The following is a 144,179-nucleotide window of genomic DNA, read 5'->3' on the forward strand; positions in this document are numbered from 1 at the left end:
AAAGGTATGTTCTAAAAGATGTTGGCAGAATGGAGGAAGCAATCCAGTGCTATAATGTATGTTCTTTCCTTATCCTGTGGCCTTACAAAACATATATAGTATTAGAACCTCTGACCAAGTGGTCTAGTTGGTTCATGATCAGTTACAATGAAACAATAATTGTTGTTAAAGTATTTGATTATCTTGTTCTATTAGGCTCAAAAAGTAATACATGTTCAAATATGTTCTTGTTATCCAATACAATGAACGAAGAACATTAGTAGCTTGTAGAAATACTAAAGTACCGGTAAATCTTATGGTATGATAATCTTATAATCATAATATTCTTGGACTGGAGCATGCAGGAATTACTAAAGGTTTTTCCATGTATGGAGGTGACTTTGTGGAAGTTTATAGTAAGTTTTTAAATGCAACATGCTCAGGAGCATGACACATGTATGACCCCTATGTTGTCTGGAAATACTATCAAAAAGTTAATTGATCTTGCACAAACTAAGCTTGACATTATAATTCCTACTCTGCCATCTAGATCTAATATACTATACTAAATTTGATATATAACACACTATCTCTAGTATAATAATCTCTAACGAGACTTAAAATGACCATGTAGGTACTTGTGATGCAGCCTGGTGATCTCCTCAAGGGAGTCAACTTTGCTTCGGGTGGCTCTAGATATGATCCTTTGACCGCACAAATAGTGCTAAATACATTCATTTAATTTACACTTTATACATTTCAGTAAAAATATTTAAATTACTTACGAATTAGAAATCGTTATAGTATGACTTTGTAAGTAGTTATTGTAAAAATAAATAAATGTAATTATATATATAATAATTTATAATCAAATGACAATACAAGTTTTTTGAATATTTTTTGGTAATAATAATTTATTTTAATATAATGTAGATATTCTTTACTCAAATATATATAATTATAAGTTATCCTTATAATTTAAAACATAGATATTACTCTTATGACCAAAAATGTCTAAATATATCGCTATCTATTCAAGTACATAACTGATGGCATGTTGTGTGGCAGAGATATTAATGTGACCAAGGTGCTAAAACACATAATTAATGGGGGTATATGGCTGGTGTAAGTCCATAATATTAATATTATTATCATTCACAACAGAAGTGCAAAATTTGTTAATCATGCATAAATCACGTTCAATATTCATTATTTTTTGGTTTGTGAGCTTAATCTATATATGGAACTAAATCACATATCTTGACTGCTCCAGAACATAATGAAAAAGGAATATGTGATTTACGTATAAGCAATATTGCATTCACCACACTGGTTGGTTGACGTAGATGATGGATTGTCATAGCAGAGAAATGTTCTATGTGTGTGTGTTTTTATTTCCTGTTACAATTTTTTTTCTGTTTTTATTTATTTCTCATATGTTTCTATATTACTTCATGACATCTTCAAATATATATATATATATATATATATATATATATATATATATATATATATATATATATATATATATATATGTTATCTTATTTTATTCTTCTCTCCATCCTTTGATATTATCCCATCATTTGGTTAGAAGCTAACTAACAATCTTCTTTTATCAAATAAATTATTTTAATCGTACTTTGTTGCTAATAACACTAATAGAAAATACACTTTCAACATCTGTTATTTACGGCATTCTACATTGGTTTTAAAACCGATGTTGAAAGTATCAATGTTAAATGTATTATCGTTAACATCGATTTTCTAAATAACTGATGTTATATACAAAGAACTACAACAAAATAAGTGTATGCATGATGAACGTTGACATCGGCTTTCTATAGCATCGGTTAACATCGGTAGAAAACCGATGTTAACTAATATATTAACATCGGTTTTTCATGTATAACCGATGTGAACGTCCATCATTTATACACTTATTTTACTGTAGTTAGTTATATATAGCATCGGTTATTTATAAATAACCGATGTTAACGTTTATATATTAACATCGATTATTTATAAATAAACGATGTTAACGTTTGTACATTAACATCGGTTATGTATAAATAACCGATGTTATTAGAAATAATCAACTTCGGTTTTTTGAAAAACCAATGTTAAGGTGCATGTTGACATATGTTTTTCTAAATAACCGATATTGTTTACTATATTAACATTGGTTTTTGTTAATAATCGATGTTGTTTTCAAGTTTTTTTTATATAAACTTTCTGTTTTTACAATAAACCCAAAATTGTACCTGTAAAATGCAATTTCAGACCCAATTCACAGCAAATAAACATTTTATTCTGCTTTCAAGCAATTTTAATCACAATAAACATTGAATAATTGATTTATTATGAACAACTATCAACAAATGAATTCAATGTTCAAATTACATAGGAAATGTCAAAAATGTTAAACCAAAGTAAACTAAGCTAAACTTAATGTCCCTAAATCCTAGCTCTCAGCTCTAACTCGGAGATAATACTGTGCCCACTGGATCCGCAACACCTTTAATCTCTCTGGCTTCAATGGTCTAGGATCGTTAAAATATTGCATCATGAAATAAATGATAAGTTAATAATGTAATACAAATTATAAAAAAATCAATTTTTTTTGAAATAAACGTACCGCTTCTCAGTTATTCCTGAAACTTCCTAAAATGATGGTGGACATCTAGTGCATGACATAAGAAGTATATATAAGTGGAAGTTTTATGTAAATGACGTACCTTGACGACAATCCACCTAGCAGGAGCCTTTGATTTAGGTTGTGGAGCATCATCAAGACCTTTTATAGCACTGTTCCAGGCGAGTAACAATTAAAAAGTGGTGTTGTTGAGGTATTTGAATGCAAATGCATTGAAAAGAACACTGACCTGTTAATTATCCCCTTAAGGTAGTTGTCTGACCTGTTATGCAATGAACAAAACCAAACAACTAGGTGTTCCTTGGGCCCGATGACCACCATCTGCCAGTGTCTGCTGCAGTGGGGATGAATATGGGTTAGTATATTAGTAAACATTAATTAAATTCAGTTATTTTGTGTGACTTACCCATTCAGGTAGGCTCCAAGGTAGAAATCACGTTTTGAACTCTACATCCAACTCTTTATGTAACTTTCAATCTCAAACTGCGATTGCCCAGACCTCTGAATGGACTGTGGCTTGAGGAATCCATAGATATCAGAATTCCCCGCTCGCATACTTGTATCAGTCAGATGCCTCTTTATGTTAAGTCAAAGTTAAATATTTATGAATTGAAAGCAATAACTTAGGTAATTAAAAGTAATCAAAAATGACTTACATAATCCACAACTGTAACACTGATATGTTGTGACATTGACCACCGTGTGTGATTTCGAAGAGGTCTTCGTGCTTTATGTAGTGCGGGAAGTCTAGATTAAAGACCCCGAACACGGTGGCATCCCATGTAACCTGGTAAGGCCTCAAGAAAAGCTTGGGGATGGTCAATGTCATCAGATAAAGCGGATCATCGACCTCTGGATCTGACTTTTGAGGTGGTTTTGCCGGAGACACAACTGTCTGTTCATGAAACAAAGTTAAATGACCTAATTTTAGGCACGCTGAATGAATTAATTCAAAAAGAAGAAACATATAGTAAGAATAAAGTACCTGCTGTGATAAAGACTTGACCAGATGTGTCGGCCAAGAAAGGAAGGTATGAATTGCCTGCCCCACTAAGGAAACCTCATCAGTGGGTATAGGAACTGGAGCATCTGGATCTTTAACCTCCTCCACACCCACCTTTACTTGGCCAGGCAACAAAAGAGTGTTATGAACAACAGTGGATCCCTCATAAACTCTCCCCAGGGCACCCAGGCAGGTAGGATTTGCTTTGATGTACAAGCCGCACATATCTGAGTCACCCATCTCAGGATCGTTTCCTGAGGGATCAACATAACTCCCCTTTGTGCTTACTCGAGGACCTGAGGGACCAACCGGAGGCTCCGGAGGCAGTGTAAGTCCCTAAGATTGCATCTGGGACTTAAACTAGGACTGCATCTGGCTAAACGATGCCATGAGTTGCCGAGTCACTTTTTATGTGATCGACTCCTCTAGCTGGTCCCTGATTTGCTGGGTTAGCTGCTGCAATTCTTCGGGAGGCAGTGAGGAAGAGTTGCGGGACGTCCGTGGAGCCAATCCAAAGTATTGCTTGATGGTGAAACCGGCTCCAGCAACACGGACACGTCCAGGGTGCTCTAGACGTCCAATAGCAGCGGTGAGAACATCCTGACGTCCATGGGGGACAAAGGATCCCTGTGTCGCTTGCTCCTCAAAGGAATCCTGCACAGAAAAGACACAGTTGTACATGGCATTCACAAAATATTGAAATATAATTCTAATGGTTAGTTGAAAATGACTTACGATCTTCTCAGCGATTTCCTTTGCGGCCTTAGTCGTCATCTCCCCTGCTTTCTTCGTGGGGCCATCTTCCACTTCACGTGGCGTTTGACGGGGGAAGGAGGGTCAATGACGCCATCAACGCTTCCTGACTGTGCAGCTTCCTCCAGCTTCTTCTTGGTCTTCTCAGCCAGGAGATTCTACTCCAAATATTCATAATCCCCACGAGACAAAACGTGGGGGGCAGTGTTCTGTTTCTGGATGGCCTGTGCCTTTTTCCGCACATCCTGCAAAAATAAAACAATAATCTTTCAAATTGCTAGAATGAATTATAACAAGTTGATGTTTTTTGTAAAACAACTTAAATGGCAAACTACATACCTCCCAAGAAGGGTCTCTGCGAGTCTGGCAAAACTGGGCCCATTTTTCCTTGCTTATGTCGTATTTCTCACAGACAGTGTCATCCACACCGTCTTGATCGGCTGCAAGGGCCCATTTCCGCGTGAGGTTTGATTTAAACTGCCTCCATCTTTTGCCGACAGTCTGAAGTAACTTCTTTTTTGTCCTATTGTCAGAAGCCTCTGGGATTTCAAATTCCGCCTGACAATAGTTAATAAGGTTTATTTGTTACAATAATGTATTTTTTGGCTATTAATTAAACAACAACAAATAAGAAAAGAAAAATACTTGAATATCCTCCCAAATCAAGTCCTTCTAAGCAGTAAGGACCTCCTTCCAGTTCTCGTACGTGACGTCCACCTTATCACGCGCCACAATCCCCAAATATGTTCTTAATTTCTTCCTGTGGGGACCGTCGGCCTTGCCGGTACCAGGATCAACGTGGACCACTGGTCTCTCAGCACCAGGTGGTCTAGTAGACAACGATCGTAGACGTGAGGCTTTGCGTGTCTGCTTCACGATAGACGACAAAGGCGATGAGTCGGAAGGAGGAGGAGAAGGAAGAGGAGGAGTAGGCGAGGCAGGTGGAGAAACCATGATCCTTTATACAAGAACATACAAAATGTAAATTTCAATTACAGACAAATATCAACATCAACAGTTCCTTATGTAACTAATTTGGAATTCTGGGGTTCAGGGGTGCTTATGCTTTATTATTGTAGGTGTATGTGTGTGTGTGTGTGTGTTTGTGTGTGTGTTTGGCATGGACTTGAGCTGTGGCCTGTGGTTCCTTTCATCAGTATTTAATAAACAAACTTGGCTTAGTTCCTTTCATCATTATTTAATAAGCATAAACAAACTTGGCTTATATTTTTTAATCTCATAGCATACAAGTCAGTTTGGTTCATGCAGTTTGGTTTCAGAGCAGTTCAATTTTTTAAAACTGAGTTACATTTATTAATGTCATAAGATAATTAATTCTTATTTCTATTCATGATTAAGATATACAACAGCTGGTTCATCAATCTTCAACATTCAGGCTAGGGAGTGCGGATTGGAGAGGTTAGGCTCAGACTTTTGGGAGGGACTTAAGTGCCCATGACATTTTCTTTTTCCATTAAAATCCTTTTTCATCAATCTTCAACATTCAGGCACTAAGGATTAAATAGGTTTTTAGTCCATATAAATATGACTTCATGTAGTTTTGGTATTTCAAATTTTTTTGTTACTATTGGTTCTTGTATACTGTTAAGATATTGTACATAATTAGGGGAAAATGAAATATTGTACTACATAATTAGGGTGATTTGTTTTCTAATTATTTCCATACATAGATAGGTTGATCCTAATCCCTAAACTTAAGGGATAGATTCGTGCTCACTATATATAAATATTGCACTCATTATCATCAAAAATATCGTAATCCCTAACTCAAATTTAGTTCCATATTGAGGTGGTGCATTCTGGCAATGATTGTGACTTCTGCCTAAAACTCAGCATCTCCACTTGTGACATTCTTAAGGCACTTCACTGCCACCACTCTACGGTGATACAAATGCAGAAAGCCATACGAATGCAGCAAGCATATGCATACTTCATCACATACATAGCATAAGATCTAATTTTGTAGTAAAAAATAACATAACAGGTTGCGATCACCTAACCTTTTCAATTTCTTCTAAAAGTTGTGTGTTCTCCTTTGTCCCTTCCTTGTCCCAACCTGTTTCATTAAACCATGTGAACAACATCAATTTTGGTTAACAGTAGTTAATGCACTTCCAACATTAGTTTCTACAATACACACACATCCATAATTAATATCTCAAGGTAATTCTTGTTCCTTGACCTTCAATGCCATTCAAAGATCTATTTTAAATCTCTGAAGTATTCCTAATGACATAATTGGCAATTAGCACTATTAGAAAATATGTTTTCTACATCGGTTATTTATGACTTTTAACATCGGTTACAAAACCGATGTTGAAAGTATCATCGTTAACATTGGTTTTTCTAAAACTGATGTTAACGTAAAATTTACAACATCGGTTATATAAATAACCGATGTTGATAATATGAATTACACCCAAAAAAATGTATTAATGTTGACAGTTAACATCGATTTTTTACAAAAAACCGATGTTAACGAATGTGTTAATGTTGACAGTTAACATCGGTTTTTTTTTTTTATAGAAAATCAATGTTAATATCGAAAACGTTAACATCAGTTTTTTGGAAAAAACCGATGTTAACGGTTAACATCGGTTGCTGTAAAAAACCGATGTTAACGTACGCTAATATCAGTTTTTTTCAAAAAAACAATGTCAACCGTTAACATCGGTTGCTGTAAAAAACTAATGTTAACATACGTTAATATCGGTTTTTTTGAAAAACCGATGTTGTTTTTAGGATTTTTTTTAAATACTGTCTCCATTTTTACGAAAAAACCAAAATTTAACCTATCAATTTAAAATCAGACCACACAGCACACAGTATATATCATTTGCATTGTGCTTTCAAATAGGTTTTAGCAGAAAACTAAGTAGTAAACTATTAATTGAAAAAAAATCAATTGATAACTATAAATAACTATCAACAAAGGTTATTCAATGTTAAAATGAAACAGCAATTGTAAAAAATGTAACGCAAAGTATGGTAAACTAATTAAGTAACCTAAAGTTACATAGTTCTCTAACATCCTATGTTTGATTTCTAACTTTTAGATAATATTGTGCCCACTGGATGCGAAGCGCCTTGAATCTCTCTGCTTCCAATGGTCTAACTTAATTAAAATACTGCATGATCAAATAAATAATAAATTAATAATGTAATAATAATGATAAGAAAACCAACTTTGTTTAAAATAAATAATTACCGTTTCCAAATTATTTCTGAAAGATCCTAAGATTATCGTGGACATCCAGTGCATGATGTAATAACCGCACTCAGTGCTTCCTTTTTGTCTATTACACTAAATACATAATGAAATTTGAATATTAATTAAACGTTAACAACAATTAGTGTACACACACATAAGCAGTATATATAAGTAGAATAAATTTAAAGCACGTACCTTAACAACAATCCACCTAGCAGCAGCCTTGGATTTAGGTTGTGGAGTATCATCAAGTCCTTTCAAAGCACTGTTGAATATGAGGAACATTAAAATATTGATGTTATTGAGTTATGCTAATGCAAATGTATTGAAAACAACACTGTCGCAACATGCCCTTTTGCGGGCGTGCGAGGCGAGGGTCACGGGTGTGCTTTCCAAAGGAGGAAAGATGCGCGGAGTCGCCACCAACGTTTATTTGTGGAAAACATCAGAAAAACCGAAGGAAACCGGTCAAAATGAAAATTCTAAGTTCGGGAGTTATATTTACGTTTGAGGAAGGTATTAGCACCTCTCACGTTTGTCTCAAAGGACAACAACCTATTTTTTAGAATTGTGAAATTGTGTTATCTTACCTTTTGATTTCTTTTTATTTTTGAGGTCGACAAAAGTGGGGCTCTTGCTCCTACGTACCCTCCATCGAAGAGGAAATCAGACCTACGTAGTTCTTTCTTTAAAGGTGAATCAAGCGATTCTTTTACTTGAAAGGTGATCACTTAAAGGTGTTGGGCCTTTAAAAATGATCCTTTTAACTTGGTAAGAAAAAGCTGAGATAAAACTTTCAAATCTTTTACTTTTTTTTTATTTCCAACGTTGTTACGGCACAACCGAACGGTCGGAATTCATTTTAACAGAAATTAATGAATACTACAATTCAAATGATCAGTGGAAATTTATTTTATTTTTAGATTAGGTGCGAAATGACTTAAATAAATGACTGAAGCACGTCAAAAGGGGGTACGGAAAGTAAATGAAAACAAGAATAAAAATACATGAAACAAAATGTGGACCACCATGGGTACATAGAATGAATTGAAAAGCTCGGTTTGGGGTACTTACCGGTTGAAGACCGAAGAAAACGAAGAACGAGCGATGAATGTCGAAGAACGGTTGAAAATCTTCGCGTAATTACTCACGGAAACGTTACGGAAGCGCCTCGGCTTGAATTTTCTTCACGGAAACAATTTTCCTCAGCAATTTCGAGAGAATAAGAAGTGCCAAGAAGGCTGAACCCCTTTTCTTTTTCACTCCTCCCCCTATTTATAGCAAAATAGGGGAGGAGCTTGCCACCCAGCTCGCCCAGGCGAGCAAGGTTGCTTCCTCCAGAAGCAACCGCCTTCTGGAGGAAGAAACTAGAAGGCCCAAGTGGGCCTGATTGCTATTTGTACCCCATTTTTACTAAATGCACCCCCTTTACCTTTTTTGGTAATTCTTTTTCCGTAACGTTACGAAACTTTACGAATTTCGTAACGATACTTATTTTCCTTCCGCAAGGTTACGAATCCTTATGGATTATGTACTTACTCTTTTTTAGCTTTCAAAGAAGTTACGGAAACTCACGGATTGCGCAAAAACACCTCCTTTTGATTTCCGTCACATTACGGAATTTCACGGATCGCGTAAGCCTGCTTCCTTTTGATTTCCGGCACGTCTCGGGACTTCACATATTGTGCAACAAAGGGTGTCAAGTATCTCAAAGCGGCCAATCAAAGGTTGCATATCATCAAATAATAATCCCCGGACAAAATTAGGGTATGACAGTTGCCCCTCTTTACTTACCTCTCATCGGAGATAAGTGGAAAGCAAAGATAAGACACTGATTTCGTCCGTCCTGCCCTTTCCGTGATTAGTCTATAACGACTCTCGTCTCTCCTTCTTCTTTCTCTGCACAACACAAAACAAAATACAAACAACAACAAGAACAACAAATATAATATACATATACACTTGTACACATGTTTGGCGAAGGAACCGATCCAGAAAATAACAAAAAACATATTTCCCAGTCACTGGAGGCTCCGCGCTTGATAACAAAGGACACATGAACAGCGCTAGGCAATGAATTCATGGGTCTCCGAAAAAAAGTGGAGAATGGAGAATTGGCGAACAGCGCTAAGCAATAAATTCGCAGGGCTCCAGACTCGTGGGTGGAGGATGCATGAACAGCGCTAGGCAAGAAATTCATGGGGCTCCGGATAAAAGTGGAGAATGGAGAATTGGCGAACAGCGCTAGGCAATAAATTCACGGGGCTTCAGACTCATTGGTGGAGGACACATGAACAGCGCTAGGCAATGAATTCATGGGTCTCCGAATAAAAGTGGAGAATGGAGAATTGGCGAACAGCGCTAGGCAATAAATTCGCGGGGCTCCAGACTCGATGGTGGAGGACACATGAACAGCGCTAGGCAATAAATTCATGGGGCTTCGGTTAAAAGTGGAGAATGGAGAATTGGCGAACAGCACTAGGCAATAAATTCGCGGGGTTCCTGACTCGTGGGTGGAGGACACATGAACAGTGCTAGGCAATGCATTCATGGGTCTCCGAATAAAAGTGGAGAATGGAGAATTGGCGAACATCGCTAGGCAATAAATTCGCGGGGCTCCAGACTCGTTGGTGGAGGACACATGAACAGCGCTAGGCAATGAATTCATGGGTCTCCGAATAAAAGTGGAGAATGGAGAATTGGCGAACAGCGCTAGGCAATAAATTCGCGGGGCTCCAGACTCGATGGTGGAGGACACATGAACAGCGCTAGGCAATAAATTCATGGGGCTCCGGATAATAGTGGAGAATGGAGAATTGGCGAACAGCGCTAGGCAATAAATTCGCGGGGCTCCAGAATCATTGGTGGAGGACACATGAACAGTGCTAGGCAATGAATTCATGGGTCTCCGAATAAAAGTGGAGAATGGAGAATTAGCGAACAGCGCTAGGCAATAAATTCATGGGGCTCTGAAAAAAGTGGAGAATGGAGAATTGGCGAACAACGCTATGCAATAAATTCGCGGGGCTCCAGACTCGATGGTGGAGGACACATGAACAGCGCTAGGCAATAAATTCATGGGGCTCTGAAAAAAATGGAGAATGGAGAATTGGCGAATAGCACTAGGCAATAAATTCGCGGGGCTCCAGACTCGTTGGTGGAGGACACATGAATAATGCTAGGCAATGAATTCATGGGTCTCCGAATAAAAGTGGTAGGACCGAATGGTCCACCGGGTTTTTTCCACCAAAAAAAGGCAAACATGCTTTTTGCAAAGAAAAATAAATCATTCTCAAGAGCACCATATCTTAGAGAAACAACATACTTATGCCCAGGGTAATCTTCCTTTGTAACCGAAAATGAAAGGCAGGATGTCAAAATTTAGCTTTTAAATGAACATGCAGGGGAAACATCGGGCTAAGCTAAAAATAAACCACTCATAGTGTATAAAGACTCACACAGGCAAGTGTTTCACCCTATTCCCCAAACCATGATTGCGCCATGACTTTATTTTGCACACGATTTCCTATCGAATCAAAGATCAAACGTATGATCATGGACCAATAGGATTTTCTCGAGGGTAGTGTTTTTTGGAGAGGAAGCTGGGTGTTTCGGTCTTTTCCTCTTTGTTCATGTGGGGTGGGATATCGCCAGTCGAGAATGACTTTGAATGGCAATTCGAATGGAAGAGACACCAAAAATGGGTTTTCCTTTGCCGACAGTCACTTATTTTGCCGAAAATTTATCTGGTCTGAAGATTTTCCATTCCCTTTCTTTCATTGATCGAGAATTACTCTGTTTTCCTCCGATCTTTTCCATTTTCACTTCCTTTCGATCTTCGATCGGGAATCCTTCTTTTCTTTCTTTTTTATTGTTCTTTTTTCTTTCTTTTCTTTTCATTTCTTCCTTTTCTTCCCACTTCCTCCTTTCCTTTCTTTGGGAAATCGGGTTTTAGCATTCTATTTGCTCTCCCTTGAGGAGATTCCACTGTCCTTTGCTTCGGGGGAAAGAATGAGGATTCTTTTGATAGGCCAAGGTTCAAAAAGTCTAAGGTTGTGTTTCAATGGGGTCTTTTATCGTGGGAACCCAATCTTGATATCTGGGGCAAAACAAATTTGGGTGTCAAGGTGTCGGTCTCGGGCCGAACTCCCATATCACTCCATAAGGCACGCGTGACAATGACGATTTGAAAACAACGTGCAAAATTAGTCATGGCTACAGACCCAACGTTTCCCAATTATGTTCTTTCATCAGTTCAACGAATTCATCCATTCTTATCTCAGTTATTCCGGAAAATAAACTCTTAGCGTCAGTCCCTTGTTTCCAGAAGATACGTTTGCTCTTTACGAATGATTTATACTTCTTAACTATAACATGTCGACCTTCGCGGTCTTTCTTTCTTTTTCCTTTTTGTTTCATTTTTATATATTCACAAAATTATACACCTATGGTTCTCTATGAAGAAATTTTTCTTTGTATATCTACACTCTTATACATGACAAACTTTTTCTGTATAAGCATTGGAACTCTCTCTCTTTACGTCACACGGCCAAACCCTATTTACATTCAAAGATCTTTTTCGCACACCTATGATTCATACAAAAGTTTCTTTATATACACTCGTTGTTCACACACACAAGAATTTCTCTACACGTATTTTTTTATTAAAAACCTTCTATGCACATTTTCCTTTTTCTTTACATACGCAGACATTTTATTCACAACACTTCTTTCTTTTTTATCATGATTTTGGTTCATTTTATTTTTAGGACGACGTTCCTAAATGAAAAATTCTACGCGATTCCGGAATTTCAACAGACACTATTGACAATAACGAAACAAGTACTAACGTAACGACTTAAACGATATGTATGCACAAAACAAAAGTCAATCAAAACGAAACAAACGTTAGTCCCTCAGTTAAACAAAAGATAGCATACAAATGATAAATGATGGAACATACGAATTTGGGGATCCCACGGTCATGTGGCTCCGCATGCCCCTAGACTCTTGGGTCATGGTAACAAAAGGTGGGGTGGTCGACAAAAGCAGGGCTTTTGCTCCTACGTATCCTCAATTTGTGATGAGGAACTCAGACCTACGTAGTTCTTGATAACTGTGAGACTAAAAATAGTCTCGGTGTTTTCTTCACCAAAATGCGAACATACTTTAGTAAAGAGACAAAACTTCCAACTGATCAGAGCAACATATGCTTTTTGGATGAAGAACAATGTGTCTATCGGGGAAGAAGAGTATGCTAATGAAATTTTCTCATAACCGTAAATGAGATTTTGGATGTTAGCATTTCGTTTCTAAATGACCATTTAGAGGAAACACTAGGTCCAACAAAGATAGGAGAAAATCACTCAAAGTGTATCAATCACACACAGGTAAGTGTTTTATCCTAATTCCGAACCATAGATATGTCATGACTTGATTTTGTAAATCATTTCCTATCAAATCAAATATTACATGTGTGATCATGGATCAATAGGACCTTTTCTTGGGAATGGTTTGTTTTTCTTCGTAGGAACTTTGGCTTTGAGTGTTTTTGGCCTTTTCCTTTTTTGTTTTTGTTTAGTGTGAGGTGAACAAGTCACTGACGCACAGGATTTTGGTTGGCAATCAAAGGGAAAGGGCCACTTTAGGTCGTGGTTTCCTTTCTTCTTCTTTTTTTTTCGTTTACTTGGTGACAATTCTGTATTGTTCAGATATTGTCTGGCCCAAAGACCTTTCTGGATGTTTCTTTTGTTTTCTTCCGATCCTTGATTGAGAATTTTCTTTCCTTTTTTTTGCTTTCTCCCATTCTTTGATTGAGAATTTTTCTTTTCTTTTTTTATCTTTTTTTTTTGTTTTCTTCCGAGTGCAAGGATCGACGTTCTCATCCTGGGTCAAAGTTTATGATAAGTTGGGATTTTGGCTCAAGGCTTGTAGAACGGCTGGTCATGATATATGTCAGGGTTTGGCCAGCGGTTCGGGGATAAAGGGGATGTCCCACATTATTTCCATGATATACATGCAACAATGATGATTAGGAAATTTTATGCAAAACTAGTCATGCATGCACCCATGTGGACACTCAAGCATCAAGTTTTTATGGTCATGTGACACTAGGGCTCAGGATTCATTTTCCCTATTTTAAGTCAACCCAGTATTTCCAAAATATGTTCTTCTATCAATTTGTGCATTCATCTGAGTCTATCTTGGGTGTTCGAAAAACTTTTCACAGCATTTACCCTTCAAATGTGTATACACATTTTTTTTCAAAAACTGGTTATGATCAGTGAATTTTTCAAAGAAAAGCTGGAAGTTATCTCTTTTCACAAGCATGTTGTTTTTTAGATAGACAACTTTTTTTTATTATTATTTTTTATTATTTTTTTCTTCCTCTTTATTCTTTTCTTGCTCACTCTCTTTTTGCTCTCTTTTTTTCCATGAGGTATTTTGCTACATACGTATATTTTTGTGAGGTATTTTGCTATATACATGCGTGTCCAAGGTATCTTGCTACCTAAACATACATATATACATTTTGTGAAGTATTTTTGCTACATACATGCATATCCAAGGTATCTTGCTACCTAAACATATATATATATTTTGTGAAGTATTTTTCCTACATACATGCATATCCAAGGTATCTTTCTACCTAAACATATATATATATATATATATATTGTCGCAACATGCCCTTTTGCAGGCGAGCGAAGGCGAGGCTCACGGGTGCGCTTTCCAAAGGAGGAAAGATGCGCGGAGTCGCCACCAACGTTTATTTGTGGAAAACGTCGGAAAAACCGAAGGAAACCGGTCAAAATGAAAATTCTAAGTTCGGGAGTTGTATTTACGTTTGAGGAAGGTATTAGCACCTCTCACGTTTGTCTCAAAGGACAACAAGCTATTTTTTAGAATTGTGGAATTGTGTTATCTTAACTTTTATTTCTTTTTATTTTTTGAGGTCGACAAAAGCGGGGCTCTTGCTCCTACGTACCCTCCATCAAAGAGGAAATCAGACCTACGTAGTTCTTCTTAAGAGTGAATCAAGCGATTCTTTTTACTTGAAAGGTAATCATTTTAAGGCGTTGGACCTTTAAAAATGATCCATTTACTTGATAAGGAAAACTGAGATGATGAACTTTCAAACCATTTTTAGTGACTTTTTTGTGGACGAGCTTGACTAGGCAAGTTGATTTTAGCCTTAGTTTCACTTTAGATATTAGTCAATTCAATTAAGAATGAGAAATCCCAAAGAGAAAACGTCCGATTGATTTTTTTCGCTTTATTTTACTAAAAGGTATTTTTTTATTATTATATTATTATTTTACCTCTTTTTCAATTTCCAACGTGGTTTCGGCACGATCGAACGGTCAGAATTCATTTTAACAGAAATTAACGGATATTACAAATCAAATGATCGGTGGAAATTTATTTTATTTTTTGATTTAGGCATTAAATGACTTAAATAAATGACTGAAGCACGTCAAAAGGGGGTATAGAAAGCGAATGAAAACGAGAATAAAAGTACATGAAACAAATGGGGACCACCACGGGTACATAGAATAAATTGAAAAGCTCGATTTGAGGTACTTACCAGTTGAAGACTGAAGAAAACGAAAAACGAACGATGAATGTCGAAGAATGGTTGAAAATCTTCGCGTAATTACTCACAGAAACGTTACGGAAGCGCCTCGGCTTGGATTTTCTTCACGGAAACAATTTTCGTCAGCAATTTCGAGAGAATAAGAAGTGCCAAGAAGGCTGAACCCCTTTCCTCTTCACTCCTTCCCTTATTTATAGCAAAATAGGGGAGGAGCTTGCCACCCAGCTCGCCCAGGCAAGCAAGGTTGCTTCCTCCAAAAGCAACCGCCTTCTGGAGGAAGAAATTGGACGGCCCAAGTGGGCCTGATTGCTATTTGTACCCCCCCCCCCCTTTTTACTAAATGCACCCCCTTTACTTTTTTTGGTAATTCTTTTTCCGTAACGTTACGAAACTTTACGAATTTCGTAACGATACTTATTTTCCTTCCACAAGGTTACAAATCCTTACAGATTATGTATTTACTCTTTTTTAGCTTTCAAAGAAGTTACGGAAACTCACGGATTGTGCAAAAACACGTCCTTTTGATTTTCGTCACATTACAAAATTTTCATAGATCGCGTAAGCCTGCTTCCTTTTGATTTCCGGCACGTCTCGGGACTTCACATATTGTGCAACAAAGGGTGCCAAGTATCTCGAAGCGGCCAATCAAAGGTTGCATATCATCAAATAATAATCCCCGGACGAAATTAGGGTATGACATCAAGCAACCCACTTGAGATTTTCCACTCTCTTTGTAAGACTCCTTTTACAAAGTCTGAACCACACAGGGACAACCCTTCCCTTGTGTTCAGGAATCCTCTACAACAAGAGACCCACGATCTCTTAATCCCTTTTTAGAAATAAGAAGAAGAGAAGAAGAGATCTCTCTTAAAAGAGATAGATTGTACAATGAAGATCAATCAAAATTTCTTATTAAATATGCAAGTGGTTGACCAAGGAATCTTTTTGAGAGGATAAGACATTTCAGTTCAGAAAAACTCTCAATCTTTTGAGAGGATAAAACTTTTTGGACAATGAAAACTCTCTTTAAATTCGTGTTTCCAAGTCACATATAAATAGACCTTTGATGGTCATTCATAAACCATTTGAATAGATGTGACTCTTGGAAATTATATTCTGAAAATCCCCTCTTCAATTACAAGACTTGTGTAATCGATTACAGGTTTTAAAAATTTGAATTAAAACGTTCAATAAACTACTGGTAAGCAATTACCATCCATGTGTAATCAATTACACGTTATAAATTTTGAATTCAAATTTCTAGTGACTATTATAAACATTTTTAGCTGTTGGTAATCGATTACCAGAGAGCAAATCTCAATTTGAAATGATAGAATTCTTTGGTCAAACCTTTTTTTTTCAATTTGGAAACTTCTTCCTAAAGATTCTAGAGATCAACTTGATCATATATCTTGATTTTCTTGGATTCTTGTCTTGAATAAAACTTAGAAGCACTTGATCCTTTAGCATCATCAAGACATCAAAACATCTTGCTTCTACATAGGAGTCATTTGACTTAATCCATCAACTGAAAAATCCTTCAACTATTTCTCATCCTTGGAAAATTCTTTTTGCAAGAATCAACTGCTTCTTTCATTCTTCCTCACTACGAGGTTGTGAAAACAAGACAACAATTGGTACCTCTAAGCCCTACACTGGGGCAATGAAAGGCACCATGCATAAACCTCAAACGAACCTAGGGGCAGATTAGAAGTTCTCACCCAATAGGTTCCTTGCTACAAGGTCATGACGAAAGACAACGATTGTACCTCAAAGCCTTACACTGGGGCAATGAAAGGCACCATGCAAAAACCTCAAGCGAACCTAGGGGCAGATTAGAAGTTCTCACCCAATAGGTTCCCAGCTACAAGGTCATGACGAAAGATAACAATTGGTACCTCAAAGCCTTACACTGGGGCAATGAGGGGCATCGTGCATGAGCCTCATGTGAACATAGGGGCAGATCAAAAGTTCTCACCCGTCGATGTTTTTAAACAAGAAAAAAAAGGGGGGGAGACAAACCCTGGAATTTCAATAGATTGATTAAACGTCAAACGGCTCCATTGCCGTCACTCCAAAATGGTCAAAATCAAACAGAACATACACTCTGAGGGAGTTCCCGGAGAGATTTGCGAAAGGTAGGATAAGGTTGCATGAATTATCACATTTTTCAAAAGGACAGTCAATCTGTGTTTTCCAAAAAAATTAAATCAAAATCAAAGTCACAAAATAGGGAAAGAATGTCATGAACATTGTACAACTTTCCATTGCATTGCATTGTTTCATATGAGGTCAGCATTACCAAATTTCACAACAAAGGTTGCATGCGTCTGCATCCCTAAAAATCATGTTAACTACATAGATTTCCTACATCTTGTGTCCAATCTTTTTGGATGACCGGCCCTCTCGATGAGTCGATCTCTTGCTTTCTCATAAAGGTGGACCCTTGGGTACTAGTACCTATCACCTTTAGAGGACTATATGTCCTCGCCATCAGAGGACTGCACATCCTCGCCTGCAGAGGGCTGCACGCCCTCGCCTTTAGAGGGCTACGCGTCCTCATTTTCAGTGTGCTCCATATCCACACCTTAAGAGAATATAAGGTCCTTTGCCCTTAGATGCTTCACCGAGACTAGCGCTCCTGGTTAAGGGGCCAGTAGTTTCCTTTTATCAGTTCCTGGGCCACCCCTTGATATTGGAGGGTGACCAACTGTGTGAGCACATCCAGAGAGGGAGGCTATCACGCATCTACTATGCATACCGGGGAAAGATTTCACCCGTGCCGCTGCAAAAAGACGAGTGCGGATCATGCGCACCAACATGACCACTCTTACATGGATATGGATGACGTTGCTATTTAGCAACATTCTGCCCAGCGACCACAATGCCAATCTCCCCCTGCAGATGTATTAGTTGGTCTGTGCCGTCATGACATAGGTAAGTATACACATGTCTCAATTGATTTCCGATGTCATCTATTGTTTGCAGGGATCGCGCCCACATGACGCCCAGTGGACTCGAAGAAGTCCAACAGGGCCCTGGGGTTTCCAACTCTGGTTACGGGCCTTTGTCAGTCCTACAGGATGCCCGTTCCCCCCAGCAAGGGATCACGCCCGCAAGACACTCTATGGACCCGGAGAAGTCCAACAGGGTCTTGGAGTTGCCAAGCTCTAATTACGGGCCTTTGTCAGTTCTACGGAGTGCCTGTCGCCCCCATCAAGGTCATTAGGCCCCCTACTAATCGAGCTTTCATCAAGAAGTACTGCGTCCCCAGGCAGGCGCAGGGCGAAACACCACAACAGCCTGGGGATGGCCGACAGCGGGAAACAGACGCACCGCCATCACCTCTAGAGTTCACCTCAGCTCATCCACAAAAAGGTTAGAGCGTTGCTTATGACCCATGGCCGACCAATAGGCGACCAAGTCCAAAGCCAAAGGTAAGCAAAGTACTAGGTCCGTGACCGACAAGCCATCACGCGTCCAGCTCAAGACGTTAAAGAAGCGCTACTAGGAGGCAACCTAGTACCTTTTAAATCTCTGCTTGTTATTTGATCACTTTTGTTTCTCAAGTCATAGCAGGACACACCTAGTTGCTCATGATCCTAGGAATTTAAATAAAACAAGCACAAGCTCGGAAGGTAGTCATACCTCACAAAATATATATATATATATATATATATATATATATATATATATGTATGTATGTATGTTTAGGTAGCAAGATACCTTGGATATGCATGTATATAGCAAAAATATCTCACAAAACATATATATGTATGTTTAGGTAGCAAGATACCTTGGACACGCATGTATATAGCAAAATACCTCACAAAAATATATGTATGTTTAGGTAGCAAAATACCTCATGAAAAAAAAAGAGTGAGCAAGAAAAGAAAAAGAAGGAAGAAAAAAAATAGAAAAAAAATAATAAAAAAAAATAAAAAGTTGTTTAGCTAAAAAACAACATGCTTGTGAAAAGAGATAATTTCCAACTTTTCTTTGAAAGATTTTACTGATCTTAACCAGTTTTTTTAAAAAAATGTGTATACACCTGAAGAGTGAATGCTGTGAAAATTTTCCGAACGCCCAAAATGGACTCGAATGAATGCATGATTTGATAAAAGAACATATTTTGGAAACACTGGATTGACTTAAAATAGGGAAAATGAATCCTGAGCCCTAGTGTCACATGACCATAAAAACTTGATGCTTGAGTGTCCACATGGGTGCATGCATGACTAGTTTTGCATAAAATTTCCTAATCATCATTGTTGCATGTGTATCATGGAAATAATGTAGGACATCCCCTTTATCCCCGAACCGCTGGCCAAACCCTGACATATATCATGACCAGCCGTTCTACAAGCCTTGAGCCAAAATCCCAACTTATCATAAACCTTGACCTAGGGTGAGAATGCCAATCCTTGCCCTCAGAAAACAACAAAAAAAAAAAGAAAAGAAAAATTCCCAATCAAAGAGTGGGAGAAAGCAAAAAAAGGAAAGAAAATTCCCGATCAAGGATCGGAAGAAAACAAAAGAAACATCCAGAAAGGTCTTTGCACCAGACAATATCTGAACAATACAGAATTGTCACCAAGTAAACAAGAAAAAGGAAACCACGACCTAAAGTGGTCCTCTCCCTTTGATTGCCGGCAAAATCCTGTGCGCTAGCGACTTTCTCGCCACGCACTAAACAAAAACAGAAGAGGAAAAGACAAAAACAATGAAAGCCAAATTCCCCACCTAAAAACCATTCCCAAAATAAGTCCTATTGATCCATGATCACGCATGTAATCTTTGATTTGATAGGAAATGATTTGCAAAATCAAGTCATGACATATCTATGGTTCGGAATTAGGATAAAACACTTATCTTGTGAGATTGATACACTTTGAGTGATTTTCTTCTATTTTTGTTGGACCCAGTGTTTCCTCTAAATGGTCATTTAGAAACGAAAAGCTAACATCCAAAATCTCATTTATGGTTATGAGAAAATTTCATCAGCATATTCTCCTTCCCCAATAGACACATTGTTTTTCATCCAAAAAAGCATATGTTGCTCTGATCAGTTGGAAGGTTTGTCTCTTTATTAAAGCATGTTCACATTTTAGTGAAGAAAACACTGAGACTATTTTTAGTCTCACAGTTAGCAAGAACTACGTAGGTCTGAGTTTCTCATCACAAATTGAGGATACATAGGAGCAAAAGCCCTGCTTTTGTCGACCACCCCACTTTTTGTTATCGTGACCCAAGAGTCCGGTGGCATACAGAGCCACATGACCGTGGGATCCCTAGATTCGTATTTGTATGTTATTTCTTTTGTATAACTTGAGGGACTAACGTTTGTTTCGTTTTGTGCATACATGTCATTTGAACTGTTACGTTAGTGCTTACTTCGTTGTTGTCAATAGTGTTTGTTGAAATTCCGGAACCGTGTAGAGTTTTTTATTTAGGAACGTCGTCCTAAAAATAAAATGAACAAAAATCATGATAACGCCAAAAATAAGAAAGAAGCGTTGTGAACAAATGTTGTGTCTATGTATACAAAGAAAAGAAAAGAGTTTTATATATATATATATATATATATATATATATATATATATATATATATATATATATATATATATATGTAAAAGAAAATGTGTATAGAAGGATTTTGTGTGTGTAAATAATGTGTGAAAAGAAATTCTTGTGTGTGTGAGCGACGAGTGTATATAAAGAAACTTTTGTATAAACTACGGGTGTGTGTTGGAAAAAGCGAAAAAAGAAATCTTTGAACATGAATAGGGTTTGTATATAGACCGTGTTGACGTAAAAAGAAAGAGTTTTAATGCGTGTGTATACAGAAAAAGTTCGTCATGTATAGGAATGTAGGTGTACAAAGAAAAGCTTTTCTCATAGATGGCAATGGATGTATAGTTTTTGTGAACATAAAAAAATGAAACAAAAAGGAAAAAGAAAGAAAGACCTTGAAGGTCAGCATGTTATGCTCGTAGGAAGCATAAATCATTCGTAGAGAGCAAACATATCTTTTGGAAATGAGGGACTGACGCTAAGAGTTTATTTTCCTGAATAACCGAGATAAGAATGGATGGATTCATTGAACAGATGAAAGAACATAATTTGGAAACGTTGGGTCTGTTTGTGTAAATCCCCAGCCGTAGTATCACAATGCCATAAACTGGATGCTTGAGTGCCCACCTAGTTGTGGCCATGACTAATTGCACATTGTTTCCAAATCATCATTATTACGTGTGCCTTGTTGAAATGATATGGAAGTTCAACCTAAGACCGAGACCTTGACACACGAATTTGTTTTGCCCCAGATATCAAGATCGGGCTCCCACGATGAAAAGACCATGTTGAGACACCACCTTAGGCTACTTTGAACCTTGGCCTATGAAAAGAATCCTCATCCTTTCCCCTGAAGAAAAGGACAGCAGAATCTCCTCAAGGGAGAGCAAATAACGAACGCTAAAACCCGAATTCCCAAAGAAAGAGATGGAAAGGGAGAAATGAAAAGAAAGAAAAGGAAGAAATGAAAAGAAAGGAAAAGAAGGATTCCAGATCAAAGATCGGAAGAAAGTAAAAAGGAAAAGATCAGAGGAAAACAGAATAATTCCCGATCAATAAAAGAAAGAGAGGATAGGAATCTTCGTACCAAATAAATTTTCGGCGAGGTAAATGACTGCCGGCAAAGGAAAACCCATTTTTAAATGGTTCTTCCTTTAGGATTGTCATTCAAAGTCGTTCTCGGCTGGCGATATCCCATCCTACCTAAACAAAGAGGAAAAAAACTGAAACACCAAGCTTCATCTCCAAAACACTACCTTCGAGAAAATCCTATTGATCTGTGATCGTGCGTGTGATCTTTTAGTTCAATAGGAAAGCATGTGCAAAATAAAGTCATGGTGCAGTTATGGTTTGGGATTAGGGTAAAACACTTGCCTGTGTGAGTTTTTATACACTATGAGTGATTTATTCCCAGTTTCAGTTTGACCCGATGTTTCCCATGAATGTTCATTTAAAAGCTAAATGTTGACATCCTGCCCTTCATTTTCGGTTACAAGGAAAATTACCTTTGGCATGGGTATACCGTTTCTCTAAGATATGGTGCTCTCGCGAATGATTTATTTTTCTTTGCAAAAAGCTTGTTTTCCTTTTTAGGTGAAAGAACCCGGTGGACCATTCGGTCCCACCCTCAAAATCTTATTCGGAGACCCATGAATTGATTGCCTAGCGCTGTTCATGTGTCCTCCACCATTGAGGCTGGAGCCCCGCGAATTGATTGCCTAGCGCTGTTCGCCTATCCTCCATCCTCCAATCTTTTGGAGACCCATGAATTGATTGCCTAGCGCTGTTCATGTGTCCTCCACCATCGAGGCTGGAGCCCCGCGAATTGATTGCCTAGCGCTGTTCGCCTATCCTCCACCCTCAAATCTTGTTCGGAGGCTCATGAATTGATTGCCTAGCGCTATTCATGTGTCCTCCACTATCGAGTCTGGAGCCCAGCGAATTGATTGCCTAGCGCTATTCGCCTATCCTCCACCCTCAAATCTTGTTTGGAGACCCATGAATTGATTGCCTAACGCTGTTCATGTGTCCTCCACCATCAAGTGCGGAGTCTCCGGTGACTGGGAAATGTGGTTTTTGTTATTTTCCCGATCCATTCCTTCGCCAAACATGTATATATGTATATTATGTTATTGGTGTTTTTGTTGTTTGTGTTTGTTTTGTGTTGTGCAGAAAAAAGAAGAAGGAGAGACTGGAGTCGTCATAGACTAATAACGGAAAGGGCGAAGACGGACGAAATCAGTGTTTTATCTTTGCTTTCCTCTTATCTCCGATAAAAGGTAAGTAAAGAGGGGCAACTGTCATACCCTAATTTCGTCCGTGAACTATTGCTTGATGGCATGCAACCTTTGATTGACCGCTTCAAGGTACTTGGCACCCTTTGTTGCACAATATGTGAAGTCCCAAGACGTGCCGAAAATCAAAAGGAAGCGTTGTTACGCAATCCGTGAAATTTCGTAACGTGACGGAAATCAAAAGGAAGCGTTGTTACGCAATCCGTGAGTTTCTGTAACTCTTTGAAAGCTAAAAAAGGAGTAATTATATGATTCGTAAGGTTCTGTAACCTTACGAAAAGAAAACAAGTATCGTTACGAAATTCGTAAAGTTTTGTAACGTTACGGAAAAAGAATCACCAAAAAAAGAAAAGGGGGTGTATTTAGTAAAAAAAGGGTGCAAACAGTAACCAGGCCCACTTGGGCCTTCCAGATTCTTCCTCCAGAAGGCAGCTGCTTCTGGAGGAAGCAACCTGGCTAGCCTGGGCGAGCTGGGTGGCAAGCTCCTCCCCTATTTTGCTATAAATAGGGGGAGGAGTGAAGAAGGAAAAGGTTCAGCCTTCTTGGCACTTTGTATTCACTTGAAATTGTTGAGGAAAATTGTTTCCATGAAGAAAATCCAAGCCGAGGCGCTTCCATAACGTTTCCGTAACGTTTCTGTGGGTGATTTCACGAAGATTTTCAACCGTTCTTCGTCATTCATCGTTCGTTCTTCATTGTTCTTCGGTCTTCAACCGGTAAGTACACCAAATTGAACTTTTCAATTCATTCTATGTACCCGTGGTGGTCCCCATTTGTTTCGTGTACTTTTATTCTCTTTTCATTTACTTTCCGTACCCCCTTTTGACGTGCTTCAGTCATTTACTTAAGTTATTTTCTCGCCTAATCGAAAAATAAAATAAATTTCCACCGATCGTTCGATTTGTAATATCCGTTAATTTTGGTTAAAATGAAATCCGACCGTTCGGTCGTGCCGTAACCACGTTGGAAATCAAAAAGAGGTAAAATAATAATATAATAATCAAAAAATATCTTTTAGTAAAATAAAGCGAAAAAATCAATCGGACATTTCTCTTTGGGAATTCTCTTTCTTAATTGAAGTGACTAATAACTAAAGTGAAACTAAGGCTAAAATCAACTCGCAAAGTCAAGCTCGTCCACAAAAAATCACTAAAAAAGGGATTTGAAAGTTCAATATCTCAGTTTTTCTTACCAAGTAAATGGATCATTTTTAAGGTCCAACGTCTTAAAATGATCACCTTCCATGTAAAAAGAATCGCTTGATTCACCCTTAAGAAAGAAGTACGTAGGTTTGATTTCCTCTTCGATGGAGGGTACGTAGGAGCAAGAGCCCCGCCTTTGTCGACCTCAAAAATAAAAAAGAAATAAAAGTTAGGGTAACACAATTTCACACAATTCTAAAAATAAGGTTGTTGTCCTTTGAGACAAACGTGAGAGGTGCTAATACCCTCCTCAAACGTAAATACAACTCCCGAACTTGGAATATTCTTTTTGACCGGTTTCCTTCGGTTTTTCCGACATTTTCCACAAATAAACGTTGGTGGCGACTCCGTGCATTTTCCTCCTTTGGAAAGCGCACCCGTGAGCCTCGCCTCGCTCGCCCGCAAAAGGGTAGGTTGCGACAACGTGCAGTCCTCTGAAGGTGAGGCCGTGTAGCCCTCTGATGGCGAAGGCGTACAACCCTTTGAAGGCGAGGACATGTAGTCCGCTAAAGGCGAGGACATGTAGTCCTCTAAAAGTGAGGGCGTGTAGCCCTCTCAAGGGGAGGACGTATTGTCCTCTGAAGGTGAGGGCGTGTAGCCCCCTAAAGGTGAGGGCATGTACCCAAGGGTCCACCGTTTTGAGAAAGCAAGAGATTGACTCATCGAGAGGGCCGGTCATCCCAAATTCCAAAAGATGGGACATTAAGTGTAGGACATCTATGCAATTAACATGATTTTTAGGGATGCAGATGTATGCAACCTTTGAAATTTGGTAAATGTGGACTTCATACGAAACAATGCAATGCAACGGAAAGTTGTACAATGTTCATGACACTATTTCCCTGATTTCGATTTTGATTTAATTTTTTTGGAAAACACAGATTGACTGTCCTTTTGAAAAAGGTGATAATTCATGCAACCTTATCCTATCTTTTGCAAATCTCTCCGGGAACTCCCTCAGAGTGTATCTTCTGTTTGATTTAGTCACTTGACCATTTTGGAGTGACGGCAATGGAGCCGTTTGATGTTTAATCAGTCCATTGAAATTCCAGGGTTTGTCCCCCTTTTTTTTTGTTTAAAAACATCGACGGGTGAGAACTTTTGATCTGCCCCTATGTTCACTTGAGGCTCATGCACGAAGCCCCTCATTGCCCCAGTGTAAGGCTTTGAGGTACCAATTGTTATCTTTCATCATGACCTTGTGGCTGGGAACCTATTGGGTGAGAACTTCTAATCTGCCCCTAGGTTCGCTTGAGGTTTTTGTATGGTGCCTTTCATTGCCCCAGTGTAGGGCTTTGAGGTATCCATTTTATCTTTCATCATGACCTTGTAGCTGGGAACCCATTGGGTGAGAACTTCTAATCAGCCCTTAGGTTTGCTTGAGGTTTATGCATGGTGCCCTTCATTGCCCCAGTGTAGGGCTATGAGGTAACCATCGTTGTCTTGTTTTCACAACCTCGGAGTGAGGAAAAATGAAAGAAGCAGTTGATTCTTGCAAAAAGAATTTTCCAAGGACGAGAAATAGTTAAAGGATTTTTTCAGTTGATGGATTAAGTCAAATGACTCCTATGTAGAAGCAAGATGTTTTGATGATGCCAAAGGATCAAGTGCTTCTAAGACAAGAATCCAAGAATCCAAGAAAATCAAGATATATGATCAAGTTGATCTCTAGAATCTTAGGAAGAAGTTTCCAAATTGAAAAAGCAAAAGGTTTGGCCAAAGAATTCTATCTAAATCATTTTAAATTGAGATTTACTCTCTGGTAATCGATTACCAGCTGCTGAAAATGTTCATAACAGTCACTAAAAATTCAAAATTTATAATGTGTAATTGATTACACATGGATGGTAATTGATTACCAGCAGTTTATTGAACGTTTTAATTCAAATTTTAAAGCCTGTAATCGATTACACAAGAGGGGATTTTCAGAAAATAATTTCCAAGAGTCACATCTATTCAAATGGTTTATGAATGGCCATCAAAGGTGACTTGGAAACACGAATTTAAAGAGAGTTTTCATTGCCCAAAAAGTTTTATCCTCTCAAAAGATTAAGAGTTTTTCTGAACTGAAATGTCTTATCCTCTCAAAAAGATTCCTTGGTCAACCACTTGCATATTCAATAAGGAATTTTGATTGATCTTCGTTGTGCAATCTATCTCTTTTAAGAGAGATTTCTTCTTCTCTTCTTCTTATTTCTGAAAAGGGATTAAGAGATCATGGGTCTCTTGTTGTAGAGGATTCCTAAACACAAGGGAAGGGTTGTCCCTGTGTGGTTTAGACTTTGTAAAAGGAGTTTTACAAAGAGAGTGGAAAATCTCAAGTGGGTTGCTTGAGGACTGGACGTAGGCACGGGAAGTGGCCCAACCAGTATAAATCAAGTTTGCATTCCCCTCTTTAAACTTCTTTTAGTTATTGCTATTTATCTTTTGCTTTAAAGAAGTTTATTTTGAATTGTCTTTTGAGTAATTCATGTTAAGGGTGCATTGTTAATCCAAAAAGAGAGAGTGAAAGTTTAATTGGGGAATAGTCTTTGTATCTTAATTCAACCCCCCCCCCCTTTCTTAAGATAACTGAGGCCATTTGTCCAACATCCTATTCTTGATAACTCACTTCTCTCTAAAAAGATAAACTTTCCGGAATGATAAAATGAGGTCACATGAACGTCTTGAAAACACAGTCAATCAAATGCTTTTTTTTTTCTTTTTGAACTTTTTTTTATTTTGAAACTTATTTGTTTTGAACTTTACTCGTTGTTTTACGGCACCCCCACAAACGTGCAAGACGAGTAATTTCTGATTGAACGGTCTTGGAAGTCAACACTCAGGAGTGCATGTCACTCGAGCAAACAAACCAATGGCTTGCACCCACGTTCCAGTGGAAGCAAAAATGTAATTATGAGAGGATGAGGGACAAAGATGTCATATTTATCCATTTTATTTAGCATTGTAACTATGGTTTACAATAATGGCATAAACTTGAAGATCCTGATGAGTCATTAGAGACATCTAACAACAGCTTTCAAAATTGCCCCATGTGTGGTGTCGCTTGTCAGTGTTAGGATTCAACAAGCGATTCTCCTCAAATTTCAGCCAGCCCATATCAATTAGACTTTGCACCTTATGCTTCAGGGCCATACAGTGCTCAATGGAATGCCCCAGGGCTCCTCCATGACATGCACATGTTGTGTTCAAGTCGTATCCTCGGAAAAATGGAGGTTGAGGAAACCTAGCAGGGGTTATGGCTACCATTGAATTATCGAGTAGATATGAGAGCAAGTTTAGCATATGACACCGGAATTTGGGGTGAATCCTACAGGCTTTTTGCTGCAAAATTCCTTTTGGTTGGTGTTTTGGTTCGTGCTAAAGGTGGTGTTTAGCATTGGTTGTGTGGTAGACAGGCTTTGTGGTTGATTTAGGGATGACCTTTGTGGATAATTGGGTGGTGGGGAAGGAGAAGGTTTGTTATTGGCTGAGTAACGACATTGTTGGGTTAGTGGGAAACTTGGCTGTATAGAAATGGCAGTCACAGCATGGGTTTCTCCCTCATTCTCACCCTCTTCATTTGCCCCAGTTTTCTCATTCGTCCAAGCAGGATGATTAAATTTTCCTCTTTTTGGACCCACATCAATCCTTTCGCTGGCAAAGACCAAATCCGTAAAACTTGAAGGTGTGTAACCCACCATTTTTCATAGTAGAACACTGTTAATGTGTCTACTATCATTGTTATCATCTCCCTTTTCGTCATTGGGGGTGCCACCTGGGCTGCCAGATCCCTCCACCTTTTGGTGTATTCTTTGAAGGATTCATGCTCCTTTTTGCACATGTTCTATAGTTGCATCCTACCTAGAGCCATATCAGAATTGTACTGACACTGCCTAACGAAGGCAACCATTAGGTCCTTCCATGAATGGACTCGGGAAGGTTCTAAGCTAGTGTACCAGGTAACAGCTACCCCAGTAAGACTTTCTTGGAAGGAATGTATCAGCAATTCCTCATCTTTCGCGTATGCCCCCATCTTTTGACAATACATCTTTAGATGGTTCTTGGGGCAAGTAGTCCCCTTGTACTTGTCAAAGTACAGCACCTTGAACTTGGGAGGGGTGATGATATTAGGTACTAGGAACAACTCTTCTAGGTTAGCAAAGGCATAATCTTTACCTCCTTCAATGGCCCTGAGCCTCTCCTCTAGATGATCCAACTTTCCCATTTCTGCCATAGCACGAGGGTTTTTACTTGTTGTGGAATGCAAGAGGTGTAGTTGTGGGTGATACTGAGGGCCCTCCAATGTGTTTTGCAGGGGTATATCAACAACTGTTTGTCCTTCAGTGGCATATCCGAGGCAAGGCTCGAAGTCGGCTAGATTATGGCGGGGAATTTCATGTGCCTCCCCCATGGGTTGAGAGACATTTCAATGAGTATGGGAGAGGAGTTATTGATATCCTTATTGGGAGTGTACGCCATATTGGGTGGTGTATAGTTGGGAGGCAAGCCATATGGCAGGAAGACGTGCTTGTTTTGAATTTGCACATCATGGGGTCGTCCGCACTTCCCAAATCTTTGTCCACCATATCTGAGGTTGGATGATTCATTTGGTTGAGATCAGATGGGGGCATCGGGTTCACTTTAGCAACAGCGCTAGTAGCGGCAACTGCAACCGCATTGGCTTCCATTATCTTCTTCATGCTCATCATGGCCTCCATCATTGTGGCCATTTGCTCTTTCATGGCCTCCATGTCGGCCTTCACCTTCTCTTGCACCTCCTCTGCTATACCCATTACTCTAGCTCAAGCACAGGTTCGGTAAGGGCACCGTAAAGCGTGTTCTTTTCTTTTTTATAACAATGATTAAGTTCTTCTCTTTTTTTTTCAAGGAAAGAATGCAATGAGCAATGCAACCAATGAACAACATGGATGTATGCGAATGATGCACAGTTGAAGTATTGCGAATTTTTACGCAGGATATGGGGTTGAATCAATTAAGATTTTCAACATGGTCCATGACGTCTTCGTTAAGGTGAAACTGGAAGTAACAGGGACATCGACAGTCCTAAATATGTTTGGCAGTAGACGAAGCAGCGATGTAACTCGATCCATCTTTTGCCCCAATTTTTGCAAGATGGTTACTTCCATATTTCAACTTGACTTGATGAACCTTTTCATAAAAGCCTGAGCTTGGTTCAACCCTATAATCCAAGGAATGGCAATTCTGATCGCCAATACTTCAACAATATTTCATAGGGATGAATGACTCCGGCATACTTTAAGCTATGCATGGAAAATGTAATTATGAAATTGAGATGCCCGAAGAAACATCATTTCCTAGTTAACCATGCATTAGGTACCATGTTCAATCATTTTGTTTTTAAGTGAAATGGGTTTATGATCCCAACATGGTTGGCTCATGGTACCGAACATATGCAACTAAGAATGCAACGTGAATTTTCATGCTTCCTTTTTTTGTTTTTGTTTTGCAGAGGAAAATGCATGAAAACAAAAGGTATGCAGTTTGTAGAACAAAAAGTATGTTGAATGCATATGCATGATGATGCGATGACTCATGCAAAATGTGATGCTGGAATATGATAACAGACAAATGCAGGAACGATATGTTCATTATAATGCCTTGAAGAGATGTTTATGCGGTGCATGATATGAATGCATTTACGGACACGAGAGACTGAAAAATCATATCTTCTTACTTGCGCATTTGAGGGCGAAGTGCCCCATGTGTACAGTTAAGAAGGTGATATGGACCTTCCGGCTTCCCGTGACAAAAGACGAGACCAACATACAATGCATGTGTGACAACATGATGCAGACGTGCAAAAGCGTAACACGGGGATGTACACAGTATGGCAATATCCACAAATAATCATACAGCAAAGGCGTACATGACATTTAGGACTACATGCATGGCAGTGTTTAAAACGGCACGCAACGTGTTTGCTCTGTGCCCCTATTTTAGGGACCTGCAGGATAGTATCTAGGGGTCTCTAATAACTACTCCCAACGATTCATATCTCATATGGCTGTTTTCAAGAGGTATCATCACTCAAGATAATAATATTGCGGCGGTATGGAATACCAGCGACAACACATTATAAAGAGAGAAAGCTCTAGACGTGGTTTCATGATTATCAAGCAAGTCGGAGACCTAGCATGACCATAGATTCACCTCCACTCCTTAGATTCCCATGGACCTGGGTATAGGGGCCCTTTTTTACTCAAACCCGTGGGTGCTTAGAATGCAGTATAAAAATGTGGAAAAGACAACATTTATTATATTTACACAGTTCAAAAAAAAGGCACACACAAAGTTCCGTAATTCCACACTTTCCTAAAATAGGCCTAACTCACAAAAACATTCCCCAGTGGAGTCGCCAACTGTCGCAACCTACCCTTTTGCGGGCGAGCGAGCCAAGGTTCACGGGTGCGTCTTCCAAAGGAGGAAAATGCGCGGAGTCGCCACCAATGTTTATTTGTGGAAAACGTTGGAAAAACCGAAGGAAACCGGTCATGAAGAATATTCCAGATTCGGGAGTTGTGTTTACGTTTGAGGAAGGTATTAGCACCTCTCTCGTTTATCCCAAAGGATAACAACCTTAAATTTAGAATTGTGTGGAATTATGTATTTAAACTTTTATTTCTTTTTAATTTTCGAGGTCGACAAAAGCGGGGCTCTTGCTCCTACGTATCCTCCATCGAAGAGGAAATCAGACCTACGTAGTTCTTTCTAAAGGGCGAATCAAGCGATTCTTTTTACTTGGAAGGTGGTCCTTTTAAGGCGTTGGAACTTAAAATGATCCATTTTTACTTGGTGAGAAAAACTGAGGTATCGAACCTTAAAATCCTTTTTTAGTGATTTTTTGCGGACGAGCTTGGCTTTGCAAGTTGATTTTAGTCTTAGTTTCACTTTAGTTATTAGTCAATTCAATTAAGAAAGAGAAATCCCAAAGAGAAACGTCCGATTGATTTTTTTGGTTTATTTTACTAAAAGATATTTTTTTATTATTATTTTACCTCTTTTTGGTTTCCAACGTGGTTACGGCATGACCGAGCGGTCGGATTTCATTTTAACAGAAACTAACAGATATTACAATTCAAATGATTGGTGGAAATTTATTTTATTTTTTTTATTAGGCGAGAAAATGACTTAAGTAAATGACTAAAGCACGTCAAAAAGGGGTACGGAAAGTAAATGAAATGAAAATAAATGTACGCGAAACAAATGGGGACCACCAAGGGTACATAGAATGAATTGAAAAGTTCGATTTCGGGAACTTACCGGTTCAAGACCGAAGAACGACGAAGAACAAACGATGAACGGCGAAGAACGGTTGAAAATATTCACGAAATCACCAACGGAAACGTTACCGAAACGTTATGGAAGCGCCTTGTCTTGGATTTTCTTCACGGAAACAATTTTTTTCACTAATTTTAAGTGATCTCGAAATACCAGAAGGGTTGAACCCCTTTCTCCTTCACTCCTCCCCCTATTTATAGGAAAATAGGGGAGGAGCTTGCCACCCAGCTCGCCTAGGCAAGCCAGGTTGCTTCCTCCAGAAGCAACCACCTTCTGGAGGAACATCCTGGAAGACCCAAGTGGGCCTGGTTGCTATTTGCACCCCCTTTTTACTAAATACACCCCCTTTGCTTTTTTTGGTGATTCTTTTTCCGTAACGTTACGAAACTTTATGAATTTTGTAACGATACTTGTTTTCTTTCTGTAAGGTTACGGGACCTTACGGGTCACGTAATTACTCCTTTTTTGGCTTTCGGAATGTTACAGAACCTCACAGATTGCGTAATAATGCTTCCTTTTGATTTCCGGCATGTTACGGAAACTCATGGATTGTGTAACAATGCTTCCTTTTGACCTTCGGCATGTCATGGAACTTCACGTATTGTGCAACAAAGGGTGCCAAGTACCTCGAAGCAGTCAAACAAAGGTTGCATTCCATTAAACAATGGTCCCCGGATGAAATTAGGGTATGACAGATATATTACGGGACTCAATTGGACATCCGTGTTAAATGTTATTGTCGTTTGAATTTTCTCCAAGCTTTCAATTTAAATTTTGAGCGTCTTGATATATTACGATACTCAATTGGACATTTAAGTAAAAAGTTATTGTCATTTGAATTGGCTAGGAGGGTCTGTTTTCAATTTCGAGCATCTTAATATATTACGGGACTCCATCGGGCATCCAAGTAAAAAGTTATTGTCGTTTGAATTTGCTACAAGCTTTCATTTTAAATTTTGAGCGTCTCGACATATTACGGGACTCAATCGGACAATCGAGTCAAAACTTATTGTGGTTTGAATTTGCTAGGAGACTCTATTTTCAATTTTGAACCTCTCGATATATTACGGGACTCTATCGGGAGAGTAAAAAGTTATTGTCGTTAGAATTTTCTTAGAGCTTCTATTTTCAATTTTGAGCGTCTCGATATACTACGGGACTCAATTGGACATCCGGGTTAAAAGTTATTGTCATTTGAATTGGGTAGGAGCTTCTGTTTTCAATTTTGAGCCTCTCGATATATTACGGGACTCAATCGAGCATCCGAGTAAAATGTTATTGTCGTTAGAATTTTCTCAAAGCTTTTATTTTCAATTTCTAGAGTCTCGATATATTACGGGACTCAATTGGACATCCGAGTTAAAAGTTATTGTCGTTTGAATTTGCTACGAGCTTTCATTTTCAATTTTGAGTGTCTCGATATATTACGGGACTCAATCGGACATCCGAAGAAAAAGCTATTGTCGTTTGAATTTGCTACGAGCTTCCGTTTTCAACTTCGAGGGTCTCGATATATTATGGGACCCAATCGGACATCTGAGTAAAAAGTAATTGTCGTTTGAATTTGCAAGGAGCTTCTGTTTTCAATTTTGAGCATCTTAATATATTTCGTGACTCAATCGGACATCCGACTAAAACGTTATTGTCGTTAGAATTTGCTCAGAGCTTCTATTATGAATTTCGAGCGTCTTGATATATTACGGGACTCAATCGGGCATCCGAGTAAAAAGTTATTGTCGTTAGAATTTGCTCAGAGCTTCTGTTTTCAATTTTGAGCGTCTCGATATATTACGGGACTCAATCGGACATCCGAGTTAAAAGTTATTGTCGTTTGAATTTGCTACGAGCTTTCATTTTCAGTTTCGAGCCTCTCGATATATTACTGGACTCAATCAGGAATCTGAGCAAAAAGTTATTGTCGTTAGAATTTGCCCAGAGCTTCTTATTTCAATTTCGAGCGTCTCAAAATATTATGGGACTCAATCGGATATCTGAGTCAAAAGTTATTGTCGTTTGAATTTGCAAGGAGCTTCTGTTTTCAATTTCGAGCATCTTAATATATTACGGGACTCAATCGGGCATCCGAGTAAAATGTTATTGTCGTTTGAATTTGCTATAAGCTTTCATTTTACATTTTGAGCGTCTCGATATATTACGGCACTCAATCGGACATCCAAGTCAAAATGTATTGTGGTTTGAATTTGCTAGGAGACTCTGTTTTCAATTTTGAGCCTCTCGATATATTACGGGACTCTATCGGGCATCTGAGTAAAAAGTTATTGTCAATAAAATTTGCTCAGAGCTTCTATTTTCAATTTCGAGCATCTCTATATATTACAGGACTCAATCGAACATTTGAGTTAAAAGTAATTATCCTTTGAATTGGGTAGGAGGTTCTGTTTTCAATTTCGAGCCTCTCGATATATTACGGGACTCAATCGGGCATCCGAGTAAAAATTTATTGTCGTTAGAATTGTCTCAGATCTTCTATTATGAATTTCGACCGTCTCGATATATTACGGGACTCAATTCGACATCCGAGTTAAAAGTTATTGTTGTTTGAAATTGCTACGAGCTTTCATTTTCAACTTCGAGCGTCTCGATATATTATGGGACTTAATCGGACCTTTGAGTAAAAAGTTATTGTCGTTTGAATTGGCTAGGAGATTCTGTTTTCCATCTCGAGCCTCTCGATATATTACGGGACTCAATCGGGCATCCGAGTAAAAAGTTATTGTCGTTAGAATTTGCTAAGAGCTTCTGTTTTCAATTTTGAGCGTCTCGATATATTACGGGACTCAATCGAGCATCCGAGTAAAATGTTATTGTCGTTTGAATTTGCTATAAGCTTTCATTTTACATTTTGAGCGTCTCGATATATTACGGCACTCAATCGGACATCCAAGTCAAAACTTATTGTGGTTTGAATTTGCTAGGAGACTCTGTTTTCAATTTTGAGTCGCTCGATATATTACGGGACTCTATCGGGCATCTGAGTAAAAAGTTATTGTCATTAAAATTTGCTCAGAGCATCTATTTTCAATTTCGAGCATCTCGATATATTACAGGACTCAATCGAACATTTGAGTTAAAAGTAATTATCCTTTGAATTGGGTAGGAGGTTCTGTTTTCAGTTTCGAGCCTCTCGATATATTACGGGACTTAATCGAGCATCCGAGTAAAAATTTATTGTCGTTAGAATTGTCTCGGAGCTTCTATTATGAATTTCGAGCGTCTCGATATATTACGGGACTCAACTGGACATCCGAGTTAAAAGTTATTGTTTTTTGAAATTGCTACGAGCTTTCATTTTCAACTTCGAGCGTCTCGATATATTTTGGGACTTAATCGGACCATTGAGTAAAAAGTTATTGTCTTTTGAATTAGCTAGGAGATTCTGTTTTCCATTTCGAGCCTCTCGATATATTACGGGACTCAATCGGGCATCCGAGTAAAAAGTTATTGTCGTTAGAATTTGCTAAGAGCTTCTGTTTTCAATTTTGAGCGTCTCGATATATTACGGGACTCAATTGGACACCCGAGTTAAAAGTTATTGCCGTTTGAATTTGCTACGAGCTTTCAATTTCAGTTTCGAGCCTCTCGATATATTATGGGACTCAATCGGGCATCCGAGTAAAAAGTTATTGTCGTTAGAATTTGCTCAGAGCTTCTGTTTTCATTTTCAAGCGTCTCGATATATTACTCAGAGCTTCAATTTTAAATTTCGAGCGTCTCGATAAATTACGGGACTCAATTGGACATCCGAGTTAAACGTTGTTGTCGTTTGAATTTGCTACAAGTTTTCATTTTAAATTTTGAGCGTCTCAATATATTATGGGACTCAATCGAACATCTGAGTCAAAAGTTATTGCCGTTTGAATTTTCAAGGAGCTTCTGTTTTCAATTTCGAGCATCTTAATATATTACGGGACTCAATCGGGCATCCGAGTAAAATGTTATTGTCGTTTGAATTTTCTACAAGCTTTAATTTTATATTTTGAGCGTCTCGATATATTACGGCACTCAATCGGACATACGAGTCAAAACTTATTGTGGTTTGAATTTGCTAGGAGACTCTGTTTTCAATTTTGAGCCTCTCGATATATTACGGGACTCTATCGGGCATTCGAGTAAAAAGTTATTGTCGTTAAAATTTGACTAGAGCTTCTATTTACAATTTCGCGTGTCTCGATATATTACGGGACTCAATTGGACATCCGAGTTGAAAGTTATTGTCATTTGAATTGGCTAGGAGCTTCGGCTTTCAACTTTGAGCCTCTCGATATATTACGGGACTCAATCGAGCATCCGAGTAAAAAGTTATTGTCCTTAGAATTTGCTCAAAGCTTCTATTTCCCATTTCGAGCGTCTCGATATATTACAGGACTCAATCGGACATCCGAAGAAAAAGATATTGTCGTTTGAATTTGCTACGCGCTTCCGTTTTCAACTTAGACCGTCTCGATATATTATGGGACTCAATCCGACATCTAAGTAAAAAGTTATTGTCGTTTGAATTTGCAAGGAGCTTCTATTTTCAATTTTGAGCATCTTAATATATTTCGGGACTCAATCAGACATCCGAGAAAAAAGTTGTTGTCGTTAGAATTTACTCAGAGCTTCAATTTTAAATTTCGAGGGTCTTGATATACTACGGGATTTAATTGGACATCCTAGTTAAAACTTATTGTCGTTTGAATTGGCTAGGAGCTTCTGTTTTAATTTTTGAAACTCTCGATATATTACGGGACTCAATCGAGCATCCGAGTAAAAAGTTATTGTCGTTTGAATTTGCTACGAGCTTCCATTTTCAAATTCGAGCGTCTCGATATATTTTGGGAGTGAATCGAACATCTGAGTAAAAATATATTGTCGTTTGAATTTGCAAGGAGCTTCTGTTTTCAATTTTGAGCCTCTCGATATATTGCGGGACTCAATCGGGCATCCGAGTAAAAGGTTATTGCCGTTAGAATTTGCTCAGAGCTTCTATTTTCAATTTTGAGCGTCTCGATATATTACGGGACTCAATTGGACATCCGAGTTAAAAGTTATTGCCGTTTGAATTCGCTACGAGCTTTCAATTTCAGTTTCGAGCCTCTCGATATATTATGGGACTCAATCGGGCATCCGAGTAAAAAGTTATTGTCGTTAGAATTTGCTCAGAGCTTCTGTTTTCAATTTCAAGCGTCTCGATATATTACGGGAGTCAATTGGACATCTGAGTTAAAAGTTATTGTCGTTTGAATTTGCTACGAGCTTTCATTTTCAGTTTCGAGCCTCTCGATATATTACGGGACTCAATCGAGAATCCGAGCAAAAAGTTATTGTCGTTTGAATTTGCCCAGAGCTTCTATTTTCAATTTCGAGCATCTCAATGGTACTCAATCGGACATCTGAGTCAAAAGTTATTGCCGTTTGAATTTGCAAGGAGCTTCTGTTTTCAATTTCGAGCATCTTAATATATTACGGGACTCAATCGGGCATCCGAGTAAAATGTTATTGTCGTTTGAATTTTCTACAAGCTTTCATTTTAAATTTTGAGTGTCTCGATATATTACGACACTCAATCGGACATCCGAGTCAAAACTTATTGTGGTTAGAATTTGCTAGGAGACTATGTTTTCAATTTTGAGCCTCTCGATATATTACGAGACTCTATCGGGCATTCGAGTAAAAAGTTATTGTCGTTAAAATTTGACTAGAGCTTCTATTTTCAATTTCGCGCGTCTCGATATATTACGGGACTCAATCGGACATCCGAAGAAAAAGATATTGTCGTTTGAATTGGCTAGGAGCTTCTGTTTTCAACTTTGAGCCTCTCGATATATTACGGGACTCAATCGAGCATCCGAGTAAAAAGTTATTGTCCTTAGAATTTGCTCAAAGCTTCTATTTCCCATTTCGAGCGTCTCGATATATTACGGGACTCAATCGGACATCCGAAGAAAAAGATATTGTCGTTTGAATTTGCTACGAGCTTCTGTTTTCAACTTTGAGCGTCTCGATATATTATGGGACTCAATCAGACATCTGAGTAAAAAATTATTGTCGTTTGAATTTGCAAGGAGCTTCTGTTTTCAATTCTGAGCATCTTAATATATTTTGGGACTCAATCGGACATCCGAGAAAAAAGTTGTTGTCGTTAGAATTTACTCAGAGCTTCAATTTTAAATTTCGAGCGTCTCGATAAATTACGGAACTCAATTGGACATCTGAGTTAAACGTTGTTGTCGTTTGAATTTGCTACAAGTTTTCATTTTAAATTTTGAGCGTCTCAATATATTATGGGACTCAATCGGACATATGAGTCAACAGTTATTGCCGTTTGAATTTGCAAGGAGCTTCAGTTTTCAATTTCGAGCATCTTAATATATTACGGGACTCAATCGGGCATCCAAGTAAAATGTTATTGTCATTTGAATTTTCTACAAGTTTTCATTTTAAATTTTGAGTATCTCGATATATTACGGCACTCAATCGGACATCCGAGTCAAAACTTATTGTGGTTAGAATTTGCTAGGAGACTCTGTTTTCAATTTTGAGCCTCTCGATATATTACGGGACTCTATCGGGCATTCGAGTAAAAATTTATTGTCGTTAAAATTTGACTAGAGCTTCTATTTTCAATTTCGCGCGTCTCGATATATTTCGGGACTCAATTGGACATCCGAGTTGAAAGTTATTGTCGTTTGAATTGGCTAGGAGCTTCTGTTTTCAACTTTGAGCCTCTCGATATATTACGGGACTCAATTGAGCATCCGAGTAAAAAGTTATTGTCTTTAGAATTTGCTCAAAGCTTCTATTTCCCATTTCGAGTGTCTCGATATATTACAGGACTCAATCGGACATCCGCAGAAAACGTTATTGTCGTTTGAATTTGCTACGAGCTTCCGTTTTCAACTTCGAGCGTCTCGATATATTATGGGACTCAATCGGACATTGGAGTAAAAAGTTATTGTCGTTTGAATTGGCTAGGAGCTTCTGTTTTCAATTTTGAACCTCTCGATATATTATGGGACTCAATTGGACATCCGATTAAAAGTTATTGTCGTTTGAATTTGCTACGAGCTTTCATTTTCAATTTTGAGTGTCTCGATATATTACGGGACTCAATCGGACATCCGAAGAAAAAGTTATTGTCGTTTGAATTTTCTACGAGCTTCCGTTTTCAACTTCGAGCGTCTCGATATATTATGGGACTCGATCGGACATCTGAGTCAAAAGTCATTGTCGTTTGACTTTGCAAGGAGCTTACGTTTTCAATTTTGAGCCTCTCGATATATTACTGGACTCAATCGGGCATCCGAGTAAAAACTTATTGTCGTTAGTATTTGCTCAGAGCTTCTGTTTTCAATTTCGAGCGTCTCAATATATTACTGGACTCAAATGGAGATCCGAGTTAAAGTTTTTGTCGATTGAATTTGCTACGAGCTTTCATTTTCAACTTCGAGCGTCTTGATATATTATAGGACTCAATCGGACATCTGAGTAAAAAGTTATTGTCATTTTGAATTTGCAAGGAGCTTCTGTTTTCAATTTCGTGCATCTTAATATATTTCGGGACTCAATCGGACATCCGAGTAAAAAGTTATTGTCGTTAGAATTTACTCAGAGATTCTATTTTCAATTTCGAGCGTCTCGATATATTACGGGACTCAATCGGACATCCGAGTCAAAACTTATTGTGGTTTGAATTTCCTAGGAGACTCTATTTTCAATTTCGAGCATCAGGATATATTTTGGGAGTCAATCGGACATGTGAGTAAAAAGTCATTGTCCTTTGAATTGGCTAGGAGCTTCTATTTTCAATTTTGAGCCTCTCGGTATATTGCGGGACTCAATCGGACATCCGAGTCAAATGTTATTGTTGTTAGAATTTGCTCTGAGTTTCTGTTTTCAATTTCGAGAGTCTTGAAATATTATGGGACTCAATCGGACATCCGTGTAAAAAGTTATTGTCATTTGAATTTGCTACGAGCTTTCGTTTTCAACTTCAAGCGTCTCGATATATTTTGGGACTCAATTGGACATCTGAGTAAAATGTTACTGTTGTTTGAATTTGCTAGGAGGTTTTGTTTTCAATTTCGAGCCTCTCGATATATTACGGGAGTCAATCGGACATCCGAGTAAATTGTTATTGTCGTTAGAATTTGCTTTGAGTTTCTGTTTTCAATTTCGAGCATGTCGATATATTACGGGACTCAATCGGACATCCGAGAAAAACGTTATTGTCGTTTGAATTTTGTACGAGCTTTCATTTTCACCTTAAGCATCTTGATATGTTATGGGACTCAATCGGACATCTGAGTAGAAAGTTATTCTCATTTGAATTTGCAAGGAGCTTCTGTTTTCAATTTCGAGCATCTAAATATATTTCGGGACACAAATGGACATCCGAGTAAAAATTTATCGTCGTTAGAATTTTCTTAGAGCTTCTATTTTCAATTTCGAGCGTCTCGATATATTACGGGACTCAATCGGACTTCCGAGTAAAAAGTTATTGTCGTTAGAATTTGCTCAGAGCTTCTGTTTTCAATTTCGAGCATCTCGATAAATTACGGGACTCAATTGGACATCCGAGTTAAACATTGTTGTCTTTTGAATTTGCTACAAGTTTTCATTTTAAATTTTGAACGTCTCGATATATTACGGGACTCAATCGGACATTTGAGTAAAAAGTTATTATCGTTTGAATTGGCAAGGAGGTTCTGTTTTCAATTTCGAGCATCTTAATATATTACAGGACTCAATCGGGAATCCAAGGAAAAATTTATTCTCGTTTGAATTGGCTACAAGCTTTCATTTAAAATTTTGAGCATCTCGATATATTATGGGACTCAATCAGACATCCGAGTCAAAACTTATTGTGGTTTGAATTTGCTAGGAGCTTCTTTTTTCAACTTTGAGCCTCTCGATATATTACGAGACTCAATCGAGCATCCGAGTAAAAAGTTATTGTCCTTAGAATTTGCTCAAAGCTTCTATTTCCCATTTCGAGAGTCTCGATATATTATGGGACTCAATCGAACATTCGAAGAAAAAGTTATTGTTGTTTGAATTTGCTACGAGCTTCCGTTATCAACTTTGAGCGTCTCGATGTATTATAGGACTCAATCGGACATCTGAGTAAAACGTTATTGTCGTTAGAATTTACTCTGAGCTTCTATTTTCAATTTCGAGCATCTTAATATATTTCGGGACTCAATCGGGCATCCGGGTAAAAAGTTATTGTCGTTAGAATTTTCTCAGAGCTTCTGTTTTCAATTTTGAGCATCTCGATATATTACGGGACTCAATTGGACATCCGAGTTAAAACTTATTGTCGTTTGAATTTGCTACGAGCTTTCATTTTCAATTTTGAGCGTCTCGATATATTATGGGACTCAATCGGACATCTGAGTAGAAAGTTATTCTTGTTAGAAATTACAAGGAGTTTCTGTTTTCAATTTCGAGCATCTAAATATATTTCGGGACACAAATGGACATCCGAGTAAAAATTTATTGTCGTTAGAATTTGCTCAGAGCTTCTATTTTCAATTTCGAGCGTCTCGATATATTACGGGACTCAATCGGGCATCCGAGTAAAAAGTTATTGTCGTTAGAATTTGCTCAGAGCTTCTGTTTTCAATTTCGAGCGTCTCGATAAAGTACGGGACTCAATTGGACATCCGAGTTAAACGTTGTTGTCGTTTGAATTTGCTACAAGTTTTCATTTTAAATTTTGAGCGTCTCGATATATTACGGGACTCAATCGGACATTTGAGTAAAAAGTTATTGTCGTTTGAATTGGCTAGGAGGTTCTGTTTTCAATTTCGAGAATCTTTATATATTATAGGACTCAATCGGGCATCCAAGTAAAAAGTTGTTGTCGTTTGAATTGGCTACAAGCTTTCATTTTAAATTTTGAGCGTCTATATATTATGGGACTCAATCGGACATTCGAGTCAAAACTTATTGTGGTTTGAATTTGCTAGGAGCTTCTGTTTTCAACTTTGAGCCTCTCGATATATTACGGGACTCAATCGAGTATCCAAGTAAAAAGTTATTGTCGTTAGAATTTGCTCAGAGCTTCTATTTTCAATTTCGAGCGTCTTGATATATTACGAGACTCAATTGGACATCCGAGTTAAAAGTTATTGTCTTTGAATTTGCTATGTGCTTTCATGTTCAATTTCGAGCGTCTCGATATTTTAAAGGACTCAATCGGGCATTTGAGTAAAAATTTATTGTCATTTGAATTGGCTAGGAGCTTTTGTTTACAATTTTGAGCCTCTCGATATATTACGGGACTCAATCAGGCATCCGAGTAAAAAGTTAGTGTCGTCTGAATTTGCTTCGAGCTTCTGATTTCAATTTCGAGCGTCTCGATATATTACGGGACTCAATCAGACATTTGAGTAAAAAGTTATTGCGTTGTAATTGGCTAGGAGGTTCTATTTTCTGTTTCGAGCCTCTCGATATATTACAGGACTCAATCGGGCATCTGAGTAAAAAGTTATTGTCATTAGAATTTGCTGAGAGCTTCTATTTTCAATTTCAAGCATCTCGATATATTACAGGACTGAATTGGATATCCGAGTTAAAAGTTATTGTCGTTTTAATTTGCTACGAGCTTCCATTTTCAACTTCGAGCGTCTCGATATATTTCGGAACTCAATCGGACATCCGAGTAAAAAGTTATTGTCGTTTGAATTTGCTACGAGCTTCCATTTTTACTTCGAGCCTCTCGATATATTATGGGACTCAATCGGATATCTGAGTAAAAATTTATTGTCGTTTGAATTTTCTAGGAGCTTCTGTTTTCAATTTCGAGCCTCTTGATATATTACGGGACTCAATCGGGCATCCGAGTAAAAAGTTATTGTCGTTAGAATTTGCTTAGAGCTTCTATTTTCAATTTCGAGCGTCTCGATATATTACGGGACTCGATTGGACATACGAATTAAAAGTTATTATCGTTTGAATATGCTACGAGCTTTCTTTTTCAATTTCGAGTGTCACGATATATTACGGGACTCAATCAGACATCCGAGTGAAAACTTATCGTGGTTTGAATTTGCCAAAAGGCTCTATTTTCAATTTCGAGCATCTGGATATATTTTGAGACTGAATCGGACATCTGAGTAAAACGTTATTGTCATTTGAATTTGCTAGGAGCTTCTGTTTTGAATTTTGAGCCTCTCAATATATTACAAGACTCAATCAAGCATCCGAGTAACAAGTTAATTTCGTTAGAATTTGCTCAGAGCTTCTATTTTCAATGTCGAGCGTCTTGATATATTACAGGACTCAATTGGACATCCGAGTTAAAAGTTATTGTTGTTTGAATTTGCTACGAGCTTTCATGTTCAATTTCGAAGGTCTCGACATATTATGGGACTCAATCGGATATCCGAGTCAAAACTTATTGTGGTTTGAATTTGCTAGGAGACTCTATTTTCAATTTCGAGCATCTGGGTATATTTCGGAACTCAATTGGACATCCGAGTAAAATGTTACTGACGTTAGAATTTGCTAGGAGATTCTATATTCAAATTCGAGCGTCTCGATATATTATGAGATTCAATCGGGCATACGAGTAAAAAGATATTGTCGTTTGAATTTGCTACGAGCTTCCATTTTCAAATTCGAGCGTCTCGATATATTTTGGGAGTGAATCGAACATCTGAGTAAAAATATATTGTCGTTTGAATTTGCAAGGAGCTTCTGTTTTCAATTTTGAGCCTCTCGATATATTACAGGACTCAATCGGGCATCCGAGTAAAAAGTTATTGCCGTTAGAATTTGCTCAGAGCTTCTATTTTCAATTTCGAGCATCTCGATATATTACGGGACTCAATTAGACATCCGAGTTAATAGTTATTGCTGTTTGAATTTGTTACGAGCTTTCATGTTCAATATCGAAGGTCTCGATATATTACGGGACTCAATCGGACATCCGAGTCAAAACTTATTGTGGATTGAATTTTCTAGGAGACTCTATTTTCAATTTCGAAGGTCTCGATATATTACGGGACTCAATCGGACATCCGAGTCAAAACTTATTGTGGATTAGAATTTGCTAGGAGATTCTATTTTCAAATTCGAGGGTCACGATATATTACAGGACTCAATCTGGCATCCGAGTAAAAAGTTATTGTCATTTGAATTTGCTACGAGCTTCCATTTTCAACTTTGAGCGTCTCGATATATTTTGGAACTCAATCAAACATCCATGTAAAAATTTCTTGTCGTTACAATTTGCTAGGAGATTCTATTTTTAAATTCGAGCGTCTCGATATATTACGGGATTCAATCAGGCATCCGAGTTAAAAGTTATTGTCGTTTGAATTTGCTACGAGCTTCCATTTTCAAATTTGAGAGTCTCAATATATTTCGGAATACAATCGGAAATCTGAGTAAAAATTTATTGTCGTTAGAATTTGCTAGGAGATTCTATTTTCAAATTCGAGCGTCTCGATATATCACAGGACTCAATCGGGCATCCGAGTAAAAAGTTATTGTCGTTTGAATTTGCTACGAGCTTCCATTTTCAACTTCGAGCGTGTCGATATATTTCGAAACTCAATCGAACATCTAAATAAAAATTTATTGTCGTTAGAATTTGCTAGGAGATTCTATTTTCAAATTTGAGCGTCTTGATATATTACGGGACTCAATCGGGCATCTGAGTAAAAAGTTATTGTTGTTTGAATTGGCTAGGAGCTTCACTTTTCAATTTTTAGCCTCTCGATATATTACGGGACTCAATCGGCCATCCGAGTAATAAGTTATTGTCATTAGATTTGCTCAGAGCTTCTATTTTTAATTTTGAGCGTCTCTTTATATTATGAGACTCAATTGGACGTCCGAGTTAAAAGTTATTGTCGTTTGAAGTTGCGACGAGCCTTCATTTTCAGTTTCGAGCCTCTCGATATATTACGGGACTCAATCAGGCATCCGAGTAAAAGTTATTGTCGTTAGAATTTGCTCAGAGCTTCTGTTTTCAATTTCGAGCGTCTCAATATATTATGGGACTCAATCAGACATCTGAGTCAAAAGTTATTGTCGTTTGAATTTGCAAGGAGCTTCTATTTTCAAATTCGAGCATCTTAAAATATTACGGAACTCAATCGGGCATCCAAGTAAAAAGTTATTCTCTTTTGAATTTGCTGCAAGCTTTCATTTTAAATTTTGAGCATCTCTATATATTACGGGACTCAATCGAACATTTGAGTTAAAAGTTATTGTCATTTGAATTGGCTAGGAGCTTTTGTTTTCAGTTTCGAGCCTCTCGATATATTACGGGACTCAATCGGGCATCCGAGTAAAAAGTTATTGTCGTTAGAATTTGCTCAGAGCTTCTGTTTTCAATTTTGAGCGTTTCGATATATTACGGGACTCAATTGGACATCCGAGTTAAAAGTTATTGTCATTGGAATTTGTTACGAGCTTTCATGTTCAATTTCGAGCGTCTCGATATATTACGAGACTCAATCGAACATCCGAGTCAAAACTTATTGTTGTTTGAATTTGCTAGGAGACTCTATTTTAAATTTCGAGCATCTGGATATATTTCGGGACTCAATTGGGCATCCAAGTAAAATGTTATTGTCGTTAGAATTTGGTCAAAGATTCTATTTTCAAATTTGAGCGTCTCGATATATTACAAGATTCAATTCGACATCCGAGTTAAAAGTTATTGTCGTTTGAATATGCTACGAGGTTACAGTTGCAATTTTGAGCGTCTGGATATATTACTGGACTCAATCGGACATCCGACTCAAAAGTTATTGTCGTTTGAATTTGGTCAGAGGTTCTATTTTCAAATTCGAGCATCTCGATATATTACGGGATTTAATTTGACATTCGAGTTAAAAGTAATTGTCGTTTGAATTTGCTACAAGGTTACCTTCGCAATTTTGAGCGCCTTGATATATTACTGGACTCAATCGGACATCCGACTAAAAAGTTATTGTCGTTTGAATTTGCTTCGAGCTTCCATTTTAAACTTCGAGCGTCTCGATATATTAGGGGACTCAATCAGATTTGTGAGTAAAAAGTTATTGTCGTTTGAATTTGCTAGGAGCTTTTGTTTTCAATTTCGATCCTCTCGATATATCACGGGACTCAATCGGGAATCCAAGTAAAAAGTTTTTGTCATTAGAATTTGCTCAGAGCTTCTATTTTCAATTTCGAGCGTCTCGATATATTACAGGACTCAATTAGGCATCCAAGTTAAAAGTTATTATCGATTGAATATGCTACGAGCTTTTATGTTCAATATCGAGCGTCTTGTTATATTACGAGACTCAATTGAACATCCGAGTTAAAAGTTATTGTCATTTGAATTTGCTACGAGCTTTCAAGTTCAATTTCAAGGGTCTCAGTATATTACGGGACTCAATCGGACATCCGAGTAAAAAGTTGTTGTCGTTTGAATTTGCTACGAGCTTCCATTTTCAACTGTGAGCGTCTCGATATATTATGGGACTCAATCAGACATCTGGGTAAAAAGTTATTGTCGTTTGAATTTGCTAGGAGCTTCTTTTTTCAATTTTGAGTCTCTCGATATATTACGGGACTCAATCGGGCATCCGAGTAAAAACTTATTGTCGTTAGAATTTGCTTAGAGCTTTTGTTTACAATTTCGAGCGTTTCGATATATTACGTGACTCAATTGGACATCCGAGTTAAAGTTATTGTCATTTGATTTTCCAACGAGCTTTCGTTTTCAATTTCGATCCTCTCAATATATTTTGGGACTCAATTGGACATCCGAGTAAAAAGTTATTGTCGTTAGAATTTGCTCAGAGATTCTATTTTCAAATTCGTGCGTCTCGATATTGATGCAATCCTACCCCCCCAAGGGTATTGGATAGAAGACTCCAAGAGACTTGGGCTAGAGCTACTAAAGGAGGCCCTAGGGTTCTCATGAACCTTAGGGTAGATTTTTGAGCCCATGGGTCAAGGTTGGATCCATTATTCTTTGTAAATGTTAGAATTGGTTTTTCCTTCTTTTGGGTGTTGTATTTTTCCCATTCTAGTAGTATAGGGTTTTAGCCTTGTATTTCAGGGCATTTTGAGTAGTCTTTGTAATGGGGACTTTTTTTATATTTTCATGTATTTTGGCATGGGGGTGAGCTTAGCTATTATAGGGGGTGTGTGTAGCTAAGCTCTAGCTTCTTTAGGAATCTTCTCAAGGAAGCTTCTCAAGGAGGTGAGCTTAGTTATTAGAGGGGTGTGTGTAGCTAAGCTCTAGCTTCTCAAGGAAGTTTTCTCAAAGAAGCTTCTCAAGGAAGTTTTCTCAAGAAAGCTTCTCAAGGAAGCTACCTAGTCTATAAATAGAAGCATATGTAACACTTGTTGTAACTTTGATGAATGAGAGTCTTGTGAGACATACTTCAAAGTTCCACTTCTTTCCCTCTTTTATTCCTTCAATTTTGTGCTCCCCCCTCTCTCTTTCTCTCCCTCTTTCTTTTCCTCCATTGAAGCATCCTTCCAAGCTTCTTATCCAAGGCTCATCTTGGTGGTGAAGCTCCTTCTTCCATGGCTTATTCCCTAGTGGATGGCGCCTCCTCTCACCTCTTCTCCTTTGTCTTCCGCTGCATCTACATGGTGGAAAATCACCATTAAAGGACCTCATTGAAGCTCAAAGATCCAGCCTCCATAGAAGCCCCACAAGCAAGCTTCCATCTGTGGACAAAGGATCAAGCTGAATGTTTTGATGATGCCAAAGTTTCACATGCGTCTCAAAGCTTTATTCAAGACAAAGAAATTAAAGATATTCAAGATGGATGATCAAGACAGTCTCTAGAGTCTTAGAAAGGGTATATTAAATAGGAAGGAAATTCCAATTGAAGTAGCAAAAGGTTTGACCAAGAATTTTAAGTTAAAAAGTCTTTTTCAACAAATTTACTCTCTGGTAATCGATTACCAGAGGATGTAATCGATTACCAGTGGCCAAAACTGATTTACAATAGCTATTAAAATTTGAATTCAAAGTTTGCACTGTGTAATCGATTACACATATATGGTAATCGATTACCAGTAGTTTCTGAACGTTTTAATTCAAATTTTAAAGCTTGTAATCGATTACACACATACTATAATCGATTACCAGAGGAGTTTTTTAGAAAACATTCTCAACAGTCACATCTTTTTGTGTGGTTCTTGAATGGCTATCATAGGCCTATATATATGTGACTTGAGACACGAATTTGATAAGAGTTTTTCAGAACAAAAAGGTCTTATCCTCTTAAAAAGCAAAATTGTTTTATCCTCTTACAAATTCCTTGGCCAAATTACTTGTGATTCAATAAGGAATTATTTGAGTGCTCAAATTGTTCAATCTATCTCTTTCAAGAGAGATTTCTTTTTCTCTTCTTCTTCATTCTGAAAAGGGATTAAAAGACCAAGGGTTTCTTGTTGTGAAAGAATTCTAAACACAAAGGAAGGATTGTCCTTGTGTGTTTAGAACTTGTAAAAGGAATTTACAAGATAGTGGAACTCTCAAGCGGGTTGCTTGGGGACTGGACGTAGGCACAAGGGTGTGGCCGAACCAGTATAAATCTGAGTTTTCACTTTCTCTTCCCTTAAACTCCTTTATTTATTATTGTTTTATATTCATATTCAAATTGTTCTATTTGAATCAACATTTAAGAAATTCATTATTAAGGGAATTTATAACTTGAATAGAAAGTTAAATAGAATTTTTAATTGGGGAAATAATTTGTAATATCTTAATTCAACCCCCCCTTCTTAAGATATCTGAGGCCACTTGTTTAACAAGTGGTATCAGAGCTTCATTCTTGTATAAAGTTTAGAAGCTTCAAGAATTATGGCCTCATCAAACTACTTGTTTCCCGAGGGAAATTCTATAAATAGACCTCCCATCTTTAATGGAGTGGGTTACCACTACTGGAAAACCCGCATGCAAATCTTTATAGAGGCAATAGATTTAAATATTTGGGAAGCCATAGAACAAGGACCTTATGTTCCCTCTATAATAGCCGGAAGTGCAACAATTGAAAAACCTAGAGCAGATTGGACTGAGGAAGAAAGAAGATTAGTACAATATAATTTAAAGGCCAAAAATATTATTACATCTGCCTTAGGAATAGATGAATACTTTAGGGCTTCAAATTGTAAAAGTGCTAAGGATATGTGGGATACACTACAAGTAACACATGAAGGCACAACAGATGTTAAAAGATCTAGGATAAACACTTTAACTCGTGAATATGAACTTTTTAGGATGAATGTAAATGAAAGTATATAAGACATGCAAAAGAGGTTCACACACATAGTTAATCATCTTGCATCTCTAGGAAAAACTTTTCAAAATGAAGATCTAGTAAATAAAGTCTTAAGATGTCTTAATAGAGAATGGCAACCAAAGGTAACAACCATCACAGAATCTCAAGATTTATCTAGTATGTCTCTTGCTACATTATTTGGAAAATTGCAGGAGCATGAAATGGAATTACTAAGATTAAATCAGCATGAAGAAACTGATAAGAAGAAGAAGGGAATCGCTCTTAAAGCCTCATCTGCAATCCAAGAAGATAGTGATAAAGAAGATTCAATTGACTTGGATAATGATGAAGATATTAGTTTGTTTGTAAAAAGATTAAACAAGTTCTTGAGAGTCAGAGGAAATCAAAAGCGACCCAATTTTAAACCTAAAAGAAGGACAGAAACTTCATCCTCTACTCTAAAATGCTTTGAGTGCAATCAACCTGGACATCTGAGGGTTGATTGTCCCATCTTCAAGAAAAAGCTGGAGAAGTCTGAAAAGAAAAATATTAATGAAAAGAAATTAAAGAAAGCATACATTACATGGGATGAAAACGATATGGAATCTTCTAAAGATTCAGAAAATGAAGAAATAAACCTCTGCTTTATGGCTAAAAGTTATGAAAGTGATGAAGAGGTAACATCTTCAAACAACATATCTATTTCTTTTGATGAATTGCAAGATGCATTTGCTGATCTGCATAAAGAGTCAATTAAACTTGCAAAGTTAGTTTCATCTTCAAAGAAAACAATTTCAAATTTAGAAAATGAAATTTCAAAATTAAACAAAGAATTAGATCATCTTAGAAATGAAGTCTCAATTTCTAAACCAAATGAAAAAGTTCATATTTCTACTATTTCTGACAAGAAAATGTCAGATTCTTGTAGTTGTTGTGAAAAGTATGAAAAAGAAATCAAAGAGTTGAAAAACTCACTTGAAAAATTCTCTTATAGTAAAAATAATTTAGATGTCATATTAGGAAAACAAAGACATGTCTCCAATAAGGCTGGACTAGGATATAAATCTGAAAAACAACAAAAATTTCATAAAAACTTCTCTACTTCCACACAAAAATATAATTCTAGTTCTATCACATGTTTTTACTGTGGAAGAAAAGGGCATGGCACATCTACATGCTATTTTAGAAGAAATTGTAACAATATTAAAATGATTTGGGTCCCAAAAGGATCCTTTATTCATACTAACACACAAGGACCCAATAAAGTTTGGGTACCTAAGTTACAACCTTGATTTTGTAGGAACCCTTGAGGAAAAAGTGGTACATAGATAGCGGATGCTCAAAACATATGACGGGAGACGAATCAAAATTTACACATATCTCTCCCAAGAAAAGCGGACATGTAACTTATGGTGACAACAACAAAGGTAGAATTCTTGGAGTTGGAAAAATAGGTACAAATTCTTCAACCTCCATTGAAAATGTTCTACTTGTTGAAGGTCTTAAACATAGTCTGCTTAGTGTAAGTCAATTATGTGACAAAGGCTATCTGGTATCATTTGATTCTTAAAAGTGTGTCATTGAACATAAACATGATACAAATATAAAGCATATAGGGTTTAGAATTAACAATGTTTACATGATAGACTTAAGTCAAAAACTAGATAATAATCAATGTTTTCTTAGTAAAGATGATGATCCATGGTTATGGCATAAACGGATTGCACATATAAACATGGAAAACTTAAATAGATTAATATCAAAGGATTTAGTTGTTGGTTTGCCAAAACTAAGATTTGAAAAAGATAGGCTATGTGATGCTTGTCAAAAGGGAAAACAAACTAGAGTTTCTTTCAAATCTAAAAACATTGTTTCAACTACTCAACCCATACAATTACTACATATGGATTTGTTTGGTCCTTCCAGAATCATGAGTTTTGGAGGAAGTTACTATGCTCTTGTTATAGTTGATGATTATTCTAGATACACATGGACTCTTTTTATCACTCATAAGAATGATGCATTCCAAGCATTTAGAAAACTTGCAAAAATCATTCAAAATAAGAAAAATCTCAAGATTATATCTATTAGGAGTGATCATGGGGGTGAGTTTGAAAATAAAGAATTTGAATTATTTTGTGATAAGCTTGGGATTGAGCATAATTTTTCTGCACCAAGAACCCCTCAACAAAATGGTGTTGTTGAAAGGAAAAATAGATCTTTGGAAGAGATTGCTAGAACTTTATTAAATGATACACCTCTTCCAAAATATTTTTGGGCTGAAGCCGTTAACACTGCATGCTACATTTTAAATAGGGCTTTAATAAGACCCATCTTAAAGAAAACTCCATATGAATTGTTCAATGGCAGAAAACCAAACATCTAACATCTTCATATCTTTGGTTGTTGAAATTCTGATACCAGGGGACAGATGTCGTACAGGATGTCACGACATTACGCTTCAGAACATGGAGATCGTATGTGTCCGTATGAACAGATTAAACAAGTAAATAACACAAGAGAATTGTTAACCCAGTTCGGTGCAACCTCACCTACATCTGGGGGCTACCAAGCCAGGGAGGAAACCCACTCTCAATAGTGTTAGTTCAAGGTCTAACAGCCCCTGTTTACAACCTTCTCACCTAACCACTACCCGTGCGATCTCTACCTAAGAGCCACTCTTAGATATGAGAACCTCCGCTCACTCCCTCTCACTCACACTCCCGTGTTTACAATTAAGTCAAAGACACATCAGAGATCAACTCTGAACAAAAGAGATCAACTCTACACACTAGAGATCAACTCTAGACACAAGAGATCAACTCTACACACTCAGGTCCAACACTTGATGTTAGGGTACCATCAAGGTGGCTCACAAAAGACTCAAGTCCCAAAAACTCACAAACTAACTCTTCAATCCCGGACTTGGTACAGAACTCGTGCAGCCTCCATGATTATATAGCCGTGTACGATTCTGGGCTGCAACGGCTTGTGCTGGAGGAGATCTATCTTCTTCTGAAAAAATCTGCAGTTAAAGAACTAAAAGATAACTTTTGATCTTTTAGTTTGAATCTTTAATCTTTAATCTTTAATCCCTGAACGAACTCTTCTACTTTGAAATTCGAACTTTAATGATCTTTTAATTCGTTCCTAAAGATAGATCTTCTTATCTCTTGCTAACTGCACAATAATCTGTTAAAGATATAACAGATTTATGTGTCCAGTATTTTCGGGCAAGATGTCAGGACATCGTGTCCGACATCGTGGATCCTGCAGCTTCACTTCTGCACTTGACTTTTATCTTGCATTGCACAGCAACTCCAGTATTCTCGAGCAGGATGTCAGGACATTGTATCCGACATCGTGGATCCTGCAACTTCAATTCTTCATTTGACATTTTATCTTGCCTTGTGCATTGTGCAGCCCGATCTTATTCCTTGACATAACGTTGGACATCATGTGCAGCAACTCCAGCTTTCCTTCATTGTCTAAGTGCTTATGTTTTAACAAAATCTTAGCCAATCTTTTAAAGCTCAGTAGAGCTAAACACTAACAGTTGTAAATGTTTTGTATTGAATAATGGAAAAGATAACTTAGGAAAATGTGATGCTAAGTCAGATGAAGGTATTTTCCTTGGATATTCTCTGCATAGTAAAGCTTATAGAATATATAATAAAAGAACAATGACAATTGAAGAGTCTATACATGTTTCCTTTGATGAGTCTAATGCCATTCTTCCAAGGAAGGATTTTTTAGATGATATTTCAGATTCCTTAGAAGATACACATATTCATGGAAATGACTCTAAAGAAAAAGATGAAAGAAGCAATGAAGATTCTCAAGATAATGGAGTTAGAGCAAATAATGAACTTCCAAGAGAATGGAAAGCCTCAAGAGATCATCCCCCCGACAACATTATTGGTGATATATCAAAAGGGGTAACAACTAGACATTCTCTTAAAGATTTATGCAATAATATGGATTTTGTATCTATGATTGAACCTAAAAATATAAAAGAAGCCATAGTAGATGATAACTAGATAATTGCCATGCAAGAAGAACTGAATCAATTTGAAAGAAATAATGTGTGGAAACTAGTAGAAAAACCTGAAAATTATCTTGTCATAGGAACAAAATGGGTTTTTAGAAATAAATTAGATGAACATGGCATAATTATTAGAAATAAGGCTAGGTTAGTAGCAAAAGGGTATAATCAAGAAGAGGGAATAGACTATGAAGAAACATATGCTCCAGTTGCAAGATTAGAAGCCATTAGAATGCTCTTAGCATATGCATCCATAATGAATTTTAAGCTCTATCAAATGGATGTTAAAAGTGCTTTTCTAAATGGTTTAATTCAAGAAGAAGTATATGTTGAACAACCTCCAGGTTTTCAAATCCCGGATAAACCAAATCATGTTTATAAATTACAAAAGGCTCTTTATGGTTTGAAACAAGCCCCTAGGGCGTGGTATGAACGTTTAAGTAATTTTCTCCTAGAAAAAGAATTTTCTAGAGGAAAAGTGGATACCACATTATTCATAAAGAGAAAGCATAATGATATTTTGTTGGTTCAAATATATGTTGATGATATAATTTTTGGATCCACTAATGATTCATTGTGCAAGGAGTTTTCCCTTGATATGCAAAGTGAATTTGAAATGTCAATGATGGGAGAACTAAAGTACTTCTTGGGATTACAAATCAAGCAAACTCAAGAAGGTATATTCATCAATCAATCCAAGTACTGCAAGGAATTGATCAAAATATTTGGGATGGAAAGTGCAAAACACATGGCTACACCGATGAGCACTAGCTGTTACTTAGATAAAGATGAATCTGGTCAATCTATAGACATGAAACAGTATAGAGGTATGATCAGATCTCTTCTCTATTTATCTGCTAGTAGGCCTGATATTATGTTTAGTGTATGCATGTGTGCTAGGTTTAAATCCAACCCCAAACAATCACATTTGAGTGCAGTTAAGAGAATCATGAGATATTTATTAGGTACAATAAATTTAGGATTATGGTATCCTAAGAACTCAACATGTAATTTAATAGGATATTCTGATTCTGACTTTTCCGGATCTAAAACTGATAGAAAAAGCACAAGTGGAACTTGTCAATTCATTGGATCCACTCTTGTCTCATGGCATAGTAAGAAACAAAACAGTGTTGCTTTATCCACTGCTGAAGCGGAATATATTTCTGCCGACAGTTGTTGTGCACAAATTTTATGGATGAAGCAACAATTATCTGACTATGGTATCCTTCTTGATCGTATACCTATTAGGTGTGATAATACTAGTGCCATAAATCTATCCAAAAACCCTGTTCAACACTCTAGAACCAAACATATAGAAATTAGGCACCATTTTCTTAGAGATCATGTCCTAAAGGGAGACTGTATATTAGAGTTTGTTGATACAAAGAATCAGCTTGCTGATATCTTTACAAAACCTCTCCCAAAAGAAATATTCTTTTCAATAAGAAGAGAATTAGGCCTTTTAGACCTTAGTGATTTGGATAAGTAATTTTTATGAATGATTGATTGTGTTTTGATTAAGTATGACACTTGTTTTGTTTAATTTAGTTTACTTTTCTTGTTAGTATAATTAACTCTTAAGATAGTATAAGTTTTTAGACTTAGAAATAAGTTTTTCTTTTAGGAAAAGTCTATTTTTTGTTCTGGTAATCGATTACATGAATACTGTAATCGATTACACTAGAACAGATGGCCTGTAATCGATTACCAATAGGCTGCCTCCTCCTGTAATCGATTACCATTACTTGTAATCGATTACCACGCGTCCTGCTCTATAAATATCACATTTTCCAGAAATCCCTACGCAGCCCCTTCCTCCTTGCGACGTTCCTCCATTCCCAAACCTCCAAATCTTCCTATCTCACTCATTTCTTCATCAAATCAACTCCCATAAATTGCAATCTTCTTCTTTATCATTTTTCTTTTGATTTCACCGATTGAAATTTGCAAAAACTCCTTCAAATGGCAGAATCGTCAAAGAAATGTAAGGGTTCATCCGCCTCCGCTTCAGCTTCAAGAGCTCATCGTTCCGGAGCCACTAGCGCATCCACAACACCAATTCCACCCTCATTATCCTCTTCCACATTGTTTTCTTCCGAAGAACAGCAGAAACGGTATTCAAATCTTTTCTCATCTCGTTCCATTATCGACCCTAAGTTTATTGATATGGAATTCTTTTCTGCTGAAACTTTTGATTGCATTCAAGCCTTTCAGAACCTAGGTTTTATACCTTTCATGTCATTACAATTGCCTGTTTATCCTGAATTGGTTAAAGCCTTTTATTGTAATCTTGAAATTCAAGACAACACTTTAATTTCTGAGGTTTTTGGGATAAAAATGGTCATTGACCAATCCCTTTTCCATGACTTAACCCAACTGTCCAGTGACGGTGTACCATTTGAAGGTACACTGAATGATGATTGGAAGTTTGATTTTTCTGCACATGATGCCCGCCAGTTGGTTTGCACCAACAATGCGGATATGACCGGACGCCTTCTTGCCGGTTCATTGGCTTTTGAAAGCCGCATCCTACATTATCTGATTGTGCGGATTTTGCTTCCACGATCTTCCAATCTTGCCCAAGTTTCTGAGGAATATCTTGTTATCATGTGGGCCTTTCATACTGGCCGTCAACTTGACTGGGCACATCTTGTAAGATATCGCATGCATAAGGCATTGCGATTAAATGCACCTTTGCCATATCCACATCTTGTCACACTCTTTTTCTGCCATTTTCAAATTCCTCTTGATTCTGAACCTTATGTTCCAATCAAGAGATCTTTTTTAATTGGTGCTGCTGTGATTGCTTCTTTTGGTTACCGCAAAGACCATGATGGCTCTTGGATCAAAAAGGGCGCTCAACCCGCTGATGAAGAAGGAAACCTACCAGTTGAAGATAATTCCACTCTTCTTCGAAGGCTTATGGACAAGTTTGATGGACTTCAGACTTTTGTTGGTGACAAGTTTGATGCCATGGAATTGCAAGTCGGCATGCGGTTCGATGCCATGGAATCAAGGATCACCAAAGTTGAAGAAGATGTCTCCTTCATCCGTACTTGCTTTGATCCACCACCACCGCCTCCATCATCGTCTTAGCTTAAGTATTATGACTAAGTATTATTAGTAATTAAGTATTATTAGTACTTTGGTTTATCGCCATGTATTTGGCTTATTATTGCTTAGTTATCGTAATCTTGCACTTATATTATATTTCTTGACTTTGATTTGGATTGGTTATGACAATGTATGGATTTATTTTGGTTTATTGTTTGGCTCTGTTTGGATATTGATTATGTTGCTTAGTTCTTTTTGATGTTGCCAAAGGGGGAGAGAACTTGAGAGAAGAACTTGGGTTAGAAATCAATTATCAATTAGAAATTTATCATTAAGTAAAGTTAGGCATACATGCCAAAAGATAGGGGGAGTAAGGGTTGTGTGAACGTGCTATCATCTTGTATATAGCTTGCCTTGATTTCAGGGATTGTCATCATCAAAAAGGGGGAGATTGTGGACAAAGGATCAAGCTGAATGTTTTGATGATGCCAAAGTTTCACATGCGTCTCAAAGCTTTATTCAAGACAAAGAAATTAAAGATATTCAAGATGGATGATCAAGACAGTCTCTAGAGTCTTAGAAAGGGTATATTAAATAGGAAGGGAATTCCAATTGAAGTAGCAAAAGGTTTGGCCAAGAATTTTAAGTTAAAAAGTCTTTTTCAACAAATTTACTCTCTGGTAATCGATTACCAGAGGATGTAATCGATTACCAGTGGCCAAAACTGATTTACAACAGCTATTAAAATTTGAATTCAAAGTTTGCACTGTGTAATCGATTACACATATATGGTAATCGATTACCAGTAGTTTCTGAACGTTTTAATTCAAATTTTAAAGCTTGTAATCGATTACACACATACTGTAATCGATTACCAGAGGAGTTTTTCAGAAAACATTCTCAACAGTCACATCTTTTTGTGTGGTTCTTGAATGGCTATCATAGGCCTATATATATGTGACTTGAGACACGAATTTGGTAAGAGTTTTTCAGAACAAAAAGGTCTTATCCTCTTAAAAAGGAAAATCGTTTTATCCTCTTACAAATTCCTTGGCCAAATTACTTGTGATTCAATAAGGAATTATTTGAGTGCTCAAATTGTTCAATCTATCTCTTTCAAGAGAGATTTCTTCTTCTCTTCTTCTTCATTCTGAAAAGGGATTAAGAGACCAAGGGTTTCTTGTTGTGAAAGAATTCTAAACACAAAGGAAGGATTGTCCTTGTGTGTTTAGAACTTGTAAAAGGAATTTACAAGATAGTGGAACTCTCAAGCGAGTTGCTTGGGGACTGGACGTAGGCACAAGGGTGTGGCCGAACCAGTATAAATCTGAGTTTGCACTTTCTCTTCCCTTAAACTCCTTTATTTATTATTTTTTTGTATTCATATTCAAATTGTTCTATTTGAATCAACATTTAAGAAATTCATTATTAAGGGAATTTATAACTTGAATAGAAAGTTAAATAGAATTTTTAATTGGGGAAATAATTTGTAATATCTTAATTCAACCCCCCCCCCCCTCCTTCTTAAGATATCTGAGGCCACTTGTTTAACACCATCAAGTGGTAATCAGAGCACAAGAGCTTCAAGTAGGTGCTCCTTAAACCTCCATTAATTTTTTGTTTTACCTTCTCTTCCATTGTTGTTTCTTCATTTTTTTTCTCCATGTATCTCTTCACATGTCTTGTGCTAAATGTTTTTAACATGATTCTTTAGAGTTTCCACCGATTAAACTTGCTATAGAAGCTAGATTTGATTTTTTATGGTTCAAATTTCTTGTTCTTGTTCTTGAACCATGAATTGTGTTGAGTTTAGGTTCCTTTGAGTTTTGTCTTGTTATTTTTTGTGGCTGAAACCTAAATCATAAAATTCTTACAAAAATATTAAAGTAGAAGAAAACCTCAAAAATCTAGAGTGACTTGTTCACCTATTGTAGTTTTGTCATAGAAGTCATGTCTAGTCATGAAACTTGTCTCATAAGATTTCTTATGTTGTGCTGAATTTTATTTTCTTGTTTCTTTGTCTAACTCATTTGTTCATGAGTGTATGAAATTCTTTTAACCTATTATTTGATTTGAGTCAAATCTTTCATGTTAATTATTCCTTAACATGTTCATGCAAAATTCTTAGAGAGTCTTTGATTGTGAACCTTTTCTTGAACTTTTAGGTTTCCTTATGATTGTGTCTATTGTGAATTTGAGTTTTGGTGATTGAATTGCTGGCTGAAATGTTGATCCTAAGTGAATATTGAACTCTTAAAACTGTGGTAAACAATACTAGTGAGTTCAACATACATAGGAAGGTTGAAAGTAAGCCCAAGGCAATCAATATACTATGCTTAAAAAAAAATCGCTGGTGCTGGCAGCTTGGACATACAAACTTGTAAAAATTACTGAGAATTGGTTACTTCGAATTTTGAGCTGAAATTTTTACTGAATTTTCTAGACATCTGGAAAAAAGTTATAAAAAATAAACAAGTGATTTGGATAAAAATAAAAAATACGAAAAATCACACAAGTTGGCAAGAAAATCAGTATCCAGAAAAAAAAAAGGTGAAAGGGAAGTGCGCTTGTTGTTTTGGCTCAAAATTTATTCTATAATTGGAAATTTCAATTGAAAATTAGTGTGAAGACATGTGCCAAAACTACAGGTTTGTTGAGTCTTTTTTTTAGTTTTTTTACTCTACTCTAGAGTCATTCTAGGTTTCTCTTTGAGTCCTAGAATTGGTTACTTCGAATTTTGAGCTGAAATTTTTACTGAATTTTCTAGACATCTGGAAAAAAGTTATAAAAAAATAAACAAGTGATTTGGATAAAAATAAAAAATACGAAAAATCACACAAGTTGGCTGGAAAATCAGTATCCAGAAAAAAAAAAGGTGAAAGGGAAGTGTGTTTGTTGTTTTGGCTCAAAATTTATTCTATAATTGGAAATTTCAATTGAAAATTAGTGTGGAGACAAGTGCCAAAGCTACAGGTTTGTTGAGTCTTTTTTTTAGTTTTTTTACTCTACTCTAGAGCCATTCTAAGCTTCTCTTTGAGTCCTAGCTTGCTTCTATGTCCTTTTCATTGCTTTAATTGTTGAATAATCCTTGAAAAATTGTCTTGTTAAAACTCCATTGGTTTAGCTTTCATTTCATTTTTTTTGGTCTTTGGTTATTGCTTGTCTCTTTGTTTCCTTGTTTGTGAGTTGCCATATAGGGAATTGGAAAAGGAGGATTGGTGTCATCCCTTGAAGAATTTGAGTCAAGAAGCAAGGGGCCAACCACTTTAAGAGCTATTGGACTAAGAAGTACTCCAAATTGAGTGAATCACCAAAGAGAGAACAACCACCAAAATTGAGGACATTTTGTAATTTTTTAATTTGCAATTTACTTATCTTCATTGCTTTCAAGTTTTGTAACAAAAAGGCCTTTCATTGGAAGTGTGATGGGAGCCTCTAATAGGTTACCAAACTTCCATTTGTGTGTGATAATTTTAGGCAATTTTTCCTTAGGATAGTGAGTGTTTTGTTGGGAACCTTGAATGTGGTCATCCAAACACTCTTAGGATTCACCTAGTTTACTTTTCTTGCTTACTTTCATAGCTTATTTCCTTTACCTTCCATTGTCAAACCGCCTAGATAGCTTGCATTTTACCAATTAGTTTTTTCCCTTATCTTTCACACCTCTTTTAGTGTTTATTTTGGCTAGTTTCATCCATAGTTTCTTTTACCTTTTGTTTTCAAACCTCCAACAAGAAAGAACCACAACTTAGGAACCAACATGAGTCATCATTCATCTAGTGTTAATGGCAAGGGTACTAGTCATAAAGACCATTTATCTAGAATCTTAGATGAGTTGAGTTCCCTCAAGTTATGGAAATAAAAACAAGAGAGAAAAGAAAAAGGAAAAAAAAAAGAGTTGAAGAAATAAGTCAAGGTGAAAGAAAGAAAATAAGAGAGGAAGAAAGAAGAAAAATAATGAAAGAAATGAAAAGAGAAAAACATGCCTCTTATAGTAGTCATAACTCTTGCAAGAGCCTAAGTGAAGAACTTCGTGACTATTACGAAGGAAGGCATAGGTCACATCTTAGACCTCACTCCCATAGAAGAGAAAAGGAAAGAAAGCCTCAAGCGGCTAACATTAACCTCTCATACTTCCATGGGAAGGACAATGTAGAGGCTAACTTAGATTGGGAAATAAGGGTAGAGTAACAACTTAAAAAGAAGTCTACTTCAAAATCTTATGGCTCTCACTCTTATCCAAAGAAAGACCAAGGTCAAGGCATCTTAGGGGTGACACCTTCTAAGCCCAAAGATGATAAGGGGAAGACAATAGAAAAGCAAGCCCCTAAGGCTAGTACGCAAGAGAAAACTAGCTCTATAAAGTGCTTTAAATGTCTTGGAAGAGGACACATTACTTCTTAATGCCCCACCACAAAAACCATGATTATGAGGGGCCAAGACATTTATAGTAGTCAAGATGAGGCTACTACTTCACCTTCCTCTAGTGAAAGTGAAGAAGCAAAAGGGGAAGAATCTAGTGAAGAAATTTACCCCCAAGAAGATGGACAACCATTAGTGGTTAAAGAGAAGTGTAAGGAGGTAAGTGTCTCCTCCAAGAAGTTAGCTAAGAAGGAAACTCATTTTACAATAAAGACAAACATTAAAGAAACTTTCCCTCTTAGACAACCTCCACCTTTTCTCTTTTGTAAACAGACACTTGTTAGCACTGCCACACCTCTTGGGCTTGAGGTTATTCCTCAAGTAAAGGAGTTGTTGGATGAGGGTTTGGTTCATAAGAGCTTAAATCCTTGTGCTTTGTTGGTGCCCAAAATAGGTATTATTAGGCACCAAATCCCTACAATAAGTGATATGATGAATGTGTTGAGTGTTGCAACCCTCTTTTGTAAAATTAGTCATGCACCCAACGTCTTCATGATTGATGTACATAGGGACTCATTAGATAGGTTTGTTCTTATTTTTGGTTTTAATACAAACTTAGGTGCTCATATGGGACACCTTAGGTTTGTCGTATTTTTTTGTAGGAATAATCAACATAAAAATACAGAAAAAGGTACGCTTTATTGCATTACTTTCCTTAATTTTTTAAATAGTGATCAAGGGATTCCCACGGACCCTAAGAGAATAAAGGTCATTCCTGATTGGCCCCCTCCACCAAGTATAAGGGAAATTTGGGGCTTCCATGACTTAACAAACTTTTACAAAAGGTTTGTCCCATATTTTTCTATACTTGTAGCACCACTCATTGAGTTGGTGAGGAACCATGTTGCCTCATGGGAAGATGTCCATGAAAGGGATTTTCAGACCTTACCCTACTCTAACATACCCAACACCACTAATACATATGTTTTTTTTACAGGTGTCGAGGGAAGGAGCCTAGAGTATGAAGAACCTCGGAATTTGAGGTCAAATCCTTTCCAAGGTGGAGGGGATGATGCAATACTACCCCCCAAGGGTATTGAATAGAAGACTCCAAGAGGCTTGGACTAGAGCTACTAAAGAAGGCCCTAGGGTTCTCATGAACCTTAGGGTAGATTTTTGAGCCCATGGGTCAAGGTTGGATCCATTCTTCTTTGTAAATGTTAGAATTGGTTTTTCCTTCTTTTGGGCCTTGTATTTTGGTCATTCTAGTAGTATAGGGTTTTAGCCTTGTATTTCAGGGCATTTTGAGTAGTCTTTGTAATAGGGACTTTTTTTTATATTTTCATGTATTTTGGCATGGGGGTGAGCTTAGCTATTATAGGGGGTGTGTGTAGCTAAGCTCTAGCTTCTTTAGGAATCTTCTCAAGGAAGCTTCTCAAGGAGGTGAGCTTAGTTATTAGAGGGGTGTGTGTAGCTAAGCTCTAGCTTCTCAAGGAAGTTTTCTCAAAGAAGCTTCTCAAGGAAGTTTTCTCAAGAAAACTTCTCAAGGAAGCTACCTAGTCTATAAATAGAAGCATGTGTAACATTTATTGTAACTTTGATGAATGAGAGTCTTGTGAGACATACTTCAAAGTTCCACTTCTTTCCCTCTTTTATTCCTTCAATTTCGTGGTCCCCCCTCTCTCTTTCTCTCCCTCTTTCTTTTCCTCCATTGAAGCATCCTTCCAAACTTCTTATCCAGGGCTCATCTTGGTGGTGAAGCTCCTTCTTCCATGGCTTATTCCCTAGTGGATGGCGCCTCCTCTCACCTCTTCTCCTTTGTCTTTTGCTGCATCTCCATGGTGGAAAATCACCATTAAAGGACCTCATTGAAGCTCACAGATCTAGCCTCCATAGAAGCCCCAATGGCAAGCTTCCATCAGATATATTACAGGACTCAATTGGACATCCGAGTTAAAAGTTATTGTCGTTTGAATTTTCTACGAGCTTTCATTTTCAATTTCGAGCGTCTCGATATATTACGGGACTTAATTGGACAACCGACTAAAAAGTTATTGTCATTTGAATTTGCTACGAGCTTCCATTTCAACTTCGAGCGTCTCTATATATTATGGGACTCAATTGGACATCTGAGTAAAAATTTAATGTCATTTGAATTGGCTAGAAGGTTCTATTTTCAATTTCGAGCCTTTCGATATATTGCGGGACTCAATCGGGCATCCGAGTAAAAAGTTATTGTCGTTAGAATTTGCTCAGAGCTTCTCTTATGAATTTCGAGCGTCTCAATATATTACAGGACTCAATTGGACATCCGAGTTAAAAGTTATTGTCGTTTGAATTTGCTACGAGCTTTCATGTTCAATTTCGAGCGTCTCGATATACTACGGGACTCAATCGAACATCCAAGTAAAATGTTATTGTCGTTAGAATTTGCTAGGAGACTCCATTTTCAAATTCAAGCGTCTCGATATATTACGGGATTCAATCGGGCATCCGAGTAAAAAGTTATTGTCTTTTAAATTTGCTACGAGCTTCCATTTTCAACTTCGAGCATCTCGATATATTTCGGAACTCAATCGAACATCCAAGTAAAAAGTTATTGTCGTTAGAATTTGCTAGGAGATTCTATTTTCAAATTCGAGCGTCTTGATATATTACGGGACTCAATCGGGCATCTGAGTAAAAAGTTATTGTTGTTTGAATTGGCTAGGAGCTTCTGTTTTCAATTTTGAGCCTCTCGATATATTACGGGACTCAATCGGTCATCCGAGCAAAAAGTTATTGTCATTAGAATTTGCTCAGAGCTTCTCTTATGAATTTCAAGCGTCTCGATATATTACGGGACTCAATTGGATATCCGAGTTAAAAGTTATTGTCGTTTGAATTTGCTACAAGCTTTCATGTTCAATTTCGAGCGTCTCGATATATTACGGCACTCAATCGGACATCCGAGTCAAAACTTATTGTGGTTTGAATTTGCTAGGAGACTCTATTTTCAATTTTGAGCATCTGGATATATTTCGGAACTCAATTGGACATCCGAGTAAAAATTTATTGTCGTTAAAATTTGCTTAGAGATTTTGTTTTTAAATTCGAGTGTCTCGATATATTACAGGACTCAATTGGACATCTGAGTTAAAAGTTATTGTTGTTTGAATTTGCTACGAGCTTTCATTTTCAATTTTGAGCATCTCGATATATTACGGGACTCAATCGGACATCCAAATAAAAAGTTATTGTCGTTTGAATTTGCTACGAGCTTCCATTTTCAACTTCGAGCGTCTCGATATATTTTGGAACTAAATTGGACATGCGAGTAAAAAGTTATTGTCGTTAGAATTAGCTGGGATATTCTATTTTTAAATTTGAGTGTCTCGATATATTACTGGACTCAATCGGACATCCGACTAAAAAGTTATTGTCATTTGAATTTGCTACGAGCTTCCATTTTCAACTTCGAGCGTCTCGATATATTTCAGAACTCAATCGGACATCCGAGTAAAAAGTTATTGTTGTCAAAATTTGCTAGGAGACTCCATTTTCAAATTCGAGCGTCTCGATATATTACGGGATTCAATCGGCCATCCGAGTAATAAGTTATTGTCATTAGAATTTCCTCAGAGCTTCTATTTTCAATTTTGAGCGTCTCGATATATTACGAGACTCAATTGGACGTCCGAGTTAAAAGTTATTGTCGTTTGAAGTTGCTACGAGCCTTCATTTTCAGTTTCGAGCCTCTCGATATATTACGGGACTCAATCAGACATCCGAGTAAAAAGTTATTGTCATTAGAATTTGCTCAGAGCATTTGTTTTCATTTTCGAGCGTCTCAATATATTATGAGACTCAATCAGACATCTGAGTCATAAGTTATTGTCGTTTGAATTTGCAAGGAGCTTCTGTTTTCAAATTCGGGCATCTTAAAATATTATGGAACTCAATCGGGCATCCGAGTAAAAAGTTATTGTCGTTTGAATTTGCTACGAGCTTCCATTTTCAACTTCGAGCGTCTCTATATATTATGGGACTCAATTGGACATCTGAGTAAAAATTTAATGTCATTTGAATTGGCTAGGAGCTTCTATTTTCAGTTTCGAGCCTCTCGATATATTACGGGACTCAATCGGGCATCCGAGTAAAAAGTTATTGTTGTTAGAATTTTCTCAGAGCTTTTGTTTTCAATTTCGAGCGTCTCGATATATTACGGGACCCAATTGGACATTCGAGTTAAAAGTTATTGTTGTTGGAATTTGCTACGAGCTTTCATGTTCAATTTCGAGCGTCTCGATATATTACGGGACTCAATCGAACATCTGAGTCAAAACTTATTGTTGTTTGAATTTGCTAGGAGACTCTATTTTAAATTTCGAGCATCTGGATATATTTCGGGACTCAATTGGGCATCTGAGTAAAAAGTTATTGTCGTTAGAATTTGATCAAAGATTCTATTTTCAAATTCGAGCGTCTCGATATATTACAGGATTCAATTCGACATCCGAGTTAAAAGTTATTGTCGTTTGAATTTTCTACGAGGTTACGTTTGCAATTTTGAGCATCTGGATATATTACTGGACTCAATCGGACATCCGACTAAAAAATTATTGTCGTTTGAATTTGGTCAGAGATTCTATTTTCAAATTCGAGCGTCTCGATATATTACAGGATTCAATTGGACATCCGAGTTAAAAGTTATTGTCATTCTAATTTGCTACTGTAAATCATGAAGATTTTGATGATGTCAAGAAGGATTAAGAATTTGCTTGAGAAAGGGGGAGAATGTAAATCATGCAAGCTTTGATGGTGTTGAGAAGAAATCACATGTTTGTCATCATCAAAAAGGGGGAGAATGTGAATATATGTATACATGATTTTGATGATGTCAAAAGAAGAATCAAACAAGGCTTATTTTGCTTCAAGATTAATACAAGATTGTTTCAACAAACAAAGCCTTGATTCAAGATTTCTTCAAGATCAAGCCTTGCCTCACAATGAAAGGTTTCAAGTCATTCAAGGCACATGTAATCGATTACCAATGGTTTGAAAGTGTGTAATCGATTACACATCATATGTAATCGATTACCAGAGACTCTGAACGTTGGGAATTCAAATTTTAAATGAAGGGTCACAACTGTTCAAGAAAAACAACTGTGTAATCGATTACACTAATTCTGTAATTGATTACCAGAGAGAATTTTCAAGGAATATCGCCAACAGTCACATCTTATCATTTGAATTTTGAATGGCCATCAAAGGCCTATATATATGTGTGACTTGGGACAAAATTAAAGAGAGATTTTTGCTTGGCAAAAATGTCTTATCCTCTCAAAAGACAATGAGAGAGATTCCAAAAGAACTTCGTTGTCAAATGCTCTCTCAAAAGAAATCCTTGACCAAACACTTGCAAAATCTATAAGGATTTTGCAAATTGAGTTTTTGATGCTTGTTTACTCCTTAAATATTTGATTTTCATTAATGTTTTTTATTGATAGTTATGTTGATTGTCTTTTATAATTGTTTTTGATTATGTTTTGATGATTGCTTTTGTTTGATTGTGCTTAATTGTAAGTATTTGATTATATTTGATTGGTGTGTGTTAATTGTGTGGAAGCAAAGCTTCATGATGAATCAACAATGATTCAAAGGTGTTTTGATGATAACAATGATGACAACAAAAGATGATGACAAAAGTGATGAACAAAAAGCTCAAGTGAATCAAAGAACATCTCAAGAGAATCAAGAACAAGTCAAGAGTTCAAGACTCAAGAAGAAAGCCTACAAACAAGAATCAAGATTCAAGATTCAAGATCTCAAGAATCAAGATCAAGATTCAAGACTCAAGATTCAAGAATAAAGAAAGGACTCAATCAAGATAAGTATTAAAAAGTTTTTCAAAACTTTGAATAGCACATGAGTTTTTGACAAAACCTTTACCAAAGAGTTTTTACTCTCTGGTAATCGATTACCATATTGTTGTAATCAATTACCAATAGCAAAATGAGTTTGAAAATGTTTTCAAACTGAATTTACAACGTTCCAAATATTTTCAAAAGGCTGTAATCGATTACAATGTTTTGGTAATCGATTACCAGTATTCTTGAACGTTGAAATTCAAATTTAAAAGTGAAGAATCACATTGTTTCACTCAAAAGCTTTGTGTAATCGATTACACATATGTGGTAATCAATTACCAGTGTTTGTTTCTGAAAAATCTAAAGATGTAACTCTTCAAAAAGGTTTTGACTTTTTCAAATGGGTTTTAAGTTTTTCTAAAAGTTATAACTCTTCTGAATGGCCTTCTTGACCAGACATGAAGAGTCTATAAAAGCAAGGCTTTGTTTTGCATTTTCTAATCAATTATTCCAATCTTGAACACTTTTCCAATTCATTCAAACAATCCTTTACAAGCCTTGAAATCTCTTTGAAGTTCTTCTTCTTCTTCTTTGTACCAAAAGCTTTCTGAAGTTTTCTGGTTTTCCAAACCTTGAAAACTTGTGTTATTCATCTTTTCATTCTCTTCTCCCTTTGCCAAAAAGAATTCGCCAAGGACTAACTGTCTGAATTCTTTTTGTGTCTCTCTTCTCTCTTTTCCAAAAGAACAAGGGACTAACCGCCTGAATTCTTTTGTGTCTCCCATCTCCCTTGTCAAAGAATTCAAAATGACACAATCTGATAATTCTTTTGATTCTTCCCATTCCCTAATACAAAATCGTTCAAAGGTTTAACCGCCTGAGAATTCTTTTGTATCCCCATTCACAAAGTATCAAAGGTGTAACAGCCTGAGATCTTTGTCTTAACACATTGGAGGGTACATCCTTTGTGGTACAAGTAGAGGGTACATCTACTTGGGTTTGACTGAGAACAAGAGAGGGTACATCTCTTGTGGATCAGTTCTAGTGGAAGGTACATCCACTAGGGTTTCAAAGAAAACAAGGGAGGGTACATCCCTTGTGGATCTTTGCTTGTAAAAGGATTTTTACAAGGTTGAAAGAAATCTCAAGGTCCGCAGGTCGCTTAGGGACTGGAGGTAGGCACGGGTTATTGCCGAACCAATATAAAAACTCTTGTGTGTTTGTTTCCTTCTTCCCTACTCTTTTACTTTCCGCTGTGCATTTAATTTTCGCTTTTACTTTCTGTTAAGTTTCTCTTCTACTCCATATTCTCTTAACAACAAAAGTAAAAGCCTTAAAAGAGTAATTTTTAATTGGTAAAGTTTTAGGAATAATTAATTCAACCCCCCCCCCCCCTTCTTAATTATTCTGAGGCCACTCGATCCAACAAATTGTTTGATTAATACTTGTTTGAATGAATTAAATACATATTAGTGATGATGATTGATAGTGTTAGATGTATTTAGCATAAACATAGGTTATTTTAGAGGAACTAGCCTAGTTTGTGCTCTGGTAATCGATTACCACTCAGAGTAATCGATTACACAAGAACAGGTAGCCTGTAATCGATTACAACATCCTGTAATCGATTATCAGAAGGCTTATTACTCCTGTAATTGATTACCAAGCCTTGTAATCGATTACAACTCGTCCTCGTCTATAAATACTCACGAAATCAGTGTTGATGCGCAGCCAAGGCCTCCCCTCACGCCTCCTCCATCCCTAAATCTTCCAACCTTCGTATCTTACTCAAATCTTCACCAAAACACATCCCGTAAAGCCCAATCTTCCTCTTTTTCACTCCTCTTTCACTTCCACCGATTGAAATCCATTGAAACTTCATCAAATGGCAGAACCATCGAAGAAGAGAAAGGGATCATCCTCCATCGCCGCTGTTGCTGCCCATCGCCGCCACGGACCATCCGAAGTACCCACAGCACCTATTCATCCCTCTTTGTCATCTCCAAGATCATCCACTTTGTTTTCATCCGATGATCAGCGTCTACGGTACCTTTCTCAATTTTCTTCTAGGATCATCTTAGACCCTAAGTACCTAGACGTAGATTTCTTTAATGATGAAATGTTTGATTGCTATCAAGTGTTTCAAAATTCTGGCCTGGTTGATTTCATGTCATTAAAATTGCCACATTGTCCTGAACTTGTAAAGGTCTTCTACTGCAATTTAAAAATTCAGGATGGCATTATTTCCTCTGAGGTGCATGGTATTCCTATGATCATTGATCAGTCATTGTTCTTTTCTTTAACTCATTTACCCAGTCAAGGTGCACCTTTTGAGGGCACCATTGTTGATGACTGGAAATTTGATTATTCTAGTCATGATGCTCGCCGCATGGTCTGCAATGACCAGGCTGAAATGACCGGTAGATTGCTGGCCGGATCATTAACTTTTGATAATCACATCATGCACTATATCATTGTTAGAATTTTGCTTCCCCCGTCTTCAAATTTAGCACAAGCCTCTGAGGAGGATTTGATTCTGATGTGGGCTTTTCTTACCGGTCGTCAGATCGACTGGGCCCATTTGGTTCGGTACCGAATGCTTAAGGCATTACGGGCCAATGCACCTCTCCCTTACCCTCAATTGATAACTTTGTTTCTGTGTCATTTTCAAATTCTGCTTGATGATGAACCATTTGTTCAAGTCAAGCGTTCCTTTGCAATTGGTGCTGGTGCAGTGACTTCCTTTGGATACCGTAAGGATCGGAATGGTCAATGGCTGAAGAAAGACGCACTCCCTCCTCGAGATGAGCGTACTCCTTCACCTCCTCCTCAGCGAGATGATTCAACACTCATGAATGAAGTCATTTCCGAATTACGGGGTCTTCGTTCTTATGTTGGTGAACGTTTCGACTCATTGGATACACGCTTTGCCGGCATGGATATTCGCCTCACACAGCTTGAAGAGGATGTGGGTTACATTCGTCAGAGTTTCAATCTTCCACCACCACCTCCACCTTCTTAGAATTTAGTTTCTAAATCTATGTCTCTTATAAGCCGTGTATTTTGGCTATGCTACTTAGATTATTATTTTCAGTACTTTATGTATCTTGTAGTATTTGGATTTCAGACTTTTATGCTTTGATACTATGTGGTTTTTGAATTTTGAAATGTTTGGATTCTGGTTTGGTTATGTCTTATTTATGAGTTTGGTTGGGTATGCCTTATACTTTGTAATTACTCTATTTCCACTTCATTATTATATCTGTGTTGATTCCCAAGTACTTTGGCTTTTTGATGTTGCCAAAGGGGGAGAAAAATGGGGTGTAGAAAGGCTTAGAAAAAACTTAGAAATCAAGTGATCATCAATTCCAAAACGTGATCATCAATTCCAAAACATAGGGGGAGTGAACGCAAATTTTATATATATACATTGCTTGCTTGAATCTTGATTTCAGGACTTATATTGTCATCATCAAAAAGGGGGAGATTGTAGAAGCAAATGTCTTTGGTGTTTTGATGATGATCATGATGATTTGATGCAAATAATGCAAATGGGCTTTTCAAGTTTAAATTCAAGACAATGATTCAAGAATACAAGCCACAACATCGAGATGATCACTAGTATTTTAGGAAGGGAATTCCTATTTGATATAGCAAAAGGTTTGGCCAAGTAATTTAAGTTAAAAAGTGTTTTTCAAGAAATTTACTCTCTGGTAATCGATTACCAGAGGATGTAATCGATTACCAGTGGCCAAAAATGATTTACAACAGCCACTAAATATTTGAATTCAAATTTTAGACTGTGTAATCGATTACACAATATTGGTAATCGATTACCAGCAATTAATAAACGTTTTAATTCAAATTTTAAAAGCTGTAATCGATTACACAAATCCTGTAATCGATTACCAGACAAGATTTTCAGAAAAATATTTCTAAGAGTCACAACTTCTCAAATGGTTTTTTACATGACCATCAATGGTCTATATATATGTGACTTAGAACACGAATTTGCTCAGAGTTTTTAAGAACAACAAGTGGTATTAGAGCGGGATTCTTGTATAAAGTTTAAAAACTTCAAGAATAGATATGGCCTCATCCAAATTTCCATTTTTTGAGAAAAATTATATCAATAGGCTCTTATGTTCAATGGTGAGGGTTATCATTATTGGAAAACCCGAATGCAGATCATTATAGAAGCCATAGATCTAAAGATACGGGAAGCCATTGAATTTGATTCATTTATTCCTACAATGGTAGAGAGAAATGCAACTACATAAAAAAAACTAGAGAAGAAAGAAGATGATGATGAAAGAAGAAAGAAGAAGGTTCCTCTTTAGCCCCAAAATGCTGAGTGCGATCAACTTGGGCACATGAGATTCAATTGTCCTGTGTTTCAAAGAAGAATGGAAAAATCCGACAAGATGAATTTCAAAGAGAAGAAAGAAAAGAAAGGATATATCAATTGGGAAGATAATGTCATAAATTATTCAAGTGATTTAGAGAAGAAAATCATAAGTCTGGGTATCATGATGAAAGACTATGAAAATGGAGAAGAGCAAAGTCAATACATTGATAGCAATTTCTCCAAACACATGGCATGCATCAAAGTTTATTCATATTTCTCTCCAAGATAAATGAATATGTGATTTATGGAGACAGCAAACGAAGGCCACATTTCTCCCCAAGAAAAGTGAATATGCGATATATGGAGACAACAAACAAAGGTCACTTGATCAACAACCCCAACAAGTAATATCAAATGATACCAACAAGTCACTTGTCTTTGATTGATTACTTTTGATGCTTGTTTTCTACTTGAGTTTAGACTGTTCTTGATTATTGTGATTGAATTTGATTGACTGTGTTTGATGATTGATTGATTGTATTTTTTATTGTGTGTTTGATTGTATTGTCTTTGATGTTTGTTCCTGATTGAGTTTTTGATTGTTTTTAAAGAATCTATTAAATTTTTCAAATTAGTTTCATGTTTTAAGAAAACTATTTCAAATTTAGAAAAGGAAATTTTGAAAGTGAAATTTGAAATTTAAAATTGAAAATTGAAATTTGAAAAGTTAAATTTGAAAATTGAAAATTAAAATTTGAAATTTGAAATTAAAATTTGGAAGTTGGAAGTTGGAAGTAGAAGTTATTGGAAGTTGAAATTTAAAAATGGAAGTTGGAAGTTGGAAATGAAAGTTATTGGAAGTTGAAAGTTGAAAATGCAGGTTGGAAGTTGGAAGGGGAAGTTACTAAAAGTTGAAGTTGCAAGTTGGAATTTAAAATTTGATATTTATAAAAAAAATCATAAAAACATGATAAATATATAATTGTAATTCTAAATCCAAATTAAGAACATATTTCAAATCTATATGTGCTAGCAAGGCAGAGAAATGTGTGCTAAGTAGTAAGTACTAACCATTAGGATAAGATATTCGGTATGCTAAACTTAACATGTTTTGCTGTTGAAGGGATACATCAGCAGAGTACTGTAGAAGAACCTGGAAAGTGGGAAAGGAACTACTAAAAGGAATATCAGAAAGCTTGGGATTGGAAGCCAATTACATAGAGGATACAATGAACCTAGATTCTGGTTGGCAAATGATAGCAGCAAATATGTATCCACCTTGTCCACAACCTGAACTTGCAATGGGAATACCCCCACATTCTGATCATGGCCTCTTGAACCTCCTCATGCAGAACGGGGTTAGTGGCCTTCAAGTGCTCCACAATGGCAAGTGGATCAATGTCAGTTCAACTGTAAACTGCTTGTTAGTCTTTGTGTCTGATCACCTTGAGGTACACAGCAAAAACCCTGATCGCTAAAGCATATTTTAGGCTAAAATATAGTTTTACACCCTCATTTCAACTTTTGGTTTCAAGCACTTTAGTCTAATGAGTATCAAATTGGTCATTTCATTAGTTTTTTTGGCATGAATGGTGTGAACTTTGGTCACATATTGCTAAGTTGACCAACTCACTCTGATAAATTAACAAAAAGACCAACTTAGTCTAACAGAAACACTTTAAGCAACCAAAGTGAAATTTTTTAAACTTAAAAAACCAAACTGAAACCAAAAATTCAGATAAGAAACCAAAATTATATTTTAGTTCATATTTTATTTTGTTTACTTTATAACAGTGATTTTCATTATGTGATAACCTCTAACTCTTTTGGTTTTACAATAGGTTGTGAGCAATGGCAAGTACAAGAGTGTATTACATAGAGCAGTTGTGAGCAACAAAGCTACAAGAATGTCCTTAGCTGTAGTAATTGCACCATCCTTAGACACTGTGGTGGAACCAGCTAATGAGTTACTAGACAATCAAAGGAATCCAGCAGCGTATGTTGGGATGAAACATACAGACTATATGCAACTTCAGAGAAGCAACCGGCTTAATGGGAAGGCTGTGCTAGACAAAGTTAAAATCTGAATTTGAATCATATAGTGTTGGCAATAGGCTCAAAAGTTAGAGTTTGGGATTTGGTTTTGTAAAGAATGTTTTGTAAAGTACAATAAGCTAGCCAATAAGGGATTTGGTTTTCTATGGCGAATCAAATTAACTAAAAGGACACCGTCATTTGATTTCACATGCGCATACTAGACAAATTCAATTTCTAAATAACTTTACATTTATAATAAAATCAAAAGATACTACTTTCTCATTTTATATTTAAAAATTATAATGCACTAAATTAAAAACAAATATATGTTATGTTTTTATTTATTCTAAGCCATTTACCAATCGTTGTCTTATATACTTTAAACTAAGTGGTTCAAAAAGGGAGTGGCAAAGCAAGAAAGTTTATCTTATGGGAGCCAAGAGCTAACAGAAAATGTTTACTTTTTTGGTTGTCATTATGAGCATGTCTCAAAAAAAAAAAATTGAGGTGGAACTAAAGAAATTCAGGCTTAGGCCATGATACCTTTCCCTCTGCCCTGTCCTCTGTTCGTATAGAAAGGCTTGTTATATAAATGAAATAAATTTAACTATACAAATATTATTCTTTCTTTGTCACGTCTTATATTTTAATTAAATTAGTGTATTACTTTTAAATTGCATAAGAATATTTCGGTTACATGAGAATATACAAATATTAAGAATATTACACCTTGAGAGCACAATAAAACTGAATGATTATAAATATAAAATAATTTTTATAATAATATTAAATATTTAATTGTGTATTATTATGTAGTTGTTAGATTATGTTTTGACTAATGTTCAGTAATCCATATTTTTTGTTTCTGTCAAAAAAAAGTAATTCATATTTGTTTGCGTAACTTAAAGGAGAGAGAAAAGCAGTAGGTAATACACCTCCATTTTGTCTGGATTAGTCATTTTTATATATGTTATGCATCAGAAACTAGTTGAATTGTGAATGAAGTTTCATACGTTCCTGGAAAACCGAGTGTGTTAACATTTAACTAAAGCAACTTGGGTTGAACTTAAGTGTGGTATCCAAATGATTGGTTTCACATGCTCGAGCTGTTTATAATTACAGGGAACCACATTGGTTTCATGATCTCAACTGAATGCTCATACAAGTTTCAAGGTTTCCTCCATATATTGTGCAGGATCTTTGGCAAGGCTAGTAACATTATTAATATGAAATTTGTAACGTTCCCTTTTTTTTTCTGCAATCTTGTTTTTTCTATGTAGGACAGGGCAATAGGTGTACCAATAAAGCAGTAAAACTTGCAAACAACGTATTACATTCACTAGTATTTTAGGAGAACTTTAAGTTTCAAAATCTATGTCTTCTCCAAAAGTGGATTACGGAAGTTCAATGCCACTATACCTGTCACATTCTTCATTAATTAAGCCAAATAACATGTTTTTGGGGTTGTTTTATATACACAAGTTACCACCTCTATCCAATCGTTAATCAATTGGCCTTACCATGTTTCAATGCATTCTTTTAAATATTTTCTTTTCATTTCATAGCCAATATTACCATGACTAACAAAGCACGTAATGAGATATGCAGATTAAGCCCTCAAAAGCTTATCCATATCAAACACAGTCGAGGTAATTTTACAATTGGCATCCTCATCACTTGTGTCACATTCTTCATTGCATTGCACATCCGGTTCTTCCTTCAAACTTCACCACCACCATCATCATGGGAAAGTTCTATCTTCAACACCACTCACAATGAGCTCAATTCCACGGTCCATAAGCTTGGTTCCTCGGTCACGTTTCTTCCACTCAAGGATCTCCGTTATGCACGTGCACCTCTTGAAGGCCACACATGGTTCATGAGTTCCATGTATGACACACATGAAGTTGGTGAGGTCCAATACCAGCAATTCCCATCAGAACCATCACATGGTAAGCTTCTATGTCTCAAAGGATGCGACACGCATGTCGGGTCATGGAACTCCTATGCTTTGGCATGGCCTGAGGCATTGCCTTATAACACCACCTTCATGAGGTTTAACTTTTGTGTCATATAACCATTACAACTATGAGAATTTGTGGCATGGTTTATGTGCCATGGTACCATTTGTGGCTTGGCATAAGATGAACAATTGCTCAAAATTGCCCTCAAGGTGGGTTTTGTATCATTGGGGTGAGCTCAGGTTCAAGATGGGCCTGTGGGTTGACACCTTGATGGAGGCCATGTTTAATGGGCCACCAATTATTGAAAGGTTTGATGGAGTTGATGAAGATGGGCCATTGTGTTTTGAGGAGGCTGTAGTTATGAGGCACAATGAGGGTGGCATGTCAAAGAAAGAAGAATGGAAGTGTATGATCTAATGAGGTGCAAGGCTAGGATGTTTTGTAATGTGAGCTTGAAGGGGAGTGATGTAGAAATCAATGATATAGGATCACCAATGATAGGGATGACTTTGTTTTTTAGGACAGGACCAAGATCCTTTAAGAATGACACAATTGTGGCTGAAATCTTTCGAAAGGAGTGTGCTAAGATTGAAGTTTGCCGGTTTATGGTAGCTCACTCCAATAATCTCACCTTTTGTGAGCAGGTAAATGGTTATTAAACTCATTGATCTATTTATTAACAATATATACATGTAGGGACTCGAATCCACGGTCTCTTTTTCATGTTCCCAATTCTGTTCCCTAATATAGTACTTTAATCAAGAAAAATAAAATATTTTCAAAGAGAGATGAGGTTGATTTTAGTTGTCTCTTGGCAGATTTTTTTTTTAGAGTAGTTAGAATTGGGAACAAAGAAATAAGTTTGAATTTGAACACATACTTGAATTTTAGCCACAGATGAAAAAGAGATCCAGAAATTTTCCACTATAAAATTTACCATATTAGTCTCTATTTTTATGCCCTCAAATGTTCATCTATCAAGTATATGAAGTACCAGAAAATAGTCATAATCAAATTCACAGATAGAAGGTCAAACACTACAGGAAGAAAAAACATGTACATAATTTGCCCAAATGAGTTATATAATTATGTGTGTCAATGCAGGTGAAGTTGATGAGTTTGACAGATATTTTGATATCTCCACATGGTGCTCAATTGACCAACATGTTTCTCATGGAAAGAAACAGCAGTGTCATGGAATTCTTCCCCAAAGGATGGCTGAAACTTGCTGGCGTTGGCCAATATGTTTACCGTTGGATATCTAGCTGGTCAGGCATGAAACACCAAGGAAGCTGGAGGGACCCAAGTGGGGATGAATGTCCATATTCAGAAGAAGATCGGAGATGCATGTCAATATACAAGAACGGTAGAATTGGACATAATGAAACCCATTTTTCAGAGTGGGCTAGAAGTGTTTTGGCTGAGATCAAGACAAGAAAGATTAAGAAACTTCGATGAAGAGAAGTGCTTCTAGTTCTTTTGGTTGTGCTTGTAGCTAAATAGTATCACTTTTGAACAATGTACCTTTCTCTTATATGTTTGTATCATCATCAAGGTTATTTCATCCTTAAATAAGGTGGCTCAAGTATAAGAGGAAATCATGAATTTAATTCTTTTTGAAGTGGCAAATAATCCTTTTAAGATTGCTTTTATTGAATATATATATATATATACACATTGCCAAGACAGAGTTAAAATGGAAACATGTGAACATTACATGTAAGTGTGAAAATCTAGAAATGAAATTTGAATGGTTTTGGCTCAACATGTCTTTAGTGTATGTGATCTTTCAGGGTCCACCAAACGATAGATTGATCCCACAGAATGATTGTTGCGATGAGACAAATAGTATAAAAATTATATTATTGGAATGAATTTTCAATTAATTCAGGGATTCTTCAATTTTAGCCTAGTGAATGCAACATCTGGTTAAGGCGTCAATACACCATGCACTTGCATTCTATTTTACCTTAATCAATTGGGCACAATTTCATCATCCTTTGGTGCTCTTTTTCACAGCAACAACTCTGGTCCTATCAAGTTGGTGCATGGTGATCCACAACAGTGTAAAAAAACAAAACCATATTTGGGAATGCCTATAAAACCAATTCCATTCCCATAATGTAATTGTCATATCCTCTGGCATTGTTTAGGTTGTTGGTTGTTGGGGTCATTTCATTGGCAAGCTAATTATTTTGTCATCCACGTATGATTTTTGTGATTGGCCAATAACTTGAAGCCTAATACAATTAAAATTTTCTGTAACATTATAAAAAATAAAGTAAAAAAAGAGTTACATTATTTACACGTAATATTCCCTTTACAGATTTTTAAATCATTGACATTCTGTTGAGTAAATTTTACTCAAACTAAAGAAACATTACAGCATTTCTCACAGATCAGATTTAAGTATTGCATGTGATATGGCTAAACATTTCAGATCTGGTCAAGTCAGAAAGCTGACCAAATCTTTATAGTGCTTGGGAAGGAGAATGTTTGTGTCATAAATGGCAACCTTTATGGTCTTAATTCACAATTGAATTGTTATATTGATTTCTTCAGGTGTCTTAAACATAAAAAGAATTTGGTTTCTTTCATTTTTAGTTAAATCTCATGTATAACTAACTGTAGCATAATAGATTTTATGATGAGTGTGGCAAAGCACTCTTAAAATTGATTTCAGTTGTGCAAAAAGCGGGCAAATTCTTTTCGGTGCTTCCATTAAGAGCAAAATGTTTCTGACATAAATGAGAACCATTGTCCAATATTCATACCAATTCTTCTCTTTTATATACATATTGCGAAGACTAAATGCAACACGAACCTTGAAAAGAAAAGTGAGTCCAAAGCATTGAAATGGGTTAACGCAATACTACATTCTTTAGTGCATATCATCTTTTATCATGTGTTTGAATGGGGAAAATTAAAATTGATTTTGAATGAAATTAATTTTGTAAAATTGATTTTGGTTAAAATTATTTTAAAGTGATATAATTTATATTTGGATATTTTATTATAAAATTAAATTAGAAGTAAATTTTAGTATAAAATTTTTTATCCAACTTAAAAATTACTTTAAATTATTTCAATGCAGAATCAATCTTAAATTTTAATATAAAACTAAACATATAAAAATATATTTAAAATTAATTATGAAATCAAAATTACTTTTTCAGTATCAAACCAAACACCATCCCACCAAAACTAAACCGTACTAGATGGACCCCAATAATTCAACATTGTGGATTGAATGATTGCTGCAATTAATATGGTTCAAATTTCACCCAAATTCATAACACCTAGACAGTACACAGTGTACATTATTATTATTATTCATAGAAATAAAAAAAATATCAAAGGTTACAATACTTGTATACTCTTATCAATTAAGTTAAACTCTCTTGTTATAAATAAATTATTATTGGTATGGGAATGAAATGAATAGATCATAACAGAGAAATAAAAAATAGAAATGGAGAGGGTATGTCTTTGCAAGTTGTTGAGAAGGGATTAATGCATCATGGTTGGCCAATCCCCAACACCCAATGGGGGCAGAGGCATATGGGGCTAGAAATTGGAGCCTACTAGGGACAACTCCCACGGCTTTGAAATTCTCCCCCTTTCATATATTTTTCACAAACCATCATAAATACTAATTCATGAACAATTTATTCTGGGTACACTTTTTTTTTTGCAGCAATTAATCTCCGTATATAATTTTGACAAATGTTAATAACTGTCACACAGAACAAAAAATTTTAAAAAATTGTTTAAATGTATAAAATTGTCTTATTTATGATTTTTTTTATATTTTTTTTAATTTTCACAATAAATGTATTTTTTAATCCTTAGCTAATGTCCTATTGGCTACCCTAATTTTATTAATCATCATCTTAAGGACACGGATGTAACAGCCTGTTCTTTTTTATTTTTCTTTTAAAATAATAATAATAATAATAATAATAATAATAATAATAATAATAATAAAATAAGAATAAAAAAATTAGGTCATCAATTTTCTTATTATACAAAGAGAATTTTAACCTAGAGTAATTTTATAAAATATTTTTACCTTTCTCTGTGATGCTCAAGAATCCTAATAGAACAATCGAAAGAGAAATTCCAGAAAATAATAAGGAGAAGTTCTAGAGAGTACTAGAAATATTATAATTATTAATAGAAAATTATTGAACAATTATATCGAGATAATATTTAGAAGTTAGAATGAACATATGTAAGAATTACAAAAAGATCAATTTTAAGTTATTTTGAACTATTTTATAAAATCAATTTTATTCTTATGTTTTTAATCATCAATTGACAAATCAATCAATGTCCGAATACGAAATTGTTGTGAAATAAATTTTAATAAATTGTTTCAACTACACATATATGAATCTTTGTCACAATCCGTGCTTCCGAGAATTTCCGAGAGTTTTACGAATTGCAATGACGTTGAGTTATGAAATTTCAGGTTTATATATGCAACGAATTGAAATTGGTGTTCTAGACATTATATAATTATTTTTTTTCTCCTTCAAATTTTGAACTCCTCGTGCCTTGCTTTTTATCCTATTGGCTTTTACCTATTTAGTTGAATTGTTATGGAGCTCTGTACCTTGGCCCTTCACGTTAATCATATAGATAGGAATATAACCCTTGCCTTAATTATATGATAGGAAATCAAAATTTCCACAAGCTTAGTTTTTTTTATTAATTGTCTTGTGGAGTTTAACGAATGTTCATGCCATAGAGAATGGTTTCAAAACTTCAAGTACTTCACTCTATTTTTGGTTTAAATTATTGAAATTATTATGCAGTAATTTTTTGTTGAATTTTGGTGTATTGTGGTATAAATATTGAATTAAATTGTGCTTTAATTTAAATTACATAGTTCAAATTCTTGTGGCCGAATTTCTCGTGCTTGAATTCCTTGTAGTTTGCATTTTAATATAATTAGTGTATATGCATACATGTTTTCAATATATAGATAACATTATGATTTATAGTATAAATTTGTTTAGTGATGCAATTGCAACAGTTTATTTTAGATTATAATTTCATATATGATATATATTTACTTAAGTATACTTTAGGAATCAGTTTGTGATTCACGAATCTAGAATTTTTACATTTAAAAAAATATGTACTCATATTATTATAGTATATATGTGTCCAGTGAAATGATTATATGTATTTTTCATATATTTATAAGATTTGAAGTTAGTATATTTTATTATTAGCATCATTATACATATAATTAAATACTTATATGCGTATGGTTTTATACTGATAATTGATGTCTATGATTTTGTATTGTTATTATGACATGATCGCAAAAGTTATTGTTATGTTGGAATTAGAAAATATTATTATTTAATTTGATACATGTGTATTGAAATGTTATATGTATTAAGTTATAAACTATGAATTTTATAATCACATTTCAGATCCTTTGAGGGTGACGACTTAATACTTTACGAGTTTGTGATGGTCTCCATTATGGAAATCTCACGAGTTTAATCACTTGAGACACGATGAGTTAAAATGATTTTGAAAATAATTGAGATTTTGAAAAATATTCAATAGTTGTGTGTATTACATAGTTAATAAGCAGAGTTTGTGTGTTAAAATATTTCATGGGTTGGACCTAAATTAGGAAGAAGAGGTCTTGACAGACTTCTCGAAGTCTAGGTCTTGGGGGTAAATACACTCAGTTTGAGTGTTCCTTTTTAAGTTTATGCATATCCCACATGGTTGGAGCATTTTCGCAAAACAGAGTGACTCTGATTGATCCTCCCATGATTTCACTTAGTGAGAATAACCTGACTTATCCATTGTGAGACATATCTTGTCATGTATTTCTAGGTGTTCGACGAGGTTTTTCACTGAAAATGGTATCACGTTGCATGTAGGCTTGAGTCTAGTGTATTTGTTGCATAACGCTTATGTTTGACTTTCATTGAGTTAACGATTGAGATTTTGGTGTTATTCTCTGGAGTGTGTGAACTTGAATAAATGTGAATAATGTGTGTGATTTTGTGAAGAAATGTTGTTTATGAAAATTCGGCTCTAAGTATTATATATTTCACATGTTCTATTATAATATATGAATGTGATAACTCATTTCCGGTGTGTGTTTGTGTTTGGGCTAAATGTCATTTTGTTTCACGTGAGTTACCATATGATGAGTTTCATGCTAGAGATGGAGAGGCTTAGCCTTTGTCAGGGAAATGCTCTGATAAATGTGACATCAGGGCATGAGATTTTATTTCACATATTACAATTTCATAAATAGTATAGTTGTTTCATGTTTTTCGATATTAGTTTGACTTCTTTTCATTCAAAATGAATGACCTTGTTTTAAATCAAGATGATATTATTATTTATTTGGACTAGTTTCTATTATGATGATAAAAAGTGAATGTGAATATTTTACTCTTTTAAAATATTTTTTTAAATGTGTTTTAAAACTTTTAACTAATTTTGTATTTCTATTTTTTTATTATTAGTACATATATGTGTAGGGTAGAAAATGTCACATTTAGCACATGCATATGAAATGAAATAAAATAAGATTTTCGAATTAGATGCAATTGGCCTAAAAGGGAAAAGCCACTTCCAAGAACTTTGGTACTCAAGTCAGATGACTATGTTAGTGTCATAGCCAGAATGTGATGTGTCATAGCCAGTATGTGATGTGAGGTTCTTATGTCTTTTTCAATATTATCATGTTGATAGGATGAAATAAGATATTATAATAATTTTTTGTATGATATGGTTGTTATCTTAACTAGTCTTTGGAAAAATGTTGGATTCAACTAATTCATGTTTTTTTCTCAATCCAATGGTACAGTTATTTCTCTGTTTAACATTTGGAGTTGTATAAATGGTAAATTAAACATGCATTAATTCTCAACTATGAGTAACTTAGATATTGTTATTTATTTATTGATCCAATTTGATATTATCAAAATTAAATTTATATCATTGTTTAATTAATTATTCTTGAAAGATTTATCATCTTTATGAGATTAAATCCCAATTTTTTATTGAAAATTTAAGAAAAATAAAAAATAATAACATTGTGAAAGTAAATAGCATTTATTGTTACTATTTATTCTAGACTCTTCGTGTCTACGGTTGTTATCTTTATTTTATGTCAACTTGGGCCTGTTAGACACAGCTGGTTGCCTTCATGGCACTTGCTATTTATATACCCAATTTTGCTAAGTACATACTGATGTCTCTTTTTCCCCTTAATTATCCATTATACCTTTTTCCCTTAAAGGAATATATCCCTTGAAACCCCTTTTCATTTCTCAAAATGTCTTTTTAGAATAGGTATATATTATTTCAGAAAGATATTTCCAATAACAAGCAAATACTCCTTTCGTATTGAAATATAAGTAAAAAAAAAAAACTAAATCACACTGTAAAGAAAATTAGTTAATATCATTTAATTTTAATAGTCACAATAGAAAAGTTAATTCATGTACTCTTTACATTAATTGCATAGAATAAAAAAGAGAAGGTTGTTCGAGAATAAAATTCCAATTAAATAAAGAGGATTTGAGAGATACTAGCATTAAATAGGAGATAATTAGTTAAAATTTATTTATATTTTAGTTCAACATTGAATTTTTTCTTATATTTAAGAGAGGAAGTTTCACTTAATATCATTGATCTAATAAACATGATCTAAAATCTTATTTTTATTCTATTTTTATTGTTTTTTAAATCTTAGTTTTGAATTCCATTTTCGCCTCATCTTTATTGTATTAAATTGTATATTACATGTAACATTATGTGTTTTCATCCTCCTAGTCTTTATTTTTTTTATAATATGACATTGTTAAAAGATAATTAAAATAAAACTAAAATATTTAGTTTTCTCATTATAAAAAAATAATATTTTCCCTTGTTGTTTGTTAAAATATTAATTTTCCTCAAATGATATTATGAACCGATAGAAGAATATATTGCATAACGTAATTGGCAGTTCGCCCCATACTCGCAAAGACCCCGCCACTCTTATCCTATTGGTTGTTAGGAAGCAGATATATGATGTTGGTCGTCTTATTCTTTACTCAATTTTCTAATCAAATTCTTAGTACAGACTCACATGACAATAATTTCATCTCCCACAACTGCAACAATTGTGCCCCTTATTCATAAATAAAAAATTATAACAAGCCATGTTTGTATAAAAATTACCTATTATTTTACAGCGTTTTGTACACATTTGGGTTTGGATTTGACTTTACCAAAATTAATATGTTGTAACGCTATTTATGTTTTACAGTATAATATGATAAATTTGTATTAATTTCATGATTTCTTTTCAATAAGAAAATATTTATGAAGTCTAAAAAAAGTAAAATATACAAATTATAAAAACTAAAATGATCAAAGTAATTTTATGAGCACGGGAAAAATAAAATATTAAAATTTAGACTAAAAATATTTAAGCAAATAATAAAAAAAAAAGTCCTTATTCATCACCACCGATGCAAACTGACTATTTTCTTCTTCCACCATTTGTCTTCTCCTTCCACATCCCAACCACATAAGCAAATCAAGCTAGAACCTAAACTCGCTTAAACCTAACCACAAACCGAATTAAAAGTTTATGCATGTTAAAATTTTCAAAATTTACTTATGTATTAAATTGTAAATTCGGTTGCTCACATATTAGCAAGAGCAACTGAGTTCCAGGTCGTGTTTCTTTAGTGAAGTCCCTTCTTGTATTGTTGATTATTTTATCAATGAAATAATATGAATATGTTTCCATAAAAAAATTGTAAATTATAAACACAATTTAATAATATGAGGTTTTTTATTGAGTATACTCTCATTTTAGTCTTGAACTTATGAGACACTGTTATAGACATATGGTAGTCTCTAAAATTTTAAAAAATGCCAAATATATAAATCTATAAAATTAAAATTATTGTCATTTTAATCTCTAAAATATATAGTTTATTATCATTAATATTATAGTTCCTAATTTTTATAACTTGCTATCATTGTAGTTGTAATGGAGATAACGATATTGACTAACGTGATCAATAGATTTGATTAACATGAACATTGTGGGGAAGGCTTTGCATTGCAGTTGAAAAAGTTTTTTGGACAAACATGAACATAGTCCATCATCTTGGTGCAGATTTACACGCTATAATAACAATTAAGTGCATTTTGAATCCACATTAAATATATTCGTACAAGTGCTTTTAGAAAATGATGTTATCATATTCTCTTTCTTTCAATTTACAAATTCAATAATTATTGACTTTGAAATAAAAATCTAAAAAAATATAATGTTAACTATTATAATATAAATTATGTTGATACATATTTTTAAAGACATACATTTGTGTTAACACTAATTAGTTAATATTCAAATTTTTCATTACATAAAATCAAAGTTATGAAATCCGGTCAGGTCCATGACTCGGTTGAGGCACTGGATTGATGGGTCAATGGTCCAATCGGTGGATTAATAATTGATTCGGTTTGACTCGATATATATTAAAAAAATCAAAATTATATATGTATTTATCATATATAAGTATATAACTAACATATTTGATTAAGAAAAATTCATTCATACTCCAAAATCTAAAATAATAATTGAAATATTAAAGTTGATAACATAAGTCTACAAATAATAATTGAATAATACAATTACATAAATCTCGGGTCTTTTTAAGTGTTTTGGAGCATCTTTTTTTACGCGAAACTGGTTTTAAAAAACCGACCTGGATCACCGGATTCCTATTAGACCAGTCCGACCGATCAGGTCCAACCGAATTTTTGAACTATGCATAAAATACTAATTTATTAATATTATTTGTCATTAGGTATTAGTTTATCATACACGACAGATTTAACCATAATTATACATACAATAGATTATATATTGACCAATTTTTGTCGATTTGGATTATTAGTTTCTTTTGATAAAGATTTGTATGAGCTGCATTAAAACATTCCAATACAATTATGTTATTTTACTAATTTATTATAATATTCATAGTTATATTTAAGGTAAAAGACTTGGTTAAACTCCTTTTTTAATATTATAACTTTATCTTTTTAATTATATAATTTTTAATTAATTGATCATTTTACATATATATTATTTTTCAATTGATTTAAAAACCATGTTGACAACAGTAATATTATCCTCGCTTACGCACAGGTTTCATACTAGTAAAGTATTAATCAGAAGAAAAATATATTAAAAAATTAAAACAAGACAAAACGTGAATAAAATAAAAAGATAAATGAAAAAGAATTACAGCTTTAACAGGTATCACGTTTAAACTTAAAGAAAGAAAACTTATTGAACTGGTAATTTTTTAATACATTTGAATTTATTTTTTTCATATAATAATTTTTTTTTCCTTTTTTTCTTCTTCTTCTAATTAACTCTTTCCCTACCGTCATTGCCACCATTCCCTTTTTCCCCTTGTTCACAAACACAAACATACTATCCCAAGTTCAAGTCTAAGATCAAGAAAGAACAACAAAAAAAAAAAAATCAAGTAACTCCATTTTGTTACCAAAAAAGGATAAGGTTTTAAGCTTGGCATTCCACTTTGTTAGATTTTGAAAAGAAAAATAGTATTTCTTACGAAAAAAAAAAAACTAATTTCCTTACTGAAATTTATTTAAGAGGATAATTCTCTCTACAAGTATTTTCTGTTTATATGAACATGGGATCAAGCTAGCGAACACATGATTAAAGGAGATAATTATTATATCTGTCAACTATACTACATTGATGGAAAAATCAACAGTTTTGCTCTTGGTTCAATGGTTTCTTTTGTTGGTTTCCTTTTCACACAAAAGTTACCGGCGCGCACAAAAAATTACTAAATGTTTAAATGAACTTATTTCAAAAATAAAAAATTACCATTTAAAAAGTACTAGTAAAAAACATTTTATCATTATTAAGTGTTTTCAAATATTCATTATAAACAATTTGTAGGGAAATATGCTCATTTTCACGTGAGTTTTTTCATAACAGTTATGCTAATAGGTTCTGTTGGGTTCAAGAATATGTAATTGGTTGAATGCATGTAATGAGGGAGTAATTGTTTTTTTTACCGTGTATATATCTATACATTCTTTGTTCTAGTAGAGTAATGAATTTCGTGAAAATTTATTCTTACTGGAGACTTGATGAATCATAAATTTCCGTTACGTTTATTTTTTAACAACAAGAATCGTATTAGTACCAATTAAAAAAAGAAATCCAATTTGTTGTTCCCTTATGCTACGGCGATTATTCATTTGCAATCTCCAAAAAGTAGCCTGCAATCAATACTGCACGTCTCAAGCTTATAAAATTGGTTAAAATATATATTTGGTACCCTAATTTATTTTTCTGTTCTAAATTAATTTCCTATGTTTTAAAATGTTCTCTACAGAATTTTTTTTAGTAATACATTTGTCGTTTCATGAGTTTTTACCTAAATGATGTTAAACTGTATCATCCGTAACTATTACTCCTCTAACCCTCGTGGTGGTGTGGTTTTCGACATCGGTTTCTGTGATTCCACATTCATGGAAAGATTATAATCGTCGACAAGGTTCACGTCCAAGAAATCCAATCTACTGACATTACTCAAGATGAACCCACGACACAAGAGTTGGCTCTTCGGTGTCGCAGATTTAAGAATGATTGAGTTAAAATTAACCTGAGGACAAAAATGTATTAAAAAATTCTTTAGGGGATCATTTTAAAAATTTTAAAACATAAAAAAATTAATTTATAATTAAAGAATCAATCATATATTTTAGTCTATACAAATACCACAATGGTATAAAAATCACATTTTACAAAATCCTCGTTCAAAATTAAAATCACATATTCTCCTTTCCTTTTCGTGACCATCTGTTCTTAGGAGGATCCGGTATCACAGTTTTTTGCATTTTTATTACTTAAATTTTATTAACAAAATCATACGTAAAAGCCGTTAGGATGTGTACCTGGCATTTCTTTATGAATAAAATACAATTGAATTAAATGATATTAAAATTTATTATTTGTATCATTTAACAAAGACATAGAGAACACATTATCATATAAGAGTAAGGTATCTTATATGAGAGTGAATTATTAAATTTAGATCATATAATCAAATATAAAGGATTAAAATTTAATGGCATATGATTATTTAAAAAATTGTGTGATTTTTTTATATTAAATCTTAATCTTTTATGTATAATTATACGATTTAGATTTAATCTTATCTTATAATATGTTTCTTCTCATAAAAGATGTCCTCTTATATTTATATATATATATATATATATATATATATATATATATATATATATATATATATATATATGGTTAAAGCATAATAAAATCTCATCAATGATATTCTAATTTATTTCATACAATTTAAGAATAAATGATGAAGTCTGTCTTTTTTCATTCTGTTGCATTGTAACAATAACAATAATATCCAATAATCCACATCATAGTACTAGTAACATTTTTTTTTTTTACTTTATTGTTTCTTCTTAAGTATTTTTATAGGTAAAATAGAAAAAATTTAATAATTTTTTCTTATCTCATTCATATTATAAGGTTTTTAATTATTTCTTATTATCTTTATGTCTTTAGGGAACAAAAGTCATGAAAATATATAATTTTCTAATATTCAAGGATGATAAAAACATGTATGATATAACAAAAGTTTTGATATAAGAAGAGAATAGAGAAGAAATGGGGTAGGTAAAAAAAGAAAATCTCTTACAGTTTATAGACTTTTTATTTGTGTGTTAACTTTATTTATATTTCCAATTAATTTTGCCTTTCATTAATTTCCTTTTGCTTGTTACGCTTTGATTTTTTCCATTTTTGTGTGTAGTTGAGAAATTTGAAGTTTGCATGTCATTAGCCTATAGGAAAGGAAAAAAAAAAAAGAAAGGAACATAATTGTAAAGAACATGATGATATATCTTTTTCTCTTTTTGTCTTTAATTATGTCATTTTATAGTATTTAGTCGTACAGATTTATACTGAAATTGATTTTTGGATTTGTATTTGAATGGATTTTTTTGTTGAATTTTATATTTGGATCATGAATATCAAATTATGAAAAATGATTTAATCGATAGTTTATAATGTTAGAAAATAGTTTTATTAAATTTTTTGTAAGGTGTTTAAGATGACTTTTTCTCTTAAGGAGAGTTTATAAAATGAATTTATGTAAGCCATTGAAACATGAATGTTCCGTTACAAAAAAAAAACATGAATTTTAATATCGTTAAGCTAATGTATTCTTATAATGACTTCAATATAATATTATCCTTATTTTTTTTTTCAAAAAAAGTAAATGAAAAAAACTAATTAATTATTTTCATTGTCTTTGAAATTTCTTATTTATAAAAAATATAAACATCATTGTATATTTCTATAATGTGTTAATTTTGGATATAAATATTTAAAAAATGATAACAAACTCAAAAACATTAGAGGAAACATGGCTTGAATGATTTTTTTTTTGTTTTACAATTAAAGTTAGAAAAATATTCATATAATCTTTACTTTTTACACATTTTTTTATATTTAATTTATATATTTATCCATTTCTCTTATTTTTCTCTTCACCACATATTTTACTTTGAAATATATAAAAAAATCCTTAGAGTTAAAGTGTATACACCCTAAGATCAAAGATAATTAAAGATCAAAATAAGAAAAAAAAATTCAACAAGTGACATAATAATATTACCATTTCAATATTTCATAAATGCATTTCTTAAATAGAATGATATCCAAATATGTATCACAAATGATTTGGTTATAGATAGACATATATTTATAAAGATAACATATTAATATTATGTTATCATAACAAACAAATAGACATAAGTAAAATTATATTATTATAAAATATATTAAACTAAAATTTAATATACATATCAACTTACATATAAGAGATATTATTTCAATATATAAATTTTATCAAAATAAAACTTGGTACTTGATAGTGGCCTCCACTCCGCTCCGCTATACTAATATGCTCATTTATCACTGCATCATGTTATACACATTTTCGCCGCAATATTTTTTTTACAACTCATTTTTCTCTTCCCTCAATATACGTATCGTCACTCACATTATCACTCACTTTTCTCTTTTCCTTTTCCATCTCTCCCCAATATTATAAGGAATATAGTGAAAAGATTCTGTTAAAATGGCGACTGGTTAAGTATACTGAAAAGATTCTGTAAAAATATGATGATTAGTCTTTCTCATTTAATAGCTATAAATGGTGAGTAGTTAGCTCATCCCTCATCAGCAATCAATCAAAAAATGGCAGTGTGGTAATTAAGTCATTCCATTCATCAGAAACCAACACAAAGTAAAGTGCTTCTATGGAAATTGGAAACGCTCCTTTGATTTTGATCCTTTCCCGTAGTCAAAAGGAATGTTTTTGGGATTGCAGTAAACACAGTAACACATAAAAGAATAATAAAAAAAAATAGGTTGAAAAGGAAGAGACATGTATGGTCATATAGGAATAAAGAAAAATGGAACTGCTTGTTTTGCACATATGAATGATGAAGGGTATCTATCTAAGTATCTATCAATCTCGTTTGTTAATTCAAATATATGAATGAAACAAACACAGAAACAGAAACCCAGATGATGAATGATGATGATGATTCACAACAACACTCCTGAGTGTGCCCATTACGGCACAGGCTGTGAGATTTGCTTGACATGTTGTTCTGTGCAGAAAGCGACAAGTTTGAGATAAGTCCAAGCACCCCCATGTGGGGTTCCTCCTCCCTTTTCATCAGCTTTCTTTCTCTCCTCATTCATTTTGCTCTTTGGTTTACCCCCTCTTTGTTCTTTTTCTCTCACTTAGAAGCCACTTTCCTTGGAAAAACAAGCTTGCCTTGTAGTTGTGTTGTGAGTTCTGGTTTGGTTTTAAGCATGTGGGAATCAGAGAGTGAGTCTGGTGCAGGAAGGGAATATGGGAGTGGACTCCTCACTTCAACCAAGCACAGTGTCAAGACTGAGGGATTTCAGCAAAGAGGCAACTCTTGGTATGTTGTTCAATGCAGTGTTGGTACAATTGTTTTCAATACATGGCTGAAAATAAAATAAAAATAAGTTTCTGATAAAATTGTTTTGAACTGTTAGAAGTGTTGGTATATCCATTTCATGTTCCCATGCAGGTATGTTTCAGCTGATATTCCAAGTGATCTTCTTGTTCAAATTGGAGATGCAAATTTCCATTTGCACAAGGTTAGCTATTAACTTTGTTTAAAAATAAAACATTAGATAAAAAAAATTTCTTGCTTGGAAGTTTACTCTTCCTTTGAAAAGATTAAAAAATAAATTAATGAAGAGATAAGATGCTACTGATTTGTACTATGGTGAATTTAATTACCTTTTTCTTATGTTTTGTTTGTGAAAGTACCCTTTGCTATCTAGAAGTGGAAAGCTGAACAGAATTATATACGATTCGCGCGACCCTGACTTGAGCAAGATAGTTATGGATGATCTCCCTGGAGGGCCTGAGGCTTTTGAACTTGCATCCAAGTTTTGCTATGGAATTGCAATTGATTTAACATCAGGCAACATCTCTGGCCTTAGATGCGCTGCCGAGTACCTTGAAATGACAGAGGACCTAGAAGAGGGCAATCTCATATTCAAGACAGAAGCCTTTCTTAGCTATGTGGTTTTGTCCTCATGGAGAGACTCCATAGTGGTGTTGAAGAGCTGCGAGAAGCTGTCGCCATGGGCAGAGAATCTTCAAATTGTGAGAAGATGCAGTGAGTCCATAGCATGGAAAGCATGTGCCAATCCAAAGGGAATAAGGTGGTCATACACTGGAAGGGCACCAAAAGTTGCAAGTCCAAAATGGAATGACATGAAGAACTCAAGCCCAAGTAGGAACCAGCAGGTTCCTCCTGATTGGTGGTTTGAGGATGTTTCAATCCTTAGGATTGATCACTTTGTTAGAGTCATCACTGCTATCAAGGTAAAGGGTATGAGGTTTGAGTTGATTGGTGCTGGAATAATGCATTATGCAACTAAGTGGCTACCTGGTTTGATGAATATTGGCACAGCAATCCCAGGAGAAGAAGGAAGCAATAGTAGTACTAGTAACAGTAGTTCTAGTAATGGTGGTGGTGGTGGTAGTTGGAAAGGTGGACTTCATATGATTGTGGCTGGACCTAGAGATGACACTTCAACTCTTCAAGCTAAAGATCAAAGGATGATCGTTGAGAGCCTCGTCAGCATAATCCCCCCACAGAAGGACAGTGTCTCATGCAGCTTCCTTCTCAGGCTTCTCAGAATGGCAAACAACATGTTGAAGGTTGCACCTGCATTGATTACTGAATTGGAAAAAAGGGTGGGAATGCAGTTTGAGCAAGCTACACTGGCTGATCTTCTAATCCCATGTTATAACAAAAATGAGACTACTTATGATGTGGATCTTGTTCAGAGGCTGCTAGAGCATTTTCTTGTTCAAGAGCAAACTGAAAGTTCAAGCCCAAGCAGACCACCCTTTTCTGACAAGCATGTGAGCAGTAACATTAATGCAAAGACAAGAGTGGCAAGACTTGTGGACAGTTATCTTACTGAGGTTTCCAGAGATAGAAACCTTTCCCTCACAAAGTTTCAGGTTCTTGCAGAAGCCTTGCCTGAGTCAGCTAGGACTTCTGATGATGGACTCTACAGAGCAGTTGATTCATATCTTAAGGTAATTGATTACTTTTCCTAGAGGAAAATGGAACAATTATTTCATGCTTCTTAATTAACTTGTGTGTGATTTTGAATTACCTAGGATGCACCACATTTGAGTAAAAATGCATGGTAAATTTTGAATTAGAACCTAGGGTCTCATACTATGCTTACTATTTCCATCAGTGGAAAAATATATTTGAGTTACAAAATGAGATCAGTAAACATAAAATCAGTCATTCCTGGGGTAAAGTTATTTATTCATAGAAAGGTTAGCTGTATATTCATTGGTTTTGAAAATTCATAGATATCTGTTCCACTCATTTAGTGCATCTTTGGATATCAGTTTGGGGAGCTCAAAAGTATTTTTAATCCCAAAACACAATTCTTCCTTGTTCATTTGTATCTTGAAACTCGAGATCAAGAATGTACATTGAAATTTCCAATAGCATGATCCAAACTTTTATCCAAACATAGCCTTAGCAGTATATGTAAAAATGCTAGTAGTTTAGCTTCACATATGCAATAGATGCATACTCATGTAGTTCTTATAGCCATGAAACAAATTAACAGGCACATCCAACACTAACGGAGCATGAAAGGAAGCGACTCTGCCGTGTAATGGATTGTCAGAAACTCTCCATTGATGCCTGTATGCATGCTGCTCAAAATGAAAGGCTTCCATTGAGGGTAGTGGTGCAAGTGCTATTCTCTGAACAGGTGAAGATAAGCAATGCATTAGCCAACAGTTCTCTGAAAGAAGGTGCTGAATCTCACTACCAGCCAATGATTCCAAACCGGAAAACACTACTCGAAGGGACGCCACAATCATTCCAAGAAGGATGGACAGCAGCTAAGAAAGACATCAACACACTCAAGTTTGAGCTGGAGACTGTGAAAACCAAGTACTTGGAGCTTCAAAATGACATGGAAATCTGCAGAGACAGTTTGATAAGTTGCTGAAGCAGAAGCACACTTCAGCATGGACCAGTGGGTGGAAGAAACTAAGCAAACTCACAAAAATGACTAATGAGGAAAATCATGATATTTCACCTCAGATTCCAACTTCAGAAGAACAGAACAGGAAGACAACAACTAGAAGGTGGAGAAACTCGATATCCTGAGAGATAAGAAACTCTCAATTGCCTTGGATTGGAACTAATACCTTTCATGTATCAATTTGTGTTCCAGGCTTTTTTTTTCTTCCCTTTTTTTTGCCATATTTCATTCCTTTTTTTTCTTAGACAGCAAGCATATGTGGCTTCTCTTCGTTTAATTCTTTTTCTTTCTTTTATAGAAATCTCTATAAAATTCAAACTACATTGTAATTTGTCACCAAATCAAATCATAGTTTTCCTTTGCAAATTCTAGAGGCACTGCTTAACTTTTCTACCTTTCTTATGCATTAAGTTTCCAACGAGAATTGAAGACAAACTGAAGAAAAGTCATTAAAAAAACTATGAAGTATGGACTTTCATTAGACCAATTAAAATAGTTAGGACTTATAGAGACATTAATTTCATAATTTTACAATTTTTATTGATAATGAAATCCTTACTAAAACTGTCATAGACATTGCCTAGCCCTGTTATGCAATCAGCAAAAAAATTGTCATACAATATGGCTGAAATATCAAACATAAATGTGTTCCACATTGTTAAATATGGTATACAGATATAAAACCGTACCATTCATATGTACACACAAAATCGTTTCAGTTTTCGAAGTAGTTTCTTTATGACAAACTTACGAGGTAATAGTTAACAACAAAACCTAACTTAAAAACATCTTGGCTATTATGCACAAAGTGAGGCCACTTAATTTTTTCCTTTTATTAAGCTTTTATTTATTTATTTATTTACCAGGGTATCCTAAATGCATTTAATAATTTATGCAATACCTGCGATATTATGATTTATGACTAAAGAATAACAATTGCCTCTTTAAGATTTAAACTTTAATCATGCTCCTAAAAGCATAACTTGCCTAGTGATGAGAATGACCTCACACTACATGATTTTGCTTGCCCAAAGTGTGTATCACGCTTATCACGCCAATAATGCTTTGGTCTTATTCACGTTAAGGATGAAATTTTTCTTTATATAGAAAAGAGGAAGATGACAGATAACAAAGTTAGAATATATGGAATGATGTTACTATACGGACTCGAGAGTTTAGAATATACAGGAACTAATAGTGTGTTTGAAAAACACATAAATATATATGATTTTATTCTACAAAAATATGGTGAAATCATGGAAAAGTAAAAACAACTATTTGTTTAACCTTTATTATAAAAATAATTATAGCTTTGAATTGGGTAGAATTTATACAATTTCACAAAAGACTTGTGTAATTTAGCTTTGAATTATTCTTGAATAAAAATTATTATAGCAGAACTTAAATGAAGAAACATGATTAGATGTGACAACATAGATCATGCCATCCTACGTGACCACAGTGATGGCTATAATGTGACAAAACCTTAGGCTCGATGAGTCTGGATAACCAATAAATAAAATCCTTTGTTAAAATTACATAGAGTGCAGGGTTGTTTTATGCTTTCATATCATCAACTAATAGACCGTGCCACTGCCATGTGAGAAAAGACAGGGTCCGGGTGAACTTATTTATTCATAATTAATTATATTATATTTCGTTGTTATCTCATACTAATTTTATATTATAAAATAAAATAGATAAGTTAGAGAGAGACTCTTCCTTTATTATCTTAATTAAATATTTTTAATATTTTCTCTCTTCAATTTTTGTAACTAGCTGTGAAATCTCTTTTTCAATAACTATTTTTATTAATTTATCTTTACTTATCTACGTGTTACGTGAATGATTAAATATTTTCTTTTTAATATTGTAGTTGCTAGCCTAACATAACATGTAAATTTAACCTAAAAAAAATATGTAAGTTAAAATTCCATTCTAATGATAATTTTAAAACTAAAATGGTGTTTTTAACATGCTTTTTCTTCTTTGTTATAACATATAAAGATATATTTTGTTCTCCTAAAAAATATAGATATATAGTACTTGCTTTATAACATTAATTCTAGCAAACTTTACTATGCATCTTTTACCATTGTAGTTTGGAATACTTTCAAACTCAAATGGTTGACAATATGCTGTTTAGGAAGAAAAAAATATGTCAGCAATGTTCATTCAATTGATGAGTTGAAGCATCATAATTAAAAAAAAATACATAACAAAAAAATACATTATAAAAAGAAAGATAAATGATTGATCGAAGGGGATGTTGTTAGACTCTTAGAATAGAATTGAATAAGTAAGTCTAGATATGACACAAGTAGTTAAACCTTTTAACATCACAATTTACACTTCAACTTTTATATTATAAGTAAATTTGATTTTTTAATTGTTTATCTCTTTCAATGTACCATCTTATCTTAATTTCTAAATTGAATTTCTATAATTTTTAAAAGTATTTGTTAGTTCTATCAAACAAAAAAAGTATTTGTTAATATATAAAAATAACATTATATAACAATTCAAACATTTCCCTGTAAAGTCAAAATAACAATTTATATACAATATTTATTTATATTATGATTTTAATTTTATATATATATATATATATATATATATATATATATATATATATATATATATATATATATATATATATATATAATTTGCTAACATACATATCTTTATTTTTTTCGTATGAGAATATTAATAAATTAAATTAGAGAGTTGCTACGTGCACCCAGCATTATTGTTGGGGCATCCAGCAAACAGTGAAGTGGCGAAACTGTCCTTAAGCAATTCATCTTTCGGAAGAAGATTTTTTCCGGAAACATTCCGGAAAACCTCTTTCCAGAAATTTTCCGGAAGAAGAATTTCTGATTTTCGGAAGTACTCAGAAAATACTTCCGGAAGAACGACATTCGAAATGTTTCTGGAAGAAGGTTCTTCCGGAAGATATCCATTTACTTCCGGAAGAAGATTCTTCCGAAAGTTAGTTTTTTTTAAAATATTTTATTTTGTAATAATTTACTTTTAATGGATAAACTAAATTATAAAATAATTAATATTATTATACATAAATAATTAAATAATTAGTGAACGTAATTATGACTAATATTTATAATTTGTTTTTTACGCGCATGTAAAATATTAATTTGTGTGACAATTTAGTATAATTTAAACCATAAAAAGTAATTAATTCGTAAATTTTATTAAAAATATAAATTATTTATTATGATAACATTTAATTTCTATTACAAAAGTTAATATATAATAAAAAATGATTATTATTTTATAACAAAGTGAAGAAAAAAGAATTTTCATTTTATAATAATAAGTAAAAATAAAATAATATTTAATGCATATGTAATGACGATTTTCCCCTTGTGTAATTTTCTTTAAATTAACGCGTTCACGCTTCTTTTTACTGCGCTTTCTTCTCTGCTTTGTTTCTTTCGTTTTGGTTGGTTGCTGTTGTTTCGGTGGTGGTCCCTTTTGCACTTTCCATTAGTGGTCCCGTGAAGTATTTGAAGATTTGGTGGTCCCGTGTTCCGTATTTGAAGTTTTGTTAGTGGTTGTTCTTCCTATTTCATCGGAGGTACGCATTTATGAGTATTTTTTTCGTTTTCTGGCTAGTTTTTAGAGAAGAAAAACAGAAAAAACTGTATCCGGAAGCAATTTTAGACACAGCAGGAGGAAGGTCCGGAATGAGTACCTCCGGAAGATCTTCCGGAAGTTACTAAGACCCATTCCGAAAAAAGGTCTTCCGGAAGTGTTTTCTGGAAGCACTTCTTCCGGAATAGACCTTAGTAACTTCCGGAATGTTAAATTATTAGCAATTTTTTTTATTCCTGTTTTATTTTATATATATATATATATATATATATTGTGGATTATTGGTTTAATTAGGTATAATGGTATAATATTAAATGATTTAGGTAACTTAATTGTATAATGGTACAAAAATGTTTTATTAGTTGTAAATTTAGAATAATGTAGTTATAAATTTAGAATATATTTGTATTAGTTGTTAGTTAATAAGTAGTCAATTTATGGATGTGGTTATATGATAATTTGAATATAGTTGTGTATGATGCATATGTGCTGTTAATATGTTTGTTATTTAAGGTGTAGTAAATTTTTGGATTTGGTTATATGATAATTTGAATGTACTTGTGTATGATGCATATGTCCTTAAGATAGACGAAGATCAATGGAGGTATGACTTTGCAATGTCACAAGAAGTTCATATGGATTATTATGATTATGATAATCAAGAAGAATGTGGGGTGAATAAACCACATGTGGATTGTTCAAATGCTTTTAATACGTCTCAGGTAATCATAGATAATTTGAGTCATTTGGTTGAATTGATGGTTTGTATGAAAATTAATATGTTACGGTTGCGTTGTAGGTATTCGCTACTCGAGATGATGTTTTGCAATGGGCTCGAACAGTTGCCCATGAAAATGGATTTGTTGCAGTGATTATGAGGTCTGACACAGAGACCGGTAACAGAGGAAGAAGTTCATTTGTCTTAATTGGGTGTGAAAGGAGTGGTACGTACAAGCGTAGAAATAAAAAATTCGTTAGAAAAGACACCGGGAGTAGGAAATGTGGTTGTCCCTTCAGGCTTCGTGGGAAACCAGTGCATGGAGGGGAAGGTTGGATGGTGAAGTTGATCTGTGGGATTCACAATCATGAATTGCCGAAGTCCTTAGTTGGACATCCATACGCCTACGTACACTGATGCAGACTAGTTCTTTAGCCAATGTTATTGTTAATGCCATTGCTGTACTAATCAAGATTCAAAATCTTCTATAAGGGCTTGATGTTTATGCTAACCAAGCCTCACAACTTTCATAGACAAACATTTGTATACAAAATTCTAATGTTTTATAATCCCCTGTTGCTATTCTATGTATGTTTAAATTTTAGATCGATATTATCTAGTGTACATAAATAGTAGTCCATTGTAATTTGTAACTTAATGGTTATTCATTCTTAATTTTATCATGTAATGTGTACTAAACTACCAATACCTAACACATGAAGAAAATCTGTAGGCATCCACATATCTCTTGCACAAAACAACTAATAAATTTGGTAACTGGACTCTAGAAAAAAACAGTGTTTTTAGTAAATGAATTGCCATTTTGCTGACTATTACTGTTAAGGCAGTTGTTAAGAAATCAAAAGTCAAATTGGAAAAAATAATATTTAATCTTGGCAGTTTGTTGAAACATTTATTTATTGTTTCCTTCATCATCATTTTTATAGCAAAACATAAATGGATTATTAGTTTCATCCTTCGTCAATTATATTAATTATACCTATGAGTGTTCACGGATTTAGATAACCTTGGAAATTGACTCAAACACTTCGGTTTGAGTTTTGTGGGTGTTCAAGTAGAATCTGACTTAACCTGATCAAATCCAATGTCATTCATATTTTATTTGGAACCCGTAAATTCATTACTCAATCCGTTGACATGAAACTTTATTATTAAATTATTGTTTATATGTTTTTTATATTTATTTATCGTTAATAGTTTTTCAAATTTTAAATATTTTTTTCTTTTCATAGATGCAACCTAAATATATTTGTTATTAATTTGGGTTATTATAATATTGATACAGAGCATCTACTAATTTTATTACTAATTAATCTTCATAAGAAAACCTAACTAATCATGTTTAGTGGTGTTTAGCTTCTTAATTACTCATGTTTTTCAATTCACAATACTGGACTTAAAATCTTGCTTAAGGAGACAATTCTACTGGGACCAACAACAAATTATCTATTATTGATTGAAATGCTTTGGTTCAAATTTGAAAAAAAAAAAGTGTAAGCTGGATTCTAACTAAGTGTTTTTGTTAGGTTGGATAGATTTAGTCCAGCCCCACCCTTATATATATAGTTTAGGGAGTTGCTACGTGCACCCAGCATTATTGCTGGGGCACCCAGCAAACAATGAAGTGGCGAAACTGCCCTTCAGCAATTATTCTTCCGGAAGAAGATTCTTCCGGAAACTTTCCGGAAAAATTATTTCCGGAACTTTTCCGGAAGAACCTTCTTCCGGAAGAATAATTTGTGTCTTCCGGAAGTACTCACAGACAACTTCTGGAAGAACGTCATCCGGAATGTTCCCGGAAGAAGCTTCTTCCGGAAGATTTTCATTGTCTTCCGGAAGAAGCTTCTTCCGGAAGTTAGTTTTTTTTTTAACAAATATTTTATTTTGTAATAATTTACTTTTAATTGCATAAACTAATTTATAAAATAATTAATACTATTATGCATAAATAATTAAATAATAAAATAATTAATATTATTATGCATAAATAATTAAATAATTAGTGAACGTAATTATGACTAATATTTATAATTTGTTTTTTACGCGCATGTCAAATATTAATTTAAACCATAAAAATTAATTAATTCCTAAACGTGATTATTGTTTTATAACAAAATGAAGAAAAAAGAATTTTCATTTTATAATAATAAGTAAAAATAAAATAATATTTAATGCGTATGTAATAACGATTTTGCCCTTGTGTAAATTTCTTTAAATTAACGTGTTGAGGCTGTGTTTTACTGCGCTTTCTTTGTTTCTTCTTCTGTTTGCTTTGTTTCTTCTTCCGTTTGCTTTGTTTGTTTCTTCCGTTTGCTGTTGTTTCGGTGGTGGTCCCTTCAGCAGTCTGTTGGTGGTCCCGTGAAGTGAAGTATTTGAAGATTTGGTGGTCCCGTGTTCCGTATTTGAAGTTTTATTAGTGGCTGTTGTTCCTATTTTGTCGGAGGTACGCGTTTATTTCGTTTTCCGGTTAGTTTTTAGAGTAGAAAAACAGTAAAAAGTGTATCCGGAAGAAATTTTAGGCACAGAAGGAGGAAGGTCCGGAATGACCACTTTCGGAAGAAGGTCTTCCGGAAGTTACGAAGGCCAATTCCGGAAGAAGTGCTTCCGGAAACTACTTCCGGAAGACCTTCTTCCGGAATGTTAAATTATTAGTAAGTTTTTTAATTTCTGTTTTATAATTTATATATATATATATATATATATATATTTCTGTTAGTTAATAATGAATTATTGGTTTAATTAGGTATAATGATATATATTGTGGATTATAATTTTTTTGTTTTATAATGATATATATATATATATATTTCTGTTTTATAATTTTTTTTATTTCTGTTTTATATATGTTGTGGATTATTGATTTAATTAGGTATAATGGTATAATATTAAATGATTTAGGTAACTTAAATGTATAATGGTACAAAAATGTTTTATTAGTTGCTTATTATAGTGATAAGTTTAATTTAAGTAAATAATGTAGTTATAAATTTAGAATATAGTGATAATTTTAATATAGTCGTGTATGATGCATATGTCCTATTAATATGTTTGTTATTTAAGGTGTAGTAAATTTTTGGATGTGGTTATATGATAATTTGAATGTACTTGTGTATGATGCATATGTCCTTAAGATGGACGAAGATCAATGGAGGTATGACTTTGCGATGTCACAAGAAGTTCATATGGATTATGATTATGATAATCAAGAAGAATGTGGAGTGAATGAACCACATGTCGATTGTTCAAATGCTTTTAATACATCTCAGGTAATCATAGATAATTTGAGTCATTGGTTGAATTGATGGTTTGTATGAAAATTAATGTGTTAGGGTTGCGTTGTAGGTATTCGCTACTCGAGATGATGTTTTGCAATGGGCTCGAACAGTTGCCCATGAAAATGGATTTGTTGCAGTGATTATGAGATCTGACACAGAGACCGGTAGCAGAGGAAGAAGTTCATTTGTGTTAATTGGGTGTGAAAGGAGTGGTACGTACAAGTGTAGAAATAAAGAATTCGTTAGAAAAGACACCGGGAGTAGGAAATGTGGTTGTCCCTTCAGGCTTCGTGGGAAACTAGTGCGTGGAGGGGAAGGTTGGATGGTGAAGTTGATCTGTGGGATTCATAATCATGAATTGGTGAAGTCCTTAGTTGGACATCCATACGCCGGGCGATTGACTAAGGAAGAAAAGAAAATTATTGCTGATATGACAAAGTCGATGGTGAAACCGAAAAACATCTTGCTAACGTTGAAGGAACACAATGCCGACAGTTACACCACGATAAAGCAAATTTACAATGCAAGAAGTGCATATCGTTCTTCAATAAGAGGAGCTGATACCGAAATGCAGCATCTGATGAAGCTTCTCGAACGTGATCAATACATTCATTGGCATAGATTGAAGGATGAAGTTGTGGTGCGTGATCTGTTTTGGTGTCACCCAGATGCAGTAAAGTTATGCAATGCATGTCATCTGGTATTTTTTATAGACAGTACCTACAAAACAAACAGGTACAGACTCCCACTACTTGACTTTGTTGGAGTGACACCAACGGCGATGACATTCTCTGCTGGGTTTGCATATCTGGAGGCTGAGCGTGTTAATAATATTGTATGGGCTTTGGAACGATTTCGAGGCCTATTTTTAAAACACGATCGCCTCCCTCTTGTTATTGTCACTGACAGAGACCTAGCACTGATGAATGCAGTGAAAACTGTGTTTCCCGAGTCTACTAATTTGTTGTGCAGGTTTCATATCGATAAGAATGTGAAGGCGAAATGCAAATCTTTAATCGGGGAAAAAAATGCGTGGGACTATGTAATGGATAACTGGGGTACTTTGGTTGATTGTCCGTCCGAATACGAGTTCCATGAGTCATATCAGAAGTTTCAAGTTGCTTGTTCGCCTTGGCCGATGTTCGTTGACTATGTTAACGACACATGGATTATCCCCCATAAGGAAAAATTTATTACAGCATGGACGAATAAGGTCATGCACCTAGGCAACACAACAACAAACAGGTATTAACAACTGATTTTATTTGTTAGTAACGATTAATATTAAATGGTATTTAATTGTTGTATATTTTCATGTTTGTTGTGTATTTTAAATGTAGGGTTGAATCAGCTCATTGGGCTCTCAAAAGAGTACTACAAAATAGCGTTGGAGACCTATGTAGTGTTTGGGATGCCATGAACAACATGATCACGCTGCAACACGTCGAAATTAAAGCATCCTTTGAAACCAGTACGCATGTGGTTGGCCATGTATATAAAAAAACCTTATACAAGAGGCTTCTTGGGATAGTTTCGAGGGATGCTTTAAATCAGATTGCTTCTGAGATTGACCGTCTACGTTATCTCGGCAAAAATCTCTCTTCTTGTGGTTGTGTGATGAGAAGCACGCACGGGCTTCCTTGTGCATGTGAGCTTTCTAGGTATACTGCTAGTAGCATCCCATTGGAGTCAGTCCATCTTTTTTGGAGGAGACTTTGCTTTTCAGAACAAGGGTTATGTGAGACGGAAGTCACCATCAAGGAAGAAATAGAGGTCATATCTAAAAGGTTTGATGAACTTGATGTGGCTGGCAAAGTAAATCTGAAGAGTAAACTTCAAGAAATCGCATACCCTGATCATAACTCTATGTGCCCTCCTCCATCAAAGGTGAACACTAAAGGTGCACCGAAGAAACCGATGAAAAGAAGTCAAACATCCACAAAGCGTGATCCGTCTTACTGGGAGTATGTTGATGTTTTTCATTCTGTTCAAAGCAGCAACTCTCCAGTGAAACGAAGTGTATCATGTTCTCAACCGCGTCAGCCAACAAGGATCATCCCGATGTTGGATCAATTTGCGTCATTCTTTCAAGGTTTCATTCGTGACGTTGTGGATGTGAAAGCGGACGGTAACTGTGGATATCGGTCCATTGGCGCTTTATTAGGAATGGGGGAAGATTCGTGGCCGTTAGTGCGTAATGAATTGCTTAAAGAACTTGGCAGGTGGTCGGATGAGTACATGAACCTCTTCGGTGGCACAGAGAGATTTGAACAATTAAAGTTGTCCCTACTTGTTGATGGATTTTCAGAGGTATGTTTTTAGGTTAATTTTTTTTAATAACAATGTTTAAATTACTTACATGTGTATGTTTGGTTCATTCAGGTTAGTGTGGACAAGTGGATGGATATAACAGACATGGGATATGTGATTGCTTCACGGTATAACGTAATCCTTGTATCGTTGTCCCAACAACAAAGCATGACATTTTTCCCTCTTAGAAGTCAACCACCACCTGACTCTTCTGGCCACCGCATCATATGTGTCGGTCACGTGTTTGGAAATCATTTTGTCCAGGCACATTGAATATAGTTAGTGTAACAATTATGCAATGACTTCGCTTGTTCGTTTGGCACGGTCAGCGCATGATATAATGTTTGTTCATGTACAACAGGTTTATTTGAAAGACCATTGTCCGTTGCCGCCCCCAGCGCTGTTGTGGTCAACCAATTGTTATTCTCAGGCAAAGCAATGGGCAATTCCATATATTAGTAGAATGCAGCAATACACAAGCTTGATGTCATTCAAAACACACTATGTAGACCTAAATGAAGACTAAACATGCATTGTTTATTTAATTGTATTCATTATGCGATATAATTCGTTGTAACCCGTTACTAACCAATTAATATTATCAACTACTCGTTTGGTTAAGCAAGGAAATTGTTGGTCCAACAAAAATCATTTACGCGTGCAGCATACATCATTGTCATAATTGACAACACATAATGACATGCATGCGTATTACAGTTTCAGCGTGACAACACATTGGCTGACTTCAGTACACATTTTGAAACTAGCAGTCGCTCGACAACACATTGGTTGACTTGACTACACATTAGCGACAACATATTGGCTGAGTTGACTACACATTTACGCGTGTCTATTTTTTTGTAAACAAAGTTAAACAAAGGCTCGGTCAATACCATCTATATATATGGCAGACTAGGCTACTAAATCACACATTATCTTGCTTTCAAATAATCTCCCAACTGATACACAAACTATGGCATTTCTAGGAGAAACTAGCAGTCAGACGATTGTCAACTCAAGGTTGGCTTTCATTTATCCAAATGGATCGATTATTCACAATGATACTGGGGTTTACTTCCAAACTTCAACTCCGGTGCCCATTCGAGTACCAAATAGGTGTGATTTTGCAAGCCTAAAAACCAGAATACACAATACCCTTCAGCTATCCGACAAACAATTTTTGGATGAAATTCACTACCGGAAGCCATTCACCGATACAGGTAACCAAATTCGCTTTGAGTGTATCAAATTGATAAATGATGACGATGTCAACACAATGTTAATGTGTAATGATCAATTTTCTTGTGTTGGTCCGATTGAGTTATTATGCACCGTTGGAAGAACACCAGATGGAATAATAAACTTACTTGAACGCACTATGCCTCGTATTCATGACGCGATCCTGTATTACAACGGCAAATGGAACATGCCACCGCATAACAAATTTGTTGGTTGCGCGTTCATAGGAAAAAATCCTAAAAAATTTCAAATTCCTTCAACATGTACCATCGATGAACTGAAGAATTTAATCAAGTAAGTTGCACCTAAAGGGATTCCCCCTCTTGGAATTCACGAATCACAAACGGTAAGACGATTGTTTTTCCGCCAACCAACTCGGTTTGAGTATTCAGATACGGTTATAAAATATGAAATAAATGAGCTGATCACCAACGAAGAACTGTTGAAGGTGTTAGTACAATCTAACTACTGGAAAAAATATGGACCAATAGAAATTTTAGTTGTCTTTACTAAATATGTTAAAGACGAGGTCAGTGGGACGTCGCTAAACAACTGAATGTCATGTTTAATTTTTTGTTTTTTCGTTGATGTAACCTTTATATGTTTACGGCGTGTTTAATTCCCATAATAAAGTTGAATGCGTTGTTTCAGTGGTCCAAAAAATTAATTGTTAAAAGTGTTCATTTCGTATTTTTTTGGATTTTGAGGCTTTGTTTTAACGTGTTAGTTGACGGAACTGGGGAACAGGACTATTTTTTTTGGATTCTTTGACATCCAAACATGAGAAATGGCTGCCATCCGTTGTCTCAGGGAACTGGCACACCCACGCAAAAAAATCCCAAACATGGGTACTTGAACATGGAAAAAGGGTTCATTTCGTATTTTTTTGGATTTTGAGGTTTTGTTTTGACGTGTTAGTTGACGGAACCATGGAACGGGACTATTTTTTTTGGATTCTTTGACGTCCAAACATGAGAAATGGCCGCCCTCCATTGTCTCAGGGCACAGGCACACCCACGCAAAAAAATCCCAAACATGGGTACTTGAACATGGAAAAAAGGTTCATTTATGTAATTCTTACAAACAAAACTCATGATTCTAAAAACTTATGTTTTTTATGTAATTCTTACAAAAATCGAAAAAGGGTTCATTTATGTAATTCTTACAAACATGGGTACTTGAACATGGAAAAAGGGTTCACTTATGAATTATTAATCATTTTAAAAACTTTTATTTTTTATGTAATTCTGACAAACAAAACTCATGATTCTAGGTTCCCTTTTTTTAAAAATAAATTTAAAACAACCGTAAACTTCGCTTAAGGACCACAAACAATCGGAATAACAAACTATATTATAAAATAATAAACTGTGCAAAACACGTCAACTATATTAAACAAAAACTGTAATAATTACAAATATTCATGTCAACTACAACACAACAAAATAAATACAATGATCAATGGTCCGTGCGGCGTCTCTGACGAGCCCTGACCGTTCCATCAGCACTGGGTCCCCCTCTCGCGATCGTCAGGCAGTCCTGCATAATGTCATATAACTCTGTGCCTGCAGTGACTATCCTAAGGTTGAGCACACGCTCCAACCTCTGTGCAATCGCCTCATATCCCTCGTAATCATCCTGTCAAAGTCAGTAAAAACATTTATTATGAAATTCAAAATAAACAACAACTCATAAAACATTAAACGCGCAAATAATCTTACCACATATGGAGGGGGGTCAAATGCCACTGGAACCTGGGGGCTGGGCGGCTGTATGTAGTCCTCAGGGTCTGCAGCTGGTGCATCCCTCTGCTGGTCAGCTGCCTGGGTTGGTGTCATGAAAGGGTGAGATATGCGGAAAAACCACTCAATGTAATCCGCAGATACCTGCCCAGGCACTAGACAAGGCTGACCCGCAGGTAGTAAGTGATCCGCAAACTCCATCCACCTGTCATCTATCTGATCCTGTGACAATCGTGCACTAACAGGCGGCGGAGGGATGCTCTGGATGTAACCGAACTGGCGTACCACCCTCTCCGGTCGAACTGTGACGATCATAGGACCCCATCTGAGCTGACCCTGGAACGATGAAATCTCCTGAAACGCCCTAACACCCCGATGCTCCGTGTACGGCAACCAGGACACATCTGTGATGGTCAAACCATCACAACGTGCCCTGTAGGGTGCTCCTGTGATGCCCTTCATGTGCGCCTTCGACGTCAACCACCGGGAAGCACGTGGGGACGTCTCCTGGTATGTATCGTCAGTCACGCACTGATGCACACTAGGAAAGTGCTCATAGATCCAGCACTACACAATAATTGAGGTTAACATAACATAAAAACATGTTTAAATCATAATCGAACCTAACATATTAATAAACACAAAATTTACCTGAAGTAGCGTCAAGTACCCCGCAAGCTGTCGGGTGGTGGTCCTACAAGCCTCATCTAACTGGTCATACATATGAACCAGCGCGGCAACCCCCCAAGCGTAACCACCACTATGAGCGAGGTCCCGGAAAGCGTCAAGGTGGACCACATGCACGTATGTTGCACTCTTATTAGCAAAAAGAGTGCAACCGACAAGGTGCAGCAGATAAGCGCGAGCTGCGACAATCCACCGTCGGGCCTGACATCTGGTCTCATAAATGTCACGAACCCATCCTAATCATACATATGCTCCACGTGTGAGTGCTGTCTCGGCTCTGGCCTCCTCCGCAGACACTTCCAGCAACTCCGTGAGCAAGAATCTGGCCTCCTCCGTAGAAAGAGCGTGGAAACTGTGCAAGGCGCCAGTGATGGGCAAATGTAGAATGGACGACACATCATCCAATGTGATCGTCAGCTCTCCTACTGGAAGGTGGAAGGTGCTAGTCTCACTGTGCCACCTCTCCACAAATGCGGATATAAGTTCAGGATCGTCAGTAATAACTGAACAATCTATCAGTGGACTTAATCCTGTGGCAGCCACCATCCCTTCAATCTCAGGCACTGGCCTCCCAATCAGTGTCACCTTCCTCCCATGTGACACTAACTTCAAATCAGGACGTTCCTGATTTGAAGTACAAATTATACAATTATTAAAAAAAATTAATCATAAACAAATAAATAAACAATGACAAATAATTAACAAATTAAAATACCTGTCCACTCCACACGGCATGTGCAACATGCTCGGCAAATGATGTGAGCACTGACGGGTCACGTGGACCACCAGGGAATCCCTCTGCAGCATCATCACCATCTGACCCCTCACCACTATCAGCACCCTGTGCGTCCACACGCATCTCAGGTGCCTCCGTAGGCTGCTCAGGGACATCATCAGTCATGTCAGCGACGTCCTCAGCCATATCACGTCCCTCTGCAGTCATCTGATGAACGCGTAGCCTACGGGCTGAGGCAGTAGGCCTACGCCTCTCAGGAACATCAGCAGCATCCTCATCAGCAGGTCTATCTCTGCCTACAACTCTACCTATCGCACGACCTAAACCTCGTGTTCTGGCCATGATCTGCAAATCATGTCGAACACGTATTTTTTTCGGTCAAAATATACATAATTTTCTTTATAAAAAAACAACTTTATTTATAAACAAATAAGACTAACTTAAATCAAATTATTTTAAAACATACACAACATGATTTTTTTAAAAAAATTAAACTTCATTTATAAAAAAAACACTACTAATGTAAAAAAATTTTATTAATAAACCTCCACAACTTAATTTTAAAAACAAAATTAAACAACTTCATTAAAAAAAAACACAACTAAATTATTTAGTAAACATCCACAAGTTAATTTTTTTTAAAAAAATAAACAACTTCATTTATAAAAAAAACACAACTAATATAAAAATAATTCATTACTAAACATCCACAACTTAATTTTAAAAAAAAAAATTAAACAACATCATTTATAAAAAAAACACAACTAATGTAAAAAAAATTAATTAGTAAACATCCAACTCTTAATTTAAAAAAAAAATAAGAAACTTTATTACTTAAAAAAACACAACTAAATTACTTAGTAAACATCCACAAGTTAATTTTTTTTAAAAAAATTAAACAACTTCATTTATAAAAAAAACACAACTAATATAAAAATAATTCATTACTAAACATCCACAACTTAATTTTTTTAAAAAAATTAAACAACTAATGTAAAAAAAATTATTTAGTAAACATCCACAATTTTTTTAGAAAATAAAATACTTCATTTATAATAAAAAAAACTAATTAATTTTAAAAAAAATAATATTTTTATAAAACTTCCAAAACACACAACTTTAATTATAAAAATAGACAACTTCATTTTTAAAGAAAAAACACTAATTTAAAAAAATCAACAATAAACAAAAACAAACACAACCACTTTTATAAAAAAAAAATTTACAAATTAATATTTAATAAAAATACACAATGTAAATTATAAAAAAAAACATGACATCAAAAATTCAAACCTCATTTTTCATAAAATCTATAAAACAAAATAATCAACAGAAATATAATAATTCATTTAAAAAAAAAACAAAAATATTTTTTGTTTTAAAAAAAAAAAGAAAAAAAAAACAACTTTCCGGAAGAAGTGTTCTTCCGGAATTATTCCGGAAGAACACTTCTTCCGGAAATCCCAAACGTTTCCGGAAGAAACCTTCTTCCGGAAAGTTTCTGGAAGAAGAGTTCTTCCGGAAAACGTTTGGTTTCTTCCGGAAGAACACTTCTTCCGGAAAGTTTCCGGAAAATGTTCTTCCGGAAGTTCCGGAAGAACCCATAACGGGTCTTCCGGAAGCCTCGTCGTCAGCCCCCTTTCCCTATTTTTTCCGGCACCTCCTGCTCTCGTCTTCTACCCTATGGTTCTGCTAACCTAAGGTTCTTTTAACCTAACCTAATGCTACAACTACACAGTGCATAATAAAACCAAATGGAAGGTTAACGAAACTTACCTCGAACGGCAATGGCGTCCAGGCGAAAGAAGTAGCAGCTGGGCTCGCGGTGGCTTGCGGTGGAAGAGAATGCTCCCGGAAGAGGAAAGAAAAGAAACAAAAGCAGAAGCAGAAAGTGAATCCGGGAGAAAAGAGGGAGTGTTTTAAAAAATTTTAATGAAGGGCAAACTTGACCTTTCAATAAATTGCTGGGTGCACCAGCAATAATGCTGGGTGCACCTAGCATATCCCTATAGTTTACCACGAATCTGCACTTCTAGAGTTAGGGTTATATTTGGTAAGATATTTTGATTAATTTTAACTTTTTTTACTAGTTAAAAAGTTCGTTAGCTTCTAATTTTTTTCTATTTATATCCTCAACATATTTATTTAATTTTTTTTAAAATTTTGGCAATATTACTCACAATCAATTAATTTGGGGCATTTTGCCGCTACTTTTAAATAAACTTGTTAATTTTACCTTTTATCATTTGTTTGTTAATAAGTGAAAAGTTGGGGTAAAACTCACCAACAGACTAAAAAATTAGAGGTAAAATTTGTCAAAAAATTAAAAAGTTGAGTGTTAAATTTGTAAATTAAAATTTAGAATTAAAAACTGTAATTATTTTAAGGATAAAATGAAAAAAAATTCACAAATTTCTTAAATAATAGGAAGTAAAATGTGTCAAATTAATTTTTGAGCGTAAAACTCAAAAGATTGAAAGTAAAAAAGCACAATTAAACCAAAAATAAAATGAAGACGTATATAAATATGAGTAATAATATTAACAATCAAATACAATTTAATTTTCATTTTTAAGGGCTTAATTTTGCAGTTCTTAAATTGAATCAATACATCGTTTAATTCTATGATCCTATTACTAATGTAGCATACTGTTGAAATAATTACACTATATCCTTTCTGATTTTCTATATAATAATTGACTTTATTATAGTGATCCATATATCGAAATTAAGAAAGTCTTCATGTTTAAAACAACATTTATCAAGGTATTATATTTATCTTATTCTAAAGAAACAAATAGAGTTCTAATCTCGGACTCAAGGTACAAGACATTGTCTTACTTCACCTGATCAATCCTTTGGAGTTAATATATAATAATTTTAATTTAACATTTTTCTCTAATTTGTATCCAAAAAAATTAAAATATAAAATGTTAATCACCCATACCAAGTTTGTCTTGGCTTTAATAATCGGAGCTCATGCTCCAAGAATAATGGGAAAAAAAAATCATTACCAAGAGAATGATCGCAACTTAATATTGTTTCCTTTCTTATAATAGGTAAAAACTTCATATTCAGCTCAAATAAGTATAAAGTCATAATTTGTGAATTAAAAGAACTTGAACAAATTTATTGTTTTGTTTATATAAATAGTTAGAGCATCTCCAATGAGAATTTTGCAAGTTATTTTTGTCATTGACATTAGTAAAATTCATGGCCCAATCCTAACAATTTTTTAGCAAAATAGGAGCTCAGATGGCTCTTTTGGGCCTCATGGTCGAGCCCATCGCCACCAAGTCGGCGTCACATACACAATTTTGTTCCAACTCTAAAAAATTTTAAGAAACTCATACTTTTATATTTTTTTTTTACTTAATTATAATTTAATTATAGTGATTATTATATGTCAGATATATATTATTTTTATGACTAAGAAACAGTTTCTTACAAAAAAATATAAATCTTAATTTTAAGAAATTCCCACTGCCATATAGATTTGTTCTAATGGAGAAGAAACTGTTCACTTAAGAAACCTTCAAGAAATGCCCATTAGAGATACTCTAATAATTCTGCAATTTTTGACAGTCAAATGTCTTTCTTTCCCTCTAAGTTACAATCTTTGCTTTAGAAAAACCAAGTTAGAAAAATATCAAACCCTTGACTGCCCCTTTGTTTCCTTAGAAGAATCATATTTAGATGCAGAGTTGCATGCAAAAAGACACAAATAACAAGTAATGAGGAAGCACAGATTGAAAGAAAATGATATGTACAAACATGAAAACCACATCAGCTAACAACTGACAAGATGAACTACATGCATGAAGCATGATAGACTATAAACTGCATACACCACTTCCATAACCATTCACACTCCAATTATTCTTACAATCACACACACTTGACAGCTACATAATAGCATCATCAAAAAGAGACCTAGACCACCAATATTATTATGAATTACAAAGCAGAAACTAGAATTGCTTATCATCATTCCTCCCTCCCTCAACATGTAAAACAAAGTAACCTTTACCACAAAATGCTATATATCCAAACGAAGGGGGCCCTAGCAACTCATAATGAAACACTAAGCTCACTTTGCCAAACATCAGGAGACTTTCTTGTTACTTTTAGAGTAGATGCCAGCATGATATGCGTGCAACCTTGAAAGAATGAAAAAGGAGGGCTGAAAGTGGGACCGCAGTTGCCTAATGTGCATGCATTCAATCACCAAGAGAGAGTGCAACACTTGAGAGAAAAAAAAAAAGTGTCCTCATTTACAGCAAAGACCCTCCACTACCATCTCCATCACTTCAATCTGTGACCTTTAATCTCCAAAAAAAGCTACAAGATAATCATGTTGGTCAACAAATTGAAACCCCATATCCTGCATTTTTCCCCAACCAAAGTGCCAAAGTGCAATACTATCTATTTCAGTATTAGTACACCTTTATTTCCCAACCATGTATGTACACCTCAAGAAAGAGGATTTAAAGAAGACAAGAAGCAAACATGCTAAGATAAACATATCAACCAACAAAGCTAAGAATTCAAAGAACATCTTTTCACCATGAATGTGCCCTTCAACCAATATGCTGTATCAGTGGCTGTGACTGTGAGTACTACTTAGTGATATTTCACCCAAGAGCACCAGTTTGGGACATCAAAATTTTCAAGTACTCAATAGTTCCATCAATGACTAACAGTGGCCCCTTTCCTTTTGCACCAGGAATTAAATTTTCAAGAACTTTCAATGATTCACTGATCTTATCCTTTTTAAATTTGATATCGCAAGCCACTGAATTATCTACTTTAGTTTTATCAACAGAATATGCCCAGCCACAAGAATTCTTTGATTCAGCATCGCTTACACAATCACAGGTTTCATTTGGTCTTAGCAAACTATACCTGTCCGCAGGTGTGGATGATCTATTATAGTCACCATCAAATAGCTTTAGCCTTTTGTTAGGCCAATCAGAGCTAGCAACCTCCTCCTTCGTGTCTTCAAATTGCTCTTGTATCACATAAGTCTTATTAGTTGCCAATGGAGAATGATCTGTACTTGTTACCTCATCACAACTATCATCATCATCGCCTTCAGGGCTTTCATCATCAGAATAAAGCAGTGCATTTATTTCTTCTGTATCTTCATGGTTTTCACTTTCTTCAGTAATTGCATGATCCTTAACAGACTCTTTCAGTAAACTGTATCTGGTTAGATGCTTTTGACCCACATTACTGGCCTGTCCCTCCCCATTTATGCCATAACTTTGAGCAAACTTTGTAGCAGTAACAGTTGGACTCTGGACAAGAGGGAGGACAGGACCATAAAACAACCTTGTCTTATTATCAGAGCGGTCAAAGATCAGTAACCTCTTCTGCAAAGAAGGATTTGCATTTTGTAAAGCTCCTCCAAAATGTGTTTCTTTCAAACTTGTGTCAGCATTGCAATACTGAAGGAATCCTTGCACTTCATTTTTTAGCATGCTCTTCAGACTTGGGATAGAAGGAGCTGCAAGCCCATGAAATGTACTGACAGCAGGCAAGATGGAAGTGCTTGAATTCAGATATGCTGGAAGACTGAGTAAGCTGGGCTTAGGCAGTATACTGAAGTGATTAGAAGAAGGTGATTGCCAAGCCACATGGTGTGGGCGAGGCAAAGACTCGTCAGCCTTAACCATCCAACAAAACAAATGACCTACAGAACAATAGAACCAATCAGACAATGCTAAATATGAAAGCTTTCAATTGAAAAGATGAAAATAGTGCATTAGAAAATATGTACCAGTAGATGTTATGGTGCTCTTGTATGAGATCTTTGGAAACTTGCTGCTTTTCTAAGGAACAAAGGAAAAAAAAATAAAAAAAAACTACAAATTCCAGCTTAGTGAGAAGGAAATGTGAAGCAATCTACGTGACAGGCTTAAGCAAATGACGGAAGTACTCAGCCTGCAAAGAGTCAGAAGATAGTACACGTCACTCATTGAGCTCATAAATCTATTAACTGATAACAGAGGCCAATAGTTTTTAGTGTTTAATGGTGATAATGTTCATGTCTTATGCCACAATACAGACATATAAGGAGACTTTCATCAAACAACAAGCTCCATCATCAAAGATATAGGCATTTCATAAAACAGCAACTGGAAAACACCAACAATCAGAACAGAAACATGTTACTAACCTGACAAAAATGCAAGGGTTGAAAGCATGCTATCACTCTAACAATAATTGTTGCTGCACCATCAATGCCATACTCATGCTTTAATGCCCGGAATCTTGTTTGGCTCGCTGCTTGGCACACCATAACTTCTTTTGTTTCTCACCACACTACTCAATCAATCTAATGTTATTGCACTCAGAGAATAAACGCTCAATTGAATATCACAATGAAGTTACCCCAAGCTAAACACAATCAGAATCAGCTAGAACTAGAGAACAATATGAGATAAGAACATACTGAAAATACAAAACAACAGAATCTGCCTTCACTTCCTATCTTTTAGCCAATTCTATACTTATCAGAAGAAACGATCAGACAATGGTTGGCATCCATGGCAGTGGCTAAGCAAAGAGACCAGAAGCAAAAAAATATAGGATTTTTGGAAATGATCATCTACAGAATAACTTTACAATACAAGTTCAACTGTATAACTTGGCGGAACACGTCAACAGAAAGACCCAACCAACGCATGCTGATTTTTCCGGTGTGGCTTAGATATCCAGAATTACGTACAGCTTCAGGCTGATATTATGCACTCAAGTAAACCAATATCCCTGAAACAAGATTATATCATAGAATAAAAATCATAACTTGATTTTATCATACATCATAAATTAAGTGTTTTTTTTTTCTAGTCTATTTCATGTACCAAATCTTCTAAAATATTACAGACAAGTCTTAACTGAGAAAACATCAATAACCATTGTGAGTATGGACAGAGACATCGAAACATATAATTTAAGCGTTCATTTACGCAAAATGAACCTGTGGGAACCTTATCCTTGACAACAGCCATAATAAGAGAACATAATCACCACATGCTGACTTGTTCTCAAGTAACATACAAGGACATGAAGCACACTTAGCCTAGTATCAAAATCTTTCAACCAAATAAGTTTCTGAAACACAAAGGAGGATAAAAAAATACTACAATCCTCAAGTTTCTCAACAACAGAAGCTGTTAATTTAACAGAACATACCCAACAAAGAAAAGGCACATACCCAGATACCCTTATAAGATTTGACTCCAAAACCAAGTTTTATCAAAGAGATCCTAGACTCCTAGTCCCAGTTCAACCAAAGCCTTCACCTTTTCACTCCCCGCCCTCGAACCCACTAACAAGAGCAAAAAATATAGAAAACCCAGAAAGCAAAAACAAGAAGGAAACAGTGTGTGAAATACTTACAGAAGGATCAGAAGGAAAAAGGTGTCCTGAATTGAGCAGAGTGAGAGAGAAGAGAGAAAAAAGAGATGATTGAGATTGAATAGGGAAAAGTAAGGAAAGAACCATTCACTACAAGAAAATGTCCAAAGAGGTACTGCTGAATGTGGATGCCACCGCTATATAGACAACCAAGTGTCACTTTTGACTTAACTTCTTAGCAATTGCTGATTAGAGTCGTTAAACTAACAGTGACTTATTTTATTAAAAAAATACTAATTATTGTATTTTTATCATAGTTTTTAATATATTTTTAGTTTGACTTAAATAATTGCCTATTATTCTCTCTACCAATTAATGTTATTTATAGTCTTCTTTGCTAGAAAAGATGCAACATAATACTAGTATTCAAAAAATATAGTTAAGAGTATAAATATTAGAAAAATATAATATATTATATTAAAAAATTAAAATAATATTTATTTTGAGATTTATTTTTTCTTCTAACATGATATTTATTGTGGAATAAAAGGAGTATTTGTTTTTTAAATAAGAGATTGATTAATAACACCTATTTCTTATTATATGCCTTTAGGTCTGACTTTCAAAAATAAAATTATAGATTTTTTAACATCCTATTTTTTTAAATAAATTAAAAAGAATTTTATTTAAAAATAAATAGTTTTAAAAAAATAATAAAATTTTTATGATTAAATAAATAAGGAGAAATAATTTTATTAATTAAAATAATAGTTTTAAAGTAAATAAAATAAATATATGTCCTTAAAAAATATTTTATTTGTTCATTTGATAGAGAGTAAAATAAAATTTCATTTTATAAAATGATAAAATGAAAAGAAAAAAAATAGAGTAAATAGTAAGTCCTAAGTATCCTAGTTATAAATAGAGACATACCTCAGTTTTCACATTGACGATACATCTTTACGCTTCATCTTCTTCTCAATTTCGTTTTCTCATCTCCCTCTCCCAAAACTCTCTTTTTCCCATATACACCTAATTGTCTCAGTAAAATGATGATCCTGGACTCATTAACTGTTGGATCATCGTGAAATTTAAAGATCAGAACTTATTTTCACACATACCCACCGTTGGAATTTTTGAAATAATGTTTATTGTGAAGGGAATGTCCTTTGCATGTAGCTCTTTGTTTTTCTCGCATACACTCAAACCTATCCTAGTAAATCTATGATCTCAGACTCATTAATCGTTGGATCATCATGAAATTTGGACACTAGGTTCGAAATGCATATCCGCACATCTCCATCGTCAGGATTTACAAAATAGTTTATGTGGAGGGAGAAATTCTCATCGCACGCAGCAATGAACTGGAGGCTCCAATCCCCTCTTCTATCTAATGCTTGGAAATCCTAATAGAGCAAACAAAGGAAAAGTTTGAGGAATCTTAGAGAACCACTAGAGATGCCACTATCATTGTTGAACTACACACGTGAGCTTGCTTAAAGGTAAGAGATAAGTTTATCGCAATTGGGGTTAGAATGAACATGTGTAGAGATCCTTAGGGCATCAAATTGAGATTTATTTTTGGTTGTTTATTGTATTGTAATTCTTAATGTATGATTATAAATACGAGATTGTTATATTGGGATCATGAAATTATGATTGAAATTGTGTGTAAATGATAAATTGAATATGTGATGAATTGTGAGATAACATGTTGCTTTGAGATCATAACATTGTTATTGAGATTGAATATAAGTGCAAAATTGAACATGTGTTAATTTTTTAGCTACACTTAAACATATGATGGTGGATTGTGACATTATGAGATGTTAAATTGTGGACATGAGATATGATTGTGAATAAGTGTGATTAATACTTGATGTGATAATACTTGTGTTGTGAGCTGTGAATTATATAATAACTCGACTGGTGTTTATCTTGAGAAAAGTGTTTATGCGCAAAGTGTTAAAGGGAAAGTGTAGCGTTCCAAGTTAGGAACCTAAAGTGTTAAATTGTAAGCGCAATGTATTAAACGTGTTTGACACATGAGTGTGAAGTCGTGAATATTGTATAATTCATAAGTAGCGTTTGCCTGCAAAAGTTGTTTTAGGAGTTGAACCTGAATCAGTAAGGTGAGACCCTAATGAATTCTTCAAAGTCTAAGCCTTGGGGGTAAAAATACACGGTTTGAGTGCCTATGTTGATCCTTTAAGTCCATGTTGATTCCATATGGTTGGAGCATTCTTGTAAAACAGAGTGACCTTGACTAGTCATCTTATGATTTTACTTAGTGAAAGTGATCTAACATACTCATGGTGTGGTGTGTCTTGTTATGTACTCCTAAGTGTCCTAGTGTGGTTTTTCACTAATATGGTACCACATTGCATATATACTTGAGTCTTAATATAATTGTTGCATAACGCCTATGAATTGTTTATTATGAAATTTGTGAGTGTTGTTATGTGTTGACTTAAGTGTGTGATTCATGTATAATGTGATTGGTGATTTCTATAATGAATTTTAAATGATAAAGTGGTGAAGTAACGTGCATCGTAATAAGTTGAGTTATGTTATAAATACTTTTATAATTTATTTTGATTATGTCTTTATTTATCTGTATTTTATTTATAAATGTGATAACTCATTCCTTGTGTGTTGTTTGTGTTTGAATTTTGTGATGATCTCGAACCTTGTGTTTGTGGGAGCAGATGACTAGGTGATGACTTTAAAGAACTTCGTGCTAGAGAACGCTGTGACACAATGCTCTGATAGGATATGACATTAGGACATGAATTTTTATTTCAATTGCATGATGTTATATTACTTTATTTTATTCCATTGTTTAAAAAGATTTTTCTTGTAAACTTTGACTGTCTTGTTTTGAACCAAATATATTTTTAATAATTTTTATTTTATAATAGTAAAGTGAATGTGACCATTTTACTCACATGAGCTCTTTTATGTTAATTGAATAAAATCATTTTAGTTAATTCCGCATTTTTTATGTTTTTCTTATTTATATGTATGTCGGGGTAGAGGATGTCACACTTTTCGGCTAGTTTATTTTATTTTTTAAAAATTATTAATAAAATTGTTTAAGAGATGTTCTCTATTAAGTTTTTTCGTATAAAATAAGTGTTTTTTTGGGGTAAACTATAATCTAATATTTTAATTACATTGATTTTTTTCCCTCTTTCTTTTATATTCTTCTTTGTATTAATTAGATTTTTTTTAATATATGTGTGTAGTACTTGAGGTTAGATTGTTGATTTTGACTTAACTCTAAATTGTTTTTTTTTTATGGATGTTTGCTCTACATTGGCTAAGGTTTGAGGTATATGAACGATAGACTTACTCCAACATAGCTTAGATGGCATGAATAGGAGATATGTACATATAAAAAAATACTTTGAATGACAATTTTACCCTAGTAAAAGTATGATAAAAAAAGTTTATTACCTAATATAAATAATGATATTTATTGGAATTCAAACTGAGTTGGATTTTCTGACTAAAGATCCAATAACTCTCAGATTTAATATTATCTTATTCTGATGATACTATAAATAATTTTAGCTCAAACATAATTCACGATTCACAAATTGTGTTGTAAGAATTATGCACTCAATAGAGGTGCTTATCATAGTCAACAGTTGACAAATTTAAACTTTAAGTCTAGTAAAGAAAATAAGAAAAATGTGTACATTTATTTTAATTAATTTTGAATTCAAATTTCTAATAAATAGTATTATTAAAATTTTGGAATAAGAATCTTTTCACCAAACAATGGACATAGGTAATTTGATTCTGATTAATCAAATGTCGGGTGTGTTTAGGTACTATAGACTCAAAAAAAAAATTAAGTTGGTATTTGTTTGCGATTAAGTAGATACTTAAATGGAACTGAATGTGTTGGTGATACTAGATATCCTTTCGTTTGACATGTGGATGAAGCCTGAACATATTTTAAGTGGTCAACTTAATAGTTTTTTTAATTAAACTATACAACAATGTCGTTAGTTTCAGTACGTAGCCAGGAAATTCATATATACCAAGCTAACAAAACTGTCTTAGGGTACCACTGAGTAAATAATTAAATATTTTATACTAAAATAAAACCAGGATTAGAAATTGAAAATTTATGTTTGATTATTTAACAATAATTTGCTAATTCAACTTGTAAGTTGGACCGAAGTTCCCATTCTTCCCCAATCTGCATAAAAATAATAGTTAGGTTAAATGAATTGATGCTGGCCCTTGATTATCGATAATCAAGGGCATGAGCATGCTTACCATAAGGCTGAATAGTTATAATTAGAAAAACTATGACGACAACAACATTGTGGAACAGTTCACAAGAGACATAAACACATGCGTCATTCACTAATGAAATAATTAATCCAATCCATTGCTTTTACCACATAGCAATCTAATTTGTTATTAATTATTAATTAGCCATTGAAGTGCAACCAACCCTAAGGGCCCAATAGCCCCGACCAAAGTGAGCACAGTATATTGGATGAATCATTCAGGAGAATGACAATAAAAATAATAATAAAGCAAAGAGAATTACACAAATGCAAAAGACCATCAAGTGCAATCCCAATTTTTGCCCACTAACTACAATAATCCAATCTAATATAATACACCCGTGCGTTTGATGAAAGCCACAGAGAGAGAGAGAGAGAGAGACTACAAAATTTAAAGAGCCTTATAACACACAATAATTTTTGTATAATTCTATAAATTATACACATGGTGCTACACCACATTCTAATTTGCTTAAGGTGGAGGGCATGGGCACCAAGTACACAAAACCTTATAATGAGGTCTACTCTTTCGGTTACATCTACCCCAAAGTGTGGTTGGATTTCGGAGACTGACTGCTAGAATTAAGGGATTCCTTTTATCCATTATCTCAATACTCACTAAAGAACATCCACGGAATTGATTGGTTTCTACTTTTTGTTCTTTTTAAAGGCACAAAAGCATACCCTTTAGGCTTAACAACTTTTTTCTCTGCAAAATGGTGTTCCGTGAGCTTTATCAGGAGGAACATTAATGGTTGTGGGTCGATCTAGTACGTTTTGTGAGCAAAGTGAATTGTCCAACATTCTTACAGTATCATTGTTGTGCTCAAATGTTCTGTTGAACGCTTTTGTAGATGCAATAGTTTTGAGGCTATTGGGTATAGTTATTGGATCTAGTAGAATTTAGTCCTTCTCAAATGTGTGGTTGATCAAAGTTTGAATATCTGTTGAAAGGGGTGTTCATATTGAGCATTGACTACATCTCTATATTAAGATTACCTATGAAGGAATATACTTGTAGGAAAAAAAAAATTCCTTAGACTATTGCAATTTGGAAATGATGACCGGAATACATTTTTATGATGATTGAAAAACAATTATAAGATAAGAAAAATGAAATATATATATATATATATATATATATATATATATATATATATATATATATATATATTAAAATTAACTTATATATAAACTAAAATCAGTTTTTGAAGAAATTAAATGAAAAAGCTCCTAATTTATGATAAATAAAAAGTGATACTAAAATTTAGAGTAGTTAAAGCTAAAGTAGCTATTTTTGCAGTAACAAAAGAAAATCAATGATTGGGGGGTTTGCATCTAGTAATAAGAACAATAGAATGCTCTACTAATTTTTGATCTAGTTATCAATTTTCAAATCCTAACTATTTGTTGATACTCTTAGAGTGTATAATATGAGAGATCTAACTCAACCCCAAAAACTAACTCATAGGATAAGGGTGAGGGTTGTCCTCACCTTATAAACTTTATCTTAAGACTATCTTTAACCAATGTGGGACTTGGATATTTCCCAATGTGCCCTTCACGCCCAGCACTTATTAGACTTGGTGCGTGAACAACAAATAGTGAATGATCCTTTAGATGAATCTAAGATAGGTGTGAGTTAAGGTCTTATTCACATATCATGCCAATAAATCCGTAAGAAAATTGATAAAATGCTTAATTAATTGATAAATAACTCACTTTTTTATCTTTAATCTCTAATCACTACAAACACCCTCAATCATTACAACGAGATGTATCTATATTTATCTATATGTATGTTTGGTTTGGCCTCATCAACACTTGCGTACCTCCCTCCTAGGCATTTTAATCTTACTTTTCTTTTTGAATTTAAATGTGATTTTTTTTTTACCTAAACATGCGTATAATACATGATACCAAACACACCCCATCTTTTTCTTGAAATGGGAGTAGGTTTGAAAAGAATCTTAGAGTGTTTAGGAATTAAGATTGTGCTAGGATAGCCTCTTAATACTTTCCTTTCGGGTTAGAGTTATTTCTCAAAGACTATTTTCCATTTATATCCTAAATCAAATATCAAATTTTCATATATAATATTATGCAGATATTAGCTATATTAGTTGTCAAATATTTTTACGCAATTTGTGTGTCTATACATTAAATTATGTTAATTTTCTTAGAAATGACATGTCGTTTTTAATTTTCTAATTTTCTTGAAGTAAAAAAAAATTCTAATTCTTTTAAATACATATATAATTTTAAAATTTTAAATTTAAATTACTTTTTTATTTTATTTAAATTAATTATTTGAATATATCATAATTTTAATATCTTTCGAAATACTTTTCTTTTGATTCATATTTTAAAATTTGTTTAAATTTTAAATTAAACATTTATTGCACACATACTTGCTAGCTAGTGGTCAAATAAACATAAGCACCTCAAAATTAGCCACGTCACTTTAACTTGTCTCACTGTCTTTTTTAAAAAGAGAAAACACCTAATTTTTCCTTAATTTCAATCAAGACAATAACTAAGAGAAATAAATTATGGAAGGCATTGAAAAGAAACGGTGATCAACTGATCATTAAAGAAAATCATGATTGTTATATCCTTAATCATCATTGCATTGCCACAGGTCTTCTAGCATCCTTTCACTATAAATTTTGGGTGGTTTCATGTTTGAAAATTTGAAATCTACTAAACACGAATGATTAAATTGAAAATTTAGTCATAGGTCAACATTGAACAACAATTAGCTAATGTAATACATTTTCTCTTCATTTAGTAGTTTGTTTTCTTCTATCAAGGCTTGGATTTGGAAGTGCATTTAGAGAGAGAAAGGAAGAAAGTATGCAATAGTTAGTATTGTGCGCAGTTTAAAATTTTGTGGAGCTTGTTTATTTGTCATTTCTCTAATTGCACTTGCAGTTATTAAACGGTAAGTTAATTCAAATTTTTTTCCTAAATAATTTTTAAAATAATGAAATTATATAAATAATTCTTAATTAAAGTATTTAATATTTATCAATTTAGTTTCTAACTTGAAATAATTTTATAATATTATGAGACTAATTTGAATTGAAGGATTTTCATTATTAAAAAAATTATGTAATATGATTTCTAATACATGAGGAATTATTTATATATAAAGATGAAATTGATGGTTTACTTTAAAACAATTATTTGATATAATTGTAAAACAAGTAAATACTTCTTTTTTCTTTTTCACAACGAAGCTCGTAAAGATCTTCTTAAGTTCGTGTGTTAATGAATGGAAAATGTAGCATTGAGATTAAGAAGAGAACAAACCCAGCTTCAATTTTTTTTTTCTTTTTCTTGTTATAATCTAAACTATCAAACTCATTTTACATTCTTGAAAAGTAAACTCGTCCAACCATACCCTAAAACAAGGGAATAACCGAATAAGTAAAAAAGAAAAGCGAAAATGGAACATTTTCCCTTTTATTTTAGAGAATTGGTGGCTTGCCTTGGTGTCTGGTACGTCGGAGGCAATCGCAAGTGGATGGGGTGGATACGTTTTGGACAACAACAGTCACATAAAGTCGAACAAATAGTATTCACTTTGAAGCTCCCTATTAACTTCGATATGATTAAATTGGTGAGTGGAAACCCACCGAATATAACACCAAAAAATAGTAAGATGTTCAATTTGTTATCTTACTTTCTTTTATTTTTTCTCAAAAATGTAATAAAGATTACATATGATTTTTTTATCCCAAAAAATTAAAAACATATATTAGAAAATTTATAACACTTAGGTACACATTCTTATCGACTGAGTTATATTCTCTTAATATAAAGGTTATATATGATTAAATTCATGTAACCTCACTTATTGGTTAATAAGCTATGAAATCATAATATTTGTTATGTTTAAATATCCTTTTAAGATATATTAACAACATACTTTGATCTAATCTCATATATGCAATCTGTCAATAATGTGATATGTAATTAATCCATCAACAATGTCTCGTGCAAATCATGGGACTCACCCTAAAGGCACACTAAAGGCACATTTATGTCTCATCATGTAAGAATCACTATTGAGAATCTTTTGACTTTATACTGACCTTCATACAATTGCAAAGCAAGGGATTATACCTCGCACAAATCATGGGACTTGCCAGAGACACCTTCTATGCCTTGTCACGTAAGAATTGCTATTGTAATAGTACCTAATTTTTACATTTTATCCTCCACCTTCAAAACACTGACTTAAGTATCGTGTCCTTGCTGGAATACCATGAGTAAAAAAGATCTTGTTCAAATATTCCACCTTTTATAATGTTGAACATTTGACATTGTATGTGGAAATGACTAACTATAAATCGCCCACTTGGTCATCATTATAACTCTATGAATTCTTTTGTCATAGATGATCTTGTAAGAGAAAACTCCATTATCTTGAAAGTTCATATGATTATTATTCTTGAGCCCAATATAAACTACATTCCCCCTCTGATGAGCAAGGAACCACCACATTTGCTTATCTAAACCAGCGAAGTAACTTAATTTAGAGAGGAAAAAAGTGGTCAAGCTCATTTGTGAATATACCTTGATCATCTGTATGTAAAGTTGGAGGATACATATCTCAAACAACAATAGGAAGAGTTGAACACTAAGCTAAGAAAGTTTGACCGAGAATAGACTAACTGACAAGTCTCTTGAACCTTCCATGACTCACCTTACTTATACTTCTTCCGTTCTCTTTTTTATAAGGAAAAAAAAACATAATTTTTTTGTTCTTTTTTATAAGTAAATTTTGATTACTTTTATTTTATTTAATGAGATTATGATCAAAATATCTTTCATTTAATAGATAATTTATATTTTATATTAAATTTTAGTAAATGATAATTTAAAAAAATATTTTTTTGATTGAAAATAACATAATTTTGTGAAATTAACTAATTTTTTAATAGGTGTGAAATCAATTTTTTATTGTTTATAAAAGAGAACAAAAGAAGTAATTGGCATGGGATTCTTCTAGTTACTTGTGAGACCTCACATCAAAATCTCCCCATCAATGTATAGGGAGGCCTGGTGGTTGTCCCTACCAAGTCCAAGTATGACAAAGAAGAGGTACTAGTCGTTAATCAATCCTTACTAAGCATTAATGTTTCCAGTTCTTAAGAACAACCATCGATAATGGAACAATGTGATGGATCAGGAGACCCAACGAATCATCTTGATATATTTGAAAACTATCAAACCTATTTGATCCGTATTATTTTTATTTTATTTTATTTCTTTTAAAATTAATATAAAATTTATGTAAAAAAAGTGAATTAATCTAATCTGGTTGCTGGGTCATTCCAATTAAGTCAGCAAATATGCAACTCATTAGACATTTAAAGTTGAGCCACCCCAGCTCGCTTTTCACACCAGGCACCCATTTGCCTCCATAGTACTCTTGTGCCACAACATGATAATGTAGCTTCCACCCCATGCACATATGCTTAATGGCCCCTCCAATCATCTTTCTTTCTTTGAATAAATTGGCATGGTGCAGTAAGCACGTACGGGAGGAAGCCAAGCAACGTGTGGTGGCTTTTTAAACACATTGGAGCTTTTATTCTTGCAATTTGCGTGGAGTTTTTCCTTCTTCGTGGACTTAGACATCCATTCCCTAATAACAATTCTTTTTTTTTTTTTCTAGACTCCTAGACTTGGTATGTTTTAACACAGGCTGACCTTGGGATTTTTTCCTCGGCAAGAAAGCAATTGAAAACAGAAAATACACACTCGCACACATCATGTAGCTAACATGAGGTGTCTAATTCTACATATATCAGTGAGAGTAAGACTAATTAATAAAGTGAAGTACTCAAAATTGCCTTCTTTTCTTAATTTGTTGAGGTAATGGCTCTTAACTGTGTCATATTTGTAGTAGCTTGTCTACCATATCTTGATATCATTTATTGGTTGAAGATAGATGGTATTTAGATGTTCACGAAAATAATGATGGGACCCTTAAAGTTGGTTTCTGTTGTTGGATAGATCTTCGAGATATGATATAGTCGATTAAATGAAAGAAAAAAAAAAGTTTGTCAACTCAACACCTTTAATGCCTATATGGGAAACAATCCTTGCTCTAGTCAAAATCACGAAACTTTATTACAAGGAGTACAGAAAATATGATGAATAATATATGAAAACAAGATTGAGGATTCAAAATAGATAATCACTAATAAAATATAAAAGATAACTAATTATTCAGTTTAACCAATATGTAGTTTGGCGTGTGGTGTGGGTGATGATGGGTGATTTGAATCACGTCTCTAGTGAAAATTGAAAATTCGCCATAACTTGGTTAAAAGTTTAGAACATTCTAATGGATTGAGATTCATATGCCCTTATGGTAACTAACATTATAGAATAATTAAAAAATATACACTATAACTAACATCATGTGGCTGTAGTTTAGTGGTAAGAATTCCACGTTGTGGCCGTGGAGACCTGGGCTCGAATCCCAGCAGCCACAAATAATCTTTTGGTTACCTTTTATATTTGCTTATTTCTGGATTTTTAATTTTGATTATCATTTTTTATTATTTCTCAAAATGAGATTTTGATAATCTCGTCGACCCTTTATGATTGGTTCATCTGTCATCTTTCAGACTTTATTTGTCTACCCAAAACATATAAAGCCAGCTAACTTTGATTTTTCTTATGGATTCATGACACAGATTTATTTTTATCCGTTTATTAATTTCTTGCAGATTCAAAACAAATTTTTTTTGCTCCATTCTCTTTTATTGGTTCTAACTACCAGCTTGTGGAGTATATTTAGTGTGAATTTGGATTTTCCTTTGAAAACCTTTAAATTATAATTTGGACAAGAAGTTATTTTTAATAACTTTGGCCCAATCGGGATTTTTTTTTTACGAAAATCAAACGCACTATTTTTTATAGACCATAGTTTGTGGCTTATATCTTGAATATTTAGCTAGAAACATTCATGAGTCTTCTTTTAGCTGTGTTTACTTCTTTTTTTTACCACTATCACATGGATAGTCATTTACCTAAATTGAATATACCATTTTTTTTGTAATCATTATTTACGCAATTGTCAAAATTATTTGATTATACAAATATTTATTTGACAAATTATCTTTTAATTAACCATTTAAAGACATATAAGTAGACAATTATATAATTACATTAAAGTTAAATTCATTTCAAAATGTTTAAATTAACATAGAATGTAAGTACTATTATACTAAAAGAAGTTCAAGAGTAATATGGTGACGGATTGCTTAATTAACTTCAAGGCTTGAAGTTAGGGAGCACAAAGATCAGATAGTCATATGCCTAGAGCAAGTTACCTTAATCTAGAAGCAAGTAAATGCACTTCTGTTTTATCATATGGTAGAATTAGTTACGATCACTACTAGCCACTACATAATTAATATTCTCCCTTACATCGTGAAAGGAGTTTGTTCCCTCAATTTGTTAATACATTGAGCAAGATACTTGCTTGGTCTATATGAATAATTGAATATGCTCCTAATTCATTCTACTTCCACACCCATGAGTATAGCTAACCCTTCTCTTCTACCTCTTATTAATTATCCTTGTGCCTTGAATCGTAGGGACACCACACCCGGACAACTAGTTTTTATTATTTGGGTTGTTAATTATTGATGCTTGATACTAGTTAAAAGAAAATTAAATACATCATATCGAATGTTTGTAATTAAAAAAAATGAGCGTTAATTATTTTCTTTCTTCAATAAAATAGTTCTTTTTTTGCTTAATTGTATTTTTTATCTCCAATTTTTTAATTTTTAAAAATTTTTATCCCAACAAATTAATTTGACTTCAACTTTTAAGAAATCTACGAGTTTTACCCTCTATATTTATTCATTAATAAGCATAAAAGTTAGGAGTAAAATTAAAAAAAAAAGTTAAGGATAAAATTTGTAAAAAAAATAAAAAAAATTGGGTGTAAAATTTGCCAAAAATAATTTGAGAATAAAATAATATAATTATGTTAGGAATAAAATGAGGAAAGGTAAAATTCGCAAATTTATTAAAAGTTAAATGTAAAATCTGTAAAGTTAATTTGTTGGGGATAAAATTCATTAAAAATTAAAAAATTGTGAGTAAAATATGTAATTAAGTCTTTTTTTGGTTTCCTTACAGTAATATGCTTGGAAGTTGAGAGACTTTGATATTAGTGAGAAATTTGAATTTCTTCTAAAAAATTTAGTGCGAAGAAGTATTCATTTTTTTTTTGTCAAATGTTATAGGTCAGTTATTAGAAGAAGTATTCATTTTTTTTTATCAAATGTTATAGGTCAGTTATTAGCTTTGTTATCAAAGAAATTTAAATTTATGATCTCTCATTTCTTTTTTCTTATTTTAATTATCAAATCAATTTTATAATTTCTGAAGAACAATTCATTACTTCTAGGAGGGACTATGGATTATCCTGCATTTCTTTCCATGGTAGCTACCGGCCAAGAAAATATAAGAATAGCGCGCAGAAACCAGCCTTTCATTTACTTCAACACACTCGTCAGTGATGATACATTAATTTCTAGTAACATTAAAGAAACAAGCCCATTTTTTTTCATTCATTCACCAAATATTGTGAACAACATATAATGGGGAGAGAAACATCACGGGATCAACAAGGATTTCGCAAATTGAATTCACCCCATTAATCTAAGGAATACAGATTAAATAAACCACAAAGTAATAATTAAACTTGGAGAGAGATCGAATGCTTGTGCATGGCCATATTGATGAACCGATTTATTTGAAATGCTAACAATCATAACAATAATATGTATATACCAAATTGCATGCATGTGGCCATCAAGGCTTGGAAGATGTGATTGTGGTTGTTTTCGCAGGTGGAGTGTAACGGTAATAACTTGCAGGAATTGCGGGGTAATTAGGTCTTAAGTATGATGGCAACCTGTATTCTGGCCAATTGGTGATTGGGGGGAGAGGAGGATATTCCAGGCCAGGAATGTTCCCTAGGTCAGGAAATGTTGGTGCCAAAAGTTTTCTATTTGCCCCTTGGACCTCACCAATGTTGATGGAAAGTGACAAAACAATGAAGAAAGAAGCTAAGAAGAGAAAACGGAGAGAGGCCATTTTTTTATATGAGGGATGTTGTTGGAGCTATAAGAAATAAGAGTGAACAAGGATTGATTTATGGTGGTGGTGGTGTGGTGAGACAAGGGTCTCACACCCTTGGATTTTTATAGTCCACCTTGGTCCTTGGATTTTAAAAAGGAACAGTTGAATGTTTGACACTGAATGATGTTTTGTCAATGGAGTAGGAGTTATTTACATTGACACTTGTCATTTGGTTTTAAATGTTGTAATTTGTTGGTGAGCATTACTCTTTTTTATTTGATTAAAAAAAATTAAACTGGTAGTATGTCAGATCTATCTAGATGCAAAAACTGACCCACTTTATACCCTTTTTTGCAGTCATCTATCATTGCAGATAGCAATCTTTTTCTGCCATCCAAGATTGTAATTCTACACGAGGGCTGTTTATTTTGAAACTCGGTTGTCTTTGGTTTTTGATTCAATGCACTGCCTTGTACTCTATCCCTTTTTTATTAGTTGTTGAATTTTCGGAAATTTTTTATTTTTTTATTTATTATTTTAAAACTTTAAGATCACATTAATTATTCTTTTACTAGTTATATGGCCATTTGTCATCTAGTTTTTAAATAATTTCTACATGCATTTGTTGTATAATGAAAATAAAATTGGATAAAATAGAAAATCCTATAATCATTTTTTAGAATAAATTTTGTAACTGTATTTCTTAAATTTAATATAAAAGAAGGAACAAAGAAAATACATGACTTACATAAAAAGATTTTTCTTAGTAGTTAGCACCCAATTAATGTTATGTATAATATAATAGGATTAGGCTAAGGGATTAGTTTCTTTTTAATATACATGGATTTTTTAATAGGTATGGCAATGGGGTGGGGGCTGGATTTAGTTTTTTCGCCTCCCGCCTTCTACTCTCCAAGTCTTCCTCATCCTTTTGATTTTCTTTGGGGTCCAAAAATTGGACTCATTTCTACTCCTCTCTAGGATTGAGAATTCTCACTCCGTCCTTGATCTTATTATGTTTTTTTTATTCATAAAAAATGAAGAAAATATGATATTTTTTTAATTAGATTGAATCTATTATAAGATGTTAAATTGAAATTTCAAATAAAAATTATGTGATTTTATTTATTTTTGGATAACTTAAATAAATAGTGATCATGATACTTGAAGAATCTTTGGAAATCCTTAGAGACAGTGTTATTGTTGCTGGACTATATATATGAGTCTGTTAAGAGATAAGAGATGAATTTATTCTAATTATAATTGGGGTTAAAGTGAACATATCTAGAAATCCTTAGAGAATCAAATTGGGTTTAATTTTGAGGTGTTTTAGGTGTTTTAATTTTGCTTATACAATGATAACTATGAATTGATTGTGTTTGACGGACCAATTGATGTCTCAATGCGAAATTGTTATGAAATTGATATGTTCTTGTGTTTGAGTGTAAATCCTAGAAATTGAAACTTTGCGTGAATTGATGAAATTAAGTAAGGAGGAATTAACCATAAAAGGGAGTAAAATGTTGATTTTGTATTTTCCCCTTTTCTTGCTTTTTAGGGTTTTTTTTATATAGTTTGAAATTAATATTATAATTGAAATTGACCGAAGATTCCTAATAGATTGTGTGTTGTATTCTTAGATAATATATGTGTGTGTTTTAAAAATATTTGAGATTAATTTATGTTGATAATATCATATTATGCATGTTAGTTTTGAAAATGTATTTTCAATGGTAACTTTAGTTACTATGTAAATATTCACTTATGATAAAAAAAAAATTATATAATTGAGTCCAATAGATTTTCTTTCTACTTTTTTTATATATATTTGAATTGTTTACTCTTATGGCTTATTTCATGTTAGTTATATGTGTGTGTGCGTGTGTATATATATATATATATATATATATATATATATATATATATATAGTAAAGTGTTCATATAATTATTTGGAGTTGGTGCATTGAAAGGTTACTTTGAAATTCATGATCGAGTATGATGTGTGCGAGTTTTATATATATAGATTTAGCTATATATTTATTTATATTAATATTTGATATAAATAATATTGTAGTGTTGTTATAGTATAATTCTGAAAATTATTCAAGTGTTGAAGTTTGAGAAATGAGAATATTATGGTTAGATTTGATGTACATGTGTATGTTGTACCTTATGAATATTGTTATGAAGATGTATAAATAAACATGAGGCATAATGACATATCATTTTGGGATTATGAAATTGTAATTGAGATTGAGTATAAGTGACAAGTTGAGCATGTGTTAATATGTGGGATACACGTGAACATGTGATGATGGATTATGACATTGTGAGATGTTAAATTATGAACATGAGATATGGTTGTGAATAAGTGTGTGTTCAATACTTGATGTGATATTACTTATATTGTGAGTTGTGAATTATATAATAACCCGAATGGTCTTTACCTTGAGAAAAGTGTTTATGTGTGAGGTGTTAAAAGGAAAGTGTAGGATTCTAAGTTAGGAACCTGGGTATTAAACTGTAGCGCAATGCGTGAGGTGTTAAAAGGAAAGTATAAGATTCCAAGTTAGGAAACTAAGGTGTTAAATTGTAGTGCAATGCGTAAGGTGTTAAAAGAAAAGCGTAGGGTTCCAATTTAGAAACCCGGGGTGTTAAATTGTAGTGCAATGTGTTAAACGTGTTTGAAAAAAAGTGTGAGGTCGTGGGTATTATATAATTCATGAGTAGTGTTTGCGTGCAAAAATTATTTTAGGGGTTGAACCTGAATCAGAAAGGTGAGGTCCTAACGAATTCTTTAGATTTTAGGCCTTGAGAGTAAATACACTCGATTTTAATGTTTCTTTAAGTCTATGTTGATCTCATATGGTTACAGCATTTTCGCAAAACAGAGTAACCCTGATTGGTCACCTTATGATTTTACTTAGTGAGAGTGACCTGATATACTTATTGTGTGGCGTGTCTTGTTATGTACTCCTAAGCGTCCTAGTATTGTTTTTTCACTGACATAGTACCACATTACATATAGACTTAAGTCTTAGTATAATTGTTGTATAACGTCTGTGAATTATTTATTATGAAATTGGTAAGTGTTGTTATGTCTTGAGTTGAGTGTATGATTCATGTGTAATATGATTGGTAATTGAAAAATGAATTTTAAATGATAAATTGGTGAAGTGGTGTGGATTGTATTAAGTTGAGTTATGTGATAAATATTTCTATAATGTATTTTGCTTATATTTTTGTTTATCCGTATTTTATTTAGAAATATGATAACTCACTCCCTTTTTTATGTTTGTGTTTGGATCATGTGATGATCTCAAACCTTGTGTTTGTGGGAGCAGATGACTAGGTGGATGACTTTAAAAAATCTCGTGCTAGAGAACGCTGGGACACAATGCTCTGATAGGATATGACATTGAGGCATGCGTTTCTGTTTCAATTGCATGATATTTTGAACATGTTATTTTACTTTATTTTATTTCACTGCTTAATTTGAGTTCTTTTGTAAACTTGAACGACCTTATTTTGAGTCGAAGAATTTTTTAACAAGTTTTATTTAGTAATAGTGAAGCAAATATGACCCTTTTATCCACATGAATTTATTTACGTGATTTGAATAAAATTAATTTAATTAATTTTCCTATTTTTATATGTTTTTTTATTTATATGTATGTCAGGGTAGAGAGTGTCACAACCAGCATACCCCTATTCCTGAACTCGATTTTCTCAATCGGGGAAAACCAAAACTTGACCCCAATCCTGATTAACTCGATTTTTTTCCATCAAAGTCGAGATGAGTACAGATTGGTCCTTGTGGGGATAGCTAAACTTGTCATGCCTATTTATTAATGCACATCACATATTTTTTTAGAAGAGTAATAAGTTAGCAAATTATAATTATAGTTAATCTTAAAATACATTCAGGTGTAGTTTGCTAACATATTTCTTGTAAAATAAATAAGTAGATGTACATTAGTAAATGCTTGTGAGATCTATTAATGCATATTCACCTTTTTTTTTTTTAAAAGAGTGTGTTAACAAACTATAATTATGATTGATCTTAAAATATACTTACGTAATTTTTTATAAAGTTATCATATTTTTATACCACATCATATTCAATATTTATATCTTTTTCCTAGATTGAAATCACTTGTCTCACCAATTTTGTCTTATATATATTCCTTTAATCAAAACATGACACATCAATTAAAAGTTACGTATAGGATCATCACAAACACCATTGATTTCACAATTCACACAATAAACCACGTGCTTTGTGTGAATTGTAAAATCAGTTGTGATCCTATGTAACTTTTAATTGTTGTCACATATTTCGATTGAAGGGACAATGACACAATTGGTTAAAGAGTTGATTTCAGTGGTAGACATAACAATCAAAATTGAACTCGTGGGTATCTATTTGAGATTGTTTTAACTTTGATGGAAAAAAATGGTTTGATTGGAGTCAGTATGTCACTCCTTACGTGCTGCTATATATATATTTATGATTAAAATTATTATTAATATAATTATACATTTATATAAGATTAATTTTATTATATAATATATAATTATTAATTATATAATTATTTTCATATTTTATTTTTATAATTATTAAAAATATAGAATAAGTATTTAATAGTTAAATAAAAATATTATAATTATATTAGTAATTGAATAATATAGTTAAAAATTATACATTTAAGTATAAATATATTTAATTCCCAAATATTTTTATGCTATTTATTATTTATTAATTTTTATATATATTATTTGAATTAAAATGTAATTGATAACTTAATCTATCATTTATTTAAAATATAAAAAATTAAATAAATATCAGTTAGTTTTTTCATAAATTTTCTTGAATCCGATAAAATCTAACAAAACTAAAATTAAGCTTTGTTTTTTTTTTTTTTTTAATCTTCATATTTTATATACCCGAACCCAAATTCGTGTCACCTTTTGGGGGATGGAAATGGAAGAGTCAAATCCATCATTGTCATGCCTGCCTGGTGGTGGCAATCGGCTAAGGCATTTCCGTCCCATATTTTTAGGTAAGGTTTTATGTATATTAAGCGGTAAATTTCGTGCAAGGCAAAAATAAGGAACGCAATTAAAGTTGGCATATCTTGTCATTCATGTTAGATGTAGTAATAATAGGCTAACCCCAACTCATATATATGACACTCTTATATTCACGAGAATGGTCGTCTATATTTATGTTAGTCTTTAAGCCATTATTATTCATTTGGTCCCCTAATCTGTTAGGTAGGTAGCATTGAGTGAATTATAGTGAGGCTAACTAAAAATACGGCCTAATATTGAATGTATATTTGCATTATTAGTGTTTACGAGTGCACTTTGAGCGAAAAAATATGTGAAGGCTGAGTCTTAAAGTAAGATTTAAGAAAGAAAAAAAAACACTTATTTAGTAAACTAATAATGTTTTTCAATTTGTCAAAGAAATTAAAATTTTATTCTATACTAATTATTTTAAGAACATGGTATAGTAAATAAGAAAGAGTATTATTTTTTATTTTAAAATTTTAGGGAAAACTGAAATAAATCAAATCGAATTACAAATTATTGAAAAAGTGTTAGAGAATGCTGGCCACGAAAAAAAGAAGCATGCAAAAGGAACTTTAATAGATAGAAGGTCCACTTTTTAGAATTTACCTTATTATAAATTAAAATGGAAAAATAATTTCTATATATAGAACTAAAATAATAGAGGCAACAGCTAAAAACATAATAAAAGAGTTCATATTTAAGACAGTTTAGTGACCAGGATATAATAATGACGTATGATAATAAGTATTATATCTTATTGTAAACAAATTGTTTTGTGCAATAAGATTATTCTATACATATATATATATATATATATATAATAAAGTTTATATGATAATTATTTTCTTAAATATGATATATTGATAAAAATATCAATTATTTAAAAGATGTTACAACAATATTATAACTTATTATAAAATATTCAATATTAATTGATCTTTTAGTTAACTTTTATAATTTAGAAAATGAAAAAATTTATAAAATTCAAGATGAAATACTAAATAATCTTTTATATAAATTTTACAGATAAAAAATAAATGATATATTAAGACTTAAAAATATTACAATATTATGATAAAATATTATCACACAAATATATATATATATATATATATATATATATATATATATATATATATATAGTGATGACAATTGGGTGGGACATGGTGGTTGCTGGCAGAGACCAAGACGACTTTTGATAATTTTTAGTTATTTTGATTTATTCTATAATTGTGTTTTGTTATTTGTTTTATATTTGGACTGAACATTGGTACTTTAAAATAAGCCCAAGCGACCCAATGTATTTATATATACATGGCTAATGCTTTTCACACCCTTTATATTCTTCACACCCAACTTTTTTTGGTTTTTTTTATTTCCAAAATATTTTTCTTCCCTCTCACTCTCACATCCCTCTACCTTTCCCCCCTATCTTATGGAAATTATTTCTGTAATATATATAGAAACTTCTAATTCATTACAAATCTAGTTTTCGTAATGTAATTTTGTTATATCCATTATGGAAATTATTTTTCAAAATTTAAATTTTTGCATTACGAAAACTAGTTTCCATAGGATTTTGTTATACCCAATGTCGTTGAAAGGCCTTTTTCTAGTAGTGAATATATAAATTTACCATATAAAAACTAATTTCCATAGTATAAAAATTCACATTTTTTAATGTGTAGAAAAAAATACATTATGGAAACTATTTTTCATACTGTAAATATCCGTAATTCATTCTTTTTATAACACCCTGATTGCAAATAAAACAAAAGCAAATGTCTAGAAAGTACAGGAACAAAAAATAATTTGTAGGCACAAAAAATATAAACTAGTAGGAATTAAGAAGACATTTTAACTCTATTTTTTTTTCTGGCTCCTTATACAAATATTTTGTAGGAAAATTAATTGTAAAACTAGCATTTCCCGTAACATTTTACAACTTTCCCCGACATGTTTAAAACTATTGTCTCAACTCTCAATTATTTAATTAGTGCCGAACACAATATGCGGCTAAAATGAATGAATGATGTTACTTAGACGTATGAAGCTAGAGCTTTAGATGCCACAAAGATGAGGAAGAACTAGAGATAAAGGTACTGAGAGGCTGATAAAGGTGAAAGTGAAACTTCTAGCTACACGGCCAAGTAGTTGGGGAAATGGAGATTCAATAAACACTTACAAAGGCAGAAGTACTATATTGAGTAGTGACGGCTATGGTAGGACTAGGACCAGAAAATTAGCAAAGGACAGCTTTGGGGAGCTGCTAGGGGCGTATGTATGATACAGATGGAGGGATCATTAAAGCCATGATCATGTGATGGAACTGAGATGGGTCATTATTGAATAAATTGTAAAAAAGAAGAATTTGGAAATGTGTTCCAAACAAAGTGAGTACTAGTCCTTTGATACCCCTTGCTTGTTGGCTTTCAAGAACATGAAAAATATAAAACAGTCAAGATAAGATATGTGTTGAAAAGCTGTTTTAATTGTGGTAACTCCTAACCCACTTAAGCCTAGAGCATAAGGAGATTTGTTGAAAATTTTACATCAGATTATTAATATTGTCAAAATAAAGTATTTAAGTATAAGACAATTTTTTTTATTTTAAAATTTATTTTTTAAGATTAAGTTAGACCTAAACACTGAGCAAGGCCTTCTTATCATCTTAAAAGTTAGATAGAATTGATTTTCATAAAATTAAATTGCTAAATGTCACTGCTAGCACATTTGTCCAAATTAATTTTAGTGATAGATTTTGAGTGTCCCGTGGCCTGCGATGAAAAACCAAACACTCACATTATGTTGAAATGTAAGAGTCGAAAGAATTGATTTTGTTGTTGGTTTAACCAAGTGTAAGCTCATTGCTGCTTTAGAATTAATGCAACTTCATTAAAAAAATTCCCTTTACTGCCAATAGCTTTTCACACTATAGTATCGTACTATTGTTATATTGCCTAGTGACTTTTCATATGAACTATATGACAACTCCTCTAACTGTATTTCAATTTCAACATGTCGGAAGAATTGAATTAAAAAAGGGGCCAAATCAACACCCTGATTTAACTACTGATCGGTTTAATTTATGTATATCGTGTAGATTGTAAGAAAAAATTATGTAACTGTATTAGCTCGTTAAATATACTTATGTTATTTAATTTCCTTAACGATTTTTTTCCTGCTTTTTACTTTTGAGTTGGGGTAAGTGTTTAGAGAAATGGCAGTGGAACTGCTGAAATATTGCACATGATGAAATACCATATTCGATGATTAGAATCAAAATTGCTCGTTTTGAATATCAATATTACTTCTTTTCTTTACTAATTAGTTAAAAATTTGCCACGCAACTTTTCTTTAGTGAACTAATTATTAAGCTGAGACCTCAACACCATTAGTAGTTGAGCCAAGGCAAAGTTGAGAACCCGAAGGCTCAAACATATGAACTAGATGTATATAAGAGTTCAACAGGAGAAAGAAGACATCATAATCATAATTGTAACTAAATGTGTAACTCAACATCCATATATATATAAATAGACCATAATATAAAAAAAGGTACAAGCAATATTAGCGCCAAACTCTTGAATACAAGAAGATAAAAAAACACTAAACAAGAAAGATACAATCATAACCTAACATAGTTCTCTCACATAGAGTAATGAAATGCTGCAATGTCAATTGCATGCAATTTATGCTAATTAAGCACATAATAATAATGCAACTAGTGAACATGGTTCAAGGGATAGAGGTTGAAGGTGGTGGGGAGAAGAAAGGGAAGGAGGGGATATTGGTTGGGATTGAGGGCATTTTGGGGAATGAAGAGGCTGGCAATGGAGGGAGATTGAGGGAAGGGAGTGTTGGGAAAATGGAAGGAAGTGATGGAAGAGTTGGCATAGTGGGCAAAGGGGGAACATTGCCCTGAGGCAGTGTAGGGTTTGAAGGCAAAGGTGGCAGTGTTGTTGGGTTAGGCAAAGTGGGAGTGCCAGGCAAATTTGGCGTTGTGGTTGTTTGCAAGAGGTGACGAGATGATGCTAGGCTCAAACTCATGCTTGAGAAGGTCACAAGAAGAAGGAAAGCAGTGATGAAGGGTTTGCTTGAGGCCATGGTTGATGGGTTGCAACTTGCAAGAATTGAGAAGGCTTTCGTTTTTTAGGGAGAAACTTTGCTTTGGGAATGTATGAGAAGAGAAGGTTAAGTGCTTGGTCTTATATAGAGCAAGAGAGGTTTGAAAGGGGCTATAATTTGGAGAACCACTACTAGAGCTTTTTGCAATGTTTAGTTAGTTTGGAAGGTGCTATGGATTGTTTGGAGAACCACTAGAGCTTTTGCAATCTTTAGTTAGTTCAACGTCCTTTGTTTGAAAATAAGTACTTTATGTGGCAAGAGTTCTATTGGTTGGCTATTATAGTTCCATAACATCGAAGACTTGAAGTGTAGCTAGGGTGACGACCAACTCTTGCTGTTTTGTATGTTACAAAGTAGAATGAGATAAAATGATTGTGCTTATTTATTTATTTATTTCAGGATTTGGAAGCTTGGAAGAGTTGGAGTTGGAAACGAGGGAATATCTGTGCGTTGGTTATCTGATTCATTTCACCTCTCTGTTGCCGATAATATGTCTTCCTTTAATGCACTGTTTATTAAAGAAAGTTAAATTTGTATATTTTTTAGTATTTTAATTCATAACAATGCCTTGGTTATTTTTGTCCAACAGTAATGTTTAGCAATAAAATGAAGCATTAATGTGTAGATAAAATTATTGAAGCATTATTCTTATTTGTATATTAATTGGCAGAGTTATTATATGTTATGTACATCTATGCATCTTTAAACATAGGCCATATTAAGACGATGCTTTTGATAAATAAAAGAAGAAAAAAAAATGTAAATTAAATTAAAATTATCTTATAAGTTAAAATTAACTTTTAGAGAACTTAAATATCTTTTTAAATAAATATTTAAGTTTTTTTTTTTGAAAGGCAAAATGAGACTTATATGTTAATAATAGGTGTCACGAAGTGTTATTTTCAAAAAGAATACATCAACATAGAAACACAAAAAATAGAACGGAAAACAAAAATACAATCAACCTAAAATAACAAATGTTTACAAACATCAATTAACCAAGGAACAAGTCAACATCCCATGACCCATATAGAGAAGCCACGACCAAGACAAATTTTGAATCTGTCACAAAATCAACTGTGCATTTGCTAACTTTTCATGAAAAATAATACAGTTCCTGTTAAACCAAAGACTCCAACAAACCACAGACCAGATGAGATAGTGAGCTCTATGCATCCTCTTATCCCTAAAAAAATAAACCATGTTGCATGAAATGAAATATTGGAACCTTTCAATGTTGCACAAAAGATACCCCACCAATGATAGATCTAACACCAAATCCAAAAATGAGAAGGTGCACCCCAAAAACAAGTGTTGTGAATCCTCCTTATCAACCCCGCAAAAAACACACCCACCATCCTCCACCATAATCCCCCTCCTTACTAGAGCTACACGAGTAGGTAGCTTGTCTAGGATCAGCCTTCAAGAAAAAGTCAAGACCTTGGACGAAACATCACACTTCCAAAACGATCGGAAGGAGAAATTCACTACAGTAGGGTAATTTCTCCAAGCCGACCTAGACCAAGCTTGACACTCCCCAAGCCGATCCAAGTGGCCATACCTATGAGCACGCAAACCACTCCACATAGCATCCTTCTCCACTAGAAATATCCACCGCCACTTAGCTAGCAAACTAGCATTGAAAGATGTTAAGTTCTTCACCCCTAACCCCCCATCCACCTTATTCTTGCACACTAAATCTCAATCCACTCAGCATATCTTATCTAAGTTTGACACACCGAACTACACAAAATGTTTTTGAATGCTCACTAGCATGACTATAATGCACTAGGGAGACCTATAAAAAGAGAACAAATAAATAAAGAGGAAGACTCGATAACACAGAGTTTATCAAGGAAATCCTCCATGCTAAAAAAAGATACCATCCCTTCCAATTGCTAAGCTGCCTCCAAAAAGAAGAAACGATAGGTTCCCACATTAAAACCCTCATGTCTAGATATTCTCAAGTAAAAAGGAAAATTAAATGTGCATATTCCAAACACTAGAGATTGGCCTTTTACAGAAAATTAAATGAAAGAGACCGTTTTGTGATTTCTTCTTGTTAGATTATCTTTTCTTGATTAAACAAAATCTTATGTTATAGGAAGGTAAAGTATAAATGGACTAAGTTATTTATGGACTATTATTTATATTTGACTTGTTAAATGTTGAATCAATTTTTTTTGTTTGATTCAATAAACAAACTTAAGTTTAAACTTCATTTAAGACAACTAAGTTTAAATCTTACAAATTTAACAATAAAAACTTGTGAATAACTCATTTATGTTTATGAGAAAAGATTAAGTTACTCATAACTTTAAGAAGTTACTCACATCCCAAACTTTCATTTTTTAATGCAATGGTTATAATAAATAATTAAAGTTAATTATTAGATTTTTTTAAAAAAATAAATATATATTTAAAACGAAAACATGGTAAAAAAAAATTATGCTTACATCTGTTTATATTTGTATTGCAATTAATGTGAATATATAAATAATTTAAAATTGAATAAAAAAATAATTTAAATTGTAGTGGAAAAAAATTATTACTTCATCTTAAAAAAATTATTACATGAGCAAGTCTCCAATTATTAATCCACATGTCACTATCCAATTTTTCCGTCACGTGTCATCATTTGCTGTAAGTCCGACCCACTCTTTTGTTGTTTCTCCTTCTCATATCCATATGAAAAGCTTCTGTTGCCACTTTTTCGAACGCATTTCACACACACGACACAACTTTATTATTACTTTTATGTTATTGTCATTTCCAAGTGAGTTTTGGTTATTTTATAAATTTAATTGTTTTTAAAGAAACTTCTCTTTTCTATTTCTCTTTATTTAACTTTCTTTTGCATGTTTTTTCTCTTTGCATTTTTATTTTTTAGTAAAAAATATTAAGTTACTGACAGGTCATGTTGAGACTGTTACATATTCTTATTCTTATTACACTCATTAATTTTCTTATTACATAGTAGAAAATATTAATTAAATATAAAATATTCGAATATCTTGAAAATTTATATATAAAAAATATTGGCATAACAGTGTCATTCTGGTATTCTTCGAGACATAACTATAAGTTTCTAGATTAAGACCATCGTATAACTAAGTCACCAGACACCGGTTATGCTTGTTCTTCAAGGCCCAAATTGCCGTTTTGGTCGGTTTTTGTTTAGAGATATTTTCACAACAAAAAATTGTAAACATCCAATTAATAATTATCTTTTCTTTCTATTTTTCTTTTCTTATATCATCAATCAAATTAATTATTTATCTTTTTCTCTCAAGTTATAGATAATTTAAAGTTGTAAAAAAAAAAACATTTTTCTTTCGTTTAAATGTAAAGGATAGTTTACAACTTGGATCCTTTTATTGATTTTCTAGAACTTAATTAACATAACCTTTTCAAGGCCCAAATTTTATGGTTTTAATATGTTTTTATCCTTAAGAAATTTACAAATTTTATATTTGATCTCTAATATTTTTTTTATTTCATCCTTGTTATTACGTTAACTTTATTAAGTGATACCTGAAATATTTTTAGATTTTTTTGTCCCTGGAATTTTTTCACATCTATATGTTTTCCCTGTGATCACATCTCAAGCTAATAGGTCCAATGTCACGGTAGGAACCAAATATTAAATAATTTTTTTTTCAGAGATCAAAGGATAAAAAAAATATTTTAAGGACCAAATGTAAAATTCATAAATTTTTCAGGAAAAAAAATATATGCTGCACTAAAAACAATGTATTTTTGCCAAATTTTATTGACTAGTCTAATAAAAAAACATCCTATTTAGGATCGATTCAGTGTCAAACTTAATTTGCAAAATTATATTCTTAATTAATGACGTTTTACAAAAATATATTTTGCTTAATCCAATCATTACATTTAAAGTTACGATAAAGTGAACTAAGTTTTTAAAACTTCCTATCTTATCAGATTTTAATGACAATGCATATAATTATTGTTCTTTTTTTTTGTTTTGACAGCATAAATATTGTTCTATACATCATATATCTCCCATTCTCTGTTCTCGTTCTTGTTTTGTTATGAAGAAATTATTTGATGAAATAAAATACACTACAATTTTTGTTTAATTTGTTCACGCCACTAATATAGCTCATTGCAACTTACAAAGTATTACAATGTTAAACATTCGCGATATTAATTGTGTATTTTGTGGAAAAGAGAGAAATAAAGAAAGATTAGTCATATACTATTGCAACGGGTCTCCAGGTACATGAAGTAATGCAGAGGTGCAACAGGAATACACACGTACTCAAATGCGAAGAAGAAATACAACATTGAAAAGAAAAAGAGAAAGAAAACATCACCAACAGAAAATAAACATGCAGCATGTAAGTAGCATAATCCATGTGTATATAGTGTTATCTATATCACTTATTAAACATGTAACGAGATCGAGGAAGGCATGCAATGAGAATTGAACCGAAATGCAGATCGAGTACGTAGAGATTAGTGCATAAATTATGTATCAAACTCCAAGTGAAGCCTTAAGGGATAGTAGTACTGGTGCTTGAAGATGGTGGACATAAGATGGGTAAGAATGTGAATATGGATCCATTGCATAGTACATTTGGGATTGTTAAAGGTGGCAAGGTGGGGGGTGTAGAGAAATCTGGTAGCCCTGGAATATTCTGCAAGAGATGGCGTGCTGCAAATGCTGTGTCCATGCTTGAGAAGGAAAAAATAGCGATGAACAAAGCCAAAATGATGCAACTCTGAGAGGCCATGTCTGCTTCAGTTAATTGAAACTTTGATTTCAGTTAGATGCAGTAGTAGTGTAGATATCCTGAGGAATTAAGTGTGCATATTCCAAACACTAGCAGTGGCTGGCCTTTTATAGACAATGACAACTGAGTGGTCCTTTTGCCACTATTTCTTCTTATGTGTGGAAGGACCTTTCGTTAGTTACGAGTGATAGATCTAGTTCAGTTTGATTGAGCAAGATGTCTAAATTATATTTGTCTTTGATTTTTATGAATAAAAAAAGGTCCATTCATTAATTAAAAAGCATAATTTTGGCACAGGTTTGGTTATTAGTTATTACCAACAGTGTCAAAAGTAGGACATCAACTTGTCTCTCTCTATTGAACAATTCGACGAAGTTATTAGATATTATTATTTTCTACTACGTACGTGTTTGGCAATCCAACATTGCCCGTGGCGGCTGGCAATTAAGCCACAAGCCACACCCCACACTAAGTTTTGTTTTCATTCCTTAAATCTGAGATTTGTTATCTTGATTTGGTACAATCTGATTTGTTTCATTTGTTATCTTGATTAATTATTAAAGATTATGATAAAGGTGTGTTATCTTGATTTGTTACAATCTGATTTGTTATCTTGATTTAGTAAAATCTAATTTGTATTATGGCTAGTAATTTTGTTATGTTCATGTTCTATTAAGAATAATGAGATAATATTTAGAGAAATGTTAGGCATTATGAGACTTTTTCTTATGTGAAATACTGAAGTGAAAGTTGATTTATTTTAGACAATATGTGAAAGAAAATGTTAGAAGAGAAGTTGAAGAATGAGATGCAGAACATGACACAACAACATGCATAGGTCATCATTAGCGACTATAACTGCAAGTACGAGTACCACCTATGCCACCAGTTCCACCACTTTCGATTTAGTTCTGCTTTCCAGCTGCATGGATGTCGTTTCCTGCTTTCAATATATAAGTGATATATATACACAATTATATGCTATTTTTTTTTCAATCTTCCATATATTTTCTTTGCACTTCTGCAGTTTTATCTTGATTTCTGTTTTCAGCACTTAATAATTTTTTTATTTATTTTGTTCCTCATAAATTATTTCATTTTATTTTTAGTCGATCCTAACGTTAATTTTAATAGTTATATAATGGCGTGACAAGCATAAATTGCGTATGAATTTTTTCTGTTTAAGTTGCCGGTGATGTTTAACCGCTACAAATTTTTTGACAGTCTTGGACCGCTAGAAATGTTTATTTTTATAACATTTCTAGTGGTTTCAAAAAATTTAGTGTGTTTGAAATTTTTTTATTTTATAACATTTCTAACAAATTTGGTCTGCCAGAAAAGGTGCAGTACTTAAAAGTTGTTATAAACTTAACAAAAAAAGTTGAGAAATTTATTTGTCATGTGATTACTTAATAGTTAAAATTAATATTAAAAATTAAAAACAAAATAAAATAATTCATGAATGACTAAAAAAAGTATAAAAAACAATTATAAAGGACTGAAAATGAAAAAAAAAATAAGGATAAAAAATATATATTTTACCCTTTGTTTTAGGAAAAACACATTTTTTAATGAACGATTATCGAGATTATACCTTGGCCTAAAATTTTCTCCATAAGTTTTATGTTTGCTTTCTTTGTAGATTTAACTGTTATTTATTTGTTGAATGTACGAGCATCAAATCTTTGGCGCAAGCTATGTACGTGACTTTGGGTGACTTAGTGTAGGGTGGCCTAATTTTCAGCCACCACGGGCAATGTTGGATTGCCAAACACGTAATAGACAACAATAATACTTCCTTATATATTAAAGGGGTCCTTCCATAATTTAGCACGTGAGGAGTTATTTCTTGATTTAGTTGGGTTATTAATAACTTGATTATTAAAAACAACACTGGTAAGAAATCTTATTGAAATTAAGAAATATAAGTATGTCCGTCATTCACACCAAAATAAATGAATTTTTTAAAAAAAAAACCTGATAGTGGAGGAAGACCTCCTCTCTATATATATTAAAAAAGTGATCTGACATGTTAAATTTAAATACAAGTAAATTTAATTAATTTTATCACATTTAATATTTTCATTTTTAAGATATTCTTCCTTTAATTCTAATTATATTTCAATGACTTATTTTTATTTATAATAACAAGTTTTAAGGAAAATTATTTAAAAAATAATCTTATTTTTTTACTTAAGATTATGAAAATTAAATGATACAAAGTAATTTTTTTAATTAGTATAAAATGAATTATTTTTGTTTATATGTGAGTTTAGAAAGAATATCTAATAACTAATAACCAAACCTGGTCGAGTCCTACTTTTGACACTTGGTAAAAATAACTAATAACCAAACCTGTGCCAAAATTATGCTTTTTAATCAACGAAGAAACTTTTTTTTATCCGAAATAAGAGATGTAATAACTTAATTATCTTGATTAATTAACCGAACTAGACCCCACTGTGTAATTAATGAAGGTCCGTCCACATAGAAGAAGAAATATTGGCAAAAGGGTCTCACTCATGAGTCGTCATTGTCTATAAAAGGCCAGCCACTCGTAATCGGAATATGCACACTTAATTCCTCTACAGAAAATTGAAATTGAAGTTACAATTGAAGCAGGCATGGCCTCTCACTCCTCTCACAGTTGCATCATTTTGGTTTTGTTCATTGCTATTTCATTCTCAAGCATGGACACTGCATTTTTCCCTCTATATCTGCATTCCCAACAACTCCGCCACAGCCATTCTTCCTAATACCCCACCAATTAATATTCCAAATCTCCCATTTCCATCTTTTTTCACCACCTTCAAGCACCAGTACTACTATTATATAGAGAGGAATG

The 144,179-nt window shown here is 34.0% G+C and overlaps 3 protein-coding genes, 1 non-coding gene and 2 pseudogenes across 5 annotated transcripts; 4 read left to right on the forward strand and 2 right to left on the reverse strand.

The window, feature by feature from the left end:
• Positions 1-4,023: 4,023 nt before the first annotated feature.
• On the forward strand, positions 4,024-72,644 carry LOC114420642 (protein DMR6-LIKE OXYGENASE 2-like). Its single transcript, XM_028386487.1, has 3 exons — positions 4,024-4,199; positions 71,611-71,938; positions 72,329-72,644. The coding sequence occupies exons 1-3, from the start codon at positions 4,024-4,026 to the stop codon at positions 72,572-72,574; spliced, it is 750 nt and encodes a 249-aa protein (XP_028242288.1). The 3' UTR covers positions 72,575-72,644.
• Positions 72,645-74,021: 1,377 nt separating this feature from the next.
• LOC114420643 lies at positions 74,022-75,147 on the forward strand (annotated as a pseudogene).
• A 13,711-nt stretch (positions 75,148-88,858) lies between these two features.
• LOC114419404 lies at positions 88,859-92,590 on the forward strand (annotated as a pseudogene).
• Positions 92,591-110,287: 17,697 nt separating this feature from the next.
• Positions 110,288-114,119, reverse strand: LOC114419405 (transcription factor bHLH143-like). Of its 2 annotated transcripts, none has more exons than XM_028385051.1 (4): positions 113,970-114,119; positions 112,744-113,336; positions 112,345-112,508; positions 110,288-112,257 (listed from the first exon to the last, which is right to left on the reverse strand). In XM_028385051.1, exon 4 carries the CDS (start codon positions 112,238-112,240, stop codon positions 111,197-111,199), a length of 1,044 nt encoding a protein of 347 aa, XP_028240852.1. In that variant the 5' UTR covers positions 112,241-112,257; positions 112,345-112,508; positions 112,744-113,336; positions 113,970-114,119; the 3' UTR covers positions 110,288-111,196. The 2 variants fall into 2 exon arrangements, with proteins under 2 accessions (XP_028240852.1, XP_028240853.1); XM_028385052.1 differs by lacking the exon at positions 113,970-114,119 and adding an exon at positions 113,785-113,900.
• Positions 114,120-124,679: 10,560 nt separating this feature from the next.
• TRNAH-GUG lies at positions 124,680-124,751 on the forward strand. The gene has a single exon. It is a non-coding gene; the product is annotated as a tRNA-His (tRNA).
• Positions 124,752-135,952: 11,201 nt separating this feature from the next.
• On the reverse strand, positions 135,953-136,645 carry LOC114419406 (ESX-1 secretion-associated protein EspE-like). Its single transcript, XM_028385053.1, has one exon. The coding sequence runs from the start codon at positions 136,548-136,550 to the stop codon at positions 136,182-136,184; it is 369 nt and encodes a 122-aa protein (XP_028240854.1). The 5' UTR covers positions 136,551-136,645; the 3' UTR covers positions 135,953-136,181.
• Positions 136,646-144,179: the final 7,534 nt, after the last annotated feature.

The sequence above is a fragment of the Glycine soja genome, chromosome 7 (assembly GCF_004193775.1).
Source record: "Glycine soja cultivar W05 chromosome 7, ASM419377v2, whole genome shotgun sequence".
Taxonomy (NCBI): domain Eukaryota; kingdom Viridiplantae; phylum Streptophyta; class Magnoliopsida; order Fabales; family Fabaceae; genus Glycine; species Glycine soja.

Bases quoted from the DNA above. Each gene is read 5' to 3' on its own strand.
- LOC114420642 (XM_028386487.1), top strand. From the start codon at position 4,024: ATGAGTTGCCGAGTCACTTTTTATGTGATCGACTCCTCTAGCTGGTCC. The intron at 4,200-71,610 runs GTGCTCTAGACG...TTGCTGTTGAAG, and splicing joins GCAACACGGACACGTCCAGG to GGATACATCAGCAGAGTACT. The intron at 71,939-72,328 runs GTACACAGCAAA...GTTTTACAATAG, and splicing joins TTGTGTCTGATCACCTTGAG to GTTGTGAGCAATGGCAAGTA.
- LOC114419405 (XM_028385051.1), bottom strand. From the start codon at position 112,240: ATGGTTAAGGCTGACGAGTCTTTGCCTCGCCCACACCATGTGGCTTGG.
- LOC114419406 (XM_028385053.1), bottom strand. From the start codon at position 136,550: ATGGCCTCAAGCAAACCCTTCATCACTGCTTTCCTTCTTCTTGTGACC.